The sequence below is a fragment of the Corvus cornix genome, chromosome Z (genome assembly GCF_000738735.6).
Source record: "Corvus cornix cornix isolate S_Up_H32 chromosome Z, ASM73873v5, whole genome shotgun sequence".
In the NCBI taxonomy this organism is placed as follows: Eukaryota; Metazoa; Chordata; class Aves; order Passeriformes; family Corvidae; genus Corvus; species Corvus cornix.
In genome coordinates this window covers 42,062,970-42,207,148 of record NC_046357.1, presented here as the reverse complement: position 1 = coordinate 42,207,148, position 144,179 = coordinate 42,062,970, and the positions used below count along the sequence as shown (strand labels likewise).

General features: G+C 38.7%; 5 protein-coding genes and 1 long non-coding RNA gene across 12 annotated transcripts; 2 read left to right on the top strand and 4 right to left on the bottom strand.

Moving 5' to 3' along the window:
- Window positions 1–13,885: 13,885 nt before the first annotated feature.
- Window positions 13,886–29,535, bottom strand: CAAP1 (caspase activity and apoptosis inhibitor 1). 4 transcript variants are annotated; one of them, XM_010401355.2, is made up of 7 exons: window positions 29,183–29,271; window positions 28,457–28,647; window positions 27,955–28,155; window positions 26,369–26,453; window positions 25,700–25,775; window positions 21,389–21,462; window positions 13,886–17,058 (listed from the first exon to the last, which is right to left on the bottom strand). In XM_010401355.2, the coding sequence occupies exons 2-7, from the start codon at window positions 28,466–28,468 to the stop codon at window positions 16,715–16,717; spliced, it is 792 nt and encodes a 263-aa protein (XP_010399657.1). In that variant the 5' UTR covers window positions 28,469–28,647; window positions 29,183–29,271; the 3' UTR covers window positions 13,886–16,714. The 4 variants fall into 4 exon arrangements, with proteins under 4 accessions (XP_010399657.1, XP_010399655.1, XP_010399656.2 ...); XM_010401353.2 differs by lacking the exon at window positions 28,457–28,647 and having other exon boundaries at window positions 29,183–29,535; XM_010401354.3 differs by lacking the exons at window positions 28,457–28,647; window positions 29,183–29,271 and adding an exon at window positions 28,836–28,935.
- A 3,219-nt stretch (window positions 29,536–32,754) lies between these two features.
- Window positions 32,755–50,283, bottom strand: PLAA (phospholipase A2 activating protein). 2 transcript variants are annotated; one of them, XM_039567560.1, is made up of 14 exons: window positions 50,080–50,283; window positions 47,574–47,758; window positions 46,112–46,212; window positions 45,908–46,028; window positions 45,414–45,581; window positions 44,262–44,397; window positions 43,593–43,762; window positions 41,940–42,097; window positions 40,640–40,859; window positions 39,489–39,557; window positions 37,864–37,935; window positions 36,930–37,031; window positions 36,159–36,323; window positions 32,755–34,731 (listed from the first exon to the last, which is right to left on the bottom strand). In XM_039567560.1, the coding sequence occupies exons 1-14, from the start codon at window positions 50,226–50,228 to the stop codon at window positions 34,166–34,168; spliced, it is 2,382 nt and encodes a 793-aa protein (XP_039423494.1). In that variant the 5' UTR covers window positions 50,229–50,283; the 3' UTR covers window positions 32,755–34,165. The 2 variants fall into 2 exon arrangements, with proteins under 2 accessions (XP_039423494.1, XP_039423493.1); XM_039567559.1 differs by having other exon boundaries at window positions 47,574–47,767; window positions 50,080–50,282.
- A 128-nt stretch (window positions 50,284–50,411) lies between these two features.
- On the top strand, window positions 50,412–87,680 carry IFT74 (intraflagellar transport 74). Of its 3 annotated transcripts, none has more exons than XM_039567561.1 (21): window positions 50,412–50,518; window positions 51,145–51,291; window positions 51,747–51,882; window positions 52,399–52,447; window positions 53,233–53,331; window positions 53,499–53,559; window positions 54,025–54,084; window positions 55,043–55,104; window positions 65,817–65,955; window positions 66,954–67,016; window positions 67,636–67,779; window positions 68,893–68,933; window positions 70,136–70,215; window positions 70,847–70,849; window positions 73,320–73,373; window positions 76,669–76,766; window positions 77,734–77,860; window positions 81,681–81,844; window positions 82,441–82,566; window positions 84,957–85,017; window positions 86,632–87,680. In XM_039567561.1, exons 2-21 carry the CDS (start codon window positions 51,169–51,171, stop codon window positions 86,745–86,747), a joined length of 1,806 nt encoding a protein of 601 aa, XP_039423495.1. In that variant the 5' UTR covers window positions 50,412–50,518; window positions 51,145–51,168; the 3' UTR covers window positions 86,748–87,680. The 3 variants fall into 3 exon arrangements, with proteins under 3 accessions (XP_039423495.1, XP_039423496.1, XP_010399661.1); XM_010401359.3 differs by lacking the exon at window positions 50,412–50,518 and adding an exon at window positions 50,717–50,781; XM_039567562.1 differs by lacking the exon at window positions 70,847–70,849.
- Window positions 56,291–62,432, bottom strand: LRRC19 (leucine rich repeat containing 19). The gene is made up of 5 exons (XM_010401358.4): window positions 62,250–62,432; window positions 59,753–59,845; window positions 58,329–58,839; window positions 57,922–58,128; window positions 56,291–56,715 (listed from the first exon to the last, which is right to left on the bottom strand). The coding sequence occupies exons 1-5, from the start codon at window positions 62,274–62,276 to the stop codon at window positions 56,390–56,392; spliced, it is 1,164 nt and encodes a 387-aa protein (XP_010399660.1). The 5' UTR covers window positions 62,277–62,432; the 3' UTR covers window positions 56,291–56,389.
- A 775-nt stretch (window positions 87,681–88,455) lies between the features above and the next one.
- Window positions 88,456–138,140, top strand: TEK (TEK receptor tyrosine kinase). Its single transcript, XM_039567558.1, has 23 exons — window positions 88,456–96,296; window positions 108,039–108,350; window positions 115,783–115,893; window positions 119,476–119,628; window positions 120,463–120,594; window positions 121,763–121,903; window positions 122,104–122,232; window positions 123,198–123,352; window positions 123,610–123,751; window positions 124,719–124,880; window positions 125,678–125,812; window positions 126,598–126,891; window positions 128,148–128,447; window positions 128,952–129,109; window positions 130,342–130,552; window positions 131,491–131,601; window positions 131,948–132,138; window positions 132,561–132,674; window positions 133,564–133,634; window positions 134,223–134,263; window positions 135,376–135,472; window positions 135,947–136,046; window positions 136,176–138,140. Exons 1-23 carry the CDS (start codon window positions 96,245–96,247, stop codon window positions 136,248–136,250), a joined length of 3,387 nt encoding a protein of 1,128 aa, XP_039423492.1. The 5' UTR covers window positions 88,456–96,244; the 3' UTR covers window positions 136,251–138,140.
- On the bottom strand, window positions 97,063–117,534 carry LOC109144859. The gene is made up of 3 exons (XR_002045849.2): window positions 117,284–117,534; window positions 103,387–103,477; window positions 97,063–97,131 (listed from the first exon to the last, which is right to left on the bottom strand). It is a non-coding gene; the product is annotated as an uncharacterized LOC109144859 (long non-coding RNA).
- Window positions 138,141–144,179: the final 6,039 nt, after the last annotated feature.

Genomic DNA, 144,179 nt, shown 5'->3' with positions numbered 1-144,179 from the left:
CAGTTTCTTGCCTTTCTCCTGCATTTGTTTATATGCTAATTCCTGTAGTATCTCTGCTAAAAATACAAGTTTGTTTTGATTGTTAAGGTGCAAGGAGCATCAAGCAGAGCCTGCAAAGTTGTTCATTTCATCCTGCCACCATAAAGAAAAGCCTCTCAGGCACAGTGTTGCAAGGCCTGAATGAGCTCTCCATCAAATTATGCACACGTTGTCCAGCTACACATAGTGAATTCTCTAAGTTCTGCATTCCACTGCTCTGGCCAGGAGTGACTCTGGGCTGTGTAGTATCCATTTTTGTTTGATGAGAAAGCTCAGTCAGTTCCTTCAAGAGAGCTGTTCAGACTGCTGTGCAAATTTTGCAAAGACTTAACATGGTTAATGCATGTCCAGGAGTGTCATTTTACAAAGACCTCAATGACTTCTGAGTAGTGACAAAAGTGACTTTGTGACTTTTATCACTCAGGTCAACCTAGCAAGAAATTACTTCTGGAACTTTATTCATGATTTAGTAACTTGATATGTTACAGAAATGGTACATGCAGGAAATGGACAAGCAATTCCTCTATTAAAAGCTGTCATTGGGAAAAATAATGCATGTACAGTTCCATGATGCACACGTGTATTAGAATCACAGAATCATAGAATATGCTGAGTTGGAAGGGACCCATCAGGGTCACCAAGTCCAACTCCTATTCCTGCACAGGAGATCCCCAAGAGTAACACCATGTACCTGACAGCATAGTCCAAATGCTTTTCAAGCTCTGTCAGCCTCGGTGCTGTGACCACTTCCCTGAGGAGCCTGTTTCCAGTGCCCAGCTGCCCTCTGGGTGAAGAACTTTTTCCTGATATCCAGCCTAAACCTCCCCTGACACAGCTTCAGGCCATTCCCTTGGGTCCTGTCACTGTCACCACAGAGGAGAGATCAGTGCCTGCCCCTCCTCTTCCCCTCACAAGGAAGCTGTAACTGCAGTGAGGTCTCCCCTCAGTCTCCTCTTCTCCAGGCTGAACAGACCAAGTGACCTCAGCCACTCCTCACACGGCTTCCCCTCAAGGCCCTTCACCATCCTCGTGCCCTCCTTTGGACACTCTCTAACAGCTCAGTGGCTTTTCTGTGTTGTGGCACCCAGACCTGCCCCAGCACTCGAGGTGAGGCCGCCCCAGTGCAGAGCAGAGCGGGACAATCCCCTCCCTTGCCCGGCTGGTGATGCTGTGCCTGATGCACCCCAGGACACGGGTGGCTCGCCTGGCTGCCAGGGCACTGCTCACTCATGTTCAACTTGCTACTGACCAGGACCCTTTCCATGGAGCTGCTCTTCAGCTTCTCATTCCCCAGTCTATACACACAACCAGAGTTGCCCCATCCCAGGTGCAGAATCTGGAACTTGCCCTTATTGAATTTCAGAGCTTTGCAGATGTTAAGACACTGTGTCACAGACTTTTGTCCCAGAGGAAATTCCAGTTTAAGGAGTTCCTGTCCCAGATGCTGGGGTGTTATTCCCTGTGCTGTCCCATAGTTACAGTGACAAAACTGTTCAGTGAAGAATTTCCTTCTAATATCTTACCAATCTATCTAATTCAAACCTACTCTCAGTTTGAAGCCATTGCCTCTTGTCCTATTTCTACAGTTCCTGATGAAGATACCCTCTCTGGCTTCCTTGTAAGCCACCTTAGGATACTGGAATGTTGCTATGACGTGTCCAGGCAACCTTCTCTTCTCCAGGCTGAACAGTGTCAGCTTTTTCAAACTGTGTTAACAGGAGAGGTGTTCTACTCATGTTTTAATGTTTCATTAGTTCTTAAAAAGTTAAGAATGAATTTCTGTGACATGAAATTATTTTACTACTAAAGAAATACATCCTACTTTTCTCACATCCTCCCATCAAAATACATATGCCAACTTCATTCTTGGTCTCATTTAGAATCTTTCCATATAGAAATGGAGAAATTAAAATGTGCACCAAATTCCTTGCAATGCCTTGTATATTATTCCCTTCAACCCCACTACTACAGCTATAGAGAGAATCACATTAACCAGCTACTAGAAAAAGGTATTTGTTGTGGAATCTATTATTCTCCCTAACCCTCTTAGCAAAAGGCAGGGATTCAGAAGATAATCCTATTTCCTAAAGAGTGTTTAGTTCAGGCATATTTGCCAAATGAGACCACTCAGCTTCCACAAACTATAGCCGTGGGTTTTCATGGAATGAAAACAGTTATTTGAGGAAAACATTGAGAGCCACTAAATTCATCAATACTGGCCATGAGTTGTTTCTTATTTTTCTTTCAAGAATTTTTGTGCAGCGAAGTGATCTGTCCAGTGTCCCATATTGTTTCCCAGTTATTCCTTTCCCAAGGGCGGCCTTTGTTACCTTCATCTGCTGGTAAAAGGAGAAGCTTCTTGTTTATGTACATACGAACATACATATGCTGAGCATATATCAACACATGGGAAACAGTAGTAATGTGCTTTTATTCCTCTTTATCCACATGGAAACAGGCTTTTATAGCTGTTAAAACCTTCACAAGCCAACAGTTTTGCTGCATTTCTGAGCCACAAAATACTTGCAGACCTGAAATAACAGCAGGCCTAAAATTTGACAAAAGAAATCCCACCTCAATTGAATTTCACAGTATGACTAGCATACAAATTCAGGCAGTCTAATAAAGTATTTTGAAATCTGTTCCTGCTCTTTGCAGATGGCTGCTGAAACTTATATCTAAATATGACAGCAGCATATTCATTAGCGGTGTCAGCAAAATAAATATTTTCAATAACAAAAATACATGAAACGTAAAGAAAATATTGAGTCAGAGCATCATACCATATAAACAAGCACAACACTGCTCAGGCAATTTTTTTATTTTTATATAATAATCTGTCATAGGTTAGCAAGCATAGTCCCGGAAGGGACGTCCTTGCTAAGGGGTGCTTACAGTTTCCTCTGGGAACTGAAAGAACCTATCAGCGGCCAGTTTGAATATGGACAATTCTCTAAGCCACTTAAAGTTGTGATCACTTCTGTGATCCACATTTAAGAATAGGCAAACTCCCCCTCCAAGCTCTCTCTCGTTTCCAGCGCTGGGACAGGTGGCTGCGGGCCCCGTGTGGGGGCCAGCGGGCCACGGCCATCCTGAAGCCATGGACCTGTTCCAGCCATGGAACCCCCCCCACTGCCTTGCCGTGGGCAGCTGGAGCGGCTCGGCTCTCCCCCCTCTCCACTTCGATAAGAAACATTCAACATTCCAGCTGCAAAGCTGCAAGGCCGAGGTGAGATTAACCCTTTTTATTGCTGTGAAGAGCTGAAACCCTGAGGGAAGAGAGAGAGGAGATGCTTAAAGCTGAAATTCTGTTGTGAAGCTATGATATATCAGAGTATCCTGTTGTAATTTCATGAAGATCTGGGGGGTGGAGTGTTCAACTCGTAAGCAAAAGCACCTGCGCTGAGATAGGCAGATGCTGACGCAGCTGTAATTTCATGAGAAGTTTGGACAGGGAGAGATGAACCAGATGAGGACTTTTGCTCCAAATGGGAAAGGAGAAAACCTCAGTCCCTAGAGATGCTCCCAGAGATAGTCCTAACAATGAAGATAAGGAAGACCCTTTGCTTCCAGGGAAGGAGAAGGGCCTCTGTTTTTGTTTCTGAACGGCTCAACCTTAAAATTGTACCCCAAAAAACTTCAAGAGTGGACCCTCGAAAGCAGTTGCGGGAAAAGCTGCAAGTCGGGGGAAAGGACTCACACGCAGGCAGAGAGACTCCTCTTCCTAAATGGACTGAACAATATTTGGAAGTGGGCGGCTGTCTCGTTGTGATAATGTTTTCATAGCATGAGCAAGAAGAGACTTCTCTTTCTAAATGGACTGAACAAGGTTATTACGGCAGTGGTAAACAGACTGAACATCTTAAGGGTTGTCTTTGAACATTGTCAGTGGGAGAAGGGAGGAAGGTGGGGGGAGGAGGAGAGTTCTGAAGGTGGTATAATTTTTTTCTTCTTTTAGGTCTGTTAATAAACTTCTTTATATTCTTTCAAGTTTGGTGCCTGTTTTGCATTTCTCCTAATTCTTATCTCACAGCAGATAAACAGTAATGAGTATTTTGGACCAAACCACTACATAATCTATAAGTGCAAGTAACACATACAGTATGGAGAATGATAGGCTAGTCATTTGGAAATAATTTGGCTTATGTGGAAGAAGAGGATATGCTACAGTAGAGGACATACGACAAAGACTCTAATGAGGAACATGCAGTTCTTCCAAAAAAAGGGTGCCAAGCTACTGTAAACACTCTCCCACAGTTTTTAATTCTCAACTAGTAGTAAGGTAGACCCTTTAATATTATTTTTAATGTTTTTCACTACTTAGGCACTTCATGATCAGCTTTCTTTCTGCTTGAAACTTTGTACCATCTGGGTACCGAAATTTGTTTTGAACACTGTAAAGTCAGGTATGTACAACTTTCTGTACCCAATTTTGAGAAAAACTCTATTGTCCTAAGAATTTATGAAAGTATATTTTTCTAAAGGTACATGCATATTGGAATTTTTCAGGATTCAGTATTAAGGACAATATTATTTTAAAAACACCAAGAAATCATATTACCAGCTTCTTTAGAATTTATAATTTAGGTAACAAATCCAACCAATTCTCTGTAACAAACAATATATCCTCCTTCTTTCTTTCTGTTATGTATATAAAGCATCTGTTCAATACCTTTTCCCCCACAGAACGTACAGTATGTTAACAACCCCTACTTACTGCCAATAAAAGAGTTGTTGGCTAAGAACAACAAAAATCCTCTCTTTTCTCATTAGCTGAGGGGGAGATTGGGCTCATGACAACTACATTGTGCTTCTCAGACAGAGAAGGAAGAGAAAAAAGATATGAAAGGGACAGGGTCAGGAAGAATGCCTGGCAGGGAAGGATGCTGTTTCTAATTGTTTCCTCCATGTAAGCCTTGGGATTACCTCAAGAACTGACTGTACTTTAAAGATATAAGAAAAATTTCTAGTTACCTGGGAAGGCATTTAGAGTTGTCCTAGAGATCGAAACACTACTAGCAAAAATCTTCACAGGAAGACTGAGCCACAACTCAAAACCAGAGAGACAGGAGCAAGGAGGCATGAGAAACAGGTGCAGGGAAAGTGAAAAGAGAATAACTAGTTTGAACACAACTGCAGAGGCAACTGCCCCATGGAGGCGCATGAGTTCTTTTACTGTGAAAACCTCATTTGTATTTACTGTAACTGCACAACACCTGTAGTCTCAGAGGTAAGTCTGCAGGACCAAAATTAATGTGCCAAAACAAGAAGTTTTATAGATTATCAGTTTACCCATAAGAGAGTGTCAGTTTTCTCTCATGGGTATGAAAGAGAGAAACCACCAAACAGTAGACTGAGAGCAGAGCAAGACATCATGAAGGCACAGTGAAAAGGATGTTTGATGCCCATTTACTGGGAAATAAAGAATAAGGTGGGAACCTCAAGCCTAACAAAGAACAGCAGCTAAAAAAGGATAGTCACTCTAACAGTCAGCATGACAACATTTGAGTAGCTTTGTGGACTGGACTTCAAATTTCTATGCCTTAGTTTACCAGCTCAGTAAAGGAGATCTTAGGATTGCCCTGCTTCACATTGCAGTTCATTCAAATTCTCATTCATTCTAAATGTAGAGCTTGAAATCAGGAAGAGTGAGGAGATTTTCACCACTGGCATACAAAAATAAAACCAAAGAGTTGACAAAAAATGCTGTGGATCTCACACCCAGGACAGCTGCAATTTATAAGGTGGGACACTACTGCAGGAGGACATGCCTGAGTGGTAAAAGCAAGAAATTATCAAGGAGTGGAGAACAGAGACGTACTCTCTAGCTGGCATGTGTGCTAACGGTAATAAAATAATCTATCTTTCTAGTTCTCATGTCCATCACGGAGACCAGGAGAAGCAAAAGAAAGGGTCCACCAGGCCCCCCATGCACTTGGGGCAGAAGCACTGTTCAGCTGTGTTCCAATCAGGCAGAGCCCCAGCAGCAATGCCAGTGGGGCTGGGGACAGGCCTGAGGATAAGGTCCTGTGTCCTGCTAGGCATAAAGCTGAGCAAGGACAGAGAACCTGGAGATAAGGGTAAGATTTTTTTCTCCATAGGAGAAGCCATGGCTGGACTGTGTGGTTTGGGGGGTAGTGCTGTCTCCCTCCTTAGAGGGTTTCCAGCCCCCATGAGATAATGCCCTGAGACCTTGTCTGACTCCATGGCTGAGCTGGGGGGAGGGGGTTGGACTGAAGACCTCCTGAGATCCTTGCTGGCCTTAAGTATCTTATACTGATCCAATGTTCTCAATTCAAGGAGGACATCAGAATGCTGCAGAGGATTCCTGGAAGACCTAATTAAGGGAGAATTATGTAACTGGAAAATGTGCAGTGCAGAGGAAGATTTTAAGGATCTCAATCTTTTTACCTTATTAGAAGCAGATTAGTGGATGCATTGATACTGTTCTTAAGCACGACTTAGTAAGCACAAACCTGGTAACAGAGGGCTCTTCAATCTGCCAGAAGTTATAACAGGATCCAATGACTGAGACAAAAGAAAAGCTACAGAAAGAAAAAAGCATGGATATTTATAAAAATGAAAAAAATTAAGTCAGGATTTGTGAAAATCATCTGGTCTCAATAGAATTTAAGTAGGCTCAGTTAGAGTTGATATTTGAGCCTTTTATTCTGAGAATCTCGAGCACAGAGCAACTTTTTTTAAAAATAATCAACCCTGGTTAGCAGTTTTTTTCTGACCAAAAAAATAAGAAAACATATCTATCAACCACTGGCTAAGAAGAGGCAAAAGTAAAGTCTAGGAAGAGAGCTTATGGAGGGAAAGAAACCCAAGTCCAAAGGAAACAAAGGTACGGAATTGTGCAGGTGACAGCTATAAGCTGACATTATACAGAGGATTGAAAAAGAGATACTTGCATTAACTCAGTTCATTCTGGCTTTGTTGTGACAGCTCTGTAGAGTTACTAAAAACTCAGATGACCAGCAAATCAGGCGTTATGTCCATAACTTTGCAGCACACATTGAGAAGGAAGATTACGTGGGGCAGGAACCATCTTTCTCTATTGAGAAGGTGGTGTGCCACTTGTATTGCTACTGGCCAGTACCATTAAGAGTTGTTGTCAGGGCATAATAACAGCATGACCAACACTGATGCACATTCAGAGCAGTCCTTTATTGTCTTCTGGACTTGAAACAATGCTGTGTAGGGCAGAACTGTGCCCTACAGTTCCATAACAACTGGATGGAAAGGCAAATCAGAAGGTTAGATAAATGTCAGACACAAATAACTGCCTGTACATGGTTAATATTTATTTCTAAGTACAAACACAACAGAAAAGAGCAATAATTAGCTGAAAATGCAGTAAGAATACTTGTAGGCATAAAACACAGGTGTTTGAGAGAAATGTCATAAATAATGAGTAATTTCAATATTGTTTGCAGGTCTGGTGCTGAGCTAAAAGCAGAAGCTACAGTCAGCACCTGTCCTAATACCATAGTGACATTAGGAATATATTATAAAGAGTTTTCAGTGTGATCAGATTCATTCCTCTTTAAAGGACATAGAAAATAACTAGCAAACATTTCTCTTTGTATTACAGCCATTGTTGGGTGCTGCTTTAGTTAGGGTGTTGGTGTGGTGAGTGAAGAGCTTTGATGAAGGAAAACGCAGAACTGCTTAAAAAAAATTAAAGTAGGCATGGTTTCTTGTGCAAAAAAGTTTGAGGATGCCTTCTGGAATTTGGAACTCTCTTTCATAACACTTAAGCAGCCAAGCGGCAAGATTAATTGTATCTAAAAAGTCTACTACATTTTAAGTCCCTCCTTTTCACTAACATTTTCTGTTTCCTAAGTGCTGCATGGCATGCAGTACGGTGTCAGTCATGTGCCTTGCCACGCAGATGGTGAGGGTAAGGTTCCTAAGAAGGAGCCATGCAACAAGGAGCCTGGCATACGAACAACTCTTGAACTGCCATCTCCTCTATAAGCGTATGCTCCCAGCCACCCCTATTATCTTTGATGAAATGGGTTGGGGATCAGCTGGGTTCTTCAGCATCAAAAACTTGAAAGGAATCAAATTTTTAAAATTGCAGAGTATAAGCACAATGAATGCAGTGACTGACAAATGCAGTCTGAATTATAAGTGCAAGTTATAGTAGCTCATAATTTCCATTTGGCAGCATCCCTCCAAGGCTACTCTATCACACTGCTGTTGGACTATGTGGTGGAAAGGTCAGAAAAGCTTTCGGTTGGAAAAGATCTCTGAGATCATGTAGTCCAACTTTTGAGTGATCACCCCCTTGTTACCCAGACACCATGGCCCAATCATTTCATGATCACTTCCAGGGACAGTGACTCCACCACCTCCCTGAGCAGCCCATTTCGATGTTTCTGTGAAGAAATTCCTCCTGGTGTCCAGAATTCCTTCTAATGTCCTGATGTCCAGATTCAGTACCAATGATCTTTTTGCTGCAACATCAGCAAATGCCTATCATCAGCAATATTTCTTCCAGAAAAGTGCACTGAATCACTGCAAGATGCTTTCTTGATAACTGATTCTGCAGGATTTTATTTGTAAGTCAATGAGGAGCGCAAGTTTTGTTTAATTGCTGCATTTTTATTTATATTAATTCAATGTATTTAAAAGGCTGCTGTGGTTGGAATTAAAAGAAGGTTGTTACACTATTGAACATTTATCCTTTAGGCTGACAAAAAAAATCTGTCACTTAACCTGATGGCAATGAAAGACAGTGAATGAATCACTGCTTGAGGAAACCAATTTATTTAGTCACTGTGTCACTGTTATTTATTACTTATCAGCACACCCTGTTAGTTCAATTAAATACAAGAAACTGAAGTTCTCTTCCAGCCTTCTCCCCTTCTCAATTTTTAAAAACACACAACAAACAAGAAAAAAATGACATGAATCTGCAGTGCTAAGGCTGAACCCTTTAGGTTTATTGTACTTCTCTTGTTTTAATTAAGCTTTGTTTATTAAACTTCTGCAGCTAAAGTATGGGGATTATTAATCTTACCCAGTAGCTAAAGATAAAAGTAGAGAGAGGACAAAAGGAAGAAATTAATAGTAAAACAAAGTGTTGATTGCAACATTTTACCAATAAAAATACAAGGAGCTGCAAAGAGCAAATATTTTCTCCCATTTGTATACAAAAGAGTAAGAAATGAAAATTCCTAATTTTTGTATATGTGCATGTATGTCATTTAGAACGTTAGTAGTAAATGTATGTGCCATTTCACAATATAATCACAGATGTATAAAACCAACCATAATCAGTTCAGTACCGCCCTTCCTCCTGCTCTTTGTTTCCTACATGTTCTTTGTTTAAGACATAATGAGAGCAGATAACGGAATTTTTGTTCCTCATGAGAGGATTCTCTGTTCTTTGCTTAATGTTGCAATTAACATGGGAAGACTTTCTTATTAATAATAGAAATATAGGTAAAATAAATAATATAAATATAAAACCTACTGGTCTGAGGAAAGAATTGGCATTTGGAGATGTGCTTAGTAAGTACCATTGCTGAAGTAACAATAAATTAAAGTTACTCCACCCAAAACTCTTTTAGAAGATTAAAGGGATAGACTGAATCACAATTCTAACTAGGGTTACACGTCAGCTGTGTCAAACACTGCCTATTGATTCCTGACCCTGATTCCAGTTTGCAGTGATAAGCATGTGATATATCCCAACATTTTTAGGGGCTACCATTCATCACTGGCCTTCACTTTTGGTGAGTTCACCATGTTCTCACTTCGGGTAAGTTCATTCCTTTTGGACAGTTGGTATTTAGTGAAAAATACTGGCAACACTACCTTTCTTTGCAGCAAGTGGGGGCATAATTAGGGGCTCTGGGGCTCCCTGTTCTCACCTCTTTTTTTTTTTGTTTGGCTTCCCAATACAAATTTTAGTGCTAATTTATGTAGCAGTGAAGTAATATTTTTTTTTTTTTAAATACACTGAGAAGTGTTTCAGGCATTCACATCTTTGACATGCCATTCTTTTCATGATTCAATAAAAATCTCAGTTAACTTCATTCTCAGTTCTTAGGCAACAAATTTTTTATTAGAAATTAGAAAAAGTGCATGGAATAGGATTCACCAGGCTGGACCCCACCCAGCGAAACAGGCACAGATGCCTGCAGAGCCTCATTATTCATGCTAAGGAAACCAGATTCACCAACCAGAGATTTAGTAAAACCATCATCTCCCAATTCCTATACCAGTTTATTTCACCAAAGGAGAGAAATTTACTTTGCCAAGACATGTATGGACGCATTCTCCATGAACACTGAAAACACAGAAATTTTCTCAATGTGCTCTCCTGCAAAGCAGATACAACATTTGCATTTTTGAAAAGAATATGCAGATTAGTTAGCAAAACAAGTGAAGAAACTCCAGTATTACGTGATCTAATGCTAATATTTTAATTATAGACTAATATTTGAATAATAGACATATTTGAATGGTTTAAATACTACCTAATCTTGGTTCTAGCTCTTCAGAGGTATCCAAACAATGTAAAAGAGTAAAGCTCAGTAATTTAAAGGAAATTTATACTGCTTAAATAGGGTCTTACTGTAGTAAATGCTGCCTATTTTAACTTCCTTGGAACAGTATCAATAGCTCTTCAGCATTTCAGTACAAAGATAAATTCCATAAGAAACCCATTTCTTTAAAATACCCTTTATTTACACCTTTTAAAGAAGGTAATATATTAATAGAATTGTTTAGATCCACTAAATATTTAAAAGGTTTAGTAGAAATTGAGGATAGAAAATATATTACCTGCCTTTATAGCGACAGAAGGTGCCTTCAGTTAATTTTCCAGTACTACATCCTCTCGAGTTCCAGTACACCTCTATGTCAATGCCCTGATGAGGCCTGGAAAGTAAGTTGGAGAGGATATCAAGCAACATATCTTAATTTTGCCTGGGATATACAGCAAATAGTTTCCTAAAACGATAGTTTAAGGAGCGCCGTATTTGTAGCAAAGCAGTCTTACATCCTGTAGTAATACAGGAACTGGTGCAGTCAAAGAAACAGGGGACTAAAGCAGAAGCACTGGGATATGAAGTGTAACTGGGATATGCTCTGTATAGAAAATCCCCCTTTATGAAGAAAAGAATGCTACAGTTGCTAAATCTTGATGGCAAGCAGACTTCCTGTCCCCAGTTCCAGCAAACTGGGTTATTGCATCCCGGGTCTGAAGAGCTACACTACAACTGAAGTAACCAGGTCCCAGCCTTTCCACTCATCTCATGAAAATGAGAGCATCACTTCATCCTTCAACTTTTCAACTTTATATCTAAGTACACAGATAATAAAGTGTCTTTGCTCCTATCCTGTATTTGTCTAAATTGCAAGTCATTCCCCTTTACTATTCTGCTCCTGTTCACCGTATTATGTAGGGAAAAGTACTGCTTACAAGTTGTTTATACAGTTTGGACTCTGCTCTTAATACATGACTCTCTGAAACAGACATTGTTGAAGCAACACAGCCCCCTAGTGTGGATGTAATCCAAAAGTTTAATTCACACACAATTATCAGGCGCTAATTTTCACTAGACTACACACAGTAACAATTACACAGACTTCACTTCAACAAAAAACCTCTAACAAAACAACAACAAAAAAGAAAAGTCAAAACCATACACATAGAAAATCTACACCAGCCAATAATCAAGAATGTAGGTTTAATAAAGATTTAATAGCTAAAATAGTATACATTTGGAGCAGTTCAGCTAACATTTTCGAGTGAAGGCTTTCAAAAAGATAGAATTAAATCATTTTAATTCTGATGCCTCATATCTTAAGGACTGGAAGAATGAGGGGTATCACTTATGTAGTATAATCCAGCACCATTTTCAGTAGTTGGATTTTCACTACTCGTTCTGTTGTGCCCACATAGAAAATTCAATTGGAATGGTGCCCCAGGTTAGAAGCGGATGGGCAGGATTCCCTGCATGAATGAGTTTCCTGATGTGGTTCTCTACATATCCACATAAACACTAGCTGCACAACAGCAGGGAGGAGACCAGGCCTGGGAATAAGCAACCTAACCAAAATGTATGCGTAGTTCCTCACCAGCATTCATATTCAGCTTAAATGTCATTCCCAGTACTCTGTTTCTGCCTGCCTTTAAGGCTAGCGTCAACATACTTAGACTGAACACACTTTTCTAGTCATTTCTCATGTCCTGTGCTCCTCTGGTGCCGTTAGGAGACTTTATCTGAGTCTGCTCCACTCCCAGTAGATATGCTTTCAACACAGGCATGCAGAACTGCACACAGTATTCCAGTGAAGTAAAGCTGAGAATTCTTAAGTACAGTTAGATCGACTGGAGTCTAAAAACACAAGATGGGATGCAAGACTTTAGATTAGACAATTCACAGTGTAATATTTTCATCTAGAACAACTTTGCACCAGATACAAAAGAAAAATTCAATTTTGAGACTGACAATAATCAACCGATGCCATAGACAAAAAGTTTTCACACTGTTTAAAAAAAAATATGATGCAGTGAATGAATGAATGAACATGTTCCATTCTCTGATTATTTTGGGTTTTGGGGTTTCTTTTCATATTTTTATTGTGCTGTATAATGCAATAAACATGTAATATTTAGTTTTAAGTTTTCGGGATCTTTTCTTACCTGACTACAAAGTTGCTTAAGTGATATGTGGCTAACCCTTCCTACAAGCCGTAGATTTTTCTCCACCTTTTATGTATTACGTTTACATATTTCAATATTAATGCTAAAAAAGGCCCTTGAAACATGAGATTTCAGCCCCTCCCCCACAAAATCAAGTACTTTGACACCTATATTTGGCCACAAATAAGGTAAACAAACCTTTTTTCTTCTCTACATGTGTTGCAGATTGACTTAGCAATAAACATGAAGGTTGAGAGTACTGGGACTAAATTGCAGGAGTTTTTAATCAGTTTTTAATTTGGTGTCTATGCTCCTAAAGTTATGCTGTTCTTATGTTTCTGGATCAATTAACCACCTCATCTCCCTTCCTGACTAAAGGGCTTATTTCACAATTAATCTTCAATTATCTTCTGTGAAAAGGGCATATTTACCAGCATCAGTGATCTCATAAAGCTAAATCAGTGCTTATAATTTTAAGATCGGCATGTAAAATGCTATACAATAATTTACTATGCACTCATGCGCATAAAGCCTTTCTTCAGTTGCTGTTTTTAGAAAAGGGCTGGCATGCTCTACTCACAGAAGGAAAAAAAGTAACTTGTTACAATAACTGCTTTTGTAAACTGATATTTAAAAAATCATAGTAATAACCAAGCAACCATTTACACTCTTTAAAGCTCTGACATTGTATGGAATCAGCTGGTGAAAGGTCATTTTGTCCCACTACAAGGTGCCCCTGAAGTGGCTGCTGTTTTTGAAACTGTGCTCCTTTATATACAGACAAGGTTGCAGGGAAGTACTATCTAGCTGGCTCCTTTGGCAGGACTGACAATGCAGTGCTGAACGGCTCCTGTTTCACGTGGCATTTCAACAGTATCCAGTTAGAACAGCAGCATCTCACATTGCCTGCACAGATTATCTGACTCCCTATTTTTTCAAATACACTTAGGAAAAACCTGTAGTTATCAGTGATCAAAACCTTCATTTACTACAATTAATAATTACAATATTTTCAAACAGCAAAGAACATTATTTTATAGCTTAAAAAAAAGTTACGGCACCAAGTCTCTTACGCAAAATATTTTTGAGAGCAAATACTATATTGAAAAGAGTGTTACAAGTGGAACTAATTCTTTTCTGAGGAAATGCTTGTGATTCACCTCTCAAAACTGGTATCTTGAAGTCTTTTTATTATTCTCTATGAAATCACCATAACAGCAAAGCCTACAAACAGAAATAAATACTGTTGGCTCTCTGTGGAGTTATACCTTTTTATTTATCTAGTACACAATCAATCAACTCTCCTCCTCCTCAAAAGAGCACTGTGCACTATGACAACAGCCAAAATTCATTAGAAAATATTTTTGTTGCAGTCCGAAATATAATCAAGATCTTTTTCATGCTGACCAACACCCAGTGTATAACCTTGGTTTCCTGACAAAATGGTTGATTAAAACCCAGTAACACTATCTTAAGGTTTCATAAATAATTCAATACATTTTACATACAAATTGCCTCTTCTTCCAAATGAAATAATAAATTTATTTTTCAAGGAAAAATCACAGACATATTTAAAAGTGGAAAACAAAACAGCTGTATAATAAATATTTTAAATATAGTGGATTTTTTTATCTCTTCAGTGATAAAAATCAATGCAAGAACACACATAAGTTACCTGATCTGCTTTTAACCTAAGCAGCAACAGTACAATATCCTAAAAATGAATTAGCACTTGTGTAATCAATCACATTAAGTACCTCATATAATTTTTTTTATTTTATTTTTGTAAACAGCTTAATTGAATTTTCTTGGAATCCTTCTCATCTTTTAATTTCAGATTTAATTAGGCTGTAATTACAAATCTTCTGTCACATGCATAGTAAACCTGTTTCATCTCTGTCACACTACATGCTAGAGTTAGCATTTGCAACTTCTTGATACAGACCTTGAAATAATAACCTTTAACAGTTCAACATGCTACAAAATGCACTTTTAAGGGTGACCTGGGAAACCAGTAGGAAAATAAGTGCTACACACCTCCAGAAAGTAGGCAGTAGAAGGTAACTACATTCTAGTTTATCATTTCTTCCAGCAGTATTTTTGTTTTACCAAACAACTACAAATGTGTTGTTTTGCAACATCACTGAATGGACTTCGTGTGGCTTCTTCTGGTGACACAGGAAACGCCCTTGCAAGTGAGCTTTTGCACTTGCACAGCAGGCAAGGTGAGGTATTTAGTGCCTTAAGGATCTAAGTGTAGCAGCACTAAAATGTATCTTTGAAGTCTAACACAGCTCCACCAGCCTATGACTTTGGAAAAGAGAAGATTGCACATCCAGGTTTTGCCAGGTGTCTTTCTCTGTTTACTTCTTTCGTTTCTCTGGACTCAAACAGAACACAAGCTCACCAAACAGCTAAATGAAATTAACCAAAGACAACACACACAGATTTGGAGACAGTAATGTTACCTTTTGAATTGTGTGTATATATTCTAACTTACACCACTTACACCCTACATTTGCTAAAATAATAGAAAAAATGCTGATGCTGTGGATAACACTACTATCAGGTACACTTTACCCAGGCCACTGATATCACTTAATGAATGCACACTGTAATTTTCTCAGCTGTATTTAATGAAGGTTTTAGTTTATTATCAAATTTACACTGCACTAACATTTTACAATACTGTTGATTCTAGAGGAAATCAATCATACTTAAGAAATAGACAAGAATCTTGCTACAGAAAAGGGTTTAAAAGGAAACAGGAAATAAGAAAGGGAATAAAGAGAAGGAAGAAAAGGGATAAAATGGAAGAATAAAAAGAAAATTATAAACCTTAAAAGAATTCAAAACATAATATCTGAACAGAATAAAGTTTGCAGTAGTATTACAAAATAGCATAGGGAAATTATCTCTCCTACTGTTGCAAAGTATGTAATTGGCTAAGTAACAACCAAGGAAAATTCATGAATAAAATACATTACACATCATTTTACTTAACGAAGACTACAGTTGTAAACTTCATACCTTTAAAGAAAAAAATTGGTGTCTGCATGTGTAAACAAACACGTAAGTATTTTAATATGCTTTGATTAGCAGCCAGATATAAAACCAGCACTAATTCTAAAAAATTAAAATAATTGTAATTGTTGTAAGATACTATAGCATGAAAATTAATCCTAAAATTCAATTTACTTACAAAGGAATACCTTGAAGTGGATAAAAATAGAATTTGTATTTTAAAACCTCATAAATAAATTAAATGCCTTTTCTAAAAAAACATACTGACATTAGGTGGATTTTCGTACTTTCAGGGGACATGAAAGTAGGACTACATCAGTTTTATCTTAAAAGCTCAAGGTCTTCTGAAATGTTTATTTGCTAATTATGTCAAATATTCAAAAGAAAAGCTTTACAGTTAGGAAGAAACTCTGCTTTCTTCAGTTATAATACAAAAGATAAGAGTGGAAAAGAGTGACAAAACTATGTGATAGTGTAAAAAACTCTGCTCTTTCAGGCACTTTCATAACTCTGAAAATAACACGTTCAGCTGTGTATTTGAAAGGTAAAAAACCTTCCCTTTAGGAATTCCCATTCCAAAAAACTGAGTATGCTTTTAAACATATCATCACATTTTAATTAGAATACCTACATTATGATGAGATGGGCCCCAAGAAGAATTAAGCAACACTAAGTTGTAAGTTTCTACAACAACCCTTCTGGGAGGCACCAGGTTCCTGGCACAACTCTATACATGGTGTGACTCTTTGAGGAGGTGAACCAGCACAAGGACACCTCATCTCAGGGAAGAACCAACCTCTGTTTGTGCATGTCATGGAAGCAGCACACTAAAGGCAACAAAACCACAGAACCATAGGTCAGGAAACACAACACAGTCTGAATGAGGAATGTCATATCCAGCCCAAACATACTGCAGCGCTGAAGAGAACAGACACCACCTTTTTCGAAACAAATACTGAAAATGAAATCTGAATGGTCTTAGGGCTGTTTTTTGACATCACCAGCTTTCATCAGAGCCTTAATAGCTCTGGCCCTCATCTCGAGCTCCAGAAGCTCCAGCTGTTGTGCTGATGGCTGAACATCTTCTGATGGAGGAACAGCTAAGGTTGCTGCTTTGTGCTCCTTTGGGCTGGACTCTGCCAAGCCCAGTATCTCATTCACACTCTTCTCAATGTCCTTCTGAAGGTCATCTATCTGACCAGCTCCACTTCTGAGAGTGCTCTCTTGCACATCTGGGCCATCCTCTTCATTGCATGGGCCTTCTATGTCACTATCATATGCATCTGCATTTATGCTGAGGACATCACTATCTTCTCCCTTGCCTGTAACACAAACATAACAATCATAGAGTTGCCTAACACAACTGTTTTTACCTCAACTTAAAAAATCACTTCTGCTTAAAGCATTACTCTGCAAATTAAGAGAGTGAAAAGAAATCTGTAAGATAACCAATTCTTCTTCTTTTTCTCCTCCAGCTTTTAAAACTGAGCTTATTTATACAAGTGTTAACGCATTTTTATGCCAATCTAAAAGAACATGCAGTATAGCAAAGCAGCGGTACCAGAAAAATTTATTCTCTCCTACAAAGTTACATGATCTATTTTCCTAATTAAAATGTCATAAGATTTTATATCAAAGAAACCTTCTGCAGTGTAAAACTGATTTTTGCTTATCTTTTAAGTAAACCTAATTTTCAGAATGCAACTTCAAAAATTACACTCAACTATGTTATTTATTTTAAGAGGAGTGGGACTATAGCGAGGCATAACACTAAAAATTAATAGAAACTCCACTTATAGTGCAACTACTCTGAATTTATCACAAGTCTTACAGATGTATTTAACTCAGATGTAAAAACATGAAGGAATTTGACTTTGGTTTTTAACGGTGGCTGAAAGTTGGAGTTTACTTTTAAAAACATAATTAGAAGAGGAGGCGGTGCAATAAAATAAAAGCAAAGCTCTGTCAGAACCTAACTGTTCTCTCAATTTGACTACAGTAAGACTTGCTTTGACACACTGGCCTCAGAAGTTATTGCTATTTCACCAGCTTTTGTATCTGTGGAAACTTAGAGCAGGATTGGCTCCTGCTTAAAATGAGTAATGTATATTCAGGTGATGGTAAAGTTACTGATTATAAAGACTTTATAATTGCTTTTGGTAATACCATTTTTACCACTTGCACAGGAAAAGCAAGCCTTAAAAAAAAAAAGAGTAGCATACTCACTACTTAGAAAGCTATAAATGCAATTTTTCTACTTAAAAAACAAAGGAAGGCAGGAAAGGAGGATCAAAATATCTCAAAATGGTTTTATAAACAATAGTAACACTTTAAAACATTAGAGTTTATGGATTCAGCTTTGAAAATTTTTTGTACTATAGACACATAATTCAGTTACTGACTCCTAATCACTCCATATCAGGCTATGATTTGTCACAGCATTTAAGTTCAGATTTAAGAATTCTGCATACTCACCCTGAGAATGATTTAGGATCTTTGTTATCAGTCCAGTACCTCCTAACACTGGTTTACTTGACTGTAAAAAGCAGCCATAATGCTAGTAAATACAGCGTGTTTAGAAACATACACAGCTAAGGTATGTGGCACGTCAAAAATTCCAAAGGAAGCTAATAGGAAAGCAGATGCAGCTCCTGAAAATGTTATGTTAAGACATATAAAGGAGTTTACAGATAACTTTTCACCTTTTCTTTTTGCAAGACAAATCACAATTTTAAAATAATAAAATCTAAAAACCTAAAATATAAACAAAGCTAAAGAAAATCATCCTCACAGCAGCGTGTATAAAAACTACTCATGAGATGAACATACAAGGGTCTTCTTTGATCCTAAGTAGTCTTGCCCTGTTCCTACTGTGACAGTAACTTCAAGATTAATATTTCAGTTTCAGATGCAGTTTTCCCTATTTCCCACACCATTTAGTCAACTTTGAACACTCTTTTTAACTTTACCTTGCACGCCACAATGGATGGGAAAGATCATAATGGGAAACAACAGGATTAGAAATGGTAACTTTTCTGTCTTACTTCATAGTATCAGTCAGTATTTACCTAACATGCTGGTCAACCAAGCAGCGTTTCCATGGGTCAAAAAATCAGGTGCATCAGTGGATCAGAGTTCAAAGACTGAAACTTCGTATCTGAGCCTGCTCATCCTAATTCACTGCCAAAGTTAAACTGACCTGTACTGAGTCTGGCTGGGGTGGAGTTAATCTTCTTCACAGCAGACTGCATGATGCTGCTTTTGTATTTGTTTCTGAAATGGTGTTGATAACACAGCAGTTTGGCTGCTGCTGAAGAGTGCTTGCACAGCCTTAGGGCTTTCTCTGTTTCTCACTCTGACTTCCCAGAGAGTAAACTGGGGGTCTGCAAGAGGCTGAGAGGGCCAGACAACCAGAACAGCTGAGGCAAACTGACCTAAGGGATATGCTCCACCATATAACACTGGCATTTGTCTTCCCAAGTACCTGTCATGCATGCTGTGTTTCTGCTTTCCAGGGAACGGCTAAAAATCTGGCTGCCGATGGGAGATTGTCTCTAATTTTGCTTTGTTTCAGCGCACAGCTCTTGCTTCACTTACTGAAGAGTCTTTATGTTGACTCATAAGTTATTCTCATTTGTTTTGCTGATTGTCACCTCTACCCCACTGGGGGACAAGTAACTGAGGTGTTGGCATGTGCCTACTGCTGGCTTGGGTCAGCCCACCATAGGATTCTTTTTGGAATTAATTGGTCACATTAAGAAGAAACAAAATATTAAGTCACTCACATCTATCCCAGACTTGTATGGATGAGAAGCTGGGCAGAACAACCTTGGGTTCTATTTAGAACTTGAAACCTCCGAGACTGTGTAATTCAGTGCTCATACAAGGGTTTTGGCCTACAGATGTTTAATGAGCTAACAGGCTTTATTTCCCTCTTTTGCACCTGTGTTTTTACACAGTAATAAGGATCATGGCTGGCATTTCACATTATCTTTTTCATTTTGGTAACTTTTACTTTTTCCTTCATCTACAGTTGAAAAATTCATTTTAGCACACTTAATTACATTTAAAAATTTTATTTTATCCACTTCTGCTTATCCTCTCATTCTCTCTTCTTTTTCCCACAGCTTCTCAGGCTGCAGTGCAGGAGAATGACTGGAGTTATACTTTCTAATTTATATGATATTCTCAAAAGTTCTTTAAAGCTAACATCTCCACAGAGTGGAGCCACTGTTATAGCCCAAAGCCACCATGATAATCTGGTTGATTAAGTCATAAAAAACAATGCAATCACCTGCAACAGTCCATCAATTCCCTTTGATAACACAAAAGTGGAAGAAACCTGCAGGAAATCTGTCGGCTCTAAAATTCCTCCATATAGTACAACAAGCAACATTTAAAAGATTCTTCATAGTCATTGCAACTCACTCCTTAGAGTTTTGATGCTGTTATGACTCCTTCCTTTTCCATTTAACTCTTCTCACTAACTACTTCAGAAAACAAACATGTTTCACAATGTTATTCCAGGAGACAAAGACAAAATTCTGAATTGTGAAATAGCAGTTGCAAGAAGCAAATAAAGTTAGAACTTTGCAGAAGAGAAATGTAGCTTAGAAGAATTTGCAACATTCTTTAACCGGAAATGCTATTTCTGATGTTTCTGCATACAGCCAGCCAAAATGAAAATAAACAGACCGAGACAGAAACACCTACAGTTCTAGTGCTTCATGCACAAACTAACACTGGAAATTGTTATATGTGCTAATTTAATGACTGGAATAAAACAAATACTACTGTGGGCTAAAAAAACTGTTTTCTTGTGTGGAAAGAACAAATGCGCACCAGTAACTTATTTGCCTTTGCATTTTCTATTCTGCCAGTCGCTGTAGTACTTGAATGTCTCACAAGCTGAATTTTTGCATTTAAAAAGAGAAAGTACACAAGACAAAATGTTCATTCTCAATGATTCAAAAATTTGAGTGTGTACATCTACTTGCACTGACTTCAAGTAAAATAAGCCAGCTAACACAAGTGCTGGGTGTCAAGCACCATTTCATTGGACCTCAGCTCTATACAATCAAACAAAGCAAGTTATCATATACCAAGACTGAAATAAATTACTAAATTACAAGCAGTCCTTTGGAAAAGTTATTATTATGGATTTCTGTGAATGCAAAAACAGACTACTGTACACTCGTATGATCATCTCAGTGTAAAATAAACCTGACGGTCATTTCAACCAACAGTAACAGCAGTATTAGCAATCACCTGCATATCAAAAAACTTAAATGAAGTTCCTCTTCAGCTGAAAAACTAGATACGAGGAGCCACATGAGCTCTGCAAGAACTTCAGTCATGTTCCAGAAGCTAAACTAGGAAACTCTGAAGAGCTGCAGTTTGCTTCCAGCTGCAAAAAACCCTCCATTCCTATAGAACTAAGAAGCCAAAGTTTCTAGAATGTCTTCTTCAATGTCCCCATCACCTTTTCTGGAACTGTACCTGCAGGAGATGTTGCAACCCTATGCAAGCTGATTTCTAAGAGGATGCTTCTCTATGACTGCAGCCACTGTTCACAAGAGAGCTGTCAGCTACCTGGAATTAGTCACTGGCCAACATCAAGAACACAAAATTTCAGCTTTCTCTACTGCATACCTTGTTTTGATTCCTGACTTTCCAGCTTGTTGTCTTCTCTCAGAGAAGAAGTTGAGTCTATACTGTTGTCCTGTCTGGAAACAATTAAGAACATTTTAATCACCATAATTTACAATTTAACAGAACATTTTTAAGAAACTAAAAAATTATGAGGTGGTAGGCCAATAAGACAGCTACAGTAAAATAAAGACAGAAGGAATACACAGAGAGCTAATCTGAGCACTTGAAAATGAACTTTTCTTGTTTTGCCTTGTGATACGCAAGGACAAAGCAATTATTTCCACTACATCCTTTCCTTTTAGAGTAACAATCCTCAACAGTTATAACTGAGGAACCACAGCCAAGTAGTTATAAAGGAAGAGGCTCCTCATATTAGGAGCTTTTCTGTAAAACTCAAAATAAATTGTCACATAATTAAATGCTTTTGGAAAACAGTAGTTTCTGCTGTACTAAAATACTATTTATTGTCTTATTTTGAAAGTAAAAAGGTATTTTCATGAAATTATCACCAGCCCATCACCACCCTCTCCTAAACCACAATCATTTTGTTTCACAAAGTGATACTTTTTAAACTGAAACTGTTTACAACTCAGCTATTACAATGTATTCAGTACTTGCGTTTCTCTATTTCTCCTATTTAAAGATTTCTACCATTGACCTGAAGTGTTTCAACTCTTTACACAAGGGTAAGGAAGAGACACTTCTGTGAAACGTTAACGTCCTTCACATACTTCACACATACCAGTTACACAAACTGTGAAAATAAGGTAAAACATACAGGAAGGACACAGGTGGAAGGATCCAGAATCACAAGAAGAGTTCAGTTACCTCATCTGATGAGCATTTTGACAATAGAATTGCCAAATTTCTAAACTGAATGTTGGTGCGGCATTGGTTTCATCTGTAGTAATATGGAATCAATGCAGCCCTCCTGCCCATGGGAACTTAACAACACTATAAAAAGGAAGCAGTATTCTGATATCATGGATGTAAATACAATGATTAACAACTTGTTTTTCAGTAATGGCCTTTAGGGTTTTCCTGAAATTGAACACATATCTATTTTCCCCATGCTCTGCAAGTTGTTTTTTAACATGTATCCAATGGTTTCAACAGGAGGGGGAACACCATAACATTTCTAGACATCGTGGTCTGAGAGGCAGTTATTTTCATTTCTATTTCCTTTTCTTCAGTGACAAAGGCTACATCAACAGACTCTCCTTTTTCTCCCACTGTTTTTAGCCATTGGAACATAAATGCATAAAGTATCATGCAATAATTAATTAAGGAGAATAAACAGGTCAATACACTTGGCTAGTGAATCCCTGGACCAGTCTGTTGTACCTATTTATTGAACCTCATGGCTACACTAACTTTTTTTCCAAATGAGATGACAATAATCTAAATACACTCACACATGTGTGCCAGCAACTGCAAAGGGGACCACAGGTCAGAAGCACTTGCAGGACTGTGCTGCCAGAAATCAGACAGAATGAAAAATGTACACTTCCTCCAGGATTTTCAGTGTCATGCAACTGTAAGCAAATACTTGTAATTCACCAGCAAACCTCAGGCTACTCTAGACAACAAGCAGGATGAGAGGTCTGGGACTAATGTATCAAATAGACAGTAAAATCAAAGGCCAAATTCCAAAAATAGACCACGTTCTGCAAGTAGGCAAATTGAGGGACCATAATGGAGCACTAGATACCCCAGAGATTAACAGCATCAGCTACTGGGGACAATCACAGGCCTGCACCTGCCATCAGAGAGGCCCACGTGCACAAGGAGGTCTATACAGCAACTAGAGAAAGAATACAAACCTTTTGGGCTTGTGTGACCGCAGCTGGAGAGAGATGCGGATTTTGGACCAGTTACTGGTCAGCAGATATAGAAGGAACCACCTGGTTTGGGGTTTTTTTGTTTGTTTTGCTGTTGTTTTTGTTTTGGGGTTTTTTTTCCAGCAACTCCTAACAATTTGTTACATTTAGTTAGTTAACTCTTTACCAAAATTAGGTTGTGATATACCCTGATCATCACTAAGAGTAGAAGCTGCTTAGGCTGTCCCTGCCCATATCCCATGCTCCTTCACACACATGCTCTATCATTTTAAACTGATTAATCATCTCTCCACTGGAGAGCAAAGTGTTCCTTGAAAAAGCCTGATCTTGCATCAGTAGTATCCAGACAACAGATTTCACAACTCTAGTATCACCTTGAGATCTGATGAGGAATTGTAACCATCTCTTTGAGAGAAAACTCAGTGACCCCCACAGCTCAAATATTGACTGTGAAATTATCCACAACCATTTTAACAGCCATGTAAAAAGAAATTACCAACTTTAAAAAAATCACACATTGAAACTTGTGAAGTTTCCTCCTGATGCCTTGACTTTAATAATAATTGCAGCAAGCCAACATTCCTTTAGAAACTACCTACTGTCAACAAAAGAATTTTTAGGATGCAGAAGTACTTTTATAGAACGTTTTACTCTGAGAATTGACTGGATTGGACTGCGTTGCTGGTGAACCTTCATGACTTTGTTTCATAGGCAGGCATTTTGCACCATCTACTGGCCCAACAGATGCGTTTTAAGTTCACAGTTCAGTCTGGCTTTTGTTAGCCTTGTTTCGTTTGCTAGTGAAAAACATTTTTTTCCCTAATTATCTGTACTGTGGTATACCTTTAAGAAAGGGTAACACAATGCCATGTCTTCAAACAATGGGAGAAGAAGATAAGCTATTCTAAAATTAAGGGGCATTTTACAAATTTAATACTCTCTTCTTTCATGCTACACTACTAACTGACAACAGTAATTTGGAGTTTCTCCTTTTTGTCAGCCTTTAAAGATATTTCTCCCCCAAGACGACAGTTAAGTTCCCAAACAATAAACTCAGCACTTTTAATTTATTTTTCTAAACAGAATAACATTTCCATGGTATGATCTTTTCAGCAGAAAGAAGATAACTACGGTTAAAATTTGTTGACAACAAATATTGTAAATTTAAATTTACCTTATTTTATGTAGAGCATGCATTTCACGTTGGAATGCGCCACACCAGTGTAATGCTTAACTGGGCTCACACATATGGTTCTATATACAGGTTGCTACAGGAATTTGTACAGCTCTCAAAGACCTCTGGGTTTGAGGGTGATTTGGTACCAAACTCCAGTAGAACATGCAAAGTGAGGTAAAAACTCAGCAAAGGTTAGGAAAACAAGGACTGGCAGAGGAGCAGATGGCTAAGGATGAAGACAGTAGCTCTGCAGTACAGGTGGTGGGGATTAAAGACAGGATCAGAAACTAGGTGTCTGCTAAAGAAAAATACTGACCAGAACGTGAAAGTTGGATTACTGTTACTATCTTTCCCATCCATTTGTTCTTATTTAGGAGGTTTATATAAACTAACCAAACCAGTAGCTAGGAGGTTATGTTAATCTGCCCATCTTTAGTGCATTGTCTTGTACTGCCTCAGAGTCTTATTAAGTGCGCCCTGAACCTGTGGACCAGCTGTAATCAGGTCAGTATTGAAAACATAAAAGCTTATAAATCTTTTAGAAACAAGTTAGCCTCACTAAATTTGATGTATTGTGCGTGATAACTAGTGTAACTTTCTTTTTCCCTTCATTACTTCCATAGAAACTATCAAACGGGTGAACTCCTGACAAAGAAATGGTCTTTAAAAAACAGACAAGCCTTTTAAGAAAAGGTTAAAAAAGTGTTGTCTTTTACAAAACTGACAGATGCCAAGATAAGAGCAAGAAACCAGAAGCCTCTGTTCTTGAAACACTACATTCTGTAGCACCCCTTCTACAGAGTACATTGAACAGGTAATGAGTGTCAGTGCTGCTTCAGCTGAGGCAGGAATGAAAGGCCAGAACAAAAATTAAAGAGAAGGGATAAATCTCAGCTGAACTGAAAATATACTTAAACAAATCACAAACCTATGTGGGAGGGGTTTACTGATTTAGCTCACACAAAGACGTTTAACCTAAATCACACCACTTCTGTTGCAGGACTTGTGAATTAAACATTCACAAGTGTGAATGTTTAATTACCACAGCTTAGCTGATGGATGGTATGTCATTATGAATCCAGTTATGTGCCCAAGACACACTAAATGTCACTAAGTGACATCATGTCTGTAAAGTTTAGTGCTTGCTAGTAGTCACAGTTCATCATCATTCAACTAGAATAATTAATTAAGGATATAGCAATTTGGTCTCTCAATGATATATTTGATAATTTCTCATGAAAAATCTCTGAATTGTTCAGTCTCCTTAAATTAAGTGTTTTGTCTTTTACTCACTGACTGACTGAATCACCTCCAGTCTTGTCTCCTCCATCTGCCTCCTCGTCAGTATCAGAATCAGCTCCAATCTTGCCTAGATATACACAGTTTCAAACATGAAAATTTAGGAAAGTGATATAATTAATACTACGCAATTAGGTTTACTCTTAATTATTAACTCTATTGCAATCAGCAGAAGAGGATTTTTCCCAGTTAAAACAGAACTTCTAAAATTAGACTTAGTCAAAACCAAAACACTTACTTACTTGTGAATCTTCTGTTAGCTACACATACATTTATACTGGATTACAAAAAATCTGATTAGCTATTCGTACTACAATACTATGGGTGCCAAAAATAAAGTACAGAATTAACAGCAAGATACTCTGGAGCTCTCAGACTCGAAGAGTTTCACTTCATTGAGAAGACAGCAATATGTTTACAAGTAAGTTTAAATATCCCTTAAATATCAAGTGCAATAAGGCCATGAAAAGCTGGAATGTCATATCCTTAATCAAAGTACATGAACTGTGTGCATTGGTGGAACTGAGTGATTATGTACACGCTAATATATACTTAGTAGAGTGTGTCTGTATATATACATATATATTTAAGTAGCTAGAAAGAGTGTAAATCCGGTTGAGGTATTCTCTGGTGTACAGTGGAGTCTAAAAGTTTCATTCATACCTTCAAGTATCTTCAACAGTTTTTTTTCAGATAACAGCTCCAACTGCTCCATGCAAAGTCTTTTGATTTCATCCATGGAACAGTTCTAAGAAGACAGATAAGACAGACCACAAGCTACTAAAAATTTCTGAAAAGAGAGTAATTACAAATGTAAGCAGTAGTCCAACTGTAATGAAGAGTTAACTTGGATTAAACATCCCCTATTCTGATCTGCATTGATGCAACTGCTGTAGAAAACCAGGTGTTTCAGTTTTGACAACTACAAAAAATAGCATATGTGTGGGCTTTGTCTGAAAAATTAAACAATACACACTATCAGTTACTTGACCTATGGATTGGAGTTTTTACTGCAGCTTCAACACAGAGCATCAGGAATACCAGACCATATGTGTGAAGCATGGAACAGCAAACAACTGCAGACCTGGTTATTCCTAATTCTCCATCACCTGGGGGAAGCTGGGTTATGCAACCAAGCTTGCAAAGACCAGAGGCAACTGTTGAATCCAAGTTCACAAACTGGAGAAAATAATGCTAATGACAACATACCAACAGTTGCATACCACAGCACAGAAAATAAAGTATGCAAACTGTGATTTCTCATGCTTGGTACATACCATACATTGCCACAAATTTTATTGGTATTCCAGTTACCTTCACATCTCATACCTCTCGGTGACATAAGAGTGATAATTTCACATTTTCAAATGAGCTATGATACCACGTACAAGTACCAAAATTAAGAGCTGCTAAACAGGTTGTAACACTCACAGTCCTGCTGTAAGTTTGGTTCTACATAATCAGGCAATTTCCCTACAAATTCAGTAATGTCATTCCTTCCAGCTTCTCTACCTCTTTTTCTTCTGCCAGAGATGAGAAATGGATAAGCCTGTGTGCAATTTACCATGTGTTTAAAATGAAGAAGTTCTGTCTCACTTATATTAATAATACACCTCATTAAGATAAAAATGAAAGAAAAAAAATTTACAACTACGAACAAACATTACACAGACATTTCACCTGCAGCCTCTTTATTTTTACTAAGTCCTATTGTTCATAAGACTCAAAAGGCATATATTCTAAGCCAGTAAAACTCCAGCTTTAGTTCACAGGAGTTACAGCAGCAGAAGCTGTTTATGAAGAATGGGCTTTATTTTTTTATCTCAGACATTGCTTTAATACCATACAAAGAAAATCAGTTGACACAAACAGAAATCAGTACTTTATTTACAAATCAGCATATTAATTAGTGAACAACACTACTGAATTTACTCCTCATAATCATGAAAATCCTTTTGCATTTAACTAAGCAGTACAAAGAGACAGTCTAAACATAAACCTAAAGTTCAGAAATGGCTAAGCAGTAGCAAAAGGAGTAACCTGGAATAACTATAGTAAGTCTTTAAAAAGTCTCACTTCCAGACACATGGTACTACTTAAGGTACTTGACTTCGTAGAAACTTCTTTAGTTGAGAAATATACAGGCAACTTTTAAAATGTAAATGCACTAAGCTTGAAAGATAAGTATTCTTTGTTATGCAAGCATTCAAGATCATACTAAGTATATAAATGGTAAATGTACTTGGTACCTTTAAAGTATCAGGCAGCATCCTCTGTAGTTTCTTCTCCCCTATGACACAGAAACACTGTTGAAGCATTTCTTTTTTGTCCCCAATGTAGAAACTGACAGGTTTGAGTGACACAGTGAGATCTAATCCTCCTTCTTCTATATCACTGGGTTGTTCAGCTTCTTCCACTTTTTCTCCAGAGAGTACATTGCATTTTGTTTCCTAAAACCAACAAAGGCACATTTTCTAGTGAATTAGCGAAAACAGAAACTTACACACAGTAAGGGGTTATTGTAACTTATGCTTACAATAATTTTCCCTTCATAAATGCAAGGTACATCTTAATGTAGACTTTTCAGGTTCCAGTGTTTCATATTGCAAGGTAACTGCATTAGAGAGGTTACATTCTTTATTACTGAAAACATTCTTGTGCTAGGAAAAAGTTTTAAAGCTTCAAGAAGTGAAAAATACTCATAAATATTAATTGGGAAATATTATCTGCAAATACTTAGCTGGTGCTTACACATGAAAGCATGCTTTAACGCAGAAGAAATCCATCTGATTTGCTGTGCACTTAAATCATAAAGTTCATCATTTACAGCGACCCTGCTAAGACGGAAATTGGCATACAATTCCCGGTGTGGCAGAGTCTTCGGAGAATTAAAATGGGCTTCGTATTAGAAAATACATCCTCCATACATCAGTGGATGACCTCTAGAATAAAAAAACTAATTAAAAAAACCTAAAAAAACAAACAAAGAAACAAAACCAAAACGAAACCAAACCAAACAAAAACAACCAAAAACACCACCAGCCAGAAACATCTGTCAGCCTCAAAATTCACTTAGGCGTGCATGTCACAACCATTTTTTGCACACCAACACATCCTTGAGAAGACTCACAATGCCACACGTATGAGAACCACGACTGGGGCCACCCGAGCTCGTACGCCGCATCTCTTACACCCGGAAAACACAGAGCGGCGTCCCCGGGATGCGCGCGGGGCGCTCCGGGGCTCGGCCCGCCCCGCCCGTGTCTGTGCCTGTGCTGCCCCTCCCCGTGCTGCCCGCCCGGCCACTCCCTGCAGCCACACACCGACCAGAGTGACTGAACCCGGCCCTTCCCGCAGCCAGCCAGGGCAGGGACAGCAGCCGGGCCTCTGCCGCCAGGACGCCGCGGGATTGGGACGCCCCCGGGAAGGCAGACGCGGCACGGCACCGCCCAGACCCCGCAACTCCGCCCGCGCTACCTCCAGGGCACCGTGGCTGGACTCGGTGCTCCGCCGCTTCCTGTCGCTGCCGTCCAGCCCCGGGGCTCCCTCCGGGCAGCAGGAACGCGAGCGGCGCCGCTTTTTCTCCTTGGAAGACTTCCTGCCCGGCATGGCCACACGCGCGCACACCGCGCGCCGCCACACGCGCGCCGCTTCCGGCGGGACACGCGGGCAGCGCCCCCTGCCGGCCCCGCCCTGCGACCTCCGACGGCGCCGCTCTCGTGGTCGGAGGAGGCCGCTTAATGTACGGGGGGATGCCTTGGGGTTAGCGAGGCCGGAGCAAAACTGCTGCCTCACATGGGCACGCCACCCGTTTACACAAATATCAGTGATCTAGGGCATAAAAAACACGTTTTATGATGAGCGGCTGAGGGAGCTGGGGTTATATAGTCTCCAGAAGAGGAGGCTCAGGGGTGGCCCCATCACTCTCTACAAGTCCTGAAAGGAGGGTGTAGTGAGGTGCGGGTCAGTCTCTTCTGCCGTGCCTGCAGTAAGAGGACAAGAGGAAATGGCCTTAATCTGAGGCAGGGAGATTCAGATTAGATATTAGAAAAAAAAAAATCACCGTCAAGCTGGTCAGGCATCGGAACAGGTTGCCCTGATGGTGGAGTCACCATCCCTGGAGGTGTTCAGGAGGTGTCTGGATCTGGTGCTGGTTGTGTGGTTTAACGGTTCAGTGGTTAAAGTGATAATGCTGGGTGGATGTTTGGACTTGAAGATCTTAAAGTTCTCTTCCAACCTTGATTGATGATGATTCTATGATTCTATCCTCCATAACTACTCTTTAATCCTGACCTTTTTCTCTGGCTTTCAACATGTTTCAATGGTGCAAGAACCTGCTTACTCCTCCCTTGGCAGCTCTTTGGCATTGCCAATAACTTTGGAACAACAGTAACAATAACTTAATTTTTCCATGATACTTATTGAGTACTGGAGAAGCGTGACAGTAGGTTTTTCATGGGATGCAATTAGGAATTGCAGCAGAGAAGCCTGTTAAAGGCAGGTGACTGCTCTGTGCAACTCAGAAACACACTGATCAGCTTTCTGCCACCAACAAGATTAGTTATAGAGGGAACTCAGTCAATTATCCTAAAGAGGATGGTTAGCTGAAAATAAAGACCAGGGTAGAAAAATGTCTATCATTATGCAGAGAGAATTTTGTATTAAAAATCTCCCTTTCTGTGCAGAGATATGCAATAATTTTCTTCTTTATTTAACCCAACTGTGTGCCTGTTCTTCTGTGTCTGTTTTCTTTCCCAGATTCAAACATGTTGCCTTCCAGCTTGTCCATATTTTATTGGATCTTCAAATGGGAGTTACTGGCCCATTTAGGTAGAGGTCCACTAAATGCAAGTTGTACAAAGCCAGTGGTGATCAAAAGTGCTGTGGGCAGATCAAGATCATACATACTGCATGGGCTGACACTGTTTTCAAATGGGTTAGAATTCACTAAGTACCATCAGTTCTTTTTTCAGCAAGCATGAGTCCCTGCAGAGGCAGATAGTATCTCAGTTGATCCTGATTAGTCTATGTTGTTAAGATTACCTGGATGGGTGGAAATAGATCTTCATATTTATTATCAGCAAATAACAGCCTCATCATATGCTGAAGGTGGCAAAGGTAATGTAACTAGGAAACACTGAGGAGGGGTCTAAATTCGGGATGAAAATGGGATCCCTTGAGCAAGGATATAAGGGTAATAAGGAAACTTTTAAAAGTTTACCACTTTATGCTTAGGCATGCAAATTGTGTTTTAAATGAATGCAGCATCTACTCACACAGAATACAGAAGCTAACTAGGCTGTTGATGAAAAGATTTGTAACAGTATTGGAAATGATGTGATCACAGGCTTCAAATACTGCTGTCAAAAAGAGGTAGTTCATACTTTAAACTATTTTTTCTAATGCATTTTGCACAGACCAACAGCAGTATGGTCCACATTGCAAATTCATCTTTGCAACTGGAAAGTCTAGAAACAAAATTTCCTACCAAATTTGAAACCTCAATCTCTACAGCGAATAAGCATCAAAAAACCACTGGAAGAACAGGACATCTGAAAACACCCAGATACTCTTCAGGCTGTCAACAGTTGCATATGGCATCTTGTTGCCAAACATTTCATTTCACAGTCTATTCAGTACACATTTTGAAAAGATGGAAAACATCTACTGTTCCTAGGCTTTGGATTTGTTGATAGTTTAAGGAGAAAGAGACAAGAAGAGGCAAGAGATCACAGTATATAGTAATGAATCACATTCAGCTAAGAAGCTTAACTAAGTATTTTTAAACAAAAAACTTCACACAATTGAAACCAGCAGTTTATAACATTTCCTAAAGCATTTGGCGTCGCCTCTGTAGTACTGATCTATGGTATGACTCCTCCTATAGATTATTATAGTGTATTACATTATAAAAAAGTCACTGCATCCAATGATTCATTAATGTATAGTTCAGTGTCCAGTACTTTTAATGAAGTAGGCTTGCAGACCGAAATGAGTCTATTTCTGGCTGTAGCCTGAACAAGACTAAGTAATTAACACTACTTAATTAGGTCCTGATATGAGCAAGGTGCATCATAATAACAGATATTACAGAAACCTCATGATAGATTATCCCGATTTATGTTACTGTAGTCTCCTTTTATCTTGGAAAGCACAGCAGTTGGTGCTGACCTAAAGCCAGTTTTGACTCCTCATTTAGTTCCTTAGGAAGGCATTTGATACTGTGTCCTGAGTTTTGGTCTAAGTAGATCCCAAGTTTTTCCACTTCATAAAACCCAAGGCATGCCTAACTACAATGGTTTAACGTGAAATGCTACTGTGTGCTGTTTCCTGTTCTTTCTAAAAGCTTCCTTTCTATCTTAGAAAAAGATGCCAAAAGAATTGTGTCTACTGGGAAACTTTGAATTCTTAGCAGAAGACACAACTTCTTTTTGAGGAGTTCTTGAAATCTCTCAAACATACTTCAACTGATGAATGAAATCAGGAGCCCTTAACATACAGATCAACTTATTCAAAGTTTACTGCTGTAGATAGCAAGCCAGCTCCCAGCTGTGTGCCAGGCACATACTTGTTTTCAATGGCCTCCAGTCTCAAAAGACTGTACACTGTGGACCTCATGACTGGCACTTTTCCTCAGCATAGATTTAATGTTCTTTCACTGCAACAGGAACTTCATCCTGCTGACATCCCTAAGACATTCTACTTGTTGGTGATCCCAGCAGCAGATTGTGCAGTACCCTTACATGCATTTGTGTGTTTTTATACAGGCATGCTGACTCTATGAACCACAATGGAGTTTTAAACAGTGCCATTTAAAACAAAACCAGTAGCAAACAATTTCCCACTCCCTGTTCCCTCAAATGATGCTAGATCATGGAAGGGATGGTATCACAGTACCCTGTGGCAGCACGTATCTTTCCTTCCAAACAGTCCTGGCCTGCTTTATCTTGCCTAACACTTGGTGCTGCAGATTTTTTGCTATGCCTCATAATTTCTCCGCAAATTTAAGTGAATTTTGTAATATCTTTTAATATAACATTTCTTGGGAGTTGCCAGAGCATGTTTATTTAATATAAACATTAATTTTTGGCCTGGGAAATTCATAACAATTTTCACGTAAAGAGATAATCTGTAACAGAGCAATCCCACAATAATAAAGCCAAAATATTAAGACAAGTAAAATTTCTTAAAATAGCACAGGTACAAACACAGTTGAAAAGCACAACATTAGAAAGCTGAAGCTTCAAGAACAATTGTATAGTAGGCAACCAAAATTCAACAGACAGGCACATTATTTCACAGACATGTTTCCTAAAGGTAGCTTCTTAGATCCTTTCCCAGGAAGGGATTCATCTATTAAGCACTGTAAATCGTGAATAATTTGTTGGACTGCCTCATATCCAATGGATCAAATCAGAAAACCTGTGACTCAGACCATGATAAGGACTGTGAGGGTATTTATCTGGAAATCCATCAAAAGTGTAACTGTACAAGTGTGCAGCTAAGGATCTGAGAGACTAAGATTGCTGGAAGCAGTGTAATAATTCAGTTCAGGTAGCTGAAGCAAAACAAAATTTAAGAGCTCTTGGTCACAAAATCCTTCACATCTGGCATAGACATCATAGGCAGGTATCATGTGATGTAGAGCTCATGTGCCATAAGTTTGCCCTTTTTTTTTTCCTTTTTTTCATTCTATTAGTCTAATGAAAAATAAACACTGACCCTCTTCAGTTCATCTTAATTCTAAACCAAATTGTAACACTGGGGTGTTCCTGTCCTTAAAAATTAAAAAGTCAGTTAAAGGCTTCTCTAGAAGTCCATGCCATTTTACAAGCTGCAAGATACAAATTCATGAGTGAAGCACATCCATACAGCAGGTAGAGACTCTACCCCTCAAAAAGTCATCTAGTCCTAGGGTTAAAAGAGGTAAGATTCATGAAAGCTAAGTTTCAAAAGGAAGTGGAGAAGGCTGATGAAAAATTTCCTTACCAGGCTATCTGACAAGGGTTAATATTAACAAACATTAACTAATAAGCTTGTGAAATGCACTATAAAGAGATCTCAGGGCCCCTTCTCTGCTGAAAAAACCCACAGTCAAGAACAGACTCATGATGAAACACAGAATGTGATTGGGGTGGGTGTCAGAGTTGACAGTCACTAAATAACAGCCATTTCCTACCTTTCTGTCTGGATGACCTGTAAGTACTGATATGGTTTGACTTCTTGGTGATCTATTTTTATTTGAGCAATGCCAGGACTCCTTGCAAAGTTCCAGTGCACTGATCACTTCAGAAAAGCAGGCCAATGACAAACAGTGAAAAAAGTTTTATTTTCTCTGTATCTTGCAACAAGTCAAGTGTAATTAATCCGTAGTATTTTCCCAAGTATAGTCTGACATAAAATATGAACAAAAGCATCTTTTTTCTGCATACACTGTCTTCCAAGTGCTAAGAAAAATGATTACAACAGACTAAGAACAAACCTACAGCATTCTTTTACTTTAGCTGGTTCCGATACAGAGGCATACTTTTTTATTTGAGAATCAACTCCCAGAGACTTAGCTAATTGCACAGCATTTGTATCATCACTGATTAGCGTCCCAAGAGCCACAAGCAGTCTAAAAATGGCTTCAAGATCTTGAACAACTTCCATAACTGTGCTGATTACTGATAAACATTGAGCTTTGCCCTCAACGTTGTTGACTTTATGTAAACATACAGCATAGTTCAATGTCAACGTGGCCAGCGCAATGTGGATGTTCTTATTATTGCCTGATTTCGTTTCTATTGCTTGTGTCATTATTTCATCCCTCTGTTCCATCATGAGCTTCTGGCCTGCATGGCTGACAAAACAATTGCAAAGAGCTCTAAGTGCCAACAGCTGGTTTGCTTGCTTTCCTTTAGGATTCAGAAATTTAAGGAGAAGGATGATAAATTGCACGTGCTCCTTTTCACTGCAGAAGTTTTCATTCACAGTGGGATGCCTGACAGACAATCTAAGAATGTCTAGAGCTGGAAAGACAATATCTGAGAAACAAAATAAAACAAAATTTTAGTATTAATACCACATTATATATGTAAATTTGTCAGTGAGTTTCTTTCAGACACAGACCTTCTTAGCCCTGCAGCTTTGCAAACAGCCAGTAACAGTTTCAAGCAGAAGCATAAATTGTTTGAAATTCATAAAGACAAATATTGACAAATCCATTCTAGCAATGCTTCAACTATCATAAAAAAAGCCATAATCCTTAATTTAGGATTAACATAGCGCTTTGCAGGAAATCTTAAAATCTTTTCTAAAATCTCTTATTGATAGCACTGAAGGCAAGCACAAGATATGATAACTAATCCAAAACTGTCTTTGAAAGCTGAAAGTTCAGTGACTGAACATCTCTACATAGACAGCATCTCCCTTTGTCCTCATTCCGTAATTTACACTACAGTATATCTACAAAACAGGAAAATAAAATAAAAAGTATGTCCTCCACTGATGAGTTGGAAATCATTGGAAGGAAACGAAAGCTTAGCGTGTCCCTCCTTTCCCAAATTCTGACTATATCTGGCTCCTTGGATCTACTACTGGTATCCAACGCTTACAACAAAATCAAAGCTGAACCTGCCCAACTACTTATTGATGTTTTTCCTGCAGATGTGCAGAATCTTCAGAATTAATGCTTTGTACAATACAAAGAGCCTGGAAGGTATGACACTGGCCATCACCAGCTCCTCATTATGCAAAACACAGTTTGATTATGTGATATTATATAATTAGCACGAATTTTTAATACTAAAATGTTCTTCCTGTCAGTAAATCTTTAACTGTGATTTTAAGAAAGCAGTTCATTTTAACCATGCTTAGATATTTGTATATCCAAACAATTGTTTATTTCCAGAATGTGCCGTAACAACCAAAATAGCTTTTCCAATCCATCAGCGCAGATAATACATTATTAAATGTAATTATATCACCTACACTTGCATTCTTCCAGAATGTCATTTCACTAATGCAGTTTTGATCATGTAGCCTAGCATCAGTAACTTCTTCTCTACCATATTAAATAGGAGCTACTTTTGATTTTTTTCCCCCCTAATTTATCTCCATAATTTCATCTCTCATTTGGTAACATCTTAGGATCCCAAGTTCACACTTCCTTACTCCCTAACAAGTCTCCCACCTTTTTGAGGATGGCCTTGCTAATGAAGTAATCATAACTGATTTTCATATCGAGTTTCTCCTTTATGTTTATTATTGAGCCAATAGTATCTGACAACCAATCACCAAATTTGCCCCTGCAGCTGATCACTGCTGTTAGCACCTTTTAGTCATCTTCTGTTTTCTACTTGGGCTATTAAGTCTTTGGGACAGACTCAGTGTAACATACAGCATGACGAGACTTTTCTTTCATGGTGGAAGTACTGATGACATGACGCATAAAATGATTGCAAGTGTTTACCTTCTGGCCAGTTAACTGCTCTCCATAAAGTCTGAAGTTGCTGTGCTGTAGGTGTTTCAGCAGAGGTGTTGCACATTGCAGACAGTAACTTTTCTAGGATTATCAAGTCATCTTCAGTAAGCCTATGTTCTTCAGCTGCACTGCCGTTAAGTTCCTTTAATTTGCCTGTAATACCAATAGAAGAGGCACACCTTTCTGGAAACAGAACCTCATAAATTGAGATCTCAAATGAAATGCTACAAAAGCACTTTATAAACAAGTAAGAACTATTGCAATTGAGGGGTTTTTGGGAGGTCAGATTTTTAAACACTCTTTCCAATTTGATAATTTTCTAATTTTAAGTTTTTAATTATCACAATGATTGCTACTATTAATTCCCCTTAAACAGTGCAACACGAAGATTGAGAATTTGTAGAAAAATTTCAAAAAATGCCTACATAGAGAGAAAAATCCAGAAGAGAATCATAAGAACATTAGAGCTTTCATAACTGAAATACAATTCCTTTTTGCTCTTTCTATTATTAGGCAGTAGAAACAATGAAGAGACTATATGTTCTTAGTGCGATCCCAATTTTTGTACTTTTACTTAAGTCATGTGATCATGTTTTGCTTATGGCATGTGCTATATTCAAACTTCACTGTGATTTAAAAAACCGAGTATTGGATTACTGAAATGGATCTAGCATTAAGGATAGTTTTTTTTTTAAAGCTCAGTTAGTCAAGTTACTTCAAAAAAATTTAAGAAAACATCCTTGATATTAAAACACTGACCCAGTATCTGCGTAGGATTGGCCTGGTCAAAGGTGACAGCATCCTTCTTTGGAAAATAAATATTTTCAACTTTAGCTGCAGCTGACTGGTAGGCACTCATTCCTACAGAAAGGCAATACAGAGCATTCAACAGTGTACCAAGGTGTCTGACATAGAATGATGTCCTAGAAGTAACTCTCTACTGCTGGATATTGCTCAGAAAAGTATGTTTTGAAAAAAATTGAATGTCTATGCAAATATCTGTCATTCCTTACATTATTTTTACATTCAAGGGTTAAAACTAAAAGCAGTATCTTCACAAATTGTTCTCCCCTCATGTAAAAATTTACAAGTTGACATTATTAAGAGTTATTTCTTATTTATGTGAACTAAATACACAGTCACTTATAGCAATAGCTATTGTAGTTAAGACATGAAAATGGCAAGGGTCTTTTTAGAAAAAAGATTCCTTCTGTCCCTGAAATCTTATGTTTTTATTATTTTCATAATGGAAGTGTTTGTATATGAGAAGATTTGAAGAAATGACCAAGTTATGGCACATGCAATAGTAGCCTGAAATCTCTTTTTTTGAAGAGCAACAAAAAGCTTTTATCATCACCTATAATGATTTCTTAAACTCACAGGTCGTTTAGTGGCTGATATTGTATAATGCCCATTAACTGTATCAGTTTCTCTGATCAACAACTATTAGGAGATCAATAATCCTCTCAAACAGATTATGATCATACATTTTAAAGCTTGTGTGCATGATTCCTGCATGTAAAGGAAGGCTCTGTTATCCCTATTTTATGAATAATTTCAGAGTATAAGCAGCTTCAATCTGCCCATTATTTTTAATAAAGTATGAATTTGCATCAATGCAGAATTCATGTCAGAGAGAAAAAACAAACCAAGAGATCAGGAACGTTTTTCATTGGCAGACATTGTCTCTTACCTGTAAACGGATCAACCCCACCCACTGGAGTTACTGCATTTGATGCTGAACCAGGAACGTAGCGACCAGCACCTAAGAAAGATGTTAAGTTTTGAAACACCACCACCAGTAAAGAGGTAACGTATTAGTTACCTAACTAAATACCGGTTACCCAACCTATTAGGTAACCTGTATTTAGTTACTAGTTTTCAAACATGACTGTTAAAAGGGATTATTCTGCACTAAAGGAACTACAAAGAAGCAGTCAACACTTCATTAAGGATTAAATCTATGCCTGTGCAAGGGTGGTGGTGATGACGGCATTCACAACCTAAATGAGCCACAGCTGGGAGACAATGTGTCATGGTCTCTGGCACCCACAGGTGAAGTGGGCCTCAGCACAGCAGATACCTTATCCATGACAAGCTCCAGCAGGAGGGCACACTGCAAAGCCCAGGCCTTGACTCTCTCTGTGCCTGGGCTATGAGTGGACTCTCCTGTGGGAGGTGAATTCTCTTGCACTGAGGCCTCAGTCTGCAGAGACCAGAGAGTCACAAAAGCCAGGGAGGAGAGACAGGTGGAGACAGAAAGACTGTCAAGATGGGGAAGACTGAAGGCTGTGAATTTTGGTAACAGCACAAATGCTTCTGCTCTACCTGTGATCTGCAACTGCAGAACAGGCAGTGAGTGCACTGGTGAGGACAAACACCCAGCAGGGATGCATAAGAGCCAGCTGAGACTGCACGTCATGTCTGCAAAAAGGATAAAGGCAAGCAGCAGTGATGGGAAGCAGAGTCACTTCCTGCAGGGTAGGGAGGCCTGGTGACTTGGCAGGTGTCTGCTGGGGGCTAGGATTCAGGATGCCACAGAGACACTGCCAAGCCTTGCCTAGCCTTCAGACTGCTACCCTGCTACTCTTCCACATGGCCATCAATGGTTTTGCCAAGGACATCCTGGAGGATATCAAGAGTGATTAGAGAGTTCTGGGAGCAAGGACGAAGGTGGTTTATCTTTGACACTCTGAACAAAGCAAAAATGCTTGAATAGAAATGGACGCATCAAGTAGGTCAGCAACTCACTGCATGGCTTATTTTGCAGACAAGACTTTGGCACTGAGTGATTACAGGACCCTCTCTGAGGACCAAGAGTTACTAATCAGGGATGGGATAAGTCTGCCAACACAGGGCTGGAACTGGGAATGTCTTTGCAAACAAGGTTGCTAAACTAGTGAGGGGGACTCTACAATAGCTATACCAGCGAGGATCAGAATCTAATACAGAGTGGATGGTATCAATAAAGATCATGTAAAATGTAAGTAAAAAATGAAAATAGAAAACTATCTCTATGAATATACATAATCTTGGGTTGTTCTTGCATATGAAGTCTGGCAAAACAAAAGGTTTAGGTCCTTACCATTCTGCTGTAGAGGGCAGAGTGACATGAGCCAGACCCGACAGCAGATGGCTCCCCTCTACTGAACAGTATGCTTTGCCAGTGGCAGAGCCCACCTTACCAGGCTGTTCCACACTACAGCCCCAGAGAACTGCAAGGAACAGCTGTCTGGGGCTAAACATGGCATGCAACAGAACACGACTCAAATGCATTTCTTAAGTGCTAGCCAGACAGATTATGGAATTTTAGGTTACCTGTAAATGGGTCTGCCCCAGGTACTGTACTCGATCCAGATGAAGAGCCCGGAACATAACGTCCAGCACCTAGTCAAAGAGTGAGAAAAGCAATGACTATTAAACACACCTTGATGTACAAGATGATCAAGAGCTACAATACTGAAGTCTGCCTAGGCAGACAATTCTATGAGGTTCAATAAGGCCAAATGCTGGGTCCTGCCCTTGTGTCACAACAACGCCATGCAGAGCTACAGGCTGGGGGCAGCCCGGCAGAAAAGGACCTGGCAGTGCTGATCAACACCTGCCTGACTATGAGTCAGGAATGTGCCCAGGTGGCCAAGAAGGACAATGGTATCTTGGCTTTTATCCCAGCAGGACCAGGGCAGTGATTGTTCCTCTACACTCGGGCCTGGTGAGGCCATACCTCAAATCCTGTGAACAGTTCTGGGGCCCTCACGACAAACAACACATTGAAGTGCTGGAGCAAGTCCAGAGAAGAGCAACAGAACTGGTGAAGGGTCTGGAGCACAGGTGTTATGTGAAGCAGCTGAAGGAACTGGGGGTGGTTAAGTTCCTGAAGGAAGCTGCAGGTGGACCTTACTGCTCTCTGCCACTATCTGAAAGGTATCAAGGTGGGGCTCAGTCTCTTCTCCCAGTAACAAGTGACAGGATGAGAAGAAATAGTCTCAAGCTGCACCAGGAGAGGCTTAGAGTAGATATCAGAAAAAAATTCTATACTGGAAGGGTGCTCAGGCATTGGAATAGGCTGCCCAGGGAAGTGGCTGAATCCTCATCCCTGGAAGCACCCAAAAAACTATGTGGATGTGGCACCTGGCGATATGATTGATGGGCGAACATGGAAGTGGTTGGTTAATGGCTGAACTCAATATTCTTAGAGGTCTTCTCCAACTTTAATGATTCTATAATAGTGAGGTGGATTGAAAACTGACTGAACAACCACGACCAGAGGATGGTGATCAGTGGAACAACATCTGTTGGAAGCCAGCCTCTGGTGGTGTAGCCCAGGGGTCAGGATTGCATCCAGTCCTGTTCCACATCTTCGCTAAGGATGGTGTCAACATCAGTCAGAGTGCATCCCTAGCAAGTGTGCTGAAGACACAAAACTGGCAGGAGTATCTAATGTCATCATTTAAGTTTAAAATACTGACCTGTAAATGGATCTGAAAATTGATTACTTGTACTCAACAGTGTTTGCCCCTTAGTGTTGTCCATAATAAACTTGGCCACCTGATCCAGAAACATAGGATTTAGATCATTCTTTTGCAGGAAGTTGTATGCGGTCAGCCAAGGATCATCAGTGATGTTATACGGCAGTTTGTAGGAAGGCCCATTTTCATTTACATCAATGGTGAAAACATAGTCATATTCCTTTAAGCAGAGTAAAAATAAAAAAATAATTAGAAGTCTTCCAGGACTTTGGACATAAAAATGTATTAAATGCAGTCTAACAGGGGACCAAACCTAAGCCTAAAAACTTTAAAACACTGATACTTACAGAACATATCATTAATGCTATCCTGAGAGACTGCAAGTAAACATTTGCTGGTTTAGGGTAAACACTAAACATTACTTAGCAACAGCCAAAACATCAGTGTGTTATAACACTGTTGTTATACTATATCCAAAACACACAGCACTGTACCAGCTGCTAAGAAAAATATGAACTCTGTCCCAGCTAAAACCATGGCAGACTTAAACCTGTATTTTCCAGAACTCTCTGCTCAAGAAGAGCAGAGTAAAACAATATATCATGATAATGTGTGTACACATGTATTACAAAATAAAGATGCATCAGGTCACTCTCATGGACACCTCTGTCTCCCTACAAAGCTGTAGTGCAGTCAGATGCCTCAAGAAATTTCAGTCTTAAAAGCACACTTCTAATGCTATCAAATGATGATTTCCTAATGTTTCTTCAAAATCTGTGAGAGTGAAAATCAGTATCTCAGAGGTATTTCTTTCTCAGAGGTATGCTCAGAGGACCCTGACAGGCTTTTCTGTGTATATTTCAGTAAAGGAAACATTTTTCAGCTTACCTGTCTTTAGGTCAGCTTACCTGTCTTTAGGTTCAATAGTTACTATAGAGAAGGGGTAGAGAAGGCCTGGTACCTAATATTTTAGGTAAGCCTTGCATTATAAATTACAAAGTTCATTCCTTTGGGAAGGATATTAAAACTAACTTCTCAAGGTATTAACAATAAATACAATAGAACTTGACAATTTCTCTACTAATAGTTTACCGTTCCCCAAAATAATTTGTGTCTCTTGGCTTGCTCATTTTACAAAATGTGCCTCGTAAGCAATAAAGCAAATCATACTTATTTATACTTCTACCTCTGAGATCAAAAATAACAAAAAAGTACAAATACGTATTTTCTAAACTGTATTTTATCTGAACAAAGACTGATTACTTAGGAAATAATGAAACAAATTAAAGTTTGCATATACCTTTCCTTCAAATAAAACTTTTCCAGATGTTTGTTGCGTGGCTCCAGAAGAACCAACAACATCGCCAATCTTTATCCATCTTCCTTCACTAACACTCCATTGATATGCTTCTACTTTCCCATTATCTTTAATAAGCCGTGTCTGTCCATCTCTTGTTCCTGTAGACAGGAGTTCGAACAATTTCAAGGATATGATTTACTTTAGGAGAAAAGAATATTCAAATGGTGCTCAGCATTAAAAATGAAAAAATAGTTCAACAACACTTGAAGTCACAGCACAGGAATTAAGTAGATACGTGTCATGGTTTAACCCCAGATGGCAACTAAGCACCACTCAGACACACTCAGTGCTCCTGTGGCTGGGATGCAGGAAAGAATCAGATGAACAGAAGTGAAAACTTCGGGGATTGAGATACAGTTAAAAAGGTAAATCAAAAACTACATGCACAAGCAAAGCAAAGCAAGGAATTCATACATCACTTCCCACAGGTAAGCAGGTGTTCAGCTGTCTCCAGAGGAGCAGGGCTCCATCAGGCTCAACAGCTCCTTGGAAAGACAAACGCCAACATTCCAAACATCCCCTCCTTCCTTTTCCTTCCCCCTATATATATATATATGCTGAGCATCATGCCATACAGTATAGGATATCCCTTGGGTCAGCTGTGGTCAGCTGTCCCAGCTGTGTCCCCTCCCAGCTCCTTGTGCACCCCCAGCCTCCTCGCTGGTGGGGTGAGTGAGGAGCAGCAAAGGCCTTGGCTCTGTGTAAGCCCTGCTCAGCAGTAACAAAAACATCCCTGTGTCATCAACCCTGTTTCCAGCACAAATTCAAAACAGCCCCAAACTAGCTACTGTGGAGAAAATAGACTCTATCCCAGCAAAAACCAGACACAATACTACATCTCACAACAAGAATAGCAGCAATCTTAATGAGCATTTTACAATTATAGTAACAGTATCTGCCAACAGACTAAGTGGTCAAACCAACACTTAGGTCAAGTACTTCAGAAATTCATCATCTTCCCAGTGAGATGACAATTAAGAAAGGTGATATTCTCCCATAGTCTAACAAGATGCAAAGTTTCATACAGATATAAGATCTATGCCACTTCCTGATCACAGCCAAGGGCTGAAGTTACTGGTTACTTCACCTTGGAAAACAGTATTTGTCTGTTTAAGAATAATGTTTACTACTGCTTCTACTGCATTCTCAAGAACTTCTCAAGTACCTAGAAAGGGTGAATTGAGCCCATCAAGACTATCTTTCAAGTCAAAAGCTAAACCAGAAAATTTGCATCTACTACTTTTATTAGGAAAAAAATTGCAAATTCAGTATTCCTTTAGCAAATTACCTGTTTTGCGTACTCTTGGTACACCTGGCAGAACAGATCAAAAACATCTCAACCACACAGTAGCATCGACTCCACCTTTGTCTAAATTATCTCGTAAGAGAATAAAAAAATCCACAAAACCAAAAAACCTAGAGTCCTGCTTCCAAAAGAATCAGTGAAAGGGTAGTAGAGCAAAATTAAACTGTTTCCTTCAGTAACCTTATTGAAAGGGATTAAAGCCTTAAGTTTGGAAACTATCAGAAGTTTCAATACCTCAAACCAAGATTTGGAGGCACCTCTAACATGACAGAAATACAGTAACTTACCAGGATCCTTAAGGTGTTCTCTCCCAGGAAGGTCATCAGCATTGATATCTCCTAAATCACCAGTTTTAGGATCAATGGATGCTTGGGCAAGCTCATTTTCAAAAGCTTGAATCTCCTCAGCACTTGCTGTACGTTCCAAGGACTCTGTGAACACCCTTATAATTCCATCACTGAATGGAAAGAAAACATTCAAACAGAAGTACTCTTTTAAACATCACAATGACTGCAGAAATTCTAATGGTGACTTCTACATCACATGAAACCACCACTATGTCTAACTACCCCTCCCAACTACTGTTATGAAAGGAATTCATTCTCATACTAAAACCACACAGAGAAGGAATCAAGCAGGTAACCCTGTCTTCAGTATAATTTTAAAATCAAGATACAATATGCCTATCGAAAGGGTTCTTTTTACCGTGCTTGCTAAATTTATTCTCAAGTCTATTCATGCTTTACCACATTTCCAAAGAATTCGCTCTACCTCTGTGAACGACATAAAAAATCACTTTGGATGAAGTGTAGCACATGTTTAAATTTAACACACACACACTTTGATGGCTGTATTTTTAAATTTAAATGAAACTGACATCCAAAGTTATGCTGGCAATTTCTTCAAGGATTGTCAGATTCGGATCTACAAATATATTGTAAGTAAAACTTGGATACCTTGCACCAACTACGATGTCACCATTGTCTAACACACAGCAGCACCATACAGACTGAGCTGGGAGTCTGATTGTTTGAGCACATTCCCCTTGCTTCCAGATTCTAAGAGATCTATCCTCTCCAGTAGTTACAAAATCTGAAAATAAAAAGATAGAAAAAACTTTCGAAGTATTTTTTTTAGCATACTATGATACTAGATGCCATTCTGCAACTGGGTAGCTAAAAATTATAACAGTAAAAGAACCTTTATGCAATTTAGTACTCCTCTCAATTACAAGTAGAGAACAAAAAGAAAGCCACTTTTCACTTGTCTTCTCAAAAAAACCGAAGTGCATGAATTGCAGATTAAGTGAATGAAACTGTGCCCAAGACGAAGAAAATCCCTTCCTCCTTTCAAGGGCTTAAACAATTTTGTAATCATCACTGTTTCATCTTGCACTATACTTGCACACTTTCACATTTGTTTTAAATTGAGTTTGGAAGGTAGGCCTGCTTTTTCAGAAAACACACACAAAGCACTTTCAAAAGTCTACAAACTCCTCAATGAGGAATTTTAAGGCATAGGAGATCTACAACATATGCATCAACTCATATACATGCACTTCACCTGTTGAACAAATGCGCAAGTGTCCCATACACCACACAAAGGTCACTGACGTGGAATGTCTTCTGCAACTGGCTCAACAGTTAGTTCTAAACCTCTAAACTGTAACTCTGAAAACAAATGTAATTAAGCCTCATACATAAAATTCTTAACCTAAGTACATATAATGCACGTTGTGGAAATACCTAAATTTACGTTATTTCAAACTGGCGTGCCACACATTACTATTTTACTACTCTGCAACAGTACTGAAATACAGGTGGCAGCTAAGACAATAGTTTTGCCTACTGCTTCATCTAAGTTTTACTTAAGCCTTCAATTAGCCCTAACCCAGGACCTTTTATCCCACATAATGCCAGAGCAAGTCTGACAGTGGTGCAATCTGGAGTCAATCACAATATCTTCTTTTATCTATTTATTCTGGGTGTAAGAAAAAAATTAAATGCTACCTGAGTTCTTTAGTTGTGGCAGTGCCACAGAACATCAGAATACGCACCCTGACATTTCATTTCGAAGAATGTTGTCTAACAGTCAAAAAGGAATCCTACCTTTACATCGAGGGAAGACAGAGATGCTATATATATAATTTGTATGTCCATAATACACCTGCAGACACTCGCCAGAGATCTGCCATCTTCGAACACTAGCATCATTAGCACAGGAAAGGAACTCTGTTTCACTGAGAATTGCTAAACCTCTCACACAATCTTCATGTCCTTTACAAAAGGAAAAAAAATATTAATGCAGTTCTTGTCTCCTTTAGCAGTAGTATACCCCTTCTATATAGCTCAAATCTAAATCCAGGCAACAAAACTTTGTGGGAGCAGTTAGAAAAAATAAATTAATTGCTCACAGTTCTCTGAAAAAAATCTTGTTTTTTTTAAAGTCATGTGGCTTCTGGGCCACAACTACTTTAGGACTTTAAAAATCCTACCTAAATATTGTTCAGTTTATCCATGCTTTTATAAGATTTTAATGTTTTTTCTCTTTTGACAAGAACAGATCACACCAGTGAAATGGTATCAACTGCAGCAACATTTACCAGTGAATGTTCTTTCACATCTGCCTGCCTTCCACAGTTTTATAGTTTTGTCAGCGGAACCAGTCAACATTAATCCCTGTTCAGGAAGTATCTTCACTGCCCATATTGCAGCTGTGTGACCCTGCAAAAAACCCAACATTGTTAAGACTTGTCAGAATCAAATTCAGAGTACTTATATCATAATTATGTAGAGGAACTTCCTACCTGTAATGTCATCATACACCTGTCATTCAACCAGACTTTTGCTGTTGTATCCCATGATCCACTTAATAATGTGCCAAATTTCCCAGATGAAAGGCTGCAAACTGGAATGAACATTCAAGTCAGAACTGACAAGTACCCAGCACTGCCACAAATCTTATGCCAGCAATTTCAAGAGATTCATTTAAGGGGATTTATTTGGTATTAATAGCATATTTAGTGTTGAGGAGTCTAGAGAAGAATTAAGTGAACTGTAGTTGCATTGCAACCTAGAAAGAAGCTCCTTAAAATTCTCCTAATTTTAGATTAAAAACTTTGAAATGTTTTTGCCATTCATATTTTTAAATTTCCTCTTAAGCCACAGATCTCTTCTCTTGGACTAGAATATAATGACAAACAGATTAGACAACTAGTCAAGACACACAATTAATTCAAAGGTGCAGCTTTTATGAGAAGAAAAGTTTTATCAACAGGTATTAATTTATGTCTTCAAGAAGTTATTTCATACAAAAAATACTTAGCTCACCTTCTTGGAAGGCAAAATACTACCACCAAAAAACTGTGGTGACATTCAAAATTTAGTAAAAAGATAATCTTCAAATGTTCCAGTTACACAGTGTAAAGCTATATATTGAAAGCACCAATTAATATTAAATACCCATCTAAGTAACAAAATGGGCAGAGGAAGTTCATTTAGGAAGCTGACTTTTTCTACTTGTATCATCTTTGACAAAAAAAATTAAGCTTAATACCTGAAGAACTGAAGTAACTGCTTGATAAAAATGCAACTCTTGACAAAAGGGTAATCATTCTGTGAATTGCTGGGACAGAGAAAGTTCAAATACTCATCAGAATAAACTTGTAAGTCCTTGCAATGAATGGTCACTGCATAAATTAAGATTATAAAATCATATGTGCAGAGGCCATAATTAAACACCTTGCTACATTATATTGATGCCTTTTCCTGGTCTTAAAATCAAGAGTCAAACACAGTTAGAAGGGAAAAAGGGGCTTTACCTTTGTATTTATTTTAAGGATCCTTAGGTGCATACATCCAGGTCGAATGCACCTTAATGCATACCACACAAAAGATCTGGTATGTCATTACAGGTCTTACTAATTAATATATCTATCAAAGATTCCCCAGTGAGAGGCTTGAATGAGCCCCCCTCCCCAAGGAACCTTCCCTTGGATGGGCATATTGATCTCTAATGATGAAGCTTCTAAAATGTTTAGTCTCCTAGCTTGACAAACAAGTCCAAGAATGTAGGCTAAAAAAAAACCACTAAGAAATACAGAAGTTGTAAAAAGGTATAAAAGGGGTATAAAAGAAAAGGCAAAAAGTCATCATGGCATCAATATACCAAATAAATCAAAACTGAGTTTTATAAATTCAACTTTATTTCCTTTCTAATGAATCACATTAACGTTTATGTAAAAACTCCAACATACAATTACTACATACCTGTGTTTTTATGACCTTTAAGGATGTAAAGAGGAGCTGGGTTGTCAACTGTGAAAATGCAAATATTATGATCATTGCCACCAGTTGCAATCAGCCCACGAGGATAGAGGTCACTTGGAGGTATGATGCACACACAAGATACAAAATTTGAGTGGCCACTCATACAATGCATCTCAGTAAAACCCCTGTTAAGACTTAAACATATGTGACAATCAGTTCAGAATCATGACAAAAACAGTACTTTATTTGAGTAAATTACAATTCCTGAATTAGTAACTATGCTTGGCTTGTGCTGAATAAATACTATGGACAGCCTAGAAAGAATGAAAAATTTAAGACAAAAATTACATCCCAGAATTCCTCCCCACTACAGAAAACTTAAAGCTTTCCACTTATTTTTCAGTGCAATGATAGGCCTGGAAGAACTTTGTTTTTCCATGCTCACTGGCAAACACTATGCCAAATTTGATCAGAAATAGCTACAGTTTGTCTTTATGGCATCTTTTTCTGTCTGAAAACTCAAATGTATATCCAAGTACATGCTAAAGTAAGAGCACATAAATGAAGTTTACTGCCTGCCAAATGTATTCACTGGCTCTTCATTAGGAGCATTGTAGAGGAACAACAGTTAAACAGATTATAACTGACTCGAGCAGCACCCTTATTTCTTCACCCTGAGCCAACCTCAGTGGTTACAGCACTAACTGGAAAAAGCTACTTATTCCCACAGAATAAACATGCAGGTTGTGGTGACGTGCACTTGTTTTGTTTTCCTGTGTTTGTTCCCCCACCCTCAAAAAACACAACCTATCATATGATATCATACTGTTATCCTTCACACCCTCATGTTTGGCAAGCTTGAAATATGTAAGGAAATCACGATACGCTTTTAAATACTAAAACATCTTCTCCCCTTAAAGTACCTAGAACAAATAAGGCAACATCTCTTCTTGGAAAAGCTGAATCAAAACAGCATACAGCAGTGTGCCTGAAACCCTGACTACTGTAGTCCCTGAGCCTTCAAAACAGAGAAGGAAATCAATAACAACATTATGACTCCAAAGAAGTTACTCATGTCTTCTTGCTCATAGAGTTCTCAAAAAATATGGGTTAGAATTAAAATTCCTTTCGTGATGCAAATTTCTGTGCAATTTAACAAGTTCTTTCCCTTGTGATGAGAGACTTAATAAGACCCACTTAATGAGATTAGTTTTTCTTCATTTCAATTACAGAGCTACAGAGATCAATACACATGTAAGCACTCAGCAAATCTACCAATTATTTCTATTTCACGTGAAGGCAACGGAAAGAATATTCATGCCCAGCAACTTCAGAACACAGTTCACAATATGAAACTATAGTCACAGGAGGAGATACATCCTGTGGCTTCCAGCAATACCAGCATCTCCACCACTGCTTAGCAGTACTGCTTCTGGTCAGGGCAATATGCTGAAAAATTCACTTTGTGAATTCAACTAGACAAATTCAGTACGAGACAACCCTGTGCAACATGAATATCAGAAAAATTAATGCTGGGCTGTTTTTTTCCTTTTTTAATGTCTTTATGTGTTTAATTTTTTGTAGTTTTTTGTTCACATTCCATTTTACATTTAAAGAAGCTTGTTTAGCAAGGTTAAGAAAGGATGGGTTTTTTTAAACATTCAAAGCACACTGCCTTACTGTCAAAATCACGGTACTGTTACCTAGCAGGATTACTTTGGCACTGAATAGCATGAGGTGGAAACAACATCATTAGTACCACCTAGAAAAAAGGATGCCCAGAACTACTGACCTTGTTAGCATCTCCAAAACACACTACAACATCAGTGTACAGCTAACTGCGTAAAAACATACAACCTTCCCAAAAGCAGGCATGCAGGACTTGGGCCTGCTCAGCATGGAAAGGAGAAGGTTGCACGGAGACCTCACAGCAACCTTCCAGTATCTAAAGCAGCCTACAGGGAAGCTGGAAGGGGACTGTTCCTCATAGACTGTAGTCACAGGACAAGAACTAATGGGCACAAATTGAAAGAGGGAAAACTTAGGTTAGACTTTAGCAAGAAATTCTTCACTGTGAGGGTGATGAGGCACTGGAACAGGTTCCCCAGAGAAATTGTGGATACCCCATCCTCGGAAGTGCTCAAGACCAGGATGGATAGGGCTCTGAGCAAACTGTTCTGGTGAAAGTTGTCCCTACCCACGGCTGAGGGACTGGGACTAGATGATCTTGAAGGTACCTTCTAAACCCTTAACACGATTCTAGGCAAGTGACAATGCCAATCACGAACGCCTCCTGCGAACAGGCTCTCACCGCTCGCCACCTCCTCCGGCCCCGCCGATTCTGCCGTCAGCCACCGAGAAAGACTCGGCTGCTGAGACGAACTCGGCGGGGCATGGGCAGGGCACAGGCGGAGCCCCTGCGGCGGCATCTCCGCGCTCTCCTTCCTGCGGAGCGCCGACCGGAGCGCTCGGCCCGGCCCGCCCAGCGCCGCGGCCCAGCACTCACCCGTCAGGGGCCCAGAGCCGCGCGGTTCTGTCCCGCGAGACGGACACGAAGCCACCCTCAGGAAAGAGGCCACGAGTGAGGCCCCGCACGTCCTGCCCGTGCCCCAGCAGGGAGCAGCGCAGCCGGAACGTGCTGCCCTCACCCGCCATGGCAGCAGCGCCGACCTGACACAGCACGGGCCCCACCGCCACCGGAAGCCGCGCCGGAAGTGCCGTCACAGGGCGCGCCGCCGGGCCAACGCGAGACTTCTTATCCCGGCAGGCACCGCGCTCCGCAGGTTGTCGTGTTCCGGCTCTTCTCTCGCGAAGCCCTCTGGGAGTCGTAGTCTTCGGTAGCGGGAACAGTCTGCAGCGAGATTTGTGGCCATCGCGATATCCCTGCGGGTGGTTGCCGCGATACGGCGGCGCTGCCTGGCGGCTGATGGCGGTCGAGGGCCGTGGTGAGGGGACGGGGCTCGCTGGGCGGTCGGGGAACTGCCTCTCCTCTCCTGTCCTCTCCTCTCCTGTCCTCTCCTCTCCTGTCCTCTCCTGTCCTCTCCTCTCCTCTCCTCTCCTCTCCTCTCCTCTCCTCTCCTCTCCTCTCCTCTCCTCTCCTCTCCTCTCCTCTCCTCTCCTCTCCGGCTGGGACGGGCTCCTTGCGGGGGTGGCGAAAGCTGCCGGGGTTTGTCAGAGATAGCGCAGTTTGGGATCGTTGTAGTGACGGGTGAGGGCTTACGTACCGTTTGTAGATAACCGAAATGAGTATTTGCAGCAGTTGCTCGCTTCCAGTTTGTTTCATTAAAGATTTGCATTCAGATACTGAAATAATAAGTGCCACAAGAATAAGCTGAGGGCTCACTAAGCAGTGAAGAGAGACTGCTGCCCCAGCTTACTCCTGGACGATACGTGGTCCTTCCTGAGCCCTGCCGCTGTCTTGTACCATCCAGTAAGGAAGTGCTTTGCGGATAACAAAAAAACAAAACCAACTCCCCTCAACTTATTTTAGTGAGAGTTATTTTTTAAAGAGTCGGTTTCTCATAGTTCAAGGACCTTGTGCAAATCAAAGGATGATTTCTCTTCTTGCCAGAGAGAAGTTAAAAAGCAAACGAATATGGCCAGCAGTAACAGACCTCCCACAGCTCGTTCTTCTTCAAGAGCAGGAGTAGGGCTGACCTCTTCATCAAGGCCTGCCTCTTCATCAAGGACTCCGTCAGCAGGCAGAATAGGAACAGCGGTATGTTAGAAAATGTCATTGATTATCACTGATTTTGATATATTTAGATTTTTGTCCTTTTTTTTTTTTGCTAATCTTTTCTTGTTTTTTTAGTACCATGAGTGAGGAGAAGTTCTTTTTTAGGAAGAATTTAATATTTCAATTTTATATAAAGTTTTGCTAACCTTGTTTGGAGGGGGTCAGGGAGGTGCAGCATCCAGAGTTCACCTGGGAGACCTGAATAGCATTAACGTTGCAGATAGATGTAACAATGAACAGTTGCTCAAAGGTAATCCCTTGCTTTCTACAACAGACATTCGACTGAAGCTTTGCTTCCCTGAAGAGATGTAAATGCTGAAAGATTCCTACAGAAAGAGTATAGAGACTAACTGAAGTTTTTAATTGCTTTGGCAATTGCTTCAGGATAATAAAGTAGTAACTCAGATTTGGTAGATTTTTTTTTTTTTTTTTAATAGATGCCTCCTAGTACAGCAAGACCTGGTTCTCGTGGTGGTTCTTTGACTCCTGGAGGAGTCTTATCATCTCAGGTTAAAGTTGCAGACCGTCCAGTGACTCAGCAGGGATTAAGTGGAATAAAAACTGCAATGAAAGGTATTTTGTACTGAAAATAGCCATCAAGCTGTCTGCAAACATTTTGAAAGAATATTTAGGTTGTTATAGGAAAGCTTTTCATCACTGTATAAATTTCAGAGTGAAGAGCTGTGATTAAAAAGAGCAGCAAAAAGAGAGAGAAAATTAAAGCATTCCTCTTATTGTCATTGCTCTTGACAACCAAAGAAGATAAACATTTTTCTGTAACTGAGCTGTCTTTAAAAATAATTCAAAAGAATAGAACAAGATTATTGTGTCTTCTTCCATCACTGCAGAATACTTGAAACACTCTATTATGTAGTAACTATTCATATATTTGTATTAGTAATGTTTCTCTTCGCAGCAGTCTAAAAATATCTTCCTTTTTTTTTAATGAGATAATATCTATTTAAGAACACTAGATTATATTAGTTGTAATTTTTTTGACTGTAAATTTTGCAGATTGTTTTCCTAATTTACAGTTCATCTAACTTAGGGGTTTTTTTAACAGAATATCATATTGTTCTCTTTTATCAGGTCCTCAGAGACAGATAATGGATAAAACATACTACCTTGGTGTGCTGAGGTATGTCTTAACAACACGTCTGTTCCTTTTCAGACACAGAGTTGAAGCTTGACAACAGCATGCAATAGGTGGTGTTCACTTATAGTGAGCTGTTAGAAGAGTGCTGCTATAAGAGTGAAAGTTATTTTGTATGTAGATATTCTGTAGGAAGAAAGGAAGTAGATTCCCTTGAGGTTTTGTAGTTAGGCTTGATAAATTAAATGCTCTCACACAGCATTAGTAAAGGGGGGGGTCAGTGATTCTGAGCTTCCACCTCTAACGTTTGTTAGGTCTGATAGCTCCATTTGTCAGAAGTAGCATTGCAAACTAAAGGTTTTTTATTGTACATTTCAGGTGGCTTACTTGGATTATGCATTCAGCTAGCAATGACAAACACAAGACCTTGTGCAAACTATTGCATGCAGGATTTTATCAGTTGATCATATTACAGTTTTGAATAACTGGTCCTAAAAGATGTCATTTTAAGTATGGATGATACCCCCATTTTGTGAATTTATACTGTGGGTTTTTTCTGTCCACATCTGTTTTACCAGCAGAGACAAAAAGCTAATTAAAACATTTTATTTCATACCAAGGTTTTCCAGCAACTACTTAGGACTTTATCTGATACAACAATTTTGCTTTTTTCCACACTTGCCTCTTCTTAGAAATGCTGAGTTGAAACGAAGTGCAGTGTGAGAGATACTAATTTCAAATCTCCTAATGTAAAATATATTTTCTGTTCTGCCTGTGCTTTAGTTGTACATCCAAATGTTGATGATTCTTTTTTGTTTATTTTTTTTCAGAAGTAAAACAAATGAACTTACAACAGAAATTAACAAGCTGCAGGAAGAAGTAGAAATGTACAAGCAAGAGAAATCTGTCTATTTGTCCTATGAAAAACGGTGAGATGTATTGCAGTTAATGCAGTGCTACCTTTCTAAGTCAAAAGACTATTTTCAAGTATTGGGCAGGCTTCAAGGAATCAGTGAATAATTTTTTTTTTTTATTATTTTATTTTTACATATACAAATCTTATAATTTGAAGTTTGACTTTTTGTTTCATATTTAGGGCAGAGGCTTTAGCTGGTGAAATCAAAGATTTTCAAGGTCAACTAGCAGACTACAACATGGTATGCTGCTGTCAAATTTTGATATTGAATGCTATCCCGTTTATTCTCTTACTTAACTTTGTACTGCTTTTGCCTCATTTGGAATCTTTTTTTTTTACATTTCTATGTAAAAATATACTGGTTAGCACCGCCTTTATTCAGTTATTGGAAAGGAAAGAGATGGAAACAGAGGAAAACAAAAAGTGTACTATACATTAGGAGAAGCATCTGCATATGGATTTAAGAAATTTGTGCTGTGTAATATTTCAGTGCTTAGAACAGCTACATATGATGATGATTATTCCTGAAAATGACATGTAATCTATTCAGATTCCCAAATCATGTTTTTTCCATTTGCAATAGCTGAAATTTGCTGTGCTTTCATGAACCCTTTGTCTGATTTTTTTTTTTTTTTTTTTTTTTTTTTTTTTTTTTTTTTTAAAGAAAATGAGAGCAGTAACAGGTTGGAATTCTGTCTTGTTTCAGGTTCTGGATATACTTAACACCAGTACAGATATGGCAGAAGTGATCCGTGATTACAATATGGTAAGAATTACGATATTTGCTATACTTTAGCAGTGAAATGGTGTGTCACTTTCTTGGTGCTTTGAATGTCTGACATATCTAACAAAGCATAGCACTGACTTAAAACTTAGCCATTTTTTTCCAGTTAAATTATTCATAATGTTGGCAACAGGTTAGCAGTAAGACAATTGCCTGAAGTGTTGTGTTAACAGCCCCATGATAGTTTTCTGTGATTTAAATTTAAGAGGGGTGTTATCCCAACCCAAATTATGAGCGTTAAAATATCTTTTTTATTTTTTGGGAGCACAGGACACTAGTCTTAGGAGAGGTAAATTTAGGTAGACTACGCTGCCTTGTAAAGCTGCCTGGTCTTCTGTACATTAAGTTCTCTTTTGTCTTCAGCCTTTTAAATGTCTCCAGTGTAAAAAATAGTAAATAGGTCTCTGACATAGCTATCACAAAATTAATGAGTTTTGTTCTTCCTTTGCTTTCCTTCTTTATTTTCTAACATGTACTCTTAAGTGTTAAGGCGTGAGTGGCGTATTTTATTTCTTATGATCAATTTGTCCATAAGCAAAAGAAACCAGTTTCAGTAAAGGTTGTTTTGATAACTTGAAAAATTACCTGAATATTTCTTGGTCAAAACAACTTTTTTTCCCTTGCATTTGATTGAATAATAAGATACAATGTCTGTGTAATAAAGAGAAGAATGCCTTTCATCCTGTCCGTGTAGTTTTAAAGGTATTTTGCTAAGTGTTTCAGTAATAGATCCCAGAGTAATAGTGAGTGAATCAATTTCTCTAGAAGTATTCAAAAGATGTGTACATGCCGTATTTAGGGATATGGTTTAATGGTGAGCTTGTCAGTGCTGAATTAAGGGTTGGACCTGATGATCTTAGAGGTGTTTTCCAACCTGTATGGTTCCATGATTTATTACAAACTTGGTTGTGCTCCAATTTTTTTTTTTTTTTTTTTTAAGTTAAAGGTTCAGAATGACCGAGACACTCAGAGTATGGATAAAATTTTCACAGAAAGACAAGTGTAAGTACATTAAGTGTATGTTTTTCATCTTTGAATAACTCAATTTCTCCTATCTCAGCTTGGGAAAGTTGAAATGTTACCTGTTAGCCTAACAGTGCAATGCATATCGGAAGTGATGCCTGAACAATTTCAAGATGATATGTTAGTGCCAGGTTGCAGCTGGAGTTCCTAGTGTTAAACTCCTGTTACTCCCCTGAAGATAATTACTATGTCATTCAGGAAGAGTTAGATGGCAATGGAGAGTCCTGTCTCTTGGCAATCTGGTGTCAAGTTTTGGGAGTTTTGTTGTGTTGTAGCAGAGTGAAGAAAGCAAGCAGAAGTGGGAACTAGACCTTTGCCTTTCTGGTAAGGTAAGGCTGTGTAGAGGGAAAGATGAGGACTGTGAGATGCTTGCAATAGGAATTAGTAAGAATTTTGTGAGAATGGCTTGTGTAGTGATAGGCTGAGAGGGTGAGTTTTTGAGATAGTTAATTTAGGCACAAGAGGGGTGCAGGAGAATGCTATATGATCCTGCTCATTGCCAGTGAAAGCAATGAGGCTTTATATACCAGTAAGCCATCCGAAGCAACCAATTTACCAGTTAATAATGTCACATTGCATTAATACTGCAGTTTTCAACAGCTTGCAAATGTGTCTGTTGCACCCTGAATGCATTTTTAAGTGTTAAGAAAATATGAAGAGAAAATACTTGGTTCAGTAGCAATGCAGTAATGGTAATTTATCGTTGCACTGTACATACAAGTTTTTGGGAATACAGCAGTTGGTCTTTCTTGCTCTGCTAATTTGGGTAAAAAAATACCCAAATGCTCCATTCTCTGATTGTGTTAGTTTTGCCTAATAGACTGCAGAGCTGTTCCAGCGCTGATTTGAAGCCAGCCCCCAGTCTGGCTGTGGTCAGCTTCAACATTTTTGAGAAATTATTTTTCTCTTCTAGACCTCCTCACAATGAAAGTATTCGTGATTATGCCAACATCACCTGCTACTTTGTTCATGTCAAACAATATACATTAGGCCCCCCAATATAAGTAGCCAAATAGATTTTATAAAAAAGTGGATTATGAGTATTTTTTGCATGGTTTGAAGTATTTGTTGTGTCAATAATGCATGCATATGACCCCATTTTTTAACTTCGTGATTGACGCAGCAAAATCTTGTTGCGGATTTGGCAAGATGAAAGGAGACAGACTGCATAACTTCATTCTGTCTTGTACAAGGGCAGCATAAAATGGAAGTATAAGAGTACAATGTTTTTAAAATGTCAGTTCAGCATCCATTGTTTAAGACATTAATGCTCCTCATTTACATAAATATCTATGTATTTATCCTCAATAAATCCATCTTCTTCATCTCTGCATGCATGAACTTTCTCAAATATTACGATGGGTTCTTCACTGCTTGTACCCGATACTGAAGGAGAAGAGCACGTGTCAGCTGAGAACTCCTGTTCAAACATCTCTGAGTTATTTTCTTCCAGACGACGGTGACGGTAGCTGATCAAGTAGTGATACCATGCTGGGCATTTTACAGCAGTAAAAATCAGGAGTGTAGTGCCTAGGACAAACCCTAGGACACCCGCTAGGAAGGTCCAACTTTTGCCAACAAGTGGTAACTCTTTAAAAAAAACAGGAAAAAAGAAGAGTTATCTTCATGAGGAATACTAGCAAGAACTCTTGTAGGATTTTTTTCATAGTTAAATTGAGAACTCACAAAGTAAACATTGATAGGGGAATTACTGTCTCTAGAGCTTTTGTAGAATGTTGTTGCTGTGTTATGGAGTCAATAACATCACAGAGATTGGTAATATATGTGCATCTCATTTCATAGCAATATAAGTCTACCTTGCATATTTATAAAAAATAATTGTTTCAAAGTCTATTTCAAAGGTAAAGTTCTGGGGACATATAAAAGATTTAAAAAAAAAAATAAAAGATTTTTTTTCTGAAAGTTAAATTCCAAGATTAGGCTTTGGAAAAAAATAATCAGTAATTGGTTTCAAATTTTATTTCCGAGGCTTTATTTTTTATCTGGTAATAATGTCTGAACCCTAAAATAAGATGTCTTTGACATATCCTTTCAGTTGTGTTTCTTTAATAATAAAAAATTCAGTAAACTATATTTGCCAATAGTCTTTATTTAGAAGCTGTTTTTATGTGCTGGCCACTACCCTAAAACAAATTGTAAGGTGGTACAGCTAAAGAAACATGTCACAGTGGTAGCTTATAATTTGTGTATATATCTGTAGATGTATTTCCGACGTTAGCCAGAAGGAAGAAGTAAAGCTTTTCAGGATTGAAGACTTAACTTGCACGTAAGATTAACATTGAAAGGTGAAGAAAGGTGAGGAGACTATCACTGAAATTTCCAGAGAATGTGCAATGTGCATTCATGTCCTTTATACTGAACACATTTAGGATGGGAGAAAAATCTGTAAGTTCGCGCTATCACATTTTAGGAGCACAGCTACATGTAGAAAGCAGTTAGTTTGGAAAAAGCAAATTTTTTTTAAAGTTACTTCCCTAGTTCTGTTAGGCAGAGATCTAGACAATTTATCTGAATTTTAGGGCTTTGAAATTTCATCATCATTTTTTAGTATCATTAAAGAATGGGGGGGTTTATCTGTTTTGAACACTTACTCAGTAAACCTTAACATTCCTTGTAATGTGTGTGACTGTCTACAAGAACCTGGAAATATGCTTGTTCTGTAGCCCTGGCTTTTATGGAAGAGTCATAGTGTACTAGGAATGCAAAACAATATAGAGTCTTGGAACAGCAAATCAAACAGCTCATAAGCAGTAAAGTGAAATATCTGTGTATTACCTGCTCGTGTTCCATTGTTTCCAGTGGTGTTGTTTGGAGTCAGAACTGTTATTAAGGCACTACTTCTAAGACTAACAGCAGGAGTGGAAGTTACAGTGTTTTCTAAAAGAGTCTTTTCAGCTTTGCAGTCAGCAGGTTGGATAGCTGCCATCTTGATGGAGATTTTTTCCGTGTTTGGCAATGTACATGTAGTGTTGCTTTCATTTTCTGTGAATGTGAGCAGGGAAGAGGCTATGAGTTAGTGGTAATTTTTTGGCACTCTAATCTAAAAAAATCTCATGGATAGCTATTGTATTACTGCATAATATGGGTAAATTGGTGGTGGATTTTATCCACATCAGAAAAAAATGCACAGTTAAGCTATTTGATGTAAAAAAATATGAAATGCTGCCCTTACCAAAACTTACCCAATGTCACATTGGAGGCAGTTAGCCATATCTGTAAGTCAAGGAGGTCACAGGAGCAGATCCATGGGTTTCCAGCTAAAACAATTTTAATCAGTTTAAAAGATGATTTTATATGAAAATATTTCAGAAAGTTATACTGTAGATTTAAAACTGTCAGGCTTTCTAGAAAAGTAAATGTATCTGAATCCAGCTGAGCAATCATGTTATAGGATAGATTCAACACTGAGAGTTGCTTTAATCCTGCAAATGCTGCTTTATGAACAGTGCTAATAGAGTTGTTGCTAATATCCAGAGTTATGAGTTTTTTCAGATTGTAGAAGCTGTTATTGCATAATACAGTAATGTTGTTTTCATTCAGATGAAGTTCAGTGAGGTTAATAAAATGTCCAAGAATCTCTTTGTCATGATCTTCTAAAGTGATTTTATTGTTTTTGAGGCTTAATTTAGTGACATTTTGAAGAAGGTTGAGGGGGATATTAAAGAGGTTTTTTCCAGACTCCTCACAAGCAACCTGTTGAAAAAAAGAGAGTGACAACAATTAAATACAGTGGAAAAGTTTACTAATAAAGGTGTCTCAGTGAGGACTGTTGAAGGCAAGAGAAAACTTCTATTTTGTAATGCTGTCACTTTAAAAGAAAAGTTACATTGCTCTTCATGAAGTTTTATTTATATCTTTCTTAATTAACTCATGGTCTGGTGATAACAGCAGAATGAATCCTCCTTGTGTGTAGAGACCTGATGTTCCAGAGCACTTAGTGCTGAGCTCTGTGCTTAGATGCAAGGGTCTTTAGGTGATGGTCATCCAAAATGTAACCAGTTTGGCACACTGTTTTGGAATTAATATTTGGAATTAATTATTTGTTGGGTAAAAAATGAACTCCTTTCCTACATAATCTGGAAAGAAGGTGTCATAGAGAAAGTTTATTCAAGACTGCAAATTAATTCAAATATGCCTTCTGTAATGTATTTTTTAAAAAACACCTATGTTTACTCTTAATTTAAAATAACATCCTTAGAGCAGACCTTCAACAAAACATTTATTATATATATATTTGTTATAGCACTTCATTTTGGTTTTCTGTGTTGAAGTTTAGCGTAGCTGCAGTCTTTTCAGATTTGAGTGTTTGCTCTCAATACCTTGAAATATTTCTATTTTCTGAGAAGAGTACATTTATTTATATATGTAAAGAGGCATTCCTGTTGTCTGGAAGAATTTGAGGTACAAAATCATCTCAAATAGGTTTCAGTGTTGTTCACCCACTTACAATGACTGCCATCAGCTAACTGTCCATTACACTACTTCTTACTTGCATTTTTGTATTTCTTTCTTCAGGACATATGTTTATGAAACAGTTTTTAAAGTGCTTTCTGCTTCAAATGTATCTTTCAAAAATAAGGGTAGTCCAGATCAATGTAAAACTTACAGTTTGGGAAGTAATGTTGCAGTCAGCAGTTACTGGATTCAGAAACAGCATTCCAGCCCAGATCACAAGCCAATAGAGTTTCATGTTTGGAGCCTAGTAAAAAGCATGTTTGCACATCAAGACCAGAGTACCAGTGTCTTCTGTAGCGGTAGTTTAACGTATTAATAGATACAATTATTTCAATGATAGTTTAATAAATTTTGTTCTACATAAATACTTTCTAATGTAAAATTAAGTGGAGAAACAGGGGGTATCAGAACCAGCTTTCACTTAATTGAGCCAAACCTAAAATCCAGTGTGCAGACTGTATCAGCAAATAGAAAAGGGATTGGTTAGAGAAGTTAATAGAGAAAAACATCATAAATGTATAAAACAAATAGGCAGGGCTGTACTCTTTAGTATCCCTGTTCAAGCAATTATGGGTACTGAAAGACTATGACTGGAGTAAACTGCAGAAAGTATTGATGCTTGCGTGCTCTCCCTGTACAATTTCTCTCATTGCCTCTGACAGAGGTAGGTACTGTACTAGACAATTGTTGGTTTGTCCAGTCAGATTTCTTGTATGTTCTTATGCAAGTTACTAAGCATTTTCTGTGAATTTTTAATTAGAAGATCAATCTTTTGATCTCTTTATTGTCCATAATATAACCTATAAAATGACATAAATCTGGATTTCTCTATTAGGAAGGTATAGTTGTTGCTCTGATCTTTGGAACTAAGTAAACATGGTTCAGTCTCTAGTGATGGAGTTTTTGTACAGATTTGAGCCTTGTTTTTTGAAAGTTAGGAAAGATCCTACAAATAGTATTTACTGTGGTATTAACATCTCTCAAAGAAGGGGTCTCTCAGTCATTGCCTTTGAATCAGGCACTATTTGCACTATCTATTCATTTTGAGCAGAAATGTTAACACCATGTCTGTGACAAGTTAGTCCCTGTTTATGCCACACTTGAATGAAAATGTTGTGTGAAAGTCAATGAATCTTTAATTTTTCCAGTTTTTCTTAAGCATCTGAAAAGATAGGCATTTAATCTTAGTATCTCCTTGCCAGATATCTTCCAGAGTAAAAGAAACCCAAAAGGTAAAGTGTAAGATACTTGTTTAAAGTGAGCTGTACAGAGCATTCACTGAATTTAACAGAAAAGAGTGGGAGAAATTACATAAGGAAGTTTAATTGCACGAACAATGGTAAGTATAGGCAGCCCATCAGATTTACAAAACCTCCACCAGTCCTTAAAATGAGTGCCAGGAGGCCTTTGCTGATCATTATGATATAAATGAGGTCATAGAACAAACTCGTCAAGTCTATTTGATAACTTCTATATATTTGCATGTCAGAGGATTGACCTTACTCACCTAACTGAATCAGCCTGGAAATTTCATAACTTCTTGGAAAGAAGAGGAAGATAAATGCCACTTAGTCTGCTCTGATCCATTGTGTATTTCTACTTCTGTCAGAATCTTATATTGCATACAAAAAGAGTTCATACACCTTTTGCCATTTAGCCATTATCCGCGGCAGGGACAAGGAGTGCTAGCAGCAGCAGCCCATGTGGAATTTTTTATGTTCTGTATTAGGTTTTGCACTTGTCAGTGGTGGTACTGGTGGCCTGCATAGTTTTTTAGCCAGCTTGTGTATTGTTAGTGGAAAACATGATGCACTTTGAGAATTTCTGAAATTACTATTTTAAAATCTGGATCTTGTAGTGTATTTGGACTTTAAAGATACAGCTTCCTAGATGTTCAGAAACAGAACAGGTCTTAACCTGGCAATTTATAAATACAGATAAATGGTATTATTGTAGTTTTCAGATTACAAGACAAGAACTGTCTTAAATAGAGTCGGAAACTATATTAAATATTGTTCTTAATATTAAACTGTAAGTTACTAGCAACCAAGTTGAAAATTTAGGTATGAACATATGTCTAAGTCAGAAACATAATTCCTAGCTCTTACTTTAGTTTCTACTGAAAAGATAGGGGATTTCTTACAAATGTGACTGCCTGCATTTGGTGTATGTGAACCTGTATAATCAGTAGAAGAACAGGAAAGCATCTGTAATTTTAGTTGCAGTCCAGCATTTTACTAGAAACAGATTTTACAAACCGCTGTTTAAACTAACTGCTTTGAAAAGAAACTCAGCCTAGTAATACATTGACAATACATTGGTAGTACTTCGATATTTCCTTGTAATTAGAAGTGCTTTCTTAAAAATTTCCATCTGAGAACTTTGAAAATCATATAATTTAAAAACAATGTAATGATTTTTGTTTTTCTGGGAAGGTTATTGAGTTTATATAATCAGTCTGATTTTCAGAGTCTGTTCCCCAGCTTTCTAATGAAGTAGAATTTACTTAACAACTCAGCATGTCCAAGGTTCATATTAATTCCTGAAGTTTTAATATACCTTGAGATACGTTTTCTTCCAGTCTAGCAACAAAGTTATACTAATAAATCTTTGCCTGCATTTTGAATTAGACATGCTAAGTGTCTTACCTTTCTGCTGCTTCTTACAGGTATCATATGTACCTATGTGTAGATTTTTCAGTGCACTGACAAGAAATAACATGGTGAAACAGCACTTTGTTTTTCTTCAACCTTTGTACCTGATGAATAACCAGGCAGTGTAAAAAAATAATAACCCTAGAAAATCCTTAGCAAAAGATTGACTAAGTTGAGCAACTTCTTATAATCGTCTTGGGATTTAATTGGATCATCAGCCAATAGGAAAGTCTAACTGTAATATGCTGAAGTGTCAAGTTCCAGTTCGTAGAGGAAGCAGTGAGTTTAAATGCCACAGGTAATTTACAAGCAAGTTGAGTTATAATCAATTAAAGAAATTCCGGAGACGGAAAACGACTTTCATTTTTAATTTGATTAGTCATCAAATGAAGAAAATGTCAGGATATTTGCATACCAAAGTAAAGCTTCCTAGTAGCTAGTTAACTCTGTTAGTGCTTGTGTCTTGGAAGCATCATCGTCAGAGGAGCTGCAGGGCGATACATAAGGATGTCTGTAATAAGAACTGTATTTCAGGAAGAAGTTCCAAAAACAAATCATACTTGCTCTGGAGTGAATGTCTATGTACAGGCTGAAAAAAAGGGATTATATTGATATACAGGCACTGTGTCCCATAAATTTTTACTTGCATTAGTGCTCGTTCTGTCCAATGCACACCACCAAACTACAGAAGAGTTCATCTCCTTTCCATCTCCATTCCTCTCCAATATGTGGCTGTAGAAATTGTTTTGCTTCACTGTGTCTTTGTTGTTATTGGCACTTTATTTTTGCATAATATCTCAAAACATTCTGCAGCTTTTCCGAGCTTCATCCCTGATTCAGCTTCATCCATAGTGTTCAAATTACTCACAGTAACAAACTGTGTTTCTGTGACAGCCATTTCTGATTTTTTTACTGCCTCTTGAAAAATCACTAAGTTGCAACTTCCCCTCAGAAGGTCTCTACCAGAGAAGATGCATCACAGTAAGTCAGACACTTCTGGTCTCAAGGACATGCTGGATCATCTTGAAGTATTTAGCCAGGAGTCCATATCATGTAAGAAAAGGAGAAGTGCCTCATGTTAAGAGGCTACTCTTTAATTTATCCACACACACTTTGAATAGAGGAGGCTGGAAAAGGAGGTTTCATTCCTTGTCCTGCTTTACATGCTTTAAATCTCAGGCACAGATGAGAGAAATCCCATAGAGCTTTGAGATACCACTACCCTCAAGAGTGGTACTGCTATACATGGAGCAAACTGTATTCTCTCCCTTTCTGAAGGTTCCAGTGATCTCCAGGAAAGACACTATGTTTGTGTTTAAATACAAGCTCCCTCTAAGCCATACTGCAGTGTCTCCAGGAGAATTACATGTAGTGTGGAGGCTTCTTCTGAAAATCAACACCCTTAGCATTTTGTTGAATTTTTTACTGCGCTTTCTCTGTTTTCTTTCTTCCATGTCTGAAGCTGGGCTTGATTTGAGAGAAACTGTCACTGCTGAGACCTTGCAACAGCTTTCATAGGCCCACACTGAGGCATGAGGAGCATTCAGTAAAGAAGTAACATGAAAGCTCCCTGACAACTCCTAGTTCCACGCCTTCCAAAAGGTCTTGGATCAAACTACTCTTATAGCTTAAAAAAAAGCTCATTTCCACTACCGTATGTAACATAATTAGCCATTTATAAACTGGTGCACTTGCAGTGAGGGCCTTGTTCTTTGGACTGCGTCTGAATAAATTTGTTTTAGTCCCAAGAGGGTATTAAATTTAATGTCGTATTACAGCCATCCAGTATTTCTTATTCAGTCCCAATGCTTGCCAAATTTGCCATACTTAGTGGGAGATCATCACTTTGTTGTGTTTCATCACCATCAGGTCGAAAGCATTTTTGCAGCATGGCCTGCTAACCTGACGGAATTTTTATATAATATGCTCAGTTTCCTGGAGATTATAGATCTCCTTGGAAGCTAGTTGGAAGTGGTTACATTTTTTAAGCTCTTTTGAGAATTCCTTGTAAGTGATGAAAACTGTGGGGAAAGGCTGAGGGAACTGGCATTGTTTAATCTCTAGAAGAGAAGGCTTAGGGGGTATTTTGTCAAAGTAAATACCTGATGGGCAGGGATTAAGAAAGTGGAGCTGCTCTCAGTGATGCCAAAGGGCAGGACAAATGACAATGGCCATATATTGGAGAACAGGGAACTCCATTTAAACATCAGAAAAAACTCTTCTGTTTGTAAGAGTGAACAAACATCAAAGCATTGCCTAAACAGGTTATGGGGTATCCATCCTTCAAGATACTGAAAACCTGAAAAAGACGCTGACAACCTGCTCTAGGTGACCATGCTTTGAGTAGTGCACAGGTTGGACCAGACAACCTTCAGAAGTCCATTCCAATGGCAACTCTACTCTGCTTCTACAATATTTTCATTATTTCTTTACCCTGAAATTATCATGGTGCAGTTCCAATATTTTGCATCGTCTCTTAAATCTGAGGGCATTCTTGTCTGCAGTCTTTGATCCAATAGTGTCAGTTACACAATTTACCACTTGTCATCTTGCAACTTGGGAACAGTTAATGAAAAAGAGGAGAAAAAAAAGTCCTGGATGAAGGTATTCAGCTGATTTTATCATTCTTAACAGCAGAAATCACTCTGGAAACAAGTAAACTGTTTCAGCAGCAATCTTTCATGAACAATGAAGGGAATTAAGGTATACTGTTCAGGTTATACTGTATATTTATGTAAGGGTATACATATAAGGGTATGTATATAAGGTATACTCTCAGGAGTGGTTTTGTTTAAATTTCCTTTAACTGTGTTCTCAGATTGACTCTAGCTTTCAGGAATTTCATAGAAATTACTAGACTTACCATAAAACAGTGAGAACAGTTCTTTATGCATTCTTTAAATCTGCTAAGACAGTTGCTTGTAGCTCACTATAGCTGAAATGGTAAAGTTTTTGTATTTGCAGACTATTGATTTCCTAAAAAGATTAAAGTCCTGAATCAAGAATGTAAAAAAAGCCTAGTTTCTTAGTTATTGCGTAGTTAAAAAACTACACTGCTTAGACTTCTGCAACCACTCTCCATTGTAATCAGCAATTCTTTGCAAAGAGTAATCTTTTCATCATCATCATCTGGTACCGCCAAGTCGTGATGTCTATATAATATATTTTCTTAATGTGCATTCACAAATTGCATACCAGCTTCTTTATTTCAAACTGTCTGTTGTTACTCCAGAAATTCTGATTAAGTGCAACTGAGAGGGAGTACTATACTTTTGCCAGTGTTGAGACCAATGCAGATAGACAGAGCAGGAGTGCTGGAAAAACACGGTGTGGGTATTGTAAAGGCAGAGAATTCTCCTGTATTTCATTTTGTGAATGTTTGTATACCTAATCCAGCTCCAAGAGGATTAGGTACAAGCTGGTAACTCCTTTTTTATAGAGTCTGGGCTTTTGATGTTACACTGAGCATTTCAGTGAGGCTGAAGGAGTACTGGAGTTTGAAATGAGTGCTTACAATATATATTAACTGGTGAAAGTTACAAAACCCTTATATTTTTACAGCACAGAAAAGTTAATTCAAGATGTAGAAGAAGATATCAAGCGTGAAAAGGTTGTGGCAGATGACATAATGAAAGAAACGTCGCAGGAAAATCAAGCTAAATATATGGAGATGAAAGCTGCTAATGAAAAACTCTCCCAGGTTGGCTTGTTTCATTATGCTTACCTAAAATATTTCTTAAACTGGCTTCATGGTTTAGATAAAATTTAAGTACTAAAGAGCTTGACAACAGAGTAATACAATAAAAAAGCTTGCTGGTGTCTTACTCAATTGTAGAAGTACCTGAAAATAGAGCAATTGACTAAGACCAAATACTTTGTCTTTTTGTATCTAATACTTTAAGAAGAAATAATGTTCCCAGTTTTCTGTTTAAATTTAGGGATTCACGTGCAGATTTTAAAAGCCACTGCAATACATAGATGTTTCATGATGTGCAAAAAGCAAGCAAAAGGGAAAAATAACCCCTGCAATTTCTGTAGTTCAGTAGAAAGTTTTCTTCTTGTGTACAAAAGCAAATCTGACTAGCTTTTTCTATTATTATATTGTTGTATGTCTGAATGTATCAGAAAAAATGAACTGGGTTTTATAAAATGTTCACTAATCCTAATGTTAACAACAGTAACATTTCTAGGCTCTCTGGGATGATCTAGTTCAGGCTGTGCAGTCTTGAAAGTTTCTCTGTATAGTCTGTACAGAGATGACTTCAGTGTTTCCCATCTGTCTTAGGATGAGCTGAATCAATACTCAGGGTTCACCTGTCTCTTTCTGGACTATAAATAAACTGTTGTGGCTGGTTCAGATTTTAAAATTTGACTCTAAATTTCTGAAGGACAGATAATAAGTTCCAACTGCGGTACTGATTTTAAGAAAAATAATAGTGGAAAAAGGGCAAAAATTTTTTTGCTAGTAGCGCAACTGCAAGTAACAATGATAAGAGTAATGGAAAAGTTGGATGCTGAAATCAAGTGTTTATTACATCTGAGTTATGTGAAGGAGTTGGACACAGTCTTGTCTTTCAAATTTTTGAGAGCAGCAGTGGAATAGTTTACAGCATTTTATACATACTGAGGGTTAAAGCAAAAAAGTAATAAACCAAGTAGAAATTTTTATCTGAATTTTGCGTTTTGCTTCCTCTTTAGGAATTGATTGTTCAACAGCAGGAATTGGATGCACTAAATGTGGAGGAAGAGAGTCTAAGAGCTGTATGTATGATAACAAGTGCTCTCTGTACTAACCTTCCCTGAATGCTATTGTAAAGAAGAAAAAATACCTATAATTTCTCTTCCTTAAATTTTCAGATACTGTAGGATCATACTGTAGTATGGGATGCCAAATCTGCCTCTCTGGTTTCTACTAATAATTTCTGATCAGTTTTGGGTAAAAATGTGTTATTGAGGAGATTTTTTTCATATTGGTTCTTCCATGGATAAAAGGATCTGTGAGCTGAAACATACAGTCTGAAAGTATAATTTTCAAATACTACTAGACATTTTTCAGTCCTTTTGAATATTGTATATAGTTTGAAATTCCCTAGAAACTGTGAAGTAGTAAATCTACTCAGAAAATTGGCCCAAGGAAGAACTTGTAAATCAAGAAGTAACTGATTGGGATATTCTATTCCAGTAAATGTAATATTGATAATATGGATTATAAATTTTACTTTTTATAAAGTCCTTTATAAAATACTTTTTACTTTCTCTGTGCTTTTTGTAAGAAATAAGCTTCACTTGTATAGGTAGGTGTTGCTTAACTAAAGCATGATTGCCGCAATGCTCTCTTGCCATCTGAAAATAGCTAGTAGGTGTTTGCTTTTCCCAACAGGAAATAGCACACTCTGGGGTGAAACAGAAAGCTGTACAGATGTATGAAAAGCTCCACGAGCTCAAGGAACATCGAGATAAAATGATTGCTGAGGATAAGAACGTGGAGTCTCCACAGGAGGAAAGAGAGAGATTACTAAACCAGGCAAGAACAGAAAATGCTGTTATGTAAAAGATTCTCCAAGTCAGTGTTTTTAGGGGTGGTAATAATTGAAAATACTTAAGTTTGAATCTTGCCTATATTTATGCTCTAGGCAGCGCAAATAATCTGAAATTAAGAATAGTTAATGAATTGGAAGTTTGGGCTATTTCTGGTTCAGCCAAAACCTGGAGACCTTTTGAAGCAGGTTCAGAGGAGGGCTGTGAAGATAATCCCAGGGCTGGAGCACCTCTTCTATGAAGACAGGATGAGAGAGTTGGAGCTGTTCATCCTGGAAAAGAGAAAGCTCTGGAGGGACCTTATAGCCACATCCAGTACCTAAAGAGATATATTTACCTTTATAAAAAAATAGGCCGAGTGACTTTTTTACACAGGCAGAAAGTGGTAAGATGGGGGGGAATTTTAAAGTAAAAGATAAGAGGTTTAGATTAGATGTTAGGAAGACTTTCTTTATTGTAGGGGTGGTGCGGCACTGGAACGTGTGAATGCTCCATCCCTGGACATGTTCAAGGCCACGTTGGATGGGTGCCCTGAGCAACCTGATCTAGTGGGTGGCATCCCTTCCCATGGCAGGGCTGGGGAGCAGGGGGAAGGGTGAGTTGGAAACAGATGATCTTTAACATCCCTTCTAACCCAAACCATTCTATTATTTTAAGAAAACTAAATTGGCACAGTGAGCTTTTTAGCTGGTTTTGTTCCAATTCATGAGACATGTTGGTTGGGAAAACTGGTCCAGTTGAACAGCTCTTGTAATTAACTCCAGAGAGTATCTTTGTAGGGTGCTGAACAGGTATACCAGTCCAGGAGTAATTGGATCAGTTTACAATAGCCTACACTGTAACTACCCATTTCTACTTTATGGGCTGTTGGTCTGAATGACTAATGGTAAGTGTATTTCATTTTTAAAAGTATAATTTTTAAACATTTGGAAGACATAACACTTAAATCATATCACTTCTTGTTGGACAGTGTCACAAATTTGTGATTTCAAATGCCAAGTTTCGATTCCGTGTATTTTGAATTTAGATTTTTTTTAATTTTCCTTTTTTCATTTGTAGATTTAATTTCATATGTTAAAGTTGTTTAACTTTTTTATAGGTTAAAGATGATAGTCAAAAAATTGCAAGCATGGAAAGACAGTGAGTAACCCCATTATACTGTTGCTATAAATTACATGTACACCCTAAAGACACATAGTTGTGTTCCATCATGTCTTTCTATAGACTTTTAGAACATCACCACATCTTCAAACCTGTACTAGTGTTAACCTTCCACAAAGAATAGAAGATGTTTTTCTGTTTCCAGTAAACAAGTTTTATAGTGGTAAAACCTTTAGGTCTGCATAATAGGATACTTCCATCCCTTATGAACACACCTTGAGAATATGAATTGGTAGTAGCACTGACATAAACTTGCTTAAGGCTGAAGAAGACATTGATTTTGTAAGAGCTGCTCCTTTGGGACAGCTGTGAAATTGAACCTGCATTACGCTGCAGCCACATTTTGAAGTTTGTTTATGTGTTCTTAAAACCTAAGAGTCACAAAAGTTCCATTCTAAAGAGTAGAAGGGCATTGCTTCTTGATCCTTGGGTATTGGGTCTTTCAGAACACTTGCCAGGAAGTCAAGTAAATTTTATAATAAATAGTATGTATCGAGGGGTAGATAAAACAGTACAGTATTTTCTGATTTTGAGCCTTTTGATTTCTCTTTCTTTAAAGAAAAATTGAGATAATTCATAAAATCTCCTAGAAACAGTTTTAAATTCTTTTGAACAATATTCCCAACTAAAATTGTTGGTCAATTTTTAATGCATTTTAATTGGATAATAAATTGCTTAACAGAATTTTTTAATAGATAAAAATAACAAAGATTTATATTTGAGATTTTATGTAGAAATGTATTAAAGGTAATTTCATTTCACACTTTGATTGATTATGTAGCAGAGTGTTTTATTTGGAAATTTCTTAGTGGATTTTAGTGAATACAGTTTAAGGAATACAGTTACTTGTTGCAGTTTAACAATCATGTTGTACCTCTGCAAAGTTGAATAGCAGCCAGCAGAGGGACTAGTTGAGTAAGTTAAGAATTACTGATGACTCAACAAAAAATGCTTTTTAATAAAAAGGAGCTACAGTACTTCTATTTAATAGACAGAGGACTAAAGTGACAGATGATTTACACATACCTTTTATAATAACAAGAATCATTCTGATACTCTTTTGGTATTGGTAAATAGAGATTTTCTATTTTTATTCTGACTTCTCTCTGCAGTTTTGTCTAAAATAAAGTAAGTATTTTACAATACAGTTTTAACCTTGACTTTCATTATCTATTTGTCAGGTTGGCAGAAGTAAAAGGAAAAATAGACCATTTTAAAAAGGTCATTCAACGACTTGATATGGATCTGGAGAACCATCGAGGTAATATGATTAGAGGCGTAGCAGACTAGGCAGAGCTGCATCTCTTTGTTCTATAACAAACTGTTATACCTATTAGTTACTTAAAACTTTTAGGCTTATGCAAACATTCAGTACTCACCAGCATGAGAAGTTCTGTGTCTCCAAGTACAGCCTGTTCTTTTCAGACATAAGAAATGGGGAGTACCCACCTTTAGTGGAACATTAAACAAATTCATATTGAAAATTACCATATAAAATAATAGGACAGCTGTCTGGTTTTCCATCCAATTTGATTTTTAATATTGCTTGAAGAATAGAAGTGTATCTTACTAGAAGCGCTGCAGAACAAGTTCATATTTAGAAACGCTTTCATTAATTTTACATGATCTGTTACACTGTCGGCAAATGTGGAATTGAGAATATTTAATAGCAATGTGTAAAGCAGTCAGTATTATTTTTACCTGTCTTTGAAACTTCTTAGGTTGATCTTTGCAAGAAGAGTTTGTAAGCTGCCCAGGAATGGCCTTAGCTTATACTGACTTCCAGCAAACATGTGCTGCTAGTGCTTAGGATGGGAATTTATCCTAGCACTGGAAGTTACAGTTCTGGGGGAAGTAACTTTAGTTTGAGCATCAGTCCTTAATAGCTGTAGAAGGTTCTCCATAAAATGAAGATTCATGCAATGAAAAACCTTCTTTTGATTGTAAGAAATCTTGTTCAGATAGGAATTTCATAAGTATATGCCTGCATTCTGAAAGTCTCTATAAGAAGTTATTTAACTTCTATAGAATTAACGAATTGATGTTCTTCTTATTTTATGCCTTTTCTTGGGCAATCAGTGTAAAATCTGGCTGTAAGTGTCTTCCAGGTGAATAAATATCTAAAAATCTGCCTCTAAACAAATGTTTCAGACATCTGTTTATCATCTTCTGCATGACAGAATATTTCTACATTAATCTGTTTATCATCTTTTGCATGGCAAAATACTTCATATTTCTATGGATAGTTCATTATTTTTTTGCAAATATTTATTAAGACTGTTTTATTAGCTTTTGTGTTTCCAGATAATATCATTGCAAACTTTATTGTCCTTTAATTTTTCCTTTCTGTTTGGCTTGCAACCGTTTTTTATTTTAACTTTGGAGAAATGCAGAAGGTAAGAAGCAAGTTGCTTTTCACATTTTATAGTTCAGTTTACACACACAGTCATTCCTTGCTGGACTGTGTCTTTCACTGTTTTAGAAAAGTCTGTTGAAGAAGAGAGTTTGAAGCATATGTAGGAGAAAGCACATGCTCTCTGTCAGCGTATCAGAACCAGTCAGAATACTGAGAATCAAGTTACCTTGTGGTATAATGTAGAGGGAATTACACCTATTGGTGTAACACAGAGGGAATAAATATATTCATAAGGAGTCTCTTTAAGGCACAAAAATGTAAACTCCCAATGCCACCTTCTCTAGTGAATGGGGAGAGAATCGCAGAGGGCAATTCATACCTCAGCTCTAAATCAGCATCTTGGTGTGTCCTTGAAATTCTTGTGCTTTCCCCTTCCCTAGTCACTTTACTTCTGGATCAGTATTTAAACATTATTACATAGTATTCCCAAAATTCAGCTCTAAAGTTTTTTTTATGTAAATATCAGGTGAAATAGAAAGTAAAAAAAAAAAAAAAAAAGAAATTTTAACTAAGGATTTTTTAATGTTTCAGGATAAATATTTCAGTGCTAGAAATATTTTTGAGCAGGGAAAAGTCAAACAGACCATGTTGAAATAACTATTTTTAGGTTTTGCCTGAAAAAATCTAAATAAGTAAATAGTTCACTCACTTATTACATGGTTTATATATTAGCAGTTAACTTTAATGATCAGTCAAAGTCAACATTAATTCAAATGCAACAGACTTAATCCTTCATAAATTGCAGGAGAGGTTAAGATATATGTGCATTAATGGCATATTTTAAAGAAAACTTACTATAAAGACATCTCAAAGTTGTGGTCTTCAAATATTTTTTTCTTTAAACACTTTGACAGATCATGTAACTGTTTCATGGCTCACGATTACCAGAATTTTTAAGAGTAGAACAGGCTAAGTTATTAACTATTGGAGCCTTGCCTTGCAAAATGAAAGAGAGAGTCCAATAAGGAACAAAGCCACAGCTGCAAGGAAGCTGAAGCAGAATCAAAGTCTCTTAGGGCCCCTCAGGTGTTCTTATTGTTTGTATATACTAGATAAAAAGGAAAGCATAGGGGTGTACAAATAAAAAGTCAGAGAGAAATTTGCTTGCTCAGTTTTATCTGTATCTGTCTGATTATTTTACTTTGTATTCTTTAAAATTAAAAGATTATGTTAAATATATAGCAGACAATTAAAAATTTAGATGTTTGAAACTTAAAATTATTTTTAGGAAATGAATTGTCTCATCTTCTTGTGACAAATATATCAGGTGTCCAACTTTACTAATACATATAAATTATGAGTTATTTATGATCAGTAGTCGAATTTAAAGATAGAGTGAATATGTATATAATTCCTTATTTCTAATACCACTATATTGAAGGTGTATGGAAATGTTCTTTCAAACTTAATTGTAGAAAGCTTTCTGTGTGTTTTATTTTCCTAGTCCATTGCTTGTACAGTTCTCCTGTTTATTTCCCTGAGATTATCAGTTTCTTTGAAGCCGTGTATCCCTGTGAAAGTCCATTGCAATAGGTGAAAGTGCAGTTGAAATGGCTTATATATTAAACAGGGCTGCAGAAAGTTTTAACTCATCATGGTGCCCAAATACGCAGAAGCATTTGTTCTCTATTGTTTAAATTCACTTGACTTCAGAAAAACCCTGTGAACTTCCTTTGTCCATACCAAGTATTTATCCCACTCCTATCTATCAGAAATTGTAACACCTGAAAGGTTCTAAAAATTGCATTGAGGCTGATTTATTAAGGTATCTTCTTTTTTAATATTAAAAGGTATATGACATAGTTGACCTGACTACATTAAATTAAATAGGATGTATCCTGTGGTTCCTAGGCATGTAGAAATTTTATTTTCGAAACAGTCATTTTGCTTCCTGAAGGAATCCAGGCCTGAGACAATATAAAGTTAAATTAATGTTACATCTCTTGTAGGAGAAGAAAATTGGAAATACAAAGAATTGAAGAAGAGGGAAGAAAGCATGGACAGTAAGTTGTCTAATATTATTTAGCTTAATATTACATATATATATAAATATTATTAGGCCTAAGTTCACTAAAATACAGGTTTCATTTTGTTGTTAAAACAGTTAATTTATAGCTGCAAAGAACTGATGTGCTGATCTTTGCATAAAGTTCTATGGTCTTGTTCTGTGGACAAGATAATTGAAGTCTTACAGGACAGTCACAAACATTTGGAGCGTCTTTCAAGGCTTTTCATCAAGCATTAAAGATCTAGGAACACAACTTTATTTCATGAAAGCAAGGCTGTAATTAATTGCTTAAGTGATTAAAAGCAGAACTTCAAAATGGACGACTATAGATATCATGTAATTCTTTAAAATTAAGGCTTCTCATATCTATTTACTCAAGATGAATGTTGCTAAATCCTTGTTACATATTAAAAAGTTACAATGTTGTAGAGATTTTGGTAGAAACTAACCGAGGATGAAAACAACTGGGTTCAAGTATACCTTATACATAGTACTGTAGGAGACAGCTTACAAAAAAAAGTTGGTCAGCAAAAGGGAAAATGGTCAGTAAACATGCCATAGAGGTTCAAGGGATATAACACCTTTTTTTAAGTGTTCTCTAAAAATGTTCTATATAACTTATGGCTAGCATGATACTGAAAGAAAGGTCTCAGCTGACAATAAGAGAAGATGAATAAGACAAAACTCAGGGAGTTTCTGTGTTTTCAAATTCCAGGTTTCCTGAGAAGCAAAAAGACAAAAGCTCCCTTGATCTGGGTTTTCAGTATTGATACAGATGATGTCAGCAGGGCTTCACTTTTTGGGTTTTGGTTCTGCTTCTACCCTTCATCAGAGGTTATTGATACAGTTCTGGACCAGTTAGTAATTTGGGGGACCTGAGAGCTGAGAGATTTGGGGGAACATACAGGAGTCTTAAGGATGGGAAAAGAGCAAATATGGTGCCTGTGTAGAAGAAGAGGGGACAATTAAATACATACCAGTCGGATTAGTATCAATTTGCAGAAATAATTTGGAAAAACTAAGCAAGCAAACAATATGTAAATGTTACAGGAACAGGAGTATGAATAACACTAGTATTGATGTGTCGAATACAAACATCTTTTTTCCTTTTTTTGACAGAAAACCACTGCAGAATAAGGAAGGTGTAGCAGATGATGTGTACTTTAACTTCAGTACATCTTCTGCTGTCTTGTGGTGTTTCTAGAAGCAAGCTAGGCCAATATTGTCCATTTTTAACCTATATTGTGCATTCAGTTAAAAAATTATTAATTGTGAAAGATTCAATGCCAAAATGAAAGGATGTATTGCGTAGAGTTTTGCAGTGTGCTGGATGTTTAGGTTAGTCAGTATTTTTCTTAATCAGTTGGATGATGGGAGAAAGCATCTTAGAGAATAGTTTCACAGAAAATGTTCCATCAGAAAAGCTGAAATCGCGTTGGAGACATGGTTAGAATTTAGTGTAATTTTCTTATGTTAGAAATTAATTACAAAAAAGTTTGAAAAGGACTAAGTGTAAGTTTCTGCACTCAAGAGTAATCAACAGCAAAAATGCAGAGTAGGGAGCAGTTCATTAGGTACAGCTCTGTGGTGTGGCTCAGAGAGTGAAAGACAAAGCTGAGCAGTATCAGACTAACATGGAAAATGCCACAACAGTAGGTATACATTGGAGTGTCAGTTGTTAGACATCCGAAGTAATGTTTTTTCCTGTGCATCAAATACTTCAGATGGTTGTATTGTCTCTAGTTCTGCACATAAAGAAAGGGGCTGTCAGTCCTGAAGAAAACTGATGGGGATATGCAGAAAGCATGACCTGCAAGGAAATATGAAAGAATGAGTCTTTTATTTTAGAAAATTTATGACAGTTGTCAAATGTGTAAAAAGGCTGTTTCAAATAGTAACTGAATAATTTATTTCTGTATATATGAGGAGGATAGAAAAGGAGTAATATACCACTAGCTGCAGAAAGATTTCTGGTTGGATATTAGTAAAAACTTCGTAACAATAACATTTACCAAGTGTTGAAATAGATTGTCCAGAATTGTAGAGTATCTATCAGGAGCTGTGTGCGTGAAGAATATGGACAACTATCTGAATTACTGACATATAACTGGTTTTGTCCTGGAGCAAGTGAATTAATTAGATGAGCTCTTGCAGTCTCTTGCATTCAAGAGTTTTTATGAGTCTGTGAAATACACAGCATTCAAATGAAACAAGATCAATCAGACAAGTGTAATGAAAAAATAAGTTGCTTGCAAAAAAGCAGTGCGATGAGATGTAAATATGGACCTTGCTTAATGTTTCTAAATAAATTCAAAGGTTTGAAACAAAAAGCACATAAAAAGTCCAGAATGCCAAAGGAGAAAAACACTAGTCAAATTATACAGCTACAGTTCTGAGGTCCTAATTTCACTGTTGCAGACTCACTTTTATAGAATTACATTCATATCTGTGGATATTTTGTATATTAGTTTTATTGTTTCATATTTATAAATGTGTGAAAATGCTTTTCAATCACTGTCAAATCCTTCTTGCCCAAACAAGGACTTCTCCAGTTTTTATCCAGATAAAAAGTGTGCAAACTCTTATGGTTCCCAAGTGCTCTTGTGTGTATAAGCCATGTTTCAAGAGGAGACCCAGCAAGAAAGAAATTATCGTAACTTAGAGCTCTGGGCAGCATCTTGCTGGCTTCTAACTTCCATGTGATGTGTCCAGGATGTTTCATTTTAGAATATCTCTGTCACCAGAAATACAATGTGGTATTCCTAGAACACAGATACAGAGTGCCTACCACCATTACAACTGTGTTGTCAGATTCAGTTGGACAATTACTAAAATGAACATAAATTAGACTTGTAGCTAAGGGAAATAATACAGAAGGGAAGAGGTGATACCAGGTCTCAAGTCTTCAGCAGTGTTTGGCATTTAGTCCAGGCCATTGGAGATAATAAAGTTACCTGTTTCCTTTGTTTAGCCCATGTTGATAGCTTGCAGAAAAATGAGGACCAACAACTGCTGGGACAAGCATTTAGAAAAGCATCAGAAATAGTGGGGATGAAATTTCTTTCCTATTGGGTGGCAACCCTCACCTAAACACAAGAAGGTGGTGGCCTTGTGTCCAATGTGTAACTGGAATAATTCTTCTCATTTTCATTCCAGCCCGTAAGTTGACAAGTTTCAAGGTCTCTTATCTGAAACTGTACTGCTTAGCAATTTAATACGAAGTTTTGACTGGAAACAACATTTCAACCACTCAAGTAAGAGCTTTCTTTTTTGTGTTTGTTAATCTCTAGATTTTCTTGAGACGTTTGAGGATGTGAAGAGTCAGGAATTGGAACGAAAGGCCCAAATAGAAGCCAACGTTGTTGCACTCCTGGAGCTTACCAGCAGGGTAAGCATTTCCATCCACCTTTAGCAAGCTAGGAGTTTAGACACACAGAACAGGAGAGTGGCTGGATAAAGAAGGATGATTGGTTTTATATGTTTATATTTATCTACATAATAGTCTCTTAAAATGATCAAACATTAAACCATGTGCAGCTGTAGTTAAAAAAAGGATTTGTTTAATTTCTCTTTTTTTTCTGGGGGAAGAGTTTTGAATAGTATGTAATATTGTGACAAGAACAAAGAAATATTTGCATAATTTCTATAATTCTTCATCTCTGTTGTAACTAACATCTATAATGATAAACATTTCCAAATACTGCAGATAAAACTACTGCAATATTTTGTTTATCCAAAGTTTGCAAATCTCAGCTCATGGGTATTCTGTCACTAGTGTTATGTAACTAAAAAAATATTCCAGTTGTGTCTCTGATATACTAAAGGTATGTCTGAAATGCCCTGCTGTATAATATTTAATGTAAATATTATATATTAATAATGCAACAGTTCAGAAACTGTTCCCATTTACAGTCTGCCCTTTTTTTCACTTTCAAGACTTCTTTTTATGTTCTTAACTCCCATGGATTTTTTTATGTTATGGAAAACTTTCACCTGAGTAATATTTTGATTCTATGATTATTTTAATTGTCTTCTTCCTACTTCAATACAGTACACCATAAGATATATTTTAGGCACCATCACTTACTTTACAATAGACCTATATGGCAGCACAGTTTATATTTGCTGCGTTTTGTTTTCATCTGTGCTGGTCTGTCAATACATCTTTTATCAGAAGTTAGCAGAATGAAAATCATTCACATTTAAATCACTTCAGATTATTTCCAGTATTCTAAGTCTTTGTAGCAGAAAAGGCAAATAACAATGTCATAGGACAGGAGAGTTTCTTACTTGTCCAGTTACCACTTGTTGTTTCAAAAATACAGCATGTTGTTATTGTTGTTGGTAATACACAGAATCTGAATCATATGAAACAAATTTCATCTGTTACCAATCAAGAGCTGAAGATTATGCAGGAAGACCTCACTTTCAAATCAAATGAAATGCAGAAATCACAGAGCACTGCTAAGAGTCTGATTACAGGTGAGATCAGCAACAGATTTTCTAATTAATTCCTTAAAATAATAAAAGACTACCTGCATTGTTACACTGATAACATGTAGAAGATCCCCAAATATTAGATATCAAGTGATCTCCACATATTAAAATACAGTGGCAAGTTCACAAATTGAAGTGCTTGTGGGTAACAAGTTATTTATTTTTCTCAATTTATTTATATCTATTATAATCTATTAGATATTGTATATTATACATTTATAGTAAGAGTGTATACTTATTTATACTTACCTTACTATTATCACTAAATAATCATTTTCCTTGCACAGATACATGTCAAACAAGGGTATTTTAATACAGGGGTTGAATTAAGCTAGTATTTGATTTTACTAATACTTACCTCAAAATAAGATCTTTCATGACCTTGAAAGTGTATTTAATAAACTGAAGCGGAGTTTTCCATAGTTATCTCACCATGTATTATTTGTAAATTTAATTCTTAGTATCACTTATTTATGGTTTATGCTTTTCCAAAGGGATATGTACCTCAGGCAATTAACTGACAACAACAGTGAGTAGCTCTCAAATCCCGAGGCTTTGGTTCTGCAAAGTGAATACTCATTTTGACTTCATTTTCAAAATACTCAAATACTTACTAGCATCTTCAGGATGTTCTCTGTAATTTCAAAAAGCAGACAGTAGTTTTCTTTCATTCCCGTAACAAGTATCTCTTTAGTTCTTTATTTGCACCGCTTATGGTAGAATTGTCTTCACAATTCTATGTCTTTGCCAGTATCGTTATTGGTTCAGCAAACCTTTCCTTGTTTGTTTGGCGTAAAGGAAGGGGCAGGAATTAAGAACTATAAATCATTTTGTTAGAAGTCTCTTACATGATCTACTTCGTAGTAATTTTCAAAAGAGCAGCCGGTATTGTGACTTCAAAGTAGATATGAGCAAATTAGAAGTTGTTTGGCACAAAATGTTAGAGAAATTGATTTTCTGGTGTGTGTTTGAACACTTACTGTTTGCTTGTCTGCAAAGACTCATTTTGAAGTTGTAGTCTAATTTAAATTTCTGGGCCATATATCAGAAGTTCAAATATGACTTTTTGTTCTTTCATATAGGTATCATTTCTGACTATTTTACAATATAAGGATGTTTTGGAAGCACATAGTGCTGTAGAGGCATTATTGAAAGACATACTTCTTTCTCTGCAAGGGAAGAGAAGGAAGTTACAGTACATAATTTTCAGCAGGCAATTTAAATTATTCCTAAGTAAATGTCTGACAGCTAGGATTCACAGATAGTATAATGAACTACTTAAGATTCTTTCAGAAATACAGTGAATGCTCAGTTTGCACTGTTGAAGTTCCTTCTAACCTTTGAATTATAGCACAGTCGTCTTCAGGATTCTTTTGTTATGATTAAAATCTGAATTTCCATATTTTCTTGCCGTAACAAAGATATAAAAAGTCCACCAGCAGAACCCTTAAAAACAATAAAAAAGAAAAGGAAACCATGAAGGGTAAACAAAAGTGCTGATGGCATGGTTTCCCAAAAACATTTCCCTGGGTCACTGTAGTTTGTTCTGAGAATTTGCCACTATGTACACACTGCATGCTAGACACTGCAACTTCATGGCCTATCAGAAGGAACTGGGCTGCATCCTCTTCCTGTCTCTTCCCCTAGAGGAATTCTGAGGTTTTTTCAGTTTTGAGGTTTTTTCACTGAGTCTGCTGCTGGATAAGGATAAAATTTGCCCCTTCCAGTTTCTTTCCCATTCTCCAGAAAGTGTGAATGGATAGGAATACCCATTGCAGTCTCATCATAGTTGTATTAGACAGAACAGAACAAGAAAATTTTTTTTTCCTTTTTGGCATTTAGGTTGGTACTACTCTTTACATGTAAAATAAATTCCAACTGGTCAACTATGTATAATTTTAAAATAACAAAATACAGATATACAGAACAACTATATAAAAAGTGAAAATGCTCTGATAAGACCTAAGTAAATCCTCATGAACATCTATAGTTGTTTTCTGCTATTTCTTTCTTATCTGAATTTATTTCATAATTCTACTTTTTACTATTTCTGATCTAAGATTCTCATTTATTGATGTCCTTAAGCATTTGTCTTTAAACCACAGTGCTGTGGGAACAAGAGAAGTAAAGCTGTGATCTGTTCAGTTGTGGTTTATAATCTGTCATTAACCAATTCAGTGTTAACTTCAGTGAGAAACTCTGAGCCGTTATGAAATATTGTAGACAGAGAGAAAGTGTTTTCTTAAGCCCTTTGCAGTGGAAGGCAGACTGTGAATTACTTACATGCAAAGCAATGCAAAATATTTTAATTTAAAATCCTTCTTTTAATTTGCAAGGGAAATTTTCATATTTATATAAATGCTCTTTGCACATAGAGGACACTTTCAATCTTACCTTATGGATCCGTATTCCTCAGGAGAATTGCAAATGGCGCACAAAAATCTTGGTTTGTCTTTTTTTTCATTCTGACGTTCCTAAAGAAATCATGAACGTGCTCTGTAATAAGCCAGAAGTGTTGATAAAAACAAATGTTTCACTCTAAAAAATAAGTATATGGCATAAATACACAAGAAGAGAGATGAGTACCTTGCTCTGAGTGTTTTGATCAAGTGAGATTTTCCCATAGAAGTCCACTGACAAAACTATATCCACAGTTTGTGGAAAGGTGAACTGTCCTTCTATCACATAGAGACATCTATTTTCTTCTGCCTTAAAGATTTATACTGCCTTGGTTAAGTTGGGGAGGCAATTTTCTGTCCTTTTTTCATCAGATCAGCACAAATCTCAAAATACAAACCTATGCCAAGAAAAGTTTCTTTGTGCAGTCTCATCCCTCCCAATAGCCCACGTTGCCTGATACTTTGAAATATAGGAAAAAAACTCCATTATCTATATCATTCTTCTGAGTTAGACACAGATCTGAAACATAAGAGGATGTACCCATGTGTTTAATATTCAGGAACATGAGTGAAATACAATGACAGGTCACAAAACCATACAAACTAAGACTAACCAACCTCTAGTCCTTCCCCACTCTGGGTAGGTAACTTACCCTCAAGACTGAGTCAAAGTATTTTTATTACTTGGTATATCTTTATTGTTTCTTCTCACACATGTCTCATGTCTGGATAGTTTCAGTCTCCACAGTTATCTTTGTCAGAATCCACCCATAGTTCTAATTCCTTTAATTACCTGTAACTGTTACTTTTTTAATGGAGCCTCAGAAGTAAATGCTGTTTATTGTAGCCCATGTTGATGTTGTAAGCTGTGACACTTCTTTTCGGCGGATGTATGAAAGAGTTTTCCTGTACAAAGCAAATGTTTAAAATAAGTTTGGCTATTTGTTCTCTTAAAACTAAGCTTTATCCGTATTCAAGCAGCACAAATAAAAATAACAAGATGCTAAAAAACTAATAAAAATATTTCTTCAATTTTTCTGCATCATTGCAATAAATTTTTTGTAAGTTTCACCACTGCTTTAAGATTGTGGTGCTATAATTAATGGTGTGGTGCTATAAACATTAAAAATAGAAACACTGTGATACAGAAGATCATCACACTTCCATTACTCTTCACTTACGGATTATAATACAGTAATTGTAGTGTATGAGTCTGACTTGTGGGGTGGTTGTGAAGATCAAATTTTTTATTTCTTTCACATTAACAGTCCCATAAATATCAAAATCAGAAGTATATTTAGGAGCTGTTTATATTGGTTAAATATAGCATAAATCTGTATGTAATGGGCTGTGTATTATGAAACAAAAAGTACTGTTAATTAGTGATTGTGTGTCTGGTGATCTAGAGAGTCAAAAACTGCAGATGGACTTACAGAAGATGGAACTTCTGGAGGGCAAGATGGTTGGTGAACTGGCTTCTCTTAAAGACAAAATTGAACAGACAAAAGCAGAGTTGGAGATCTACAATAATTTGCCAGCTCTGAAAGCATCAGGAGAAGAAAAGAAAAAGGTAATGAAAGGGATGAAACAGAGTGTGTGCTTTTGAGCAGCTAGTGGAGGGGAATCCAGTTTCGTGATTGAGAGTCCTTCCTGACAGCTGAAAAACAGGATTGCATATCAGTGCAAATGAATCCAAATACTATTTTGCTATATTATGTGTGACTTACTAACTGGGTACATGTAGCAGGTATTCAGCTGGGTATCTTCTGATAACCTTCTTCCACAAAATCTCCCCATTTTATTTTAGTGATTCAGCTGAACTATTCTGATGTAATTTATGACTACCCATGGCTTTGAATTTAGCAATCTAACACAGAACACAAGCAAAAGTGAATTTCCTACAAATTCTTAATATCAGCATTCCCACTGGTGCTCATACAGTATTGTCTAAGCATACAACTTGCTCATAATCATTGAGTATTATTTTTGGGATAGAGTATGCAGTGCTAGTGAAAAGCCTATGAGTTCTTTATGCATATGCATATGGCTTTGTTCTAAAAGGAAAAAAAGTAGCATCTTGAAAGGTAAATTGAAGTAATGTGCCTGAAGCCTGCAGCAAATTAATTCATCCATTAATCAGTTTGTGTTGGGTTTTTTTCTAACTAGAAACTCCAGGATGACAAAGAAAAGTTAACAAAATGCAGCCATGCTTTTAAGAAAATAATGGAGCATTTGAATGCACAGTATGAGACACTAAAGAAGGAGCTGCAAGAAAATGAGACACATTCTCAGGTATAGGTCAAGTCACATATTATCCTTTCAGTTGTTACTTTCTCAGTTTTGGTTTTCTCACTTACATGAAGCATTGTAAGACAGAATCTGTTTATTCCTTCTTAGTGAGTTTTCTAAATCATATGTTGTAAGTGTGTAGCTGTATTTGCTGTTTTCAAACAAAAGTTAATATTCTGACAACAAATGGCTTGTAAGCTTTGGATTACTAGTAGAGAAAGTATGCGAATCCTTTGTTTAAGTTTTTCTGTTAATCTTGCTCAGAACTCTCTACCTTCTGCCCTTCCTTTGCTTAAGTAGTTTGAGGACGAACTTAGAAAGAAACTGCAGGGGAAAAAAAAGTCACTACTAATAGCTAAGTTCCCTTTTGCTTTTAAAGTCATGGTGATAATTTTTTTTCTTTAAATCTGTGCTATTAATTCCATTTTCCTTTTTCCAATTCTTCTGCTCCTTGCAGGCCACTGAAGTTTTAGGATCTGTTCACACTTCTTTAAACAACTTTGGTATACATGTACGTTTACATTTCAAAAGTGAATCAGGAAAGAAGATGTTTATAACCTCTTGAGCAGCTTTTATTCTTTCATTATAAACACACATAAATTGCTGTCATTTTGGCAGCAGAACTTTACTGGAATAAAGTTTTGAATGCACAGAAGGAAAATGGATAACCTTAAAATAAGGTGGAAAGGGAAATTGATTTTTTTGTAATGCATTTCACTGTTTTTTATTGCTTGAGGTTGTTGAGATATTTGTCCTTTAGGACTGTTACTTTTTTTCTAATATGGTTAAAAGCTGAAGGTCATATTGTACATTTTTAAGTTGACTTTCTTGTGGAATGAATGTTGTGGAGCAGATGAGAAGGCATAGCTCTGACTGAGGCATCTGTGTCCATTTGTAGCATAGGATTATTATAATCATTCTAGGGTGATGATCTAAATCCTCAAAGCCTGGGTATCTTTTTTGATGCACAGGTGTATCAGATGCTGTGTATCTTTTTTGCCAAGACCAGATTCTAGAGTTTAAGTAAATCAGAAATGCATACTCAGACAGTGTTAAGACACTTGCATAATTAGGCTTAACATTTTCTATAAATTAGTAGTTGTACAGCATTTCTTCAGTTCATTAAGCTGTGGCAGTTCTATTTTAATGTGTTTGAAAAGGATTTGTTTCTTTACTTTTTATGTCCTGAGTGTAAATATCCTCAGTGTGAATTAAGGTATGTCTTATAGTAACTGATTATTTGACATTCATCAAGCATTTTGAAGTTCAAATAGTGTTCATAAATGTGGAGGACTTGGGCAATTTTGCAAGAGGTCAACTGGTCTTCAAGCAGTTTCTATAAAAATACACTGGATCTTTCCTTTTCTGTGTGCAAGACAGTAAGTATTTCAGTTCCAGGTTCCTTTACTGGCTGTGTTGTGTGCAGCAACATCTACAAAGAGGACAATAACAATTTTAATTGGTCAGAAATACCTAGTCTTGGAGACAAATGATTGCCTTGTTTGATGCAAACCAGTACAATATAAAACTGATTCTTTACTGTTAAGGTTTGAGTTGTACAGCAATTATTTTCGTCTCTTCCGGCTTAATAATAAGCTTTTAAGTAAAATACTGGGATATTTTCCTTATTTATTATCTTAGTTTCCACTGAAAGTTTAGTCCCAGAATGATTTTCAGTTTTACATTTAAAAATAACAGCTTCGTATCTTGAAATGCAGAACCTTGAACAGTAGCATCAGAAAAACAAATATAAAATTGTATTGTAAGGAAGCAGCCATCAATATAATGTCCACATTAGTTTCCTGTTGATGCTGAAAGTATTGAAGAAGTGCCAGCACTGAACCCACATTCCTACAATCTTCTTGCTGCAGCTCTGTTCTTATCGCAGCTTCTGGCATTGGACAGGAAACTTAACTATGGAAGTAAGGAAGTTTCTTCTGTGTAGTGCAAAGTCCAAGACAGTGTCAGGAAATATTGCATCTTTGGTGATTTTAGATCTTACTGATTTTAAGAAGATCATCTAAATGATATGAAGCATAATGAGAATTGGTATCTCTCTGAATTGTTCACCTTTTTATTTCTAACTTGCCCATTAACTTCCTTATATGACAAGTCTTGAATTCTCATCAGATTTTTTCATCTGTTACTGCAGTTGCATGCAGTGCTTTTATACAGATGGATTATGAAGAGCTTAATTATATATGCAGGTTAATGAGCAGCAGCTTTAAAAACATCTTGCCATTGTTTATCATTTCTGTGTTTTTTATGTGAAATAACTTTGATCTTATCAGATTATAGAGTATAAGGTACCGATACAAAATTATTTGTGTAAAATATGTGTGTAATAATTACCATTTTGATTTTTGGCTCTTTTTGTGGTTTTATGTTTTCAGCTTACAAATTTGGAGAGGAAGTGGCAGCACCATGAGCAAAATAACTTTATGATGAAGGAGTGTATCCTTTTCTTTAAGAAGTAAGAGTCAAATTCACACACTGTATTAATTGAGGAAGAAGTCTGTTTCCTCCAGTAGAATGAGACAGGACGGAATGGGCTGCAGAAGACAGGGGAGGAGGGGAAAGGCAATCCTTTGCAAATACCTGCAGATATTATACGTAGCAAAACTTGCATGTGTTGTCTGAAACAATTTACAGGGTCCTAAAGCGTAAGCTTTGCCTTGCAGTCTGGATTTTTTCCATCTTTCTCAGGTTTGCCACTAGGTTTCATACAAAGTTCATCTTCACATCTCTCCAGTCTTATCTGAAATTAATCTGCCAGGGTAGCACTGTTTGAAAACATGCTGGGGTGGGGGAAGTGTCTTGTAGCTCTCTCTTTATGTGATTCAAATTAACGAGTTGTATTCCAGTAATCATATCAACAAAATCATTATTTGCTGATTTGCAAATGGCTTTGATAAGATAGTTTTTGAAATTAGGAAAAGCACGGCAGTTTATTTTAATTAGAATTGATGGTTCTTCTCATCTGGTACTATTTTTCTATATTTCTCCTTAGTTATGATAGAGACCTGAATAGGACCAAGGTACACTTTCATTTTGTATTCTAGGGACAGTGAATTCACTACAATAAAATTACTTCTTTAAAGTTATTTAAGAAATAAATTTTTGTTTAAAAAATCTCTAAGACACAAAAAATCGCTGTTTTGTGATTAAAGTACAAATGTAATTGGTAAAGATAACATCAAAACTAGATCCCACCATCTAGCGTAGTGTGTTGGACAGTGAACATTCCTTCATGTCTCAGAAAATGGCACAGGGATATATTTTGGGCAATTTTGTGATTGCCTAGCCATCACAGAAATAATACTGATGATCATGATAATATATTTAATAATTGATGCACATACATATAGCTATATGTATACATATACATATAGTGTTGTTTTCTTCAGATACTAAATATCCCATTTCTCGAATCTGGTAAGTGCTCTAATTCTTAGAAAAACATCTGAAAAAAGTCTTGTACAGTGTAATATAGTTGGAGCTACCTCCTCTTTGAAGGAGGCTCTACAGAAATATTTTATTAAGGCAATACTCTTAAACACAATTTTTCTTAAAAAAAAAACTTTAAGACAAACCAAGAGAAAAGATGATCAGGATATTAAAGTATCTCCTAACTTGGTATGAAATATTGCCTATCCAAGTGCAGACCCTTGAACAGAGTATGTCTGCTTAGGCTACTGGAGAGGGGCTGCTTTCTTGGACTGGGACTTTTGTAGCCAGACTGTATGGCTGTACATAGCTGAGTGCCTTGAAATGGTTTGGTTTACAGTGTAACAATAGGCAGAGTCCTTCATGAGGGACTTACTGCCTATATAAATATATAAATATATATGAAAACAAAAGTGACTCAGACATGTAATCACTTTTTTTTTCTACAGTGCTTGTCATGAGATGGCAGCTAGTAAATTAGCCCCAGTCTGAGTTTTTTCCACTATTTTCACTCCTTGACAGTTTTCATAGAAGGAAGTGTATGGTATTACGGTTCCCTTGTGATTTGTGATTGTGCTCATATTCATACTGGCAGTTTGTTTCCTTAATTCGTTTAATCAGTCATAGCAACAAAAAGTCAGGAGAGTGACTACCAGGCAATAAAGAAGAATGTGAAAAAGCTGGTCAAAGAATACAACCAAGCTCTCATAGAAGCTTTGCAGAACACCAAGAACTGAACCTAGGCATTTCCTTCCTGCCCGAATGGACCAACAATGAGAGATGTGCAAAGGCCGCATGGAAAGCTGGACTACTGAGATCATTCACTCACCACTAGGGTGACAGATATTCTTAAAATTATTTTACCAGGTTTTTAGAAGTTACAGGTTTTAATACTATCCCTCCTTTTGCAATGTTTAAAATTTTTAGAAATAAACATCTGAATTTTAGAAACAAAAAGGAAATACTGCCCAGTGAGTTACTGAGGCCCGTTGCTGAATTGCATCTCAATGTGAAATTTTAGTCTGCTTTACACACTGAATTTCTAATTGCCCTGTAGTCCTACCCCTTCCAAACAGAACAGGAGGACTGCTTGACAGGTTGTCATATGCATTATCTTAAATTAAGTGTGTAATAAGCTAAATGGTAATACCAGCATACCATACCTATATAGATAGCAATTTATACCAAGTAAGGAAAGCATCTAAGGATGACAAGTGTCTTTTAAAGTCAAAATTGCTTCGTAGTGTAAAATCTTAAAATAAAAGCAAATGCCACTAAATTGTCATTTCCTAATGGAGAATTAACTTCCTTATTTTTTAAGATGTAATTATAAAGAGCGAACTATGATAAAAAGCAGTGAAACATAACTAACACTGATTTTGTGTGGAGTATTTTACTGCTGTAGTATTCACCAGTAAAGGAAATAGCAGAGAAAATTATTTGTATATTTTCTGCAATGTTTTTTTCCCTCCAGTTTCAACAAGCAGTGTCATATGGAACCTCTGACAAGAAGACAAGGAAGAGTTTCAACATAGAAAAAAAAAATGTGTAGAAAATAACAATGTGCTTTATGATATAGAAATTTCAGAAAATGCTTAGATTAAAAAAAATTCCATTTATATATTTCTCTCACATTCTACAGGTAATGTATTTATAAACTGCTTATTGATAATTTCTTTCACCTGGTATATTGTAAGCTAGTCCTGATCAAATAGAAAAAGCACAGTTGACTATAGGTAGAAATCTTAGCTAAACAGTAAACTAGCCTTGTGGAAAGAAACTACTAAAAAGCAATGGGAACTGGTTTTATAATTGTTCTGCTCTCATAGAAAAGTTTTCCAGAAAAGAGGTAGACTATGCACCTCACTTTATAAAACTGGAGTAGAGAAACAATTAGAAAATATTCTGAGTCCATTGAAATAGTTCTGTATTTTTATCACTAAATTTCCTCAAATCTGTGATTGTGATTTTGAATATAAAGAAATCTGTAACCTAAAAATACTGAAGATTTGTGCAGAGAGCACTGTGTTTGCAAATTCAGCACAGTAAACGGTGTCGCTTTATATATTTATAATATTTAGAGATAATGGAACAGGATTTCTATAAACTAAGGACTGTTATCTAGGGGAAATTCCCACTAAAGTCTCTTCCTTCCTGTCAGAGTTTCAGCTATTCCAGAGAAAGCCCATTATTTGCAGAGATAGTTGAAGTCTAATATTCTCACCAATCAAACCATCAGCCAGAGAGATCGCCTCCTGAATTCCACTTGTGCTAGAATAACATATTGTAGTGAACAATGGAAAAAAGCTGCAGACTGAATAAACAGACTGCTCTGACTTTGCTTTCTCTGGGCAGGGGAAGGTTTTATTCCTTGGTAGTGGTTCTGTAAGACAGCATGGTAAAGTTTACAGGTTTTTGTTGTGTTCCCCGGAGGTGCCTATCATGAAACCCCTTTCTCTAGCATGCTGTTCTTTTTCTTGTTCTACTGAAGGATCTTCAGATAACCTGTTTGTGTGTGAGAATCTTATCACTCATTCTTTCTCTTAACAATTCATCCTTATGGTCCTTGATAGCAGTCATAGTACCCATGGCTGAAAAGAACTGTATGGATTCTAAGTGATGAGCTATGCGGCAAGTGTTTCATCTTCCTCTGGAAGATGAGTAACTCACTCCCAGTAGTGAGCTGAGTAAACTGTACCCTTACCTAGTTCCTCAAGTATCAGTGAAAATCACCTTTTCTTTAACTCTTTATATCTTTTTTTTTTTTTTAATATGGTTTAAGTACCAGACACACAATACTTTTTCACTGAAACTCCTGTGTATACATCAGGACACTAATTCAGTAACACAGGTCTCTCTCTACCCAGGCAGTCTTTTATCCATTTTCTGCTATGACTTCAGACTGAGAGGACATGAATTAACTGGCAGCATCTGCGAGGTGGAGATACTTAAAACCTCTTCTGCTCACCTCTCTTACCAGGGCTGAGTAAGGATCACCTCCCTCAGCCTGCCTGGCAATGCTCTTCCTAACATGTGCCGAATACTGCTGGCCTGTTTTGCTGTGCATTGTTGGCTCTTGGTCAGCTTGGTGTACACCAGGAAGGGCCCCAAGGACCTTCTCAGTAAAGCAGGTTTCCAGCCACTCAGCCCTCATTGTGCGTGGGTGCCTGGACTGTTCCTCCACAGGGGCAGGACTTTACATGTGTCGGAACTTCATGACATTCTTGGCTGCCCACTTCACCTGTTTAGGTCCCTCTGGACAGCACACCATATGGTGTATCAACCACTCCTCCCAGCTTTGTGTCGTCTGCATGCTTCCTGAGGGTGAACTCTGACCCATCGTCCAGGTCATCAGTGAAAAGGTTAAACAGTATTGCCCCCATATCCGTGGCTGTGGTATTCCACTACTGTCTGGCCTCCAGCTGGACTTCAGGCCACTGACCACACAGTGAACCCCGAGCCTGCTTACTTAACCATACTTTGTCAGCGTTATCTATGAGGATTTAATGGAAAATTCTGGCAAACACCTTGCTTATGTTGAGGTAAACAACATCCTAACCTCTCTCCTTGCTCAGTGAGTTAGTTGCCTCATTTTGGATGGCTATCAGGTTGGTTAAGCATAATTTCTTCTTCATTAATCTGTGCTCTCTACTCATGATCACCTTCCCATCCTTAATGTGTCTGGAAATCGTATACAGCCTTAGTTGCTCCACAGCTTTCTCAGGGATTGAGATGAGGCTGACCAGTCTGTCATTCCCTGGATCACTCTTCTTGCTCTCCTGAAGGTAGGAGTGACATACTCTGTCTTTCAGTATTCAGAAGCCTCTCTCTTACCACCATAAAAAAAAAAAGGTACTCAGGAATGACCTTGCAATGCCATAAGTCAGCTACCTCTGTACACATGTGGGTGCATTTCAACAAGTTCCATGGAGTTATGTTTTCCAGTTTGTTAAAAGTTCCCTAACCTAGTCCCCCTTCAGTAAGATGCCACTGAGGCATTAGGATACCATGTTTGACAATTATTGTCACTCCACATCCCACTTCAATGGCACACCGTACGTCAAGAAGCATTTCAATTTCAAAGCCTTCAATCAAAGGGTGTGTTGCTGCCATGTTGTTTCTCCTTTGCTTGAGGACAAGCACAGGAACGACTGCTGTGTTCCCAGTTCATGATGGCATGACAGTGCACCAACCTTGTTCCCATATATTAAGGGATGTCATCATATCTCCGGGCAAACTCTTATTTTTGCTGCAAGCAAAGGTTAATCCTCTTGTTGGTCTTCCTGCTTCATCTTGCCTTCACTACTTTTAACGGTGATTAAAAAATCTTGTCTGTCTTTCAAAATAAGTTTGTTTTTTTAAATTTCTCTTAGTGAGCTTAGAAGTCAACAATGCAGTATTCCTTTGAGCAATTCTAGACGGGTGGAACACTGAGAGTTCTTTCCTCCTGACAACTTTAGTTAATGGCTCTTAGTGTTAGTATGTGCTGTTTCATAATTGTAGGGACATGTTTCCAAGGTGAAGTGGTTGTAAGTTCTTTCAGTACACTTCCAGTTTCCTGCTGCTGGTATAAAACAAAACTACGAGGCATAATGCAGGCCTTAAGACGAGGTGCTAGCCATTAGAATGTATTAGTTTGAGGAGAAAGAGATTAAAAGATTACTTTGTAACTGTTCTTAAGGACCTGCTTTGAGTGAACTCCTTGGAAACATAGCATGGTGTTAAATCATCTGGGTGTGGTGGATGTAGCAATCAGAGTGAAAACCCTTCAGATTCTGAAAGTGGTCGTAAAATTGGAGCTCGCTTGAACAGCTACACAGTGTGAATAGCAGCTGAACACCAAATGATACATGTCTTGTATGTGCAGAGCAAGGCCTTGAAATGCAGGTCAATCACTCAGAAGGGAACTGGATTAGTCCCAAACAAAATAGTTGTCATCTTTTTGAGTAAAGAGGAAGCCTTTAAGCATTCACAGCTACAGAAATGATCTGAATTCAAATCCCAGCTTTGATTAATCATTTGTTGGGATTGACAAAATCTTGGACCAGAGGAAGAAATGTTCTTGCCGTGACTTGAGCCCAACACTTACAGGTTCTCCTTTCAGGAAGGAGGACTAACTGGACAATATGCCAAATGTGTGAAATGGGAGGAAATGTTCCACATTAAATAAAAAAAGAGAGAGAAAAAAAGAGCCAGAAACATTAAATTATCCACTCTTGTTTCCTCTTGTAGAGTGAATTCCTTGAAAGCTACATTCATTTAAAGGGACTGAGCTTGATTCACTGAGCACTGGTATCTTTGTATCAGCCCCAAGATTTCTGCTGTGCAGCAAGGATGAATAAGGTGCAAGACCTGTCTCCAACATAAAACTCAAGTTTGCCCACAAATACTTGTGATGTAAGGGGGACTCAGCACCTCTTAAAATTAGGAAGAAAAATAAAATAGTGACTATAGTAGAAATTATCAGTTGCATCAGTGACTTTAACAATTATGCATGAGAGACAAAATTCTAAATAAAGCCTTCAGATTTCCAAGATTTCTGCAAGACTTCCAGTCCCAAATTTGGAAGAAGAGGCAGGTGGACAGGAAATTTATCATAAGTTGTGCTTGTTTAAAATCACCATTAAAAAGCACCATTAAATCATACTAACAGTGTGATAATAAGTCAGTGGAATATAGTAGGTCCTGCAAACAGGATATTAAGAATGAATTTTTGTAACCCTAATGGCTGAGAACACTACCCCTGAGATCTAGTCAGCATGACCCATTTCCTGGTCCTTGGAAACAGTAGTCAGATCTTCAAAGATCATATGCATTACAAGGCTTATGAAATTAATCTTTATTTCTCCAGATGGCAAAAACATGAAATTTGCCTTGTTCATGCCCTACTATTATTGCTGTGCATCATTTGGGGAGATTTAATATCAATATCTTAAAGATATTTGGATATACAATTGTTGCCATTAAACATAAACACACAGACTCATTTGTCCTTCAAAATTTATTGTAAAAAATTACAATGAAAGTAGTACAACAGAGAAGCATTTTTTTTGTCCTTCTGCTGACAATGAGCAGGCTAGTCTAAAATATACATGAAGCATTTTTCAAAAGAATACAAGTGACTTGCAAAGCAGAAGTTTTCAGAGCATAGATGTTAGACAAATGGCCTAATGTTCTTCACAATGACTTTACTCATACAGAAACTCTAAAGTACTCTTGTGTTTTTTCATCAGCTGAGCTTTCCCTTTGAAAGAAACCTGAGATCCCCATCAGGTCCTGTGTTTAATTCCATTCAGTAAACTCCCTTTCATTTCAGTATCAAGGAAGACAGGAAAGCAACAGCTCCCTTTGGCTAAGGCTGTTCTGTAGACTGCTTGGTACTCAGCCATTTTCCAGGCTATGTTCTCCAAGAGAAACTCTTTTTTAGAAAAGAAAACAAAAATGCTGAGCAAAAAAAGTGGATCATATGTTTGCAACCCTGAATTGCCTTCTGAGTATGTATATCCAGGGGAAGCAGTGCAGCAAAAAACTGTTACCTTTTCTACCTCACCTTAAGGTTTCTCAGAACTACCCATTTCGATAGCACCATTCCTCCATACTGTCCTATCCACGTTTGCATGACATGTACCCCAGAAACCTTTACCTCCCTCAATTTACCACTGCCACTGAAGTGGTAGGGGCAGTGCTCATCCTGAGTTCTTAGACCAGCAGCTGCACATGTCCTCTCCCTGGCCACCTGTCTGCTACCTCTCACTTCCACGTGGTCCCAGATAGATGGCTTAAGGGCTACAGCTGGCCACAATGGCATAGGCCATGTTGCTGAGGAGAACAGGATCTGTTTGAGAAAAGAAGCTTAAACCCCATCATTTCTGAGCCTTTGTTTCACATTAGCTGACTGTGGTGAGTAATAATTCCTAAAGTTCCTTTACTGCCTCCTAATAAGACGTATCAACATCATGTCAAGGCCAAAGTAATGGCTTGGTTCCAAAAAATATAATGTGACCAGACACTGCAAGAGGATATGTGATTTCTGCTAACACATCTACCTGACTAAAGAAGTGCAGTGGCATTGTCTCTTTTTCCTCTTCACATATTTCCATGTGGTGCAGCATGTATGAATGGGTTGTCCTTGAGACAAGTGTGCTGCTTATCTAAAGAGGAAAGCCTGGTGTCAGGAGTTCAGGGCACTTGACGTATCATAAAATTAGCCTTCAGCAAAGACAGTTATGAAAAGCCATGTTTAATGCTAGGGTTATATTTACATGTTGGAAGACAATTTGTTTCCCTGCTGCAAGTAATTTAAACTTATGCATGCCATTATGTTGGGGGTTAAGATGTGAATATGTTTGGATCAGCAGTTAACCACCAACAAAACTGATGTTTCTGAGGGGAACTCTTTCGAAATTGCCTTTTGGAGTCTTTCCAAGTATCTTTAGAAAAGACAAGAGTGTCGTTTATGGGGCCAAAATACAGCTACATACCTACCTGAAGATGTGGCAAGGATGCTCATTGGACACCCTGATAGTCAACAGCCCCATATGCAATAAAAGTTAGAGTAACTCTGTACCATATTTTACTCCTTGTCCCATCCTTACTTTTAGCCCAGTTTATTTGACTGGCCATCAGGTTTTGCCAAAGGCTATTCGGAATTCTTCATGTCATTAATAGTGAATGCAGGCTGAGACTCAGTATCCCCATTAGCTAAGGACTATCTGTTTGTTGGTGGGGACAGGCAATTCTACTGCACTTTTGTGTCGCTCACTAATCAGAAGGTGATCAGATAATACAGTTTTTACTTCAAGGGACACAAAATTAATATGACCTACCTTAAAAAATACTTACCTTCTAGGCACATGAAATATAACGACGAAAATATGAAAGGTAGACCTAGCAGACACTTAATGTTGAGTGAGAATAAGATAGAATATTGAAATCCTTTAAATTCTGCAGTAGAAAAAGCTTATCATGTGATTAATTTGGACTTTAGTGGGAGCACTAATTAAGTGGTGGCACTTAAAAGCTTTCCAAATAGAAACAGACCTACGTTTAACACATACTACATATAAAGGAGTACTTTAGTGTTTGCTGAATTGTAGATGCTATTCTTCATTTCTTCGAAAATTAAATTTTGTAATGAAACAGGAATGAACTACACAATCCTGCTGATGCTGGTACCCTAAACAAATTCTGGCTTGGGTTGGTATGTATCTCCTCTCTTCTGGCTTCAGCAGGCCTTTGCAACCTTGTATTTGTGGAATGCTTCATGTGCAGGCTGTCCACTCTGAGATAAATAACTACCTTGTCATCATGGCAGCTGAAATGATCAGTAGGCACAAGTTGGTTCTTCAAAAAGGAATGAACAGCTCACCTGGCCCATTATTCATACTGCAAAATCAGTATCAGAAGCATTACTTTCTATTTAGGTGTATTTCAAATGGAGACATGATGCATTTCTCTTTAGTGACCTCTTTACAGCAGGAAAGTGAGATTTAAGTGGAAACTTAGAAAACCCCTCTAAGATTAGAGCAGCAATCTGGAGAACCACAGCCTTGACCGCAGTTGTTTAAGCCTGTCCCCTCTCCTTCCTTCCTGCTCCCCATCCCTCAACAAATCAAAAATAATTGAGGATTGGCCGACTTATAAACAGGTTAAATGAATAACGAAACAGTTATCCACTAGATGGGAAATATGACAATATTTAGTATCTGCTAATATAGTAAGTGTTCTGATATTGGAGGGATCTCTACTTGCAGACTTATAAAAGCTAAGGTGCAATTGGAGAGGGGTGATCACTACTGCTTCACATCTAAGAGTAAAAGAAGAGTAGATGTTCTCCAAAATCTAAAATGGACAAAATATATGTGTTTATTTTAGTCTGAAACCAAACCACGTAAATATCTTATATTCTGCCTCCTTTAAGCATCAAAAAGGAATTTTAGTAGTGTTTGTACCTCATACCGTGTTTTTGCACCCACAGGGTATTTTCAGTATAAATTTCTACTTGGTTTGGCTTTTGGTTATATGGAGGGAAAGGCGGGACACACGTAAGGAACTCTGGGCTGCTGCCTTCCCATTTGCTGTGGTTGTAACCCTTCTCTCCACGTGGCACTAGATCTTGGGTGTGAAGGACTTCCTCTGTGAAATCTACACTACAATCAAAGGCTAAAAGGAGATTAAATCAAAGTAGGATAAACCCATACCCCATTTCCAAAATTGTGCTGAAAATTCCTTTTTCTGTATTTCCATAAAAGTAATTCTGGCTGTTGGCATCTTGGCAGAACTACAGAACTTTCAAATGCTATATTGCCATGGATCATGTTTTGTCAAGTGCTCTTTAATTTCAATTCTGTTTATATATACGAGTGCTGTCTTTAAATTTATTTCATTCATTTTTTTTCTGCTTTTCTTTGTATTTTTTTCTTTGTGTTTTGTTTTAGCTTCTGAGTTTTAAGACCTCCCTGAGTGATGCAGGCGTTTTAATCCCACTGAAGTCATAATAACTCTGTATGAGATTTATTATTGCAACAAGTTTTCAGTCTGTTTCCAATTGTCAAATGTAAAGAAAAATAGTTAACAGTAAAACACATGAACTAAGGGAATAGTTTGCTGGATTGTGGATGGCTTTGGTCTATACTGGATTCAGCTGGCTGCTTTGTTACTGTTTACTTCTTATTTTCATTATTGTGTGCAGAAATGCATTGCAGCCAGCAGCTTATGTGTGGATTAAATAAATAAGGGAATACACTATAGCACCCTGAGAACTTAGCAGACCTGGACTTTAAGAATGAGATAATAGCACTTTCCACCTACTCTACCTAGGTGGAGGATGTTTTACTTCCACTCTCACACCTACTGGAGGATGCCATCATTGTTCTTATTCTGCTGACTGTGAACAACAGCAGTCCCCTGCTTCTCCAGCAGCTCCAGATAATTGTTTTGATGTATTGCTGGATGGATGGGATTTGCACTCCCCTGCAGTCCTGCTGATACAAAAATGCCTTTAAGATCCTGCCTTTCCCATCCTAATCTACAAAGGAAACAGGAAAAAGGAACTTAAACTCCCTGTACTCAGACAGCAATGAGACTGTTCCAGCCTGCGCCAGTGCTCTGATTTCTTGCCTGTGACTTGTAAACAGCGTACCATGCAGGACAAGAGTAACTGCTAAAGGTCTGCCCCGAGGAAAGGATACTCCATGAACAGCTGTAAGAACTGGATGGATATACTTTGGAAAGCATGGACCCTCTAGCACACCTAGTTCTCTATGGATTCAGCCTGTTGATTTCAGGTAAACTTTGGCTCTAATAGCTGTAGTGGACCTGTCATGCCTTTCTTTGTTTTTCACACAGTATGCACCTAGCCTTTGACTTGTCTACCCTTCACTCCAGCGCTTACCTTTACTGATTTAAGTACTCATGTTTGTTTCAGTGAGTCCACTTCTCTGTGCAGAGCTCTTGCAGCGAGTGAGGGCAGGACTGGGGCCAAGCAACTGGGGATGATTTAGCTACATGTAGGATTCACTGCTGCAGCTTTTAACTGTTGAAGTTGTTTGTTGATACATTTGTTGCAGCAGGGTTTCTTTTCTATCGAATGTACTAATTTTTTTAGACAGCTGATAACATTGAAACTATTGGTGTCTTTCCCTAAGGAATCTGCTCTAAATACAGATTAATGTCGACTTCTGTGACTGACTTTAAGAACTAGCCGTACACTGGATATGTGTAGCTATTCCAGTATCTGATTTTAGACAAGATTCCACAAGTGGCATTTAGATGAGAGTCAGTGGAAAAAAGAGGGAAAAAAATACAAGATCAATTAAAACCACTTAAAACACAGTTACATAGTATTATCAGCAAATGTCATTAGTTCAGCAAATCAGAAGTTATCATAAGAGATATCTGTAGAAAGGTATACACAAATATTATACTAATTCAAATTTAGTTTTCAGTAATTTCAGCATTAATGTTGATAATGTTGATTCAGAGATACATTGATGAACCTATCACATGCAGAGCCCTGAGGGCTGTTCTCCTGCCATCAGATTCAAAGTTAGTCCACATTTGAGTAAAGATCACTTTTACAATCCTCATTTTGATTTTCTAGTCAGTTTCTTCTGTAAAAATCTGTAAAAGAAAAATACAAGTCACATGACAACCTTAGACTCTTAACTCACCCTTAACCATTGCAATGAGATGTATATATACAGGTTGTTCAAGTCCACCTCACAGTAAAAATGTAATGTGCTGTAGAACTGCAAATTGTCCTGCAGTGAAAACCAGAAAGTAGCACGAAAAGGCAGAAGTCCTTATTTCCCTGCAACTTTCTTCACAATTGCTCTGTACAGATCTTCTTGATTAGCAGCATGCCAACAGCTGTTAACAATAAAATTACGAGTTTGAGATGTTACTTTTGGCATCTATAAAAGGCTAGAGGTTAATGCAGGCAAAAAAAAAAAAGTTTTTAATCTGTTGAAATCATGTTTGGAAATATTCTTATCTAGCAATTGCTGTAATAGGCTACATGTTGTTATTTCCAATTCCTCTTCTGTGGCTTCAGTTTCTTGATTGTTTAGCTGCACATGCATTCAACCTGTTTAGCCCTCAGATCACTTCCAGCATTACACTTTTTGGAAATATCCGGTGCTGTACGCACTATGGATGGAGAAGAAAAGAAGTCCAGTTATTCCACCTTTTTTCCTTGTCCCTCCTATTTCTCTGCATGGTGTCATATACCTATTTGACATAGACAGCAACAACGTTCATTAAGTCACAAGTAGAGGAGAAACAAAAGTCATTTGCAGAGATTAGCTATAAAAATGTGGAGAGCACAGACAGCCCAGCACCAATGGGCTGCCAGTCACTGCATTTTCCACAGGGGCTGACCAGCGAGGTGTGTGCTGTAGTCACACCCATCTCAATAGATCTGTCAGCTTTCCCGCTTTTGTTTGAGAATGATATCATGTTTCCTGGGGCGAGCAGTGGAAGACAATGCGAGCCTGCTTTCCTCTAGATACTGCAGGCGGAGTTCAGGAAAGCAGGAATGACATTCCCTGAGCAGGGGAGAGTCTACACTCCGTACAGACACTGAACTGGCTTAACCTTGTCCCCGATGATTGTGGACTTCTCTGGGTGTGTTGCTGGGTAGGCACAAAATCCACTCCACCCTTTTTCTAGGTGAAAAGCACTGACTTGGCTCCCATTAGGAGAAATAGCCTTTGATTTAATGTCTTTTTATTTTTAATAGCAGTACTCCATTAGCAGCTAGAACTAATGATCCAGAGTGGAAGATGGCATTCAAAGTATACACAAATGCTCACTTTTGCACTCTCTACATTCCACGGCAAATGTTCAATGAAACTGATAAGGAGTTGAATTTAATACTGCTGGGATTCTTCAAACTGTACTGAGTATCACCACATGTTTTTTCTTTTGGTTGTTTATGTTCCTGACATTTTGGAGTAGCAAAATTATGCTGACATATATCCTGAAGTATGGATTCCAATGCTCAGCTTGTGGCTAGGTTCAGTTGGTTAAGTTCTGACCAAAGAAGAGCTGCAGATTTACTTATTCCCCTAAAGGCAAGGAATGAGTGTCACAACTTGCCTTTTTCCTCAGAAGTGCTTCAGACATCCTCAGGTGTCCTCAAATGGTCTAGAAATCTGCTTGCAGTTTCTCACAGTGAGCTAACTCTCAGAAATGTTCAAGTGTGAGCCTTATTTTAGCAAGATGACCACCATCAGTAAAGGACTGGTGAAAACCAGCAACAATTACAATTAGCTTCAAGAACATTTGACTATTTCTATCAGGAAACAAATATATTGTCAAATGTCTCCATTCTCCAAGACAGAATCTTCTGTGCTACGGTTTTGCTCTGCCAATAATCTTAGATCCAGTGGCTTTCTAAAGATACTAGATTTCTTTTTCTCACTTAGCTGTTGGACCCATATATGGTAAAAGACTCAAAATATTATAATAGCCTTTTTAGAAAAGGATAACAGTGGAGCAAACCAGTGCAGTAGCATTCAATAGCTCTCTATCATCTATGTTGATGGCTGCATTTTCTTTGGGATCAGTAGGGGTTATGAAAAAAAATCTAAATTATCATTATTATGTGACTCATTTTCATATTTACAAAGTTGAACAGCTTTTAACATATATTACCAGAGACACAAGCACCTTTATAATGCTATAAGCTTTTCAAAATGACAAGTCAAAAGTTTTAGTTGGATTGGAAAGTTCTAACAATTCTGTTTCAAGACTTGTATTTCTCTTTTGAAGCTTAACTTAATCAAAAGAAAACCTGTATTAACCAGTGGCTAATCCATGCCTCTGACAGTGAGCAGGAATGTCATTCTTCCCATAATTGAAGGGACTAGGCCTCTGTGAGCATCTTCAAATAGGCTGTTGTCAGATCAAGTGGCACCTGAACTTCAGTGTCGTATGACTGAGTGCTGGAGTTTGAACCTCCCACAAAGAAATGGAGGAATACCACTTCTGACCTTTGAATGTCGGGAATTTCATAACTATAACTGTGAGGTTTTAATATCAGGTATTTGTTACATGACCAGACATTACATTGATCCACAACCTTTCTGACACCTAAATTATCAAACTACTAATGTGAATTAGAGGAATTTTAAACCAAATTCACTTTTTGTTCCTGAAGTGTAATTGATTTGTGAGACCCTGAAATTGCATCCGCCTGCCATACTGTGCCTGGTTCACACCTACTGAGATGCAGACTAGCTCTCAGGAAGCCTGTGTTCCCAAAGGTCATTTCAACAGCTGGGAATAGTTGAGAGTGGAAAGGCATTACATCAGGCCCAAAGGAATCAAATCTGAAAGGGTGAAATGAAACCACACTACATTTTTAAGTGTCAACATATGCTATTGTTTTAGATACAATTTTCATATATAGATACATGAATACACATGTATTATATGGTTTTCATACTTAGTCATAATTAAGATGGATAGATTACTTTTTTGCTGAATTTTCATTTAAGGGAAAACTGAAGTTGTAATATTTTGCACAGATTGTCTGATATCCACAAGATTTTTATCAGGAAAGCTTCAGTGAACAAGAGGGAGAATAGAAGTCATAGACATTGATTGTCACTGAGCAGATGGCCCTAGGGCAGGGGTCCTTCATGTGCTCATGATGAGAATTACCTGGGCTGGAAACCTGCTCTGTATCAGTCACATACATTTGAGTGTGCTTGGCCTAGACCCATCTCTTAAACAAAAAACCGTGTCCAGCTCTCTTGGAAGACCAAGGAGTCATTGTGGTATGAAGGGTGTTGGGTAGGCACAGGAGCAATGAACCAAAAATGGATGCACCTACTACTTGTGTGAAACAGATTTAGTTCCATGGGCAGGTCCCTCTGTAATATAAGATCTATCTGGGGCTGGAGAGATGAAAATCTTAGAGAATCTGCAATGAAGAACTGCCTTCTAAAGACAGTGTCTGTCCTGTGCTGGTAAATCATATTTAGGATGCTGTTCCACTGTGGTTTCAGTGGAGGCACACAGCAAAGAACAACCCATGTCTAAAATAGAGGCTTTCCTATAAGGAGTTTAAAATGCTGATTGTTTATATTACAGATTTGATAGCTGTTCTCCAACTGTTAAACAAGGGTCATATCTTAAAGAAGTTAAAAAGCTATCAAAATACATTTTGCAATTCATCACTTGGAACTATTAACCCCTTTAGGGTGTAAAGATATTAGGCATTTACTAAGTCCTGAAAGGATTTTTGAAAGATACATTAACAAATTGCATTTCTCTGTTCAGAAATGTAAGCTTTTTACTTCAAGGCTGGTAGGTTTTTTTGCCTGCTATTTATTTTTTGCACTGTCAGCCTGACTAATGAAGTGGCTTAGTTAATTTCTCCTTTGGAGTATAACAAGCTTTCCTTGACAATGCAGTTCCAACTGCACTTCTGATTGTGCTGATGATTTTCCCTTGTGTTGTTTCCTGGCTGTTCATCACAGACAAGACACCGGTCAGGGGCCTTGGCCTCCGTAGTCACAAAGTGTGCTTAGCACCAGAAACACCTCCCAGCTACTTTAGTCAGAAAAATCAGTAAGTGGCAAAGTGAGGGTGCACTTCTGTACAGGCAAGAGTATTAGAATGTGTTCTCCCAGCAGTCAGTGATCACAGACAGCCAACCTTATGCTATTGTATGCACTGACTAATTAATCACCTGTGTTATTTTACCTGCTTTGGCTTAGCACTTGCCCACATACAACAGGCAGTACACATTTGCGGTACAAATAGGAGCTTCATAATGCAACTGGACAAGGGCCAGCCTTGTTACAGACATATTTATTTTGGTGTGCAAATACACTATTGATGGTATGCTATGATGATATTTTGCTGGCTGCAAATCCAACCACATGCATCTGAATTACAAGCCTGTCCTACTTGAGCTTTCCCACATTTCTCACCTTTTTCCAGCATTTTCAGCATTACCTGGCATGCTGTCATCTGGTTATTCAAGTAGCCATTGCTGCTGATATGTTGTTTTTCACTTCACTCACTTGTGGTCAACCAGGCATAAGGAGAAATCATGACAAACCATGTTTTGGTTTCTTTCTCATGTTTTGGTTACTCGCACACACACACAAACACATATTTAGTCATGGGCTCCCTACCCCCAGAAACCTCCAACTAAGCTGCAGCAGTGTTTCTCTTCTAGATTTTTCATCTTACAAGATGGTTTTGGTAGGTTGTGAAACAACTGACATGCAGAGAAAAAAAGAAGGCAGTGACATTTCCTTCAGCTGCACCAGAAGTAACCAAAGGCAGATGAGCAGATACCAAGATAGGCAGCCCTCTTACCTTTGACAAACTATTCCATTTTTCATACGTGTGCTCTGGTCTTCCTGCTACTGCTAAATAGCATAGTGATACCCTGTCACTAATTTTTCATCTCTTATTAGTTTCACGATACTTTCCCCCCACAAATAGTGCCCTATTTCTAAGGGCAAGTGGTCTTGGTATTTGAACTGTGAAGCATCTCACAGCTGCACAGTAGCATCATGCAAGATACAACAAGAAGATTCTTTAAATGAACAACAAAAATGGTTTTATTGGGAAACCTGTCTGTTAGCTCATTTATCAGATGTTTTCCCAGAGCATTTCTGTCTTTTTTTTCTTCCCTGCTGTTCCCATTGTATGGCAGAGAATCTTAATCTCTTTGGACAACAATAACTTCAGCCTTGTTTTCCTGTGCAGGATTGAGCTGTCAGAGGAGAATCTGACTCACTGGGAGAAATTACCTGAGCCACTGCTATCTTTGCATTCCAGATGAAATTTCTAGGACACTTAAAGACCACTGAGCCCATAAAATGAATACATGGTTTCAAAGCCTCCCAAATTACTTACTTCTTTAGAGAATGAACCAAAAATAATGTAAGAGAAGTGTTGAGAGCCCAGAAAAAAAAAACCAAAATTGCCAGGTTCTGGTTTGGCATATGTTCCACTCTCCCTGTGAAAAATATGCCTAAACAGTTAGTGTTTTGGGTTAGTTTCTGACTGGCTTTAATATTAAGTAAGGAGTACTTTATTTTTTCTTTTTGGGAGTGGAGACATGTGCATTTGGTCTCTATTTTATTTATTCATTCATATTTAACTTGCATTATTTCCAGCCTGGTTATGTTCCACATTGGCTAATTAATTAATTTTTTAAAAAATCACATAGTTTATTCAGTACTTCCCCAAGAATTAATCAAATGCCATACTTCCTCATCAAAATTGCTTGTATGATTGCCATTTGTATTCCTAAATAGATTTAATTTAATTCTTTTAATCTGGTATGTTGTTTTGTACCAAAAAGTAAAACTGGAGAGGGTACAGCTGAAGTTATAACTACAAAACAGACACAGTGAGAAATACTGAGGTTTAGGCTATTTAGCAAGTTGGGTTTGTTCTAAGTCAAAACCTTATTATTTCAAGCAGAGGGAGTGTTCACTGTTGTATTTTAAGAAACTTGCAGGAAGAAGGGTTGATGATTTAACAGTTTGGAACATACGCTTTCACCAGTCTCTAAATGATTTTCAAATGCTGCAGTGAGTGTTATACGCAACTGACTGTTTCACTTTCAGCATAACACCAAAACTAAGCACAGATTCTACTTTTTCCCTGCTAATATACTATCTATATGTTTTACATTCCTATTCCCAGACTCTTAACAGCCGGAATAATTTATGCTCCAAGCGATAACGTAAGAGAAAGAAAGAACTACATAGGTATTACATATTACATCTATTCTCTGCTTCACTTAGTGAAAAATGGAGTGGAATTTACTGGAATTTTCTGCCCTTTCATCTTCTCTCAAATAATTAGTACTGTAAAAGTATTAATCTTTCCGCTTACCTCTTACAACAGATCTTCTCCTTCTTCTGTTACACTCCAAATGCCAAGAGGACTTCCTGCTTACAGTTTCTTCAAGAAATCAATAATTGCTCTACAAATACAAGGAAATAAATACATCTTTAGGTGTGTCATGTCTAAACAATTTCTTTGCTTCCACTACCAATCAGTATTAACACCTATACGTTTTGCTCAGAACTCTGAATTCTCAATACCCCTTGCAAATATGACCTGCGTCCATATTATATGTGCTTTGAAGGACAGTGAGGTGTGGTTATCCTGTGATGGAGCTGACAAGTCTGGCTGCCTGTTATGGAAGAGGAGCATAAGGCATTCCAGTGTTGAACATTTTTTCCAAATAACAGGCAACTTTGCAAAGGTCCTACATTAGGTAGAAAATGCCTAGAATTTTCCCATGTTTTCCTTGAGACAAGACAAGGGTTAACAGTGGAAATACGGAAGTATATGGGCAGGGACTGTCAGAGGAAAGGACAAATCAACACTTTTCTCCTAAGAGTTACTGTATCTATGGCATTAAACTATCTCAGCTCAAGATTGCCACAGTCACTCATGAACTCTAGTGTCTAGCACCAATAATGGTCTAGAGGAGTGATATTTTAACCTCTGTCAGAGACTTGCTTGCTCTTTGAGTAGAACTATGGCTGGGATGTGTTCCACGGAATTTCTGAGAACTGTTTCTTTCAGCTGATCCTAGCCAAGTTTTGCTGGTGCAATGCAGGACAGAAAACATGATGACTCTGTGCATGTGTGAATGGCATTTTGGTAGGGAATGAGAACACACAGGGACTACAGACACAGCATGACAAATTTATTCTCTGTTTAGCACAATTTCCCCAGGTGAATGTCATAGAATCATACAATAATTTGAGTTGGAAGGGACCTTTTTAAGGTCATCTAGTTCCAATCTCACTGCTATGGACAAGGACACCTTCGTCTAGACCAGGCTGCTCCATCCAGCCTGGCTTTGAACACTTCCAGGGATGAGGCATCCACAACTTCTCTGGGTAACCTGTTCCAGTGGTTCACCTCCCTCGTTGTAAAAAATTCCTTCTTTGTATCTAAATTGACCCTCCTGTTGTTTCAAGCCATTACCCCTTATCCTATCACTACATGCCCTTGACAAAAGTCCCTCTCCAACTTTCTTGTAGCCCCTTCAGGAACTGGAAGGTGCTATAAGGTCTCCCTGGAGTCATCTCTTCTCCAGCCTGAACAATCCCACCTTTCACAGCCTTTCCTCAGAGGAGAGGTGCTCCAGCACTCCATCATCTACATAGTCTCTTCTGGACCCATTTCTACAGGTCCATGACCTTCCTGTGCTGGGGACCCGAGAGCTGGATACAGTGTTCCAGATGGGGTCTCACCAGAGCAGAGGGGCAGAATCGCCTCCCTTGTCCTTCTGGCCACGCTGCTTTGGATGCAGTACAGGATACAACTGACTCTCTGGGCTGCAGAAATCTGTACTAGAAAAGCTATGAAAGATACAGTTGAATATCACCCAGCAAGAGACAGGACAATCCTGTGTAATTTGGAGTGGACCAAGAGGAACTGCAAGTGTTTCCCTCCATTCATTTTGCTGTCTGGGCTATAGTCAGTGTGCTGTTATTTAAACTTGTTTAGAGGATGCCATTTTCACTGTGCTGGAAAGACTCAAAGCACTGCATCACTGTGAGTGATGTGTCATAAATTCTTGGCAATGGATCTTCCTTGCATGGTATCTCCCATTTACAGCAACAGCCTTCTGCAAGTGCTTTCTCTTCTCAAAATCTATTTGCACACACAGCAAATTGCCTTCCTGATAAGGTCTGTTCTTCAAGGACCAGGGCAGGAGTGAAAGGACTTTTTCAAGGCAGCACACAGGTCCTTGCTGCAGACATAGGCTGCTCCCTGTCTCTTATTTTTTGTGCTAAATTCTGTTGTCCTTGTTTGGTTCTTACATACTCAAAGCCTTCATTAACATCTAGGATATGATTTGCCTAAATTTTGCCAGACTAGGTAAGTTCCTTTTTAGCAAGAACAGTTGGATTACTTGAAATTGCATTACCATAAAGAGATGCTGTAGGAATCCCTACCCAGTGGAGTCAAAGAAAGCACAATTATCATCTCAAAGGCCTTAGATTGCCAAGATGCCTTTTTTTTAATTTTTCAAATTATATCTAAAGCATAGCTTTTCTTAGTGCAAAACTTTCACTGTTTTAAATTCTGCTTGCAGCTGGGAAACCTTAGCTGCAAAGTCATGCTTGGCATATAATTCCATACTTACACATAGATATAAATTCGTTTTAGAGGCAGAAAACCCTTTTGTGCTTCTCTGGGAAGAAACTTCATCTGTGTTCCATCTGCTTCACTGAGGTGTCTGGGCTACTCTGCAGTGTTTAATATGACAAAGAGCCACCTATCTTTAGACAATGAATCAGAACGCTATCCATTCACTGGTGGCTAGATTTTGATTCACCCAGAATATTCTCAAGTTTAAATAAGCAATATGTCTACATATTCTACACCTTTATTGCATGATTTTTATTACTACAAGGAACCAGATACGCAGCAAATGCCCCAAATCTGGTAGAATATTGCTTTGCATATGGATCAAAGGCAGCAAGAAAGCTGGTCCTCAAAATTCAGATTCTCCTACTGCTTTTTCTCAAAGTATTAAAAGGTTGAGGTGCAGGGGAAGAAAGAGGTGTTATTTTCCCCTTTAAAACTTTGTTAGAAGTCAGAGGAACAGAGAAATGCTAGGGAAAATGGAACTGGAGCCCTGGATGACCAGCCATCCTCTGAAGGACACCAGCCCCTTGGGCCCACACCTTTGTATTGGAAAGGCAGTTTCAGCTCTGTGCCCTGTGGACGCCAGGCAGAAATATCAGAATATTTCACTTCTGCTCTCTAACCCCAGGCCTGACCTCAACACAGAAAGTCACATCAAGTCACAGAATTTGAATCCAGATTTGATTCTGAGTTTCACAAAGTTTGCAAAAAACAGTATCTTGCAGTTTGTGATTTTAAGAACATCTCTAGCCTGCATGTGATCCTTGCTGATATAAACCGAAGCTGCTTTCAGTGCTGGTGACTGTTGAACTATATCTGCCTTTGGCTGATGTATCAGATCCATAGTAAAAGCACAAATGTTCCTCATAAAAAACTAAGAGGCTTGCGACAAATGCCCTGTAAAATGAATGCATGAGTCTGGTCTCATTTCCATCACATACCTCTTTAACTTTTTTCAAAGGATTTATATTTGCAGTATGCAGCAGGATGAACTGACTTTGCTGACCTGCACGTTTATGCTATATTTACTTTAATGGCTGTTGTGTCCTTTCCAGAAGGTTTCATTTCTCCATTATGTAACTGCAAGTTATCTGGGCTGGCACATGAAAGGGTGGTGGCTGTGGAAGACTGGTTGGGTGTGGTGAGTGTCAATGTGCTGTCAAGATACTTCAGTCCCCAGAGTGGTTGCTTGCATTGAAAGCAGAGGAGGACCTCCTCCCTTGGCCCAGAGCACTGCAGAGACACACGCAAAGACTGCAGTCAGCACTAAGACCTTTTGACCTCCCTTATCTAAGACTATACCCCTTCCTTCCCATCAGAGAACATTTGGAAGCTGACCGGCACTAAATATTAGGTCTCTCTATGTAAATACAAAATATACTTGTATCCAAATCAGGAAAATAGATGTGATGAATAAAAGAAATCAATTATTCTTCCTGTTTCAGCTGGAAAAAATGTGTTTCCCTTCTCCTTACCCTGAACTTAAAAAATAAAGGGAAACGCCTATTATTTGCCAATTGTTCATTATAGGAGAGCTGAATTTCCCTCCAGCTATGCACATTTGAACAACTAATAGTGTGGCACTCTGCTAGAGGATATTTTAATTAGGCTTGTATCTCTCATTTTCAAAGAAACGTTCATCTCTATGTGTTTCTGGCAGTCCTACTGATCAAAAGAAGCAATTTTGAGTGATTTAAACCTGACCTCACTTAACTAGTGGTGCCGACTTGCATTTTGTTTTTGCATAAGTTACTTTGTGCCACGGGCCTTGCCAGTGTCTGTTAGGGCTTCAAATATTTAATGTGATTGACTATGAAATCATTAGTCCAAATTCATAAAACAGCTGCAAAAAAATACTCCACGTGCTCAAAGTACTACCCGCTCCTGTAACTGAAAGTCATAACTGATTTACATCAGTTCATATGTACTAAATCATGTAAGGGACATCAAGGAAAGACCATTAAACTGACAACCTTATCATCTACTGATCCCATCACCAGTAAAGCACCGCATTTGAGGCATTTATGTGCATGTCTAACTATACACAGATCTATCTGCTTTGGCAACCTATGGCTTTCCTTGGGCTTCTACAACAGCTCTTGAAAGAAATTCAACATGTTTGCAAGACTTACTGCCTTTTCTGAGAAGAACAAACTCCATCTGTTTGTGTCATAAAAAATAAATCCTCGAGTCATTGTAGCAGAATACTTAATCTGTGTTCATCTGATTTTGCACAAAAGCTGTGCAAGACACCAGCCAGAGAAACCCTGAGCACTGCGTGACACAGCTTACCTGGTGATTTGATTGGTCACATATTTGAATTCTGCAGTAATTTTTTTTTTAACTTGATGCTTTTTTTTTTTTTTCAGGTAAAGTAGAAGCAGCACTGGACCTCATACTGATCAATTCCTTCCCTCTGGTGGGCAACTCCGAGACATCACTTATATGTATCACTTCCAAATGGCGTTCCCGTGAGTCTATCACGATAGGCCGGGACCAGGAGGATGTGGCAAACCAGCACCGAGAACCACTGGAAGTTAATGAAGATTCCAAGAGAGCAGCAGCCAAAACAGTGGTGTGGAAGAGAGAACAGGCCAGTGAAACTATCGGTGCATACTACTGTGAAGGGAAACTCAGGGATGAGGTGACAAGGATACACACCATGAAGATGCCACTGGGAGGTACAGTATAGTGGTCAGATCTAAATGGTACTGCTTGCAGACTGGCAGCTATCCCTGGTTGACATGAGTGGGCACAAACATGGCTCCAGACCAGGCAAGGCAGTCCTGAGTCAATAAAAATAGACTTGGTTCAAGGCCCCTTTTTTTTCTACAGTGCAGAAAAACTGGTTGGTACTAGGTGCTAGTCATTTCCTTGTGGAAGTTAGTCAGACATCTGTAAGTATTCTGCCTGCATCTGGCAACTGCCAGGCACACAAAGTCAGTCAGCAATTAAGGTGGCCTCACTGACCCCATAGAATAACATTCCATTCCCCATGGAATACACGGCAACTCCTGCCCTGGGTTTTTCACATCCCAGACCCTTGATTTCAAACAGGCTTCCATTTTAAAAGTTTGACAGGTCTGAGATGTAGATAGCTAAACATCACTATTCTATTTTCTTAAGAAAATGGGCAAGCTGAGCCTAGAAAATAATTGCCTTGCTTAAAGTTTAGGAAAACTACAGATCGGCAACACTGGATCTGCACAGTCCATGTCAGTGAAAAAAAAAAAAGGATCCCCTCTCATCACTGGAAAGGAAATACAGAGAAATTTTCCAAAATCTGAGAAGATTATTCACAAAAATCCACTACAGATTTCATTATTCATTTGATTTTGGTTTTAGGCTAAGCACAGTAGTAAAAGCAAATATGGCAGGGATATAGTGGGATGAGAAGGTGAGATTTCCAAGGTCCATTAAATTGCTTTTCCACATCTTCAAAATTTTCCTTGTTTCTGGACCTCATTAGACTTCTGGGACAAGTTCCAAAGCAGAGATCACCATCAACTACAGAAAGGCACAAGAAATTTTTGAGTAATTTTCTGCAGCAAATCACATTTTCAAAACTGAAGATGATTTTTAATAGATTTTACTTCACTGCTAGTATTTTGTGCCATGGTAACTGGTCTGTGAGGAGACTCGACAATTTTAATCTTTCTTTATAAGGTTTCAGTAAGAGCAATTTTTGTTGTTGGTATCTCCTGAAATTACATAACAAACTTATAAAAGGAGATATTTTCATTTGTAAGAGCTGCAGCTAGTGCCTGTTATTATTTCTTTGAGCATGGATAGGTTGGAAGCAAGCTTAGTAGGACAAGTGCATTTTTCTTTGGCTTACGTTTTCTCTGACCAAATGTGGTCTTTGAAGGGCTGGATTGGTCACCAAGAAAGCTCTGCAGATGCAGACTGACAACTCCTCCATTGTTTCAAAGGAGGCTGCAGTGAGGAGGTGATAAGATAGTAGTCCATGGAATGTCAATGTGACCCTGCCTGTGGCAGTCTGCCAGCAAGCTGAGCACATTTCTGGCTGTTCTGTTGTAGAGCAACATCCATGGGTGGAAGAATGTCTTCTGAATCTATCAGTTCTTTGCACTTGGTATCTGTGGGCCTAGGAGCAGAGAATTTTAAGTAATCAAACTTTACCTTTTAAGTAATCAAACTTTGCTAAGAAGGCTTCTTATGTGACAAATGTTGTTCTAAACAGAAGTAGCATTCACACCAGCAGTTGGTAGGTTTCCTGAATTAATTTCTGTGTTTGAATCCATTTCTCAGATTTTCTCTGCAAAAGTTTTCACTAACAAAATTCGAACTAGCAAGTCCTCAGTGAAAGTGTATAATCTAATCAGATTAGATGGGTGAGAAAGAGGTGCATCAGAAATTCTCAAAGCTCTTAAAGTGCACAGAAAGAGGAGAAAGAGGTTAAGGAAAGATGGTGAGGTTTGGCAAAACATATGTATCTAGAAAACAGATCTTTTTCCACTTTACTGTTGTTGTCTTCATAATTTTTAAAGTCAGAATATGTTTTTCAATAGCAAAAATTGAGTTGAAATCTATAGTTTCCCATTAGGGACACCAAAGTCATGGGAAGAAGCAGCACTTCTGGAAACCCAGCCACTGTTTTCTATCCTCCTGGCAAGAAGCATTAATCATTTGGGTAGCCCCACTGACTTAGTGGGAACTGCCATCTGCCTGATTATATACCTATTATCAAATATGAAGATACAGTGAGGATTTTTGCTGTATAGTATGGAAAGATAACAGGTTCATTTTCCTGATTTATTTTACCATCTGCTATTCTCAAAGTAACAAGTCAATTCTCCTGAATTATTTATACTGAAACTTTGTAGTTACACATGTAATATTCATTGATGCAATGAGAGGGAACAGTTTATGCTTTATCTTCTTATGGGGAGTGATCCTTATACTGTATAAGTACACATCTCTAGAACAGAACACCACAGGGTGTTCTCCTTCTAGTCAAAGACAATTTATTCAATTTCTCTACACAATAATTTATTCAAATTCTCTACACATATATTTTCATATATGTGATTGAGTTTTCCCCACAGAAACTCAACCATGGAGCTGGCAAAAAATAATAGAAATGCTAGCAACAGAGCATTATGGCACTTGTCCTGCAGCTCAGTTCATTATGTCTCTATAAGGAATGGGCACATTCGAGATGTGAAATCATGTAATACAAGTCACAATCTAAAAATACATTGGAACTGAGCCCAAGAGGGAGTGTGCATTCCTTTCCATTGTAACAGTACCCTTTAGAAAATTCTTATGGTTTAGCCTAACAACATGCAAAGAAAAGTAAATGGGAATACAAACATTTAATATCTTGTTAAAACAATTAGTATTGTCTCACTAAATTTGGTCCAAAAACCAATGCAACTAAACCCTTTTGGATCATTTGTAGCTAACAATTAATGTTTTGCAAAAGCTGTTGAATTATTTTTTTCTTAAATAGATAATGATTTTTCACTATGCGTCTGTTACTAATAAATAACTTCTAACTTGGGAGCTGACAGTAAGTTGGAATTGCTTTCAGTTTTTGTTTGCTTGTTTCTAATGAAATCTTATTTTATTATTCTATATTAGAATTCTCTGTTTCTCTAAGATTTAAGTGTAGATACCAGTGTTTAGGCAAAATGACAAATGCATGTACTTAATGTGAAGCAGGAAGACTCCTGCTGAAATCAATTGCGTATAACTTATAAGGGAATGAAAACATGTGGCAGAGCCTCAGAGCATAAACACTAGAACTGCACAGGGGATGGAAATTCCAATCTGCAAAGAATTGTGAATTTTCAATAGTTGTCTTTTTTCCAACCATAAATAAAACATTTAAATGTCAAAATTTTCAAGGAAATAATATCCTAGGAGAGAAGTTGGCTTGGATTGATAAAAATGTCTTCATTCTTGCTCAGATTTTCTTTCTTTAATTTTACATCATATAATTTTGATTTTTAACTTAAAATTTTATTTTGAAATGAAAATATCAAAATGTTCTTTCTTTTATTGCAAGAATATTATCCTTTTTTTACCTCCTCAGATTTTGCAAAATTATGTTGTGGAGGTACTGGCAGACTAGCAGCCTCATACAAACTTCGATATGGCATCTGTCTGCTCATTTTTTACAGCTCTGTTACATATAAAAGATAACAGAAAGTTACTTCATAACTTTTTTCTCTGCTTTCTGATCCTATCTCTGTGTATTTCTTTCCCACCAAATTTTAGCCAGCCACAAGCTCCGAATTATTTTCTCCAACTTTTGGTATGAACCAAAGGATGTTTTATCAACAGTTTGTAAAAATGAACCAAAAAAGGAGGCATGGTTCTAGATAAAAGGCAATTTTTGATTAATAAGTTGTCTAACAGTTTACACTAACTTGTATATATGTTCCTTAAAAAAATATTTGTTGTGAAATAAATGTAACTTTATTAGAAATGGAACCTGTGCAAATGCAGAGCTGACCAGGAGCATGAATGGCTCTTAAAGGATTCCTTCCAACTGAAATGCAGGTGGGTCTTGTATCAGAAAAGTCCCACTCAGCTTGCTTGGGAGGCAGGTGGCAGCAGAAGGAAAAACAAGGATGGATGGACTTACCTGGAGGAACTTGCATAGGAGGAAACCTTAAGGCTAAAAAACTTCAAATCTAGAAAGAGCAAAGGGACTGGTTTAAATCAATGTGTCACTCCCCCGAGTGTTCCATAAGGGAAAATACAGAGGCATCAAATTCTCAGTCAGGTAAGGAGCTGAATAATTACGAAGTCAAATTTGGCTAATTTTAGAAGAGGTTTTTTTCCCCCATATAACATATGAATGACAGTATGGCATAAACCTTCAGAGCTAAAAATGACCTCAGAACCTGAATCTGTCCTCAAAACACTTCACAACTTTCTCTTAGCATTTTCCAAGTAAATGAAAGGAAGCATCCTTAACTTCTAACTTGTTTCAAAGGAATGTCAATTAAAATTACCATTTCACTCAGAATCACAAAATCACCAGGTTGGAAGAGACCTTCAAGATCACCGAGTCCAACCCATGCCCTAACACCACCTCAACTAAACCATGGCACTGAGTGCCACATCCAATCTTTTTTTAAACACATCCAGGGATGGTGACTCCACCACCTCCCTGGGTAGACAATTCCAGAACTTTATCACTCTTTCAGTAAAAACTTTTTCCTAACATTCAACTTAAATTTCCCTTGGCACAGCTTAAGACTGTGCCCTCTCGTTTTGTCAGTTGCCGCCTGGTGAAAGAGACCAACCCCCACCTGACTACAACAATCCTGCAGGAAGTTGTAGAGAGCAATAAGGTCACCTCTGAGTCTCCTTTTCTCCAGGCTAAACAACCCCAGCTCCCTCAGTCTTTCCTCATAGGGCTTGTGTTCCAAGCCCCTCACCAGGCTTGTTGACCTCCTCTGGATGCATTCAAGTGCCTCAACGTCCTTCCTGAACTGAGGGGCGCAGAACTGGACACAATGCTCAAGGTGTGGCCTCACCAGTGCCAAGTACGGGAGAAGAATGACCTCCCTGCTTCTGCTGGCCACACTATTCCTGATACAGGCCAGGATGCCATTGGCCTTCTTGGCCACCAGGACACACTGCTGCTTCATGTTCAGTTGGCTGTCAACCAGTACCCCCAGGTCCCTTTCCGCCTGGGCACTGTCCAGCCACACTGTCCCCAGCCTATAGCATTGCAGGGGGTTATTGCAGCCAAAATGCAGGACTTGGCACTTGGACTTGTTAAACTTCATCTTATTGGACTCTGCCCATCTATCCAACCATTCCAGGTCTCTTTTCAGAGCCCTCCTACCTTCCAACAGATTGACACATGCTCCTAGCTTAGTGTCATCTGCAAATTTACTAATGAAAGACTCAATACCCTCATCCATGTCATCAATAAAAATATTGATTGATGGTCCCAGTACAGATCCCTGAGGGACACCACTGGTGACTGGCCACCAACTGGATGCAGCACCATTCACCACCACTCTCTGGGCCTGGCCATCCAGCCAGTTCTCAACCCAGAAAAGAGTGCTCCTGTCCAAGCCGTGGGCTGTCAGCTTTTTCAGGAGCTTACTGTGGGAGACAGTGTCAAAGGCTTTGCTGAAGTCCAAATAGACAACATCCACAGCCCTTCCTGCATCCACCAGGCAGGTCACTTGGTCATGAAAGGAAGATCAGGTTGGTCAAACACAACATACCCCTCCTAAACCTGTGCTGGCTGGGTCTGATCCCCTGGCCATCCTGTAGGTGCTGTGTGATGGCACTCAAAGTAAACTGCTCCATTACCTTGCCGGGTACCAAGGTGAGACTGACTGGCCTATAATTTCCAGGATCCTCCTTCCTACCCTTCTTGTGAATGGGCATCCTGTTGGCCAGCTTCCAGTCATCTGGAACCTCACCAGTGAGCCAGGACTGTTGGTAAACAATGGAGAGTGGCTTTGCAAGCTCATCTGCCAGCTCCCTCATCACCCTGGAATGGATTCCATCTCATCCCATAGATGAGTGGCTCAGCAGTTCTCTGACTGCTTCCTCCTGGATAACAGGGGGACCATCCTACTCCCTGACACCATCTACCAGCCCAGGAGGACAGTTGTCCTGAGGACAAACTGTCTTTCCAATAAAGACTGAGGCAAAGAAGGTGTTAAACACCTCTACCTTCTCCCCATCTGTGGTCACTAAATTCCCTCCCTCATCCAGCAGAGAACCGAGGTTGTTCTAACCCTTGCTTTTTCCATTAATATATTTGTAAAAACATTTTTGATTATCGTTCACAGAAGTTGCCAAATTAAGTTCTAACTGAACTTTGGCCTCTCTAATTCTTTTCCTACATTCCCTAACAACCCCCTTAAATATTTCCTGAGGTACCTGACCCTCCTTCCAAAGATGATACATCCTCTTTTTATTCCTTAGTTCCTTCATAAGCTCCTTGCCCATCCAGTCTGGATATTTGCCTTGTCGACTCATCTTTTGGCACACAGGGACAGTCTGTTCCTGTGCCCTCAAGATCTCTGTTTTGAAGCATGCCCACCCTTCCTGGACTTCTTTGTTTTAAAGGGCTGCTTCCCAAGGAACTCTCCGAGTAAGTCTCCTTAATAGGCCAAAGTCTGCCCTCTGGAAGTCTAGTGTGAAAGTTTTATTGATGCCCCTCCTTATTTCACCAAATATTGAAAACTCATTTTAGAAAGAACTATTTCTTGAGGTTTTTTCTGTCCCTTCCCCAGTTATCTTCTGATGACATTTTTCCACTAGTACTGATAAGAAAAAGGTAGAAATGTTGGGAAAATCCTTCTATCTACTGCTTTCTTTGTTGTTTAAATCAAGATCTACAAACAAATGTATAAGCATACCTTTCTGTTTAAGCAGGAAAATTAATTTCAATTTCCCTGCTGGAAAACTGACTGATCTACACCTGTCCCTCACACAGAATTTTTATTTCATTAAGCCATATTTCCAGGTGAGAATATTTTGGTAAAAGTACCATCGCCTGTGAATATGATTTTTTCTCCCCTTTGGTTCTTAGTGCAATACAACATTCTCTGTATTTCCAGAATAATGTGAACTAACACAAACACCGACCTACTCTATCCTACCTCACCTCCTGCCAGCCCTGCAGGATTGTGGTCTCCTGAACTATCTTAATGGTTCTGCATCATGAAGCTTAAGTAGAAAAGAACTGAATCATCTAGGTATTTGTTTGCCAGTGATAGCTTGTTCCCTGCAATAAAAGTTCGAGTACTTTATCCAGTCTGCTTTAAAAATGTCTCAAGGGATAAAGAAACTTGGGAAAGTATTTCACAGCCAGTTGGAGCTCCTAGTTAGAAACTGTTTCCAGTTACTCAACCACAAGCCAATTATTTTTTTCAGGCCTCAGGTTCTAGTGGCAGTCTGTTGTTTCAGGGTATAGGCAAGTCCTCTGTCTTTCCCAAAACATAGGTTGAGGCTGCTGGTGGTAAAGAACAATTTTGCGCTCTAAAGAAATTGAGGTGTCAAAATCTGAGTGAGGGTCATGATGTAAACCATTCTCAGCTGTCAGGACCAGAGACCAGATAGAGACTGTAACTGCTATTTATCACATACTTCTGTTTTCAGCTTCGTTCCACCCAGTGGCACTAACTGTTACAGCAAATAAGGGAGAGCATGTGAACATTTCCTTCATCAGAATGGCATCAAAAGAGGAAGATGCAGTGATCTACAAGAATGGTAATCAATGGTTTTTGTCTTGTCTCTTCCTGCTATCATTGTTTTAACTGAGTGCCAAGTAACTGTTTTAAAGTTACTGCTGCTGATACCCATGCTGTGCAGCTGTAGCACTCATCATTCCTCATATATTTCATGTTTCCTAAAGGGGTGAATTGCCATAACCAATATGTTGATCTGACCTGTTTCTCTTCCACCAAAATTCCCAATCCTCTGTTTATATCTTTGCTTTGTTTTTTATTTTCCTTTTTGATTTCCGTCTACATCTCCTCATGTAGTTGCCTGGTTGGTTTTAGGTTGTTTATTTATTTGTTTGTTTTTCTTTCTGCGGCACTGTGAAGGGCCAGCTAGAATATCTTTCACTGAATTTCTACAGCTTTTCAAGTCATGCCTTTCATTCTCCAAAAGGCTTTTTGAGGCCACTTACCTTCTATGATGCCCTCCAAGCTAAGAAATTCATCACTAGTACTCTGCTATTGGAAAGAAAAAAATGTAAACAAAATCTAATCCTTATTTCATTCAACTACAAGAATTAGTCAGGTTGTAAATTGTATAACACCAACCCTTCTATCTAGCATGGCACCTAAATCCCATATAATCACTGTTCAGATGTGTGTTGCTCCTGCTTGACACTTGGAAATATGTGCAGGTTGCTATCTACCTCCTGTAGAAACATACAAAAATAAAGGTCACTAAAACTCACAATGCCTTTGTAGTCAGAATGTTAAACTGTTGTAGCTGCTAGGTTTAGTTTAGCAAGCTGCAGCTTTCCCAGAGAGCTCAGCGGGGCTGCTTAGGGCAGGGCAGCCATTCTGTCCTCCTGTAGTCCTTTTCGGATGGCCCTGCACTTTTGCTCTGGCCAGCTATCAGCTCTACAACCCAGTAACGGCAAAGGAGGCCAGAAGGGTCCCTCCAAGAGGGTTTCAGAGGACCTTTAATAGTCACATCTTGTCCCGGCAACTCCCAGAGGCAGAGAGACCTCGTGATCCTGGCGCGGGGGATTTTCTCAGGGGTTGGGGTACAGGAACCAATAGGGAGAACCCGAGGGAATGGCCAGGGCTAGGGGCAAGGGAAAGTGGGGGAGGGAACAATATGGGATCAGAAAAGCAACGGATAAACAGATTGCCACATTAAACCACAAGAAATTATGGTTGTGGGAAGCACACGTAATGTACTGCTCCATCTTTGATAGCCCATCTTACAGTGAGCCACCAGGAAACAGAGAGTAAATAGAGCAGAATGAGGTAAGGAACTGTCAACACACTGCAAAACAATTCATACAGCAAGTCAGTCTCAACCACAGTTACTGATTACCTGGAGCACTTCAACTGGCTGGAAGAATAAAATAGATAAAAGGGGTCTTTCAAAGAGGCAATAGGCAAAGTAGACTTACACAAATACCTGTTTCTTTGCTCTTCAGAGATTCAGCTATGTCAGGGCACAGCAGACGAGTTTGCCATCACTTGTCATTTCAGGGTTCCTAGGAAAATTTTGTGATCTCCTGTCAGCAGTTTCTCAGAAAAGAACCAGATGAGATGTTGGAGCAGGACTGCTTACGTCATGGTACTCCCTTAGCTGGGGTTCCATCTGGGAATTCAGAAAAAAATCTCAGATTGACTCTGGACAGTAGGTCAAGTCTTTCAGCTGATGAAACAACATTTCTGAGAAGTCCTGATACAGTATCTGGAAAAGAAGAGAAAATGCTTCTTCTGCTATATTTAGCTGCTGCAGTCTTTCACTTCAGTTGTTTCAAGTACTACTTCCCCTTACAGAACCTCACAATGGCTGTCTAGACAATGAAATGGTTCTGCTAAACAGGGTTGCTTTAAGACATTGGCATAACATCTTGGAAAACAAGCCATAAGAATTGAGCCTTGCTTAGCAGACTGTAAGCACAAGGTTTTCTTAAAGCTTTGCTGTCAAGTTTGTTATGCAGCTTGTAACTCAAAAGATACGAAGAAAATGCCCCACAGTTTCAAAAAAATTCCCTTTCATTATTTGTTCTTTTAATTTGGCCCTGTTTTCTTGGAGAATGTTTGTCATGTGCTGTCATGGACTGAAGTGACCCAGTCTTTCTGCTGTTTTGGTTATGACCCTCAGCAAAGTTTTACATTTCTAGGCTGTCTGAAATTTGGCTATAGTCAAATTGGTAGTATGTATGGTCATAGACAGCAGACGTCCTGCCTGATGCTGTTTACCTTCTAAATAATCTTTAAAAAGTGAAAAAAGTTGTTGCATTTTCAGTGTAACTGTAAGGGAATGTAGAAGGTAAGGACAATTTGATTCACAAGAGTACCATTGGTAATGGTCATTCAGCCATTCTAGTTTGCAAGTCAGAACAGGATCAGGGTGTCTGGGTTGTTAGTGTGAGCAAGTTGGGATTTGCAGCCTGGAGAAGAGAAGTCCACAGGGAGACCTCTACTGCAGCCTTCCAGTTCCTGATGGGAGCTGAAGGAAACCTAGAGAGGGACTTTTGACAGTGACAAGACAATGGGGAATGGCTTTAATCTGAAAAAGGATTGGTTTAGATCAGATACAAGAAAGAAATTCTTGTATCTGACTGTACTAGGTCACTGGAACAGGCTGCCCATAGAAGTGTTTGTTGCTCCATCTCTGGAAGTGTTGAAGGCCAGGTTGGGATGGGGCCCTGAGGAACATGATCTAGTGCAAGGTGTCCCTGCCCATGGCAGGGGGTTCAAAAGTAGATGATCTTTCAGGTTCCTTCGAACTCAAGCTATTTTAATGAGTCCCATACAGACATGCAGTACTCATAAAGTCACAGTTGTGCTGTGTGGGTTTGTTGGCAGATGACTTTGTTTGTACAGTGTGGATGAGCATGTGCGCAGTATTTTAGTGAGAGCTGGCTGAACCTGGCATTGACCGACTGCAGTAGCCTTCCTCTAACAGATTGGAGTGGAAATACTCCAAGGGGTCCTGGAGTTCAATGGATGCAGCTTCTCTTTGACAGCTACCAATGTTCAGATGTTGTTACTTGGTGATCCAGAGGGCTGGAAGAAGACAAAATACTTTTGCCTTATTTAGCAAACATGTATGACCAAGTACAGCAAAGCTAGAATAAAATTAACAGGCTTTTTGGTGAAAAAACCTAGAAGAGAGAGAAATATGTTAAGTCTGGGAAGAAAAGATAAAGCTATGCTGAGTTCTTCCTGCTTTGGTCTCCTAAGTAAATCTTTGTGCTAGACAGATTAAATTGGACCTGGCTGGCATTTGCTCTTCAACTCCAGTCACCCTAGAATCCTTATGGATTATTATCCCTCATTTCAGAAAAGACCAAGAAACAAAATGAACACCTTTAACCACTAGGCTCTTAGCAAAGCTGAATGTGAAGTTGTTTGTTCTGTTTATCTACTAAATGTCCTCAAGATCTATCTTTCCTCTACTTGCACCTCTCCAATTATGAAAAACCAGTATAGCTAAAGAGTTGTCAGAAAATTCATAATTAATACACTGATTCTGCTGTTTAGCTTGCCCCACCTGTACTTATTCAGTAACCAATGCAAACGAATTTCTTTATTTAGAGGGTGAATGACGTCTGTCTGTGGTATCTGTGTGCTCCTTCCTCAGGTTCCTTCATCCACTCTGTGCCCAGGCATGAAGTGCCAGGAGAACTGGAAGTTTCCTATCCTCAAGTTCAACCACAGGATGCAGGGGTTTACTCTGCCAGATATATAGGAGGAAACCTTTTTACTTCTGCTTACACAAGGCTTATTGTTAGACGTAAGTTCCATTAGTGTGTGGTGATGATTAAATGTTAAAAGTCAAAATGAATCTGAAATGAAACCAGAATCTTTCTTGACATATGCTGCCATCAGATTATGTCAGAAGAAAGTTTTACCCAAGAGTCTTTGGTATGAACTGATATTGATGTCAACAGCTGAGAGAGAAAAAAACTCATCAGATTTAAGTTCAACTCATCCTAGCTATTGCCAGGACAGCTAGCTCTTTTCTCAGTATCTCAGCTTTTCAAACACCAAGAATGAATGAAGAAGGTAATTCTTCACTGGGTCTCCCTGTTCCCTGTGGTGGGTTCTATCCAAACCTCATTCATCCTAAGGTTCATCCTCTTTAGCATACATTATTATAACTTCACAAACTACCTTAGCTTTAGTTAGCTCTTAAGGTTCACTTCCTACTGGATGAAAGAATGAGTTAGGATATTTTCCATTAAGTATTCTACAAACTTTGCTGCTCATGCTGCTGTGTCCATCAGATACAAAGAAAATTATATTCTGTTAACTTGGGTAGAAATATAAAATTCATGTGAAAAAATAGATAGCTGTTCAAATATCTCACACTGTAGAGAAAATATTTATGACGGTAACACACATTTCACTCATGAATATCCACAAGATGCTTCCAGAATTTGTGAATGAATGGATTTTGAAGCTACTGCTACCTTACTAACTACAGTTGTCCGGTTGGCTGGAGTATGGGGGTCCATATAGATTGTACTTTTATGTGTTTTATTGTTTGCCCTAAAAAGAATATTACAACTGGATGGGTTACTGAATAAGAAGACAACAAATATGTCATTATATTTTTCCATAAAAGGATGTGAAGCTGAGAAATGGGGCCCTTCCTGTAGCTTCCACTGCCCTTCCTGCACGAACAATGGCATTTGTCATGAAGATACTGGAGAATGCATCTGTCCTCCAGGTTTTATGGGAAAAACATGTGAGAAAGGTAAGTAAATAATATTTTCAGTGATTCCTTATTAATTTGTTCTCAGTAACAGAAACTGGCATATTATTGAGGGAAGCATCATATGGAGTAGCCCGGTTTTACTCTTGAAAGCTACAGCATTTACAGCTGGTGGTAGAGACAGAACAGAGTTGGGTGAGATGAACCCTGAATTCTGTTCTGGCTGTTCTTGCAGTTGTGATTTAATTTCTCTCTTTCTTTCTTCTCCTAGTAGAGACTACGTTGGTAGGGAAGATGAATGTTTCCAACACTTCTTGATCAATATGCACTTGGACAGTATGCCACCTAATATCTTCTAGGCTTCTTTTCTCACAAAAAGCTGGACCAGATGATCTTTTGAGGTCACTTTCAATCTGTGCTGTCCTATGATTCCCTTGAAATGAGTACACTCAGTGCTGCTGACTAACTTAAATGCGTGGTGGTACAGAACATCTTAAGGATACATTGGCCCTAGGAAATTGCCACAGGTTCCCTGGCTGCTTCTGAAGAAGCTGCTAATGTGCTCACAGGGTGCTTTGTCCCTGTAGGGACATCAACAGTGTATGTCTGTTTGTGCAAATCTGCATCTGTGGCAATTAGCTTGGATTCTGGAAAAGTTAGAGCTGGCATCGCATTGCTTTGACTTCTCCAAGCAACTTTTGGGTTCATTGCTAAATATGTATCCTTTTACTTTATTTAATTGTAGCGAAAATACTAGAGCTAAGCTGTTGGAATAGTTGACACCCAAACCACTCTAGCATAGCACTGATCTTATCATAAAAGCAGAAACCTTGTCATCAGCAGTTTCGCATGCATTCACTGCTAAGAAGAATATTTGGTTTTCATGGCGCTGCTTGTCCATTTTATATTAAAAAGGCTTATAAAGAGAATTTATTGCTGAATCTCTGTCCCCACAGATCTAAAGCAAGGGTGCTTGGCTGACAGATCTGCACAGTGAGAAAATTTTTTGTTTCTGCTGCCTGTACTTGACTATCAGAACAGCTGTGGCTTAAGTTGCTATGGTTGTTAATATATCTAGTATTTGAATGATCAAAGTGTTATTTTTACTTTAAATTCATGTTTTCTCTTGTCTAAGGCTGTATCATTAGAAGCACTAGCTCTTTTGCAGACAATGCTATTGGGTTATTCTTTCCCTCTCTCCCTTCAACAGCTTGTGGAGCCAACACATTTGGCAAAACATGTGAAGAGACCTGTAAAGAAAATTATGGCTGCAGAAACTATATGTTCTGTCTACCAGATCCATATGGTTGTTCTTGTGCTACAGGATGGATGGGACTGGAATGTGATAAAGGTATAGTTAAAAAAAAAAAAAAGAATGGAGGGGGTCCTTAATGTTCTGCACACAGGAAATACAGAAGGAAACCAAAAGAGGAGAATAATAGATGGTATTTTTTACAGTCATCTAAAATAATTTTTTCAGTAATGAGATTGAAAAATAATGGAACATATTTTATAGTACCTTTGCACTAACTGCAACATCTGTACTTGCAGAATGCAAACCTGGGTTTTATGGGTCAGATTGCAAACTCAAATGTAATTGTCACAATCGAGGAACATGTGACAGATTTAAGGGCTGCATCTGCTCCTTTGGATGGCATGGTCTGCAATGTGAAAAAAAAGGTAAAGAAAAGTAGTAAATGGTTGTTTCCAGTGTAACTGAAACAGATATTAATGCTGGTACAGCATTACTGCTCCAGGCTGGTATTCTTGCTCTGCCCACTACTTTCCAGGGGCCCAGACACTTCTGTACAGCCTTATTGCAATACAGTATTTTTAAGCCTCTGACCTATATGTTGCATTTAATCTGATTTTGCTTTCATTAGAGGTAGACTTTCAAGCTTTACTCCATCGGGCTTGACTGATCTTAACATCAATCCCTGACAAAAGTTGCACATCCGGCCTTTTATATAATCTCATGGTATTTTACCATTACCTCCCTCTTATTTGTCTGCATACATTCCTATACCATGAGTTTCATGACCTGAAAGTGATGACTGAGACACTAATACAACACCAGAGTTTGAAACTGCTCTGTCTCTCTGAGAGAAAGTAAAGTTTGCAAAGCTGAACATACCTTGTCTCATTGGATTCAGGCAAGGTGGTCCGTAAGATGTACTCAGCATTTATTATTTTAGCTGGATAAATAAAGTGATAAATCCCCTGATGATTTGTAAAACTTTACAAGAACAAAAACAAATAGAGAAGTAAGACTGTGATCCAACCAGCCAAACTATACTGTTGTGATCTGACTGGTCTTACAAACAGATTAAATAGAGAGCAAGTACGTACTGTAGGTCAGAACAAAATGCGTGCATGATTTTGCCATGGCTAGACTGTTTGTACTTAAAATGTCAGCAAGGAAGAGAGGAGAAGATTCACAAAAAGAAAGAAGAGTGAACACAGGGCTCATTCCTTCTCACATTATATATAAAATGATGTAAAAAATGTTGACTTTGCTAAGCATGATTCTTGCATATGCCCACGTGAGGGAAGGCAGAGCCAGACACCCACACTGCCTGCACACCTAAACCCATCTTTTTAAATGTCTGTTTGAAGGGTAATGTAGTACTATATATCTTCTGTAGGTTCAGCAGATTTTTCGCCTCAGATAGTAAATTTACTAGATCCTGTGGAACTCAATTCTGGCGTCGAGTTCAAGCCATTTTGTATAGCAACTGGGATGCCACTTCCTAAATCTGAAGAATTCAAACTCTTGAAACAAGATGGAACTGTCCTAAGGGTAGGCTCCTGATCAATTGCTTTCTTCTGTTTCCAGTGTTTTTATTGACTTTACCTGAAGTGAATGCATACTATGGTTTTCAAGCATAATATGAAATTTTGGTATTCTGGGATACCCCATGAAGTTCTCAGCATATATGAAAATATGGTGTTGACCATTATAGATGCGTTTTATAGATATTGCTAAACTCAAAGTATCATCGGAATACTCCAAAATGCCCAAATTTTTCAGGTCCTGTACATCTTTTGTCATTTCAGCCTGATGAAATTTCTACCAGTAATCGTTCTGAAGCCATGTTTAGAATTAATCGAATCCTGCCCGGTGATACAGGAACTTGGGTTTGCAGTGTACAGACAGTAGCAGGAATGGCAGAGAAACCATTTCAAGTTACAGTCAAAGGTAAAAGCAAGAATTTCTTCAAGTGCCTTTGTCTCTCTAATTTTAAGCACAACTTTATACTCTAGCATGGCTGAGCTTTCTGTTCTCTGCACTGCCGAAAAATGCCTTGTCTCAGTTTTGGAGACAGAACTTAAGGAGGAAACACTCCACAGTGAGTGTCTCCTCCAAAGGGAAAAGGGCTGCCCCTTTTCCTCCACCAATAAGACAAGTGGGTCACGGCAAACTAAAATGGAGAAAACAGTTTATTAACACACAAACAAAACAGGGTAGAACAGAAAAAACCCAAAAAACTCAAAATACAACAAATTCCCGGAGAGGGAACAGACATGCGGGCTCGGACTGGCTGGGGCCACCCTGCGGGCCTGCCGGGGCCACCTGCAGGCTCCCTGGACCGGCGAGGAGGGAAGGGAGACAGTGAGGCAAGGGAAGGGAAAAAGAACAAGAAAAAAAGCCCAGCAGAACCTTTTTCCCACTGGAACACAAAGGAAACCCAAAGAGCAGCACAGCGCTCCCGGTGCACTCCCTCCCGAGCCCCCAGCCCCCGAGCCGCTGGGCCTGGCCGTTCACCTGCCCCGCACTCGGTCCTGTGGCCCCGGCCCCGGGTCCAGCTCAAAGAAACAGCGCCTTGGGCATGGAGCGGATGGGTAAGGAATAAAGCGGCTTCATAACATCACCCCAGGACATTCCTGAATAAATATTTACAGTTGGAATATGAACAAAAACCCATTTTAAGTACCATACTAATTATGTATATTGAAAGAATAAGTGTGACAATAAGGTTTAGAAGAACACCCAAAATTTTTTTTAATATCTTAACTGTCAGCTTTAGTGTGTAAAGACCTATCTATTTTGTGAGAGTTTTGAAGAGCATCTTCCATTTTCCTACAGATCTAGGAATAACCAGAGTCTTACTGATACACGAAGCTAAAAGGTTATATAAAAGGTTAATACTTGCATTCTTGTTCAGTTCCTCCTGTGCCACAGTTTGCCCCGAGGCTGACAGACAGAGGACATAATTTTCTCATAATTGATATCAATGCTGAATTACACAATGGAGATGGACCTGTTGTGTCTACAAAACTTCTGTACAAGCCAGCAAAACGTTATCAGTCCTGGATGTCTGTGGAAGGTAAGAGGACATTCTTTAATTCCCTTAAAGACAAATTTCACCCACCAACTGAAACATCATGTGTTTCTGTTCTTGATTAGCCTCAAAAGACTTTACAATGCATAGCAGTTAAACCTTTTGTGACTGAATGTGTGGCTGTTTATCACTACACATAATGCTCATATGGATGTATTACACCAACAGCAGTCAAAAGTGTATATTCAGTTTAGGAACAAAAGGTTTTCCCCTTCTTCCTTAGGACTAAGTGCACTCAGTATTGGGCCCAGCTGTTTTAAACTCCCATGTAAACAGGTTTTCAAAAGCAGTGGGCAGTACGGAGACATGCTGGGTCATCTAGCATCTTGTGTTGTGTTCATTGTGCCCCTGGTGAACGAAGTAACTTACCAAAATATTTATCAGTAATAGTATGGGCAAAATGAAACCTGCTTATGAAGTAGATGACCTCCTCCAGCTGTGCTTTCAAATTTTATGCATGGCCTCAAATACTATAGGAAACATAACAGGAACTTTAACAACAGCTGTTACTAAATCAGTATAATCCAAAATCTGTGTACAGAAAGAACACTAAGTAACCAGTATAGTTCTGTGTTGAAAGAAGGGCAGATGAAGCAACCTTTGGGCTGGGTTGGAACTCAAAAATAATTTTTTTATACATCTAATTAGTTTATCCTAGTGAATCAAGAACAACAACAAAAAAAGGAGCCTGAATATATTACCTTGTATTTTCCAAACATTTTCTTCCATAACATATTTCAACATGGGCCATGGTTTTACTTTCTTTTGACTTTTGTTGTCAGTAAAAGACACAACTAAAAGACTGGACAATCTGGAACCCAAAACGGAGTATCAGTTCTGTGTTCAGCTGAGTCGGCAAGGGGAAGGTGGGGAAGGCCATCCTGGACCACAGGCCAGCTTCACAACAGCTGCGCTTGGTAAGTCACCACCATGACTTTTCACAAATGGGGTGTTTCAGCTGTTTTTCTCTGTGGTCTGTTCCCTGATCTCTGTCAGAACACTTTCAATTGAGCAAAGAAGGCTGCACTTGAAAACTTTGTAGACTCTTTCAGAAGAATCTCAGACAAAGGGATATTAAAAAAAAAAAAAAAAAGGAAGTAAAGGAAAAGAAAGGAAAGGAAAGGAAAGGAAAAAACCAAATCATAAAACAGAGGTGAAGAGAAGCAGAAAAAGGCAGATCTATTCTTTTCCCTGATTTAGAGATGAGGGATCTGGGTAAGAAAAATTTATATATTTTGGCTAGCTATGCAGCAGATTTGGAGATAAAAATCACTTTTTTGCAGTCCTTCCTTTTACTGTTAGATCAATTTACTTTAAAAATGAAGATGTTTTAACAAGCAGGAAAGTTTTTAGTCCACTGAGGATAGATCCCAAACTGAATACAGACATACAGAATAAATGAGGATTGCACCAGGACCTATCTAACAAGACAACACCAGTTGGCTTCTCACATCTAAGAAGTGCAACTGCAACACCAGCTCATTGAAGACACCCTTTTGTTGCCACATCAGCTGTTGATAAGATACTGTGGGTCTATCACCGCCTCTTAGATGTAACTTCTGCCAAATTATGTGGGATGGCTGAGAGAATTACCCTATGTCACCCCAAGCTGGGGCAAGTGGTTGGGAATAACAGGTACCCTGTTTTAGCTTAGATACCAGACATGAAATGTTGTTCCCTGTTTCACTGTGGCTTTTCCAAGGTCTTCCTCCACCAGAAGGTATCACTCTCTTTCCAAAAAGTATGACATCACTGAATTTGTCATGGCATCCTTTAACACTGAGGACAGAGGATGATATTCGTGTTGAAGTGGAAAGGAAGAGCGTGAATGACAACGGTGACGAGAGCAGTGTTATTACTCAAGTGCCAGGAAATATGTCCACCTTGATCATTAAGGATCTTGAGCCTAGACAGCAGTACATGTGCAGGGTACGGGTGAACACCAGGTCCCAAGGAGAATGGAGCAACTATCTGTATGCATGGACTTTCAGTGACAGTAAGTGCTGATTCACATCCTTCTGTTTAATTCTTCGTGTTACCCCCAGTGATCAGACTAATTGTCACTTGATGACTACATTAAATGTAATCCTTTATTTTGGTAACATTTAGTTCCTGATGATCACTTGTGGTTGTTATTGCTATTATTTGGAAAGCTCAGCTTCCAAAGGAATTCTTCTACTGGAAATTGTCAGGAACTATTAATGTGTTGGGTTTTTTTTAAATGGAGAAAAACAAGCTTGAGAATCTACATCTTCTTTTCAGTGCAACTCGTGCTTCTGACACAAGTAGCATTTTTTTCCTTCTCAGAATGATGAGCCATCAGAGTTCACTACTCCAAGCTCTTTTGTTACTCAGTTTGGCTATGATAATACAGAAATTGTCAGCACTTAAAGAAGAGAAGATACAATGCAAGGTAAAACCCCCGTGAGCAAAGAGTAGTTAAGTGTGCTACACTGAAGACCGCCCTTGAATTCCCTGAGTGTGAGCAGTGTGCTTTCATAACATCACAACAAATGCCCTATCTGAATGAACTACCATCTGAACAGCTGTCCATCTGAATGGCTGATGGGTGACACTGCCCTTACCACACACTGGAAAGATGGGCTTCTTCCTCCTTATAGGTCGTGTAAGGAGGCCCTCACTGAAATCCTATACGTATTAGTGGAAGTATTAAGGGCTGTCATGGGACTCTCCACTTTCCTGAGCTCTGACACCAAACTGCACTGAGAAACACATAAGGGTCCTCTTTTCCAGGAGAAGGTACTTAGCTTAGTATTCATGGCTGTGTCCACAAGTGTAGCACTCCCCCCTTCTGGTGGTTTTCTGATTAGATTTTTGGAAATGTTGGTATCAATTTCCTTTCTCTCTAACAGCCTGACAGGTAATTGCTCCCTGAAGCAGTGAAAGTGTGGGATATGGGAATTAAAAGGGAATGATGATTCAGTATAGAACGAAATTAATATTAATCTGAAAGCAAATATGGTGTGCTTGCCTACAGATCAGAGAATGTGTATCTTCATCCAAAGACAGTATACTGCATGCCACTCCAGCTGCTCCTGCAAGTATGGAATGCTGCTACAAGGATCATACTGCACATCAAGATCATAAAATTATTGCATTCAGTAACCATAGCTCATCTACATATTCTGTTTCGCACAGCAAAAGGACTGAGGAAAATGTTTTGTTCTCTGTGGAGAGGAGAAAGAGGTGGATGTACACTCCAATGCCCTGTGTGTTTGTGTTTGTTCTCAGGAATCCCTCCTGCACCAAACAACATCAGGTTTTCTAATACCACAGACACATCCTCAGTCATCTCTTGGACAGCTGCTGAGGGTCATTCCATCTCCTCCATCATCATCAGCTACAAAATTTATGGCAAGGCTGAGTACAACCACATCGATATTATCATAAAGAACACCAGCATTACTCAATATCACCTCAAGGGCCTTGAGCCAGATACTGTGTACCAGGTTCAGATTAATGCTCAGAACAACATTGGCTTGAGCAACCCGAACACATCATTTGAACTGAAGACTCTTCCAGAAACTAAAGGTTAGTTAATCCACCATACTGGATTTGCACAAACCAGGACAGGCTGTATAAACTAGTTAGCTAAGACACAGTCATAATACTAATTTTTGAATCTGAGTTTTCTTTTGCTCTTAATTTTAACACAAAACACACCACCACCAATATTTAATTCTTAGTTCACTGCATGGTATTGATGAAGTGACAACATGCACCATTTGTGCATATCCACCAGACAGGGACCAGAGACTCAAAAATTAAAGGAGCTGCATATAGCAAGACTATTAGATCACTAACAGAATGTGACCTCATCTCTGCTCTGACTGAATTCAACAGAATATGCAGGTGCTCATACATCTGAAATTCAGAGCATCCAATGTTTCTGACATTTTTGGAAAACAAAGGGATGTATCCTCACATCTTTAAACAGTTTACAAGACCAGAGTATTCAGTTACACATTGCTAATGTATTGCTAAACTCAGAATATGCTGAAAATAATGATGAATTCTTATGTCCTTCCTCAACAGCTCCATATGAATCAAAAGGAGGCAAAATGCTGCTTATTGCTATCCTTGGCTCTGCAGGGATGACCTGTGTAACAATTCTCCTAGCCTTTCTCATCATGCTGCAGTTAAAGCGAGCCAACTTCCAGCGTCGAATGGCTCAGGCTTTCCAAAATGTGGTGGTGGGTTACCAGCTTTCTTGTGTCAGTTTGGTTGTTAACTTTAGCTCATCTTTTCCTGGTTTTTCTTCCAATTTCTTTTTCCTGGCTTTCCTAAACACTGTCTTCTCTTTATGTGTGCAGTTAGCACTGTTGTAAAGCTTCTCTACTAGTGACCTGAAAGCTAAAGCAATCACAGTTACAGGCTAGGAGGTAGAAAGCTTGACTTGAAAAAAGTTGCAAACCATTTGCTATGCTCCTTCTTCTGCCTTGTCACTCTTGTGTATGACAAGTACCAAGCCAGACAGAATAGAGGAGCCTGTTCTGCCTCTATGAAGTCGTGCCTGATTTTGAAAACTACCAAATATTTAATGTTGCTTGTGAGCATCAACAACAGCTAATACATGTTCATCCATTTTCAACCTGGGGACAGCACATCAGGGACCTATCAATGGCAACATTATAGTTTTGGCTGTGAGGAAATTGCTGAAGGTTTTAACATTACATGGAGGTATCTCTCTATACACATGTATATATTTGTATCCTGCTGCAGTCTCTTAGTCACTCTGCTTTCTGGTGCTTTTCTCTGCCTTCAGAGGGGAACCCATAGAGCAGAATGAAGCTGGCCCAAAGAGTTCCTTCATATGTATCTGAATAGGTTGTTTCATAAACAGGGGCAAGGGGCTCACCCAATGATATGATCAGTCTGCAGGGCACACAGAATAGCTTTGTCTCCTAGTCCTAAAACTTTTCCCATAGCAGTATTTCATGAGAATGTGTAACTGAAGAAATGTCTCCTTAGGTATGGAGGAAGATAATTTCCGTTCTCTTTTTATTTCCTTGCTTCTTCTTGCCTCACCTCACCAACACAAGATTTAATTAAGCCTAATATGAGATAAATCTCAAACCTGAGACTTAAAACTGCTCTTGAGATCAGTTTTATCACATTATTTTTTGCCCATGTCCTTTATCTTCAAAAGGATTATAAGACTGTTCAGGAGGCCCAGATCTAAAAGGTACTTACACACAAATTAGAAGCCTGATTAATTTTGTGGATCTGGGCAGAACTCCTTGTTGCAATTAGTGTCTGAAGTAGTGTAACTGTCTAGAGTACTCTTGTGTATGTAAGAGATGGATTGGGTTCTCTGTGTGTGTGTGTGTAGATGAGTGAGCACAGGTATTTGGGAAATGTAATCAGAGCATTGCTCAGTGAAGTAGAAATCACAGTTAATGTCATTTTCTTAACTCTGTTGCAGAGGGAAGAGCCAGCTCTGCAGTTTAATTCCGGTACTCTCACTCTGAGCAGGAAAGCAAAAACCAGTCCAGATCCTACTATTTATCCAGTTCTTGAGTGGAATGACATAAAATTTCAAGATGTGATTGGGGAAGGTAACTTTGGGCAAGTCCTGAAAGCACGCATTAAGAAAGATGGCTTACGCATGGATGCTGCAATAAAAAGGATGAAAGGTAGTAAAGACCAGGGATTCTGTGACTAAAGAATTTTCTTGATTGTGTATTCTAGTGTTTCTCTGTCGTACAAAATGCTTAGTAACCCTCTTCTAAAGCTACAATAAATATTCAAAATTACTAGTTAAATTGTATCAGGTGTCACTAGGCCAAGATTTGTCAACGACTGTACTTCTGCTGGGCAAAGTTAGTTTCTATTTCTCCTCAGTAGCTGATATCATTAAGTATCATGTATTTTTCAATTCATAGATCAGTATGAGCTTCATGTGAGTTCATCTGTAAAGCAAGATGCATTGAATAAAGAGGAGCAGAGAACTAGTCTTGGTGCATAGCATTTGTTCATCTTGTTTACTTCAGCCATTCAGAGACAACTGCATCCATGCATCTGTATATACACATACCATGGGGATCATTAATCTTCTTTTTATTCATTGGGCATGATAGATACCTTCCAGAGAGAGCTACAATATGTACAATACTGCAAGAATGTACATGTTTTATTGTAATTCACTAGATCATTATTTAGGCAAATTGAAAAACACTTTTAAGTGGGATGATTAATTTAAAAATAGCCAAGGTCTGCATACAGGCAGAAATAATCAACAGCAAACATAGGGAAGGATTTTTAAGCAGCTTCTTCTCATAAGATCTGCTACAACATTTTACACTCTCAAGTAAGAAGGAGAGTGACAGGGTGTGTTAAGATGCTTCCTTTCTCTGAAGATAGCTTCTGCAGACATTTGTTTCTCTATTTTTTTCCCTCTTATTGAAAAATCCTACCTTTTTCTGTAAACACTAATGTACCTTACAGTTTTCCTCTTTCTACTGGGGTTGAAATAGTAGTGGCCCAAGCAACTCAGACTCCTCATATTTAAAAATAATATTGTTATAAACTCAGTTCAGAGGAAAACATCAATGAGTGCTGTTTTGATTTTCAGAGTATGCCTCAAAAGATGATCACAGAGATTTTGCCGGAGAACTTGAAGTTCTTTGTAAACTTGGTCATCATCCCAACATCATAAATCTTTTGGGAGCATGTGAACATAGGGGTAAGGTACTATTGAATACACGCACTTTAAAAATTAGTTAAAAAAAGCCCCTCTCACAATATAGCCCATACAGTCCAGAGAAACACTACCAGGTCTGTGTACAACATTTGTTAAAAGGTCAGATAAACTTGTGTTTGGATCTACAAGCCCACATTAATGCTTCAGAAATGATGTTCAGTACTAGCTCTAAATTCTTCTCTACTCCTAGAAATTAGCCTGTTTGACATTTCCCTCCAGTCTGTTTTATGTTTATTTCCTTTCCGTGTAAATTTCAGTGTAAATTTCCAAAGACTATTACTGACCATCTCTTACTTTGTGATATGCTCACTATCTGATGTTTTGTTAGGATATCTTTATCTTGCTATTGAATATGCCCCCCATGGAAATTTACTGGACTTCCTTCGGAAAAGCAGAGTACTAGAGACAGACCCGGCATTTGCTATTGCCAACAGCACCGCATCTACACTTTCCTCACAGCAGCTTCTGCATTTTGCAGCAGATGTTGCCAGAGGGATGGACTACTTGAGCCAAAAACAGGTCAGTCTTCAACTCTCTATCCACTGAAAGCATGGCAAATAATTTTCCAGGGAATATGCCCTTTAATTAAATTAATTTTTAATTTTAGCTTCTATAGCACACACTGAATGAGATTTATTTTGTTGTCTCCACTTAAACCTATCAAATACTACGTCATGAGGAATCATGGAAGAGGCATTAAAACTTAAAACAACATGGTAGTTAACTGCTTTCATTTTCAGATAAAGTTTGAGATGTTCTTGGTAGTGACATACCACACCATTTTCTTTGTTTTGTGTTCTTACTCCAAATGTTTGCAATTTTCAATAAAGCAGTAAAGTAATACATGTAAAACTCAATTATACTGACTTCCTTATTTTATTACATCATTATTATTACTGTTGTGGTTGTTATTATTATTATTACTATTATGATTATTTTAGTTTATTCATCGAGATTTGGCAGCAAGAAACATCTTGGTTGGAGAAAATTATGTTGCAAAAATAGCTGACTTTGGCTTGTCAAGAGGTCAAGAAGTTTATGTTAAGAAGACCATGGTAAGGACCAAACCAAATTGATACAGTCTGTTTTCTTAATTTTGTTTTCTTATTTCTTAATCTGTGTTTTCATATGAACAAAAATGCAAATTTACAGGTATTACAGAACTAATTATTTAAATGCTACAGTTAACATGTAAAATATGCACACGTTTATTAATATACACATAAATACATCTACTTGTAAATAAATTCTATACCATGTTTATAATATACAATGTAATTTAAAATTATATGAATATGGATGACAGTAAACTAGATGAGTCAAGCTGGTCTAATTCTATTGAACAAGGCCAAAGTTAGCAATATGGTAACCAGAGGTACATCAGGATGTGTCCAGAATTAATGCTTTGGAAGATCTGAAATAGAAAGATATGTAACAAACATCATGTAGCTATAGACCAGAAATAGCACTGTGTTGTCAAGGCAACAAGATGGTCAGAGGCATTGTCTTAAGTATTATTTACATTTCACCTTGATGCTGATTAGATAATTTTTTTATTAGCTTTCATGTGAACTGTTCCCTTGGGAAGCAAATCATATAATCTTAGGCTCATGGAATGACTTGTTTTGAAAGGGACCTCAAAGACTATCTAGTTCCAACCCCACCTTTCACTACACCAGGTTATTCAGAGCCCCATCCAGCTTGGCCTTGAACAGTCCTACATCCACAACTTCTCTGGCCAACGTGTTCGAGTGTCTCACCACTCTCACAGTAAAGAATTTCTTCTGTAAAAATGCACAAGTTTAATAAGTTTATTTACTTGATAAAGTTTACTTGAATAAAGTCAGTTTTCATTAAAGTAACACAGAACGATTGTTGGCATAGATATTGCAACAGTGCTATACCAAGAACTGAAAAATAAAACTTTCATTAAATAATTTCCAGGGACGGCTTCCAGTGCGATGGATGGCAATTGAATCTTTAAATTACAGTGTTTACACCACAAATAGTGATGTGTAAGTATGTGTTCAAGTGGCATTTTTTAAACAAAGAAATATTTTTCCATATCAAGGAAAGTTTGGCAGCTAGCATGAGACATCCACCCTTAATTCACAAGACTCAGTAGTCATGTCAGCATGAGTGAGCAATGGAAGCAAAAAATAAAACCCATAACAAAAAAGTTACTTTTATTTCTTCATCAGGGTCTGATCAAGTTCTGTGTTCTCAACCTACTTAGATGTGCCCCACTACTTTAGCTGTATTTCTCTTTCAAAACAGGAGACCTGATGAATCTTTGGGAAACCCAGAGGAAATTGGTATTTTATTTAGGAAACTAGAAATTGTATTTGGAAAAGCAATTCTATAACTACGGTATTTGCTGAAATCTGATAAAGGTCTTTGGTTGACTCAGAGTGAATTAATTTTGCTACTTTTCCTGCTTTCTGATTCTACAAACCCCAGCATTATACAAAATTTTATAAAAAATACAGAAAAACATATCACACTTCTCTGTGTTCCCTGAATACTAGCAAAACTATCTACCATTTAAAAATACTAATTCTTATTGCATTCTTGTTGCACTTCATAATATCCCTCTGTTGCAGATGGTCATATGGCGTCCTCTTATGGGAAATTGTTAGTTTAGGTAAGTATCTGAACTTTGTACTCCACAAATAAACAATCTGAGCCAAGGCAGCTCCATTCACTCAGTCTTTTAAAATATATTGCTTCAAAATAGCAGTATTATTTCAATTTTCTTTCTGTTTTATTCAATACATTTTATTTAGGTTCAGTATGCTTGGAAATAAAATTGTCAGATTTTCAATTCAGGTACCATTTTAAATGAGAAAGAACCATAATGATCATGTTTTCATTACACTATAAAACCGAGGCCATACCTAAATATAAACTCCAGGATATCATATGATATTATAGCCTGAATACAACGTTTTGATTTTGGTGGGTGGCTTTTCCCCAGCTTTCCTGCATTTTAAATCAAGACTTACATTTTAGTGATATTGCAGGGTAGGGGAGTAATTAGCTCCTACTCCAAATATTCATGAAGAAAATTTTTGAACATTAACCTTCAAATAAAATTTAGAGTTCATTTCTGCAGGCACCTCTATCCATCATGATTGTGATACAGCCTCTCACCACTCAAAATCGCTGTGTTACATCTCCCTTGTGATTTGCCCTGGAGATGTACCCATGCTGGCCAGGAGATGCTACCGACTGAGGTGCACATGGCCTACTGGACTGATCATGAGCTCTGGATTTCTGATTTATTCCTGGCTTTCTTTACTAAATGGATTTGCATTAGATATGGATGCCGTGTGGAAAATCAAGACTCTAAGCAACCAAATATCTGCAGAAAGGGGCAAAACCAGCTGATAGTAAGAGCTCCATGAGTCCATACCAGATATTATTATGATGCTAATGAAGGAATGACTTGCCTAGTGACATCAATGCTGTTGATAAAACACTTCAAATACAATCAGATCCAGGCCCTCAGACTTGTAGAGAAATTTAGGCCAGCCCCACAAATGAGAATATTGACAATTAGTTTTATTTTTCTCTTCAATATTGTGCATCAAGCAGTAAGGAAGGATTAACAATAAAAATGTAGCTGCAAAATATTCCCTAATTTTGGATTAATTTAGCTGTTACTATGTCAGTCACACCTTTCCATGTCTACTATGAAATTAAACTTTATTTTATTAAAACCCTCTTCTGTTCATGACAATGGTTAAACTTAAGGCGGAACACCATATTGCGGAATGACATGTGCAGAACTATATGAAAAACTCCCTCAAGGCTACCGACTGGAAAAGCCTCTCAACTGTGATGATGAAGTGTGAGTATTGCCTCAGAAAAAAACCAAAAAGAAACAGAATAACATAACATCAGCTATAGAAAATACATGATTTCTACAAGAAACTAATAAACAATTTTTTTTAAATATAAAAACTACATTTAAGAATTCAAAAGGAGCACAAAATATAAAAAGTACATTAAAAAATTAAAAAGTATACAAGTCCTTTTGTGCACAGCATGCACTGTTAATTTGCCATGAATACTTTCCCAGGCTCTCTGTTCTAGCCAGTTACCCTGCTCTTTACACAACATGCCAGGGTTTTAGCTCAAAGGGAGATTTTTGATTATTCGAGTAAAAAAATTTCTTTTCAGGCAGGAACTAACTATTGTAATTTCAGCTATGTATAAATCCATTTTCCTCTGAAAGTGGAATGTGCACAATCTTTAATACCATAAATTTTTAACTTTAACCTATGTATCTAAACTATCAAATGCTGGTGTTTGATTTTTAAAGGTATGACCTGATGAGACAGTGCTGGAAAGAGAAACCATATGAAAGACCATCATTTGCTCAGATACTGGTGGCACTGAACAGGATGTTAGAAGACAGGAAGGTAAGAATAAAATTCTGTTTTATATTTATATATATATAAATAATTAGGCTATGAATAATTTCAGTATTATTTAGGGTCCTTGAGGTAATGCACCTTGCATCACACCTTCTCTGTTTATTTCTTTCCCAGACCTATGTGAATACTACCCTATACGAGAAATTTACTTATGCAGGCATTGATTGCTCCGCTGAAGAAGCTGCTTAAGACGGGACAAATCTTCATTCGTCAGTGATGTATTACAGAAACCCAAAATTCAATCTCCTGGAGCCCAAAATGTGATGTGCTGTGTAGAACTGTGTCTAGTTCTAACTATATATAATACAGCAATACTGTTTTACCACAGTTATGTGTGTGAATATCACACAGCAACCTCTGCCTTCACAGGCTGTAGAAGTGTATATACTGTCCAAAGCAGGTATAGACTGCAGTAATGAAATCTGTTGTTTCATATGCAGGGTTTTCTTTTTTCCTAGTCATGTAGATATAATGTCTACATACATATTGTAATGCATTAGGTATTGCCATCTTAGATTTTTTTTATATTTTCCAAGAGCTACTCATAGAAAAGTGGTAACTTATTGTAGTATTCCATGTACATTTCATTGTGTCTGAAACAAAAATGCTAGGCAGTTGCAACAATGGAAGTTGTAATCCAGTGTGCTCAACTAGGATAATTAAGACAGACTCCTATTTGAATGCAAAAGTCAGCTAGTAGAAATAATCTAGTCAAAAGTTTTGTTGACACTTGTAAGATATAAGGCATGCTATTGCTCTTTCGTTGCCTGGTATGATGGTCAGTTTTTGCCCATATGCAAAATATACATATATTTTGAAGTGTTTAATGCTATCAGAGGCAGCCATACAGCAATTATCATGAAGTGTAGGTTTGAGGAGCATACTATGCATTGTAAACCACATTTTTACAACCCGCCTGGATATACATGAGACTTATTCAATTTGTATTTAATTTAATAATTTCACTGCATAATTATAAATTACTACCTATTATATACAAGCAGGGCTTACTTACTTTTGTTCACTTCACCCTCTCATTCAGTCTGTAGTGTGGTATGACCTCTTAAAAATATCATAGTCAAATGCTTCAAAACAGCGATATTTTGACCTGCCAGAAAGGTCCCTAGTCCTTAGGTAAGATGTACAGAGGCAGGATTGGCTTGAACTTCTGGTGTCAAGCTGGGTACAAGGGATTTGGTGAATTTACCCTATCCAAATTTCACATATCAGCCAACTTCATGTTTTGCACACATGCTCCCCTCTTCCCCTTGACTTACCAGCTTGTAACTGTCCATCAGACCACAGTGACTTTCCAGTTGGGTGCATCAAGTCATCCCCTAAGACTTGGAGAAAGATTCTTGAGAGAGTACAAGATTTCCCCTTCTGATTCTTACTTTGTGGATGGGTATGTGATTGGTTACAATGTGGGGGTATCACAGCAGAGTATAGAGTAACATTAATGACATACACCGGACTGACTCAAACAGAAGCACCAAGAACCTATTAAAAGGGATTAAGCCAACAAACAAGGGTGCTGAGATGACTTGTGTGGCCTTGAGATAGGCAGAACTTGCACTGTAAACCAGGTGCTAGATGTAAACTAGGAGTTTATTGTTGGGGATTTAAATAAGTTTACTTATAGAATATTAGAAATTAATTGTGTAGGTTTAAGTTTAATTGTAACTTGCTTTCAGCTTAGCATGAGAGGGCCCTGCTCAAAACTTAGTGTAGGTGAACTTTAAATGAACTCTGTTAGCATAATGGCTAAGCAGGGGAGGAAACGGAGAAAGACTGATTATCTTCAGATAAGGCCTGAGACCCTGGAGGGGCCCAAGACTGCCCCAAGCTGGAAGATAAGAGCAGTTAATGGCACATGAACATGGAGAATCCAATGAGGTGTTAGCAGACCCCAGACCATAAATCACTGTAGGACTAAGAGGCATGTGCAGGGCACATGACGAGTGCGTGAAAGTCGGGTGCACAGACTGTAAGGGTATAAAGACCCAGGGATTTCTTTGGTCAGGGTCCCTCTCAGGTGGCACCCAGCTCAAACTGAAATAAACAGACTCTGCCTTAGAACCCAGGGTCCGATCTCTTCTTTCACATTTACAAAGAGCACACAGATTCACTGGACCAAGGGACAGCTCCAAAAAAAAAAAACAAAAAAAAGGAGAAACAAATTCCAATATATTTTTTCAAGAGACTACTTTGCCAGTGGTTTTTGAAGCATAGGCATTGCATTTTGCAGTTGAACTACATTCCTACCAGTCAGTGAGATGAATAAGAATGTACCTCCAAGGGTGTTTTCTAGACTTCCAGGCAAAGCTGGCTAAAAACATCTGCTGGAACTGCTCCACTTTCTGTACAGAATTTTTCACAGGTACAAAGAGGTCCTTGTCTCATACTCTCATATATTTCTAACAGGCAGACACAACTGACTATTCTGCTACTTGATGTGAAGCTCTCCTGTGGCAAATTTTTACATTGACCATTATGTCACATAATTAAAGCATCAGAGAGTCATTCACCAACTCAATAGCTCTTAATACTGTCTGCATTTAAAGTGCTTAAGTCTCAATGTAAATTTACCTGAAAGACAATTAAGTCTCCTTATAAATATTCTTCTTATATTCCTTTAATATAGTGGCACATAATAATTTTCTACATTTCTTCCCTGGACACATCGGTGAGCTGTAGGGAACTGGCCATAATGGATGTAAAGAAAGCAAGAAAAAACAGTTTGAACAGCATGCGGAACTTAGAACTTAGTAGATGGCGGTGAGAGGAAACCATTAATGCAAAACAGGCCAGCCCCATCAAAAATGGGAGCTATGAGGGACGTACCAGGTGGACAGGCTATGGGAAGGTAAGCTTAGAAAAACAGAGAAACCACAACTGTTCCAATGTTTGGAACCATTATTCTGTTATCTCACTTTTTAACCAGTTTTTGCCTCCTTTGTAAAAAGATACTGCTCAGGATCAATGGCAGCTTATTGCACCTGCAGAGCTGAGAGGCTTTTTCCCCTGCTGCTGTGCTACAGGCTGATTTAGCAGCATTGCCTAACACAGAGATACACAGAAGCACCAAAAGCAATTGGCTTTGTGCCACTTGATCTCAAAGGTCAAAACTCTCAGCAGACACAGATGGAAGAGACTCGCGCACTCCCTGTTTGCTGGCTTGACACACGCCTGGCTGGCACAGCTTTCCCTGATGGAGGATAACAACAAGGGGCAGCTCCCTCGCAGCCATGCCGCCCAGAGATCTGCAGGGCTCCATCAGCACCCGGCTTCATGAGTGACCACGACTGCTGGGATGGAAGGCAACCACCAAATCCTCGCTGACTTCAGTGGCAGCAGCAGCAGCGCCTGCATCGGATCCCTAAGTCTGGGGCTGGGCTGGACAAAGGACGCACACGGCACACCGCCCCTGAAGGACATGACTTTGGAAACAACCACCTGCCACTGTCTCCTGTTGTTTGCAGTAGGGTCACACCAGCCTGAGGCACCAGGCAGCCCTCAGTGCCACCTGGGACTGCAGATGACAGGCCCTGGCCTCCGGGACCAAGCACGTGGGGGAACTCGCTCTCCAGACTGAGCTTCCAGATTGAAAAGGCTGCCGTGAGCAGCCACCTCAAAGGGCAGACACATGGGGCTCTCCCCCACTTCAGCTGTGCCAGCTACACAGGCCTGGGTAGCAGCCGCCGAGCACAGGGACAACAGAAGGCACACAAACAGGGACAAACCCAGCCAAGCACAGAGATTTTTCATGATTGCTGAGCCCCAGACGGCCCCCAAGCGTGGTGTCACCCACCAGTCTTCCTCTGTTGACAAAGACCAGGTGCAGAGGGTGCTTTCCCTCATTGCCTCCCTCACCAGCTGTGTCAGGAAGTTCTCTGCCACACAGTCCAGGGACCTCCTGTAATAAATGAGGGCCAGTTCTCCACAGAGATGATTAACTGGTAATTTATTAAAAGAAAAGAGAACAAAAAAAAAGACCAGGTGGAAGAACCAGGAGGGGGAGTAGCCCTCTCCTCCTCACCCAGAGGTGGGAGGACCTCGCTGTGGCAGGCTCCAGTTACAGGAGAGCTTCCCTGTGAGAGCCTCAAAGGCACAGGAGGACGTGTTCTCAGGGGAACACTGCCTTTTATGCTCTCTTTCAGTCTTTCTAATTGGTTAGTCCACGGGGTTGCTGCTTAGCAACTTAGTTCACTGGCTTAGATTTCCTGCTTCTCAGGTGATGATTGGGTCGCCCCTAGGTCTCTCCCTCTCCCCTCACAGTGCATCAAGTGATTGGTGCGAGCTCTGGCTTGGAGGGAGGCTGGTGATTGGTGGGTGCAGCTCCCTCTCCCAAGGCTGATGTCATCCCCATGGGGCTTAGGGACCTTCCATACTCTATATCACCACCTCCTGGCCTCTTTATATCAACTGCAGTCCTTTTAAATGAAAGGGCTTCCAACTCCATTCAACACTCCAAACCGCACAACTCCATACAACCCAAATCACAACATTCAACCACCCTACCTAACACCCGTACAACCCAATTAGAACGCATCAAACTGCCTAAACTAGAATAACTCCTGTAACACTCCCAGACTGCTTGCTGTCCTCTCTCCTAGACTGCCAGCAGACGTGCCTACCTTCTTTGGTTCTGCTTGCAGAGCCTCGTACCTATTACCCATGGCCACCTGGGAAGCGGGAGCAGTCCCGGAGGAGACGTGCTGGCTGCACCGGGCAGGAACCAAAAGCCTCCATGTGCACAGCTGAAAGCCTGTATCTCCACAGGATGGTTTGGCTGTCCCGCTCTTCTGCTCTTGGGTTTTGGCTGAAAAGGCAATTGCACTTTCTTCCTCATGCAGAAGCCCACAGCTGGGCAAAAAGTGGCCAGTGGGCAGTATTCCAAAGGCAGTGTGGATTGGAGTTGGTAAAGGAAGGAGACCGTTCCCAATTCCAAAGCACACCAGAACACCCATAGGAGGGACTTTGCATCCTGCTCCCTCGCTACCTCTGCCAGAAGTTTTCCCGTTGCGCCAGCAGCCACTGCACCTCCCAACGCTGCCCCTCCAGCTCACTTGCCTGATGAGTGGAAGAAAACATAAAGTCCCAGCCAAGCTTCCCAAATAAACAGTGGAGGCTTCATGCCTCGCACAAACCCCCACCTGAAGAGTGCACAGTTAGTGGCTTTGTGCCCTCCAGCAATCCTGGCCTAACCAGAAACGTAGAAGGAGGCTCAGCAGGTGGAAGGAAAGGAGATGCCACCTTTCTTCCCTGTTCTGATGGCTGCCTGTTTCCTGGCCCCTCTCTCCTCAGCATTTCTGCCTCTTCTCAGAGGCTCTCCTCTCAAAGTGCTGAAGGTGGTCCTTGTCATCTCCTCTGCTTCCTGCAGTACTTTGCTGCAGGGATGACAGCAGTCAGGCTTTCAGAAGAGGCTGAGCAGAGGCTCCGCTGATCTGAGAAATGGATGCTGCCCAAAGGTAAAAAGAAACCAAACAGACCAAATTAAAAGGCACAATAAAACGAGGAACCATTCTTTTCCAAACTGAGTTCCTAACGGGGTCAAGCTGGATTCCTCTAGCTCCCAGAAATGCACAGACATAGGACTGGGGGCACCATCAGCACATCTGCCTTCATGACCAGGACACTGGTGGCACAGGCAAACACGGCCCATAACTGCACTAGTCCATTCTTCAAGGTGTCAGCACTTGCTGGGATTTTTGTCCCGGCAGCACTGCAGGATTGCTGCTTGCTGTCCAAAGTATTTGTTCCTCTCAGGAAACTCAAGAGACTTGAAGTTCCTCTTCTCTACAGACATGGGCTATTTGAGCGTCCAAATGAGATGTGGGGCATAAGCCATTCCTCAAGAGACTCCCAAGAGCTCTGAAAAATATTGATCCCATGTGTTGTTCTCAGGACCACTGGACATACAGGTTTTCAGCAGCAAGCCGGGAGCAGGGATGTTGGGGTCCCTCCCCCGCTGTGTAGCCCTGGGAGAGGGGCCCTGAGGGCACAGACACGGGGTTTCCCTGTCCCTGCTCAGCCTCGTTCCCATTGGTTGGTTTGTGTTCCCTGCGCGGGCAGAAGGACCCTTGGTCCCGTGACTGGAACAGTTCCTCAGCAGAGCTCCGGTCATGCGGCTGGAGAAATAAACATCTCTGAAACATCTAGCAAGAATCTGTCTGTCCGTATATATTTCCTTTCCACGGGACTCCTGGTTTGATATATGCATGTTGCAGGATCCCCACTGCAACATAATGGTGGAGAATTGTGAGCAGAACGATCCCCGATCCCTAAGCAACTGATTTGTGTGAGTAAACCCTGGAAACTTTGGATTCCTCTTCTTGGTTTTGCTTTGCTATTCCATATCTAAACTATGGAGGAACGGTGGGAAGACTCTTGGCTCTCAGAGCCGCATATGGACATTTATCTTAAACTTAAAATGATTCTTGAACAACGATTTGTAAATTTTAGCTTGATTCAAGCTCAAAAAGAACTGAAACACTTCCTGGCATGGTTGTTTAAGAACTTTTTCTATGTTTCTTGGGATTTAATTCTTACCAAGGGCTTTTGGAAAACCGTTTGGACACAGTTAATATTGGAGTCAAAATATATGCCGATGGAAGAATATTTTCGTGAATATTATTTAGTTACCGAGACTGTTGAGCAATGTCAGCTGTGTCCTGGTGAAGGGAAGCCTGGCGCAGGGTCCGTGCGGCCCAGGCCACGTGCACCGAGCGCTCTGCGAGCAGCAGCGAGGCAGTTCCCGCGCACGGGCGGAGCCACGCGAGCCGCAGTGTCGGTGGCGGAGCGAGGCGCGGCGGGACCCGGCGGTGCCCACACGGCCGCGCGCAGCGCATGGTGGAGCGAGCCCCGTGAACGCCCGACTGAGAGGGGCGGCGCGCGGGCGGCGGCTGGCGGCGATGGCGGTGGAACAGAGCCGCGCCCAGCCGAGACGTGCGCTGGAGCAGGGCGCGGGGGAGTCATCGCTCGGGGGCCCGGCCGAGACGTGGGTACAGCGCCTGGCATCGGCAGCGAAGCTGCGACCAGAGGAGGCGACGCACGGAGAACTGAGCGGCGCGGCCCGGCCCGACCCGTGCAGCCCCGAACGCGACCCCGGGAAGAGCACGCAGGCACCAGCAGCCCCGACAATTCCAACATGGGAGCGACCAAAGGAGAGAGCAAAGATGCAGCGAGACAGAAAACAGCAGCCACTCGGAAAAAGGAAAAGATCATAGTAACTAAGACCTTAGGGATAGTAAAATGGTATAATGTTAAGCAAAATTATGGTTTTATAACAAGGTGTGACAACCAGCAAGACATATTCGTGCATAGAACTGCTATTAAAAAGAATAACCCTGAAAAATGCATCCCAAGCTTGGGAGATGGAGAGGTAGTGGAATTCAAAATTACGAGGTAGAAAAGGGTTACAAGCATCGCAGGTCACTGGGCCTGATGGTGTTTCTGTAAAAGGCAGTATATATGCAAAAAATCGTAGTCATGTTAGACAATATCTCCATTGTAAACCCCCCCTACAGTTTCCCTTTCCTAATCCCACCTTTCCCTTTTACCCTATGTCCTGTTACCCCCATTGTATTCCCAATCCGTTTTTTTCATCCATGGTTTCCCTCACAAAACCATGCTTTTGCCAATTGTTTCCCCAAAAATCCCTTTCCAATGCCGAGTGGGGGATGAAAAGGGGAAGGGAAGAAGTTAAACCCTCTCCTGCCTCAGTTTCCCCACAAAGCATGCTCAGAGTTCTGTCTCCCTTCTGTCAGCCCTAAGATGTTCCATAGAATCTGATTGGACATTTAAAGATTCAGGAGGGTGGCTTGTTTTGTCTTGAAACTGTTCTTGTTATGTTTATCCAGTTGTTTTCATTCTCCTTTTATTAAAATAAAACGGGTGAGGTGTTGGGGTCCCTCCCCCGCTGTGTAGCCCTGGGAGAGGGGCCCTGAGGGCACAGGCACGGGGTTTCCCTGTCCCTGCTCAGCCTCGTTCCCATTGGTTGGTTTGTGTTCCCTGCGCGGGCAGAAGGACCCTTGGGCCCGTGACTGGAACTGTTCCTCGGCAGAGCTCCAGCCATGTGGCTGGAGAAATAAACATCTCTGAAACATCTAGCAAGAA

Coding starts and splice junctions, on each gene's coding strand:
- TEK (XM_039567558.1), top strand. CDS start 96,245: ATGGACCCTCTAGCACACCTAGTTCTCTATGGATTCAGCCTGTTGATT. Junction 96,297..108,038: donor ATTCAGCCTGTTGATTTCAG/GTAAACTTTGGC, acceptor TTTTTTTTTCAG/GTAAAGTAGAAGCAGCACTG. Junction 134,264..135,375: donor ATGGGAAATTGTTAGTTTAG/GTAAGTATCTGA, acceptor GTTAAACTTAAG/GCGGAACACCATATTGCGGA.
- PLAA (XM_039567559.1), bottom strand. CDS start 50,228: ATGGCGGGTGAGGGCAGCACGTTCCGGCTGCGCTGCTCCCTGCTGGGG. Junction 46,029..46,111: donor GGTGTATGATGACATTACAG/GTAGGAAGTTCC, acceptor GGTTTTTTGCAG/GGTCACACAGCTGCAATATG. Junction 44,398..45,413: donor TGTCTTCCCTCGATGTAAAG/GTAGGATTCCTT, acceptor TTTTATTTTCAG/ATTTTGTAACTACTGGAGAG.
- IFT74 (XM_039567561.1), top strand. CDS start 51,169: ATGGCCAGCAGTAACAGACCTCCCACAGCTCGTTCTTCTTCAAGAGCA. Junction 53,332..53,498: donor TATTTGTCCTATGAAAAACG/GTGAGATGTATT, acceptor TTTCATATTTAG/GGCAGAGGCTTTAGCTGGTG. Junction 67,780..68,892: donor GAGAGAGATTACTAAACCAG/GCAAGAACAGAA, acceptor ACTTTTTTATAG/GTTAAAGATGATAGTCAAAA.
- CAAP1 (XM_010401353.2), bottom strand. CDS start 29,314: ATGCCGGGCAGGAAGTCTTCCAAGGAGAAAAAGCGGCGCCGCTCGCGT. Junction 26,454..27,954: donor TGCTGCCTGATACTTTAAAG/GTACCAAGTACA, acceptor CTGTCTTCTTAG/AACTGTTCCATGGATGAAAT. Junction 25,776..26,368: donor ACTGTTGAAGATACTTGAAG/GTATGAATGAAA, acceptor GTGTATATCTAG/GCAAGATTGGAGCTGATTCT.
- LRRC19 (XM_010401358.4), bottom strand. CDS start 62,276: ATGATACCTGTAAGAAGCAGCAGAAAG. Junction 58,840..59,752: donor GCAACATTACTTCCCAAACT/GTAAGTTTTACA, acceptor TTTTTTCAACAG/GTTGCTTGTGAGGAGTCTGG. Junction 58,129..58,328: donor TGCCTCCAATGTGACATTGG/GTAAGTTTTGGT, acceptor TCACATTCACAG/AAAATGAAAGCAACACTACA.